This window comes from Gopherus flavomarginatus, chromosome 2 (assembly GCF_025201925.1).
Source record: "Gopherus flavomarginatus isolate rGopFla2 chromosome 2, rGopFla2.mat.asm, whole genome shotgun sequence".
NCBI classification, from domain to species: Eukaryota; Metazoa; Chordata; order Testudines; family Testudinidae; genus Gopherus; species Gopherus flavomarginatus.
The window spans coordinates 13,491,754-13,635,932 of record NC_066618.1 but is presented as its reverse complement, the minus strand read 5'-3'; the positions used below and the strand labels follow the sequence as shown (position 1 = coordinate 13,635,932).

Here is a 144,179-nt window from a genome sequence, read left to right as displayed (position 1 = left end):
GGGCTGATGCAAGGATATTTTGCGCCATAGGCGAAACTTCCACTTTGCGCTCCTATCCTCCACACATCGGTTTATTGAGGGGCAAATCCCAACAAGCCTTTATAGACCCCAAGGGCCATCCTGCCCAGTGGTCAGCCACGCCAAGGGGCTGCTCCCCAGAGCAGGTTTCCCCCCGCCATGTGCCCCTCAGCTCCCCCCTTGCTGTGCTCGTGCTCTGTGTCTCCCAGGAGTGTGAGCTGCCACCACAGCCTCTCCTGCACCCCGGCAGCTCATACTCCCAGGAGCCGCAGAACCCGAGCGCAGTGAGGGGAGAACCGGGGGGGCACGCCTGCTGCCGGTCTAGGGTCCCGGCCGCCGGACCCGCTCAGCCTTTGCCTGCCTGGGGTTCCGTTCACTCAGCAAGCAGCAGGCTGAGCGGGGCCGGCGGCCAGGACCCCTGCTGGCAGCCGTGTGCCAGGCAAAATCATCTCGTGTGCCAAAGGTGGCACGCGTGTCCTAGGTTGCCGACCCCTGGAGTAGAGTATTACAATCACAGTGTGCTCCATATGGACACAGCTATGTGGGAGGTAGAGTAAGTCTATTTCGATGCATTTTTTTAGATCATGGCGAGAAATGTTCTACAACAGGCTTCGGGGGGAAAACCCGCCTTAGCTCAAGGCCACATTGATGATGGGTTGAGGAACAAATCCATGGAGAACCTCACCTTCCATCAAACCGGTAGCACTGCAATGAATTCCAGGAGACTACAGACCAGCTTCGACACCAGTAAAGCTGCTTCCACTTCACGGTTTATGGCTTTTCCTTTTGCTACACTGCAGACAGCATCTTTCAGTGGCCATTTTAGGAAGAGTGAAACGGGGTCCAGCATAGTGACAACCACCCAGCCTCTGACCCAGGGGGCTAAACCCTGGACTGAATTGTCCATCTCTTCAACCCAGAGCAATAGCAGGAGACAACAATGGAGAGCTACAACCTCCACAGGGAAGGATTCAGCCAGAAAGGTTGGTGAACTCTCTTCTTCCAAACCTCCCAAGAAATGTATTTCCCTTTGGCATTCAGAGCTGAACCCTGCTGCCTTTGAATTCAGTGGTGAAATGCCGATTGTTGTAGAATGGTGAGCGGAACTGAGGAAAGGAGATCAGGTTTCAGGAAGGACAGAGGTTGGTGTGACACTAGATGCTCAGAAAAGTAGGGCTGGGGTTGCTCCCAGGTGTGGCTAGGAGACAAACACCAGAGCCTAATGCGCACAACACTGGCTTCTCTGCATCACTAACACCATGTTTCTTATAACTCACAGTGTTTGCTGCTACACATATTGCTAGTGAAACAAGCACACTATCAGCTTCCCAAGCAGTGCTCATAACAAGGGTGAGGCGAGTGAGGCACTTCCCTTGGGCGCGCAAAGCGGAGGGGCTCTACCGCAATCGGCGGCGGTTCGGCGGCAGCTCTATCGCCACCGCTTCTTCAGCGATGGGTCCCTGAGTCCCTGTTGGAGGGAAGGACCTGCCGCCGAATTGCCGCTGCCGCTTCATTCATTCTTCAGCGGCAATTCAGCAGCAGGTCCTTCTCTCCAACAGGGACTCAGGGACCTGCCGCCAAATTGCCACCGAAGAGCCTGGAGCTGGCCCTTGCCTCGGGCACAAAATTTCCTTGTTACGGCTCTGTTCCCAAGCACATACCGTGTTTCCTGTGGACCAGTTTTTGCCATCTGTACTTACGTGCTCCATAAGCCGCCCCATTGGGTTCAGTGGAACTACTTCTGGAGTAGGGTACTACTCTCTGGGAGTAATAGTGGCAGAATCTGGCCCTTCATTAGTAATTGGTGGTGTTTGTAAGGGGAAATTTATTAGATTTTTAGCACTAATTCATGTGACCAGTGAGGAGAGCCAGGAAACATCCACTGGTGAGAATGAACGCATTTCCACTTGTAGTTTAAACTAGATTTGAACCCTATTCTGCAGACTGTACAAATCCACTGTGGGACAAAGTCCCCTCCTCCACAGCTCTCCTAATCTAAACCCACATCCGTCTGACCCTGAAACACAGTTCAGCCTAGGCCATCCGGGCCTCAGTGATTTCGAACACGTACCCCAACATCTACTAAGTACCCTGAAAATCCTTGGGTGACCCAGAAAACACAGTTACACAAACGCACTCAGAATACCTTCATGCCAGTCATAGAATTGAGGCTGTACTAGATCTCGTTGTGCATACTCTTTCTGAGACCAACCAATAAAGACAGGAGAGCTGCTTGCCCAGTTTTCTACACCGCTTGGCAGCAGAGACAGTGAAGGAATCAGCTGTAAATCAAAAAGTCTTGGAAGAAGGGAGTTAATGAGCCTTGACACTTTGGCGGAAGGGATGGGGGTGAAGTACAAACCCGTAAGTCCTATAAAGAGAGTCAAACGATATTACTGCTAGTTACTAGTATCAAGGTAGATGATGCACCATATTACTGCTGGATAAGGCCCTTTTGAGACCCCCACATCTGGAACAGCATGTAGCACCGCTGTAGTGTAGAGCATTACTGGTCATGATTCCACGGGGAGGAGAGGATTCCCTGACTGAGGAGGCAACAAAGAAAATTCCAGGAATGAGAAATCTACATGCTGTAGGGACAGGTTAAAGAAAGGGCCAGTCTTACCTCTGTCAGAAAGATGAGACAATGGGGTGACCTTAAAAAAGCTGGCAAAACATTGCCCAGGACTTTGGGTTGATAGGCAAATAAAGCTTTCTGGAAATGGCTAAAAAATAAGTGATACAATCGCCAAGGGACAGATTTTGATCTCTTTACTTGCATGGAGTAGTACCTTACTCACTAAATGTGCTGTTGAAACCAATGGGACTACTCCTGGAGTAATTTATTAAGGGGGACATAACTGAGGCCAAAATTAAGAGTAAACCGGGTATTTGTTTGGTGACCTGAGTTACCCTGGGGGTTAAGTGGCTCTGGAGCATGCTTTGGTGAAGCTATGATGGTGTCGGTAATATGGAGTGGAATCCTTAGTATTGGTTAGAAGTGCCTGGAATGAAAACACTGTCAGCTCTCTGGGGCTGGTGCGCTCTCCTGATCATAAAACAATTTGGGCTTGATGCTAGCATGCCAAAGTCTAATATACAGTGGGTCTATCAGAACCGCAGTGGGACAATAGACACTATGATCTAATTGCTTTCTATACATGCCAGTGCCTAGCAAGGTTCCTAAAGTCTGTTTATGGACATATAACTGTTCAGCTAGCAGCTCAGACTGTTCTCATTCCCATACAGGAAGTGAAGCTCCCCGGGAAAAGTAAGACACCCATCGCGAAAGTGCCAGATACAGCCTGTGACTCAGCCACCGGCAAGCGCTGTGAGTTTCTGATTTATTTTGGTTCCTGGGTGATCTCAGCAGTTTTGCTGCCATGTCTCTGATTGTGCTGCTCACAAAAGAGGGGTCACCCTCAACTCTTGTGCAAACCCTTTGGAATACGTTAAATCAACCCTGAAAGCAGAATTTGACCAAGGTCATTCTTGCCAGCATCAGTGGCAGCTTGGATAGCAAGGAGAGGTAGCTTGATGGGTCTGTCTTCCCTAGAGAGTACAGAGTCGCTCTCCAGGAGTCAAAAGAAGAGGGCAAATTATCTAGCCAGTAAGACACACTGCAAATTACTCAAAGCAAATCAAATGTAAATCTATCATTTACAGCGAGGTTTTTTTAGCCTCAAAGCATTAGACATTATTACAGTCCAAGTTTAGAAATTGAGAAACTGAGGCAAATTACTCTGAAGTGACTTGCTCATGACCACATACTGAACCCATGAGAGCAGGGGTTGGAAGCAGAAGCTGCTGGCACCCAGACCAGTGCTCAGTCCACTAGATAATGTTGACTCTCTCTCTCTTACTGTTAGTCTCTGGGCTAATGTTTAAAAATAGGTGATATCAAATTAGTCCATGTTTAGCCTGGATGGGTTTGCACTGCATTCGAAATGAAATAATTTTTCTGTGCTACTCAGTGAGCTATGCAGTTTATTTTGTACCTAACTTATGATTGAACTACAGCACTCTTGGCTTGATTCCATTTCAGGCATTGCATAGGTGATGAATCAGACCCAGTCATCATTGGCTTAAGATAGTGATCCCAGTGCTGTGATCTCATTAGAGCCTAGCCATTGCTTTTGTACTGTCTTTAGGAATGTACTCAGTAGTACAGCTATTTGGGAAAAAGAGCAGCTCAGGAGAACATGGAGGTATCTGGTTCCCACCAGCTTTTTAAACAGAAAGGTAGTGGGAATCATCATCATACCTTGCTAAATAGATATTGAGATCTTTGGGATACCGTTAATGTTAGCTTCATCATTAATTTTACAATGCCAAGTATAGGAACAAAGCTCATCATCTGGCTGATGAATGATGATACACTATCTATCTTAGGATTTTATACTGCCTCCCATCATTGCAGTATCTGAGCACCTTCCATGTAAAATCAATAGCAAAAGCAATACCAAAGTCCCCAGTGGACTTCATGGAGTCTCTGGCATGTCTCCCCTACAGGGGTCAGAACTCTGCTTGGGGTAGGCACTGGGAGGGGGTTAGGAATAAAAGAGGTGTGTACATTGTGAGTGACTTACAGCAGACCAGCTTTCTCAAAGAGGAAGGCTTAGGAACATTGCCTAGAAATGGTCGGACTCTGGATTCGCCACATCTCCTCTGGGAGATTGTTCCTTCCTCCACACAGAATGCTTCATCCCCAGCTCTGACATGCTTCATCTGGGGCTTTGAGGTCAGGGCCACCTGGGGGGGGGAAGGGCAAGTGGGGCAATTTGCCCCAGGCACCACAGGGGCCCCGCGAGCCCTGGCCTGGCAGCGGTCTGGGTCTTCGGCTGCATTTCGGCGGTGGAGGGTCCCTCAGTCACTCTGGGTCTTCAGCTGCATTTTGGCGGTAGCAGGAGGGCCCTTCAGTGCTGCTGAAGATGTGGAGCAACTGAAGGGCCCCCTGCTGCCAAAATGCCACCGAAGACCCGGACTGCCGCTGGGTGAGTACAAGCGCCGCAGCTCCCCTGCTTTGCCCCAGGCTCCCATAATCCTCTGGGTGGCCCTGTTTGAGGTCTACATTGTCCCAAAGGAGCCCAGCTATATCATTACTATACTCTTTCAACAGTAGCACCCTGTCAGGCTCCTGGAAAGGGCAGTCAGGACCAAGGGTCAGAGCGGGGTCAAACTTGGGGCCAAGAGTAGTGGAGAAATGCATAGTCAAACTCCAGGCCAGGGTCAATACAAAGGATCACAGTCTGAGTCAGGTGTCAGGGTCCAGGCCAGGAAGTGAGGTCCAAATCAAGCCGAAGCCAGGAGTTCAAGAGCAGAAAGCAGGACTAACTGTGGCAGCTACAGGAGATCAATACTATTGCCTGGACACTTCCTGGAACGCCCCTTTGGGTCATATGGGGTAGGGAGCCAATCAGCAGCCACTAGGCTATGTATAGCTGCTGCTGGATGGCAGCACAGAAGTGTTCACTGCCTGGCAGCTCGGCAGGCAGGGGTGCCAAAGGCAACCTGCCTGCTGCCCTCGTGGCGACTGGCAGAGCACCCCCCGTGGCTTGACGCCCCAGGCATGTGCTTGGTGTGCTGGTGCCTGGAGCCGCCCCTATCTGCAGGCCTGGCTTCGAGACCCTCTGGACCTTTAAATTATGCCCATTCTGGTGCGCTCTTTGCCAGCCTGCATTTGTCCAGAGGGGCTGTGTGGAAAGCTACCATGAGGCCAGGGGGATGGACTTGGGATGGTGGGTCCCAGGATTGCTCTTCTGAGCTATAGCCCTTCCAGACTACAAGGTACTAGATCGAGCTGTGTTTGATTTTTGAGTCCAGTATCTCATGGACCTTGTATTCATCGTATCCCTTGCATCTGTACCAGAGAGGGCAGTGGTTGGGCTTGGTGAGCGAAGGGGTTGTTGACGTAGGGTTTTAGCAAGGAGATGTGGATTCAGTCACAGAAGGCTCTTGACTGGCAAGATAGAATCATAGAATATCAGGGCTCGAAGAGAGGTCATCTAGTCCACCGTGTTGTCAGAAGTGTTGTCAGAGGCTATCGATGTGGTGCTCTGCTATCTCCTTGTTGGTATCACTCGGCTGCGTGCGTGTGTTCCCTCTGTGTGCTGTCCCAGCTCTGCACAGTTAGCTGACACAGCAGACCCGAAGAGAACCCCAAATGACCAGAGTCTAGTAATGTACGAAGGCACGTCGGCCAGGTTTATTGCCGTATTGGATACAGTAGTAGTTCCCCGTAGATTACTTAGTCTACCGGGCATACTACAAATATGTACCCACGGTCAATGGCCTCGGCTCAGTCAGTGGCGGGACTTTCCACTGCCCCCTAGGCCGGACAAAGACACCGCCCCAGGGATACATTCTTATACACAGGTACAAACAAATTACACATCACTCCTGACATACTGAGGTGCAACTCCTTTATGCAGTAAGGTACAACCCCTCAACTAGTAAGGTGCCGCCTCTTGTACAGATTGGTTCGATCAAAACAACTCTATCCATCATTTTACCTTTTTGCCCCTGTCATTGGGATGGGTCCGCCTGTTCTTCCTTATCTGTGGAATGTTCCAGTATAAGGTGTTCTGATACCGTGTTTATACTTCGGTATGCTAGGTGAATATATTTTTATACAACATCAACCCTTTCCTTGCTAGCTTCTGTGAACCGAGCCGGCCTTCAGCTCACAGCCTGACTTTGCTTTTTAGCTAAGTCTTGACCATTACTTTAGTTCAGGCCTCAGGCCTCATACTGGGTCTTTATCAGGGCCTTCACTTACTACACACCCCGCTGCTCAAAGCAGGACCAAACCCAATTAAATCATCCTAGCCAGGGCTTTATCAACCCTTAAAAACCTCTAAGGATGGAGATTCCACCACCTCCCTAGGTAACCCATTCCAGTGCTTCACCACCCTCCTAGTGAAATAGCCACAGGGCAGTGAGGCCCAATGGCCAGTATCTGGGAAGGAGAAGAAGGGATGGACTGGTTTGGGGGAGTTTTCACAAAATAGACCTAGGGAAATCATGACTCCTCCCCAGACCACCAGCTAAGCCCCTAACCATCGAATGCTGGCACCCGATCAGCCGGACCCAGACCAACAGGGAAGGAGACCCTCAGGAGGGACAAGGTCCACTGAAGGTGGACCCCGGGACTGGGAGAACCCATGACCATTGCTGGGAGTGTGGCCAAGAGGGACACTTTTGGCAAGACTGCCCCTTCATGGATTGTAGTTATGGGCAGGTCTGCTTAGCCGGCCTTCAGGCCAGAAGAAAGAGTCCAGAAAGACTTGTAGTACCAGTTCAGGTGGAAGGGAATCCCCACAACAGCCTTAGTAGACTCAGGATGTAGTCAAACAATTATTCGGGAGGGACTCGTTCCCAACCTTGAATTCTCCAGCACAAGTATACACCTTCACATCCATGGGCATATACAGCCTTACCCCACCGCACGGGTAACACTTGAGATCTATGGCCAGGAAGAAACCTTCCAAGTCGGCGTGACTCCCAGGTTTGACCTACCCCGTGGTGTTGGGATGAGACTGGCTAGAATGTTATGGCTCTGGGAGCACCTGCAGGCCTTAGGCACCTTTGCTCAAGAGAACTTGTTGCGAGCTCAGCAAACCCAGGAGCAACAATATAACAAACAGACGGCCAGTTTGAGCCTGGAGACTGGGTTCTGCTATTATTGCCCTCCACCGAATCAAAGGTATTAGCCAAGTGGCAAGGTTCCTTTGAAGTGTCTTGCAGGGTAGGGCCAGCAGATTACCCAATCAGGCTATCAGGGTGACAGAAAGAAGTACGCATGTACCATGTGAACTTGTTGAGAGCCTGGAAGGACAGAGAGGCTTTATTCATCGCAGCCTCACCCCTTGAACTGGAACTGGGACCATTAGTAGGAGACCCCTAGACTCTGGGCCAGTGATAATGGGCAAGGACCTCAGCCCCACACAACAAGCACAGCTACAATGGTGCCAGTGAGTTCTGCGGGAGGTCAACCATTCAGGCATCTCCAGTATCTTCTGTGGCATGCCGGGCAGGGAGTGGCCAGCTGCCTCTATGCTCTCCCAGGATAGGCCTTCATCACGGGGTAGGGTGGCATGGACAAACTATCAAGAACCTGACAAGGGCAGACAGGACCAAGAGTTAGAGTAGGGCCAAATCTGAGGTTGAGAGTAGCAGAGAAGTTTGTAGTCAATTTCCAGACTGCAGTAGATACCAAGGCTCAGAGTCTGAGTCAGGTTTCAGGTCCAAATCAAGCCAGGAGTTCAAGAGCAGAATGGTCATGGCAACTGTAGGAGATCACACAGTTGCCTGGACGCTTCCTGGAATGCCCCTTAGAGTTATACAGGATGGGGATCCAATCAGGAGCCATGAGGCTGCTGTCTGTCATACCCCTTGCGGCTGGACTTCCTGTGGTCTGTGTTTACAGCTGGTCATGAGTAGTGGAGCGCAAGCTGGTTACTGCTGGGCCTTCCACACCTTTACATTCGATGACTGAACAAGCCATGTCTGTCTTTTATACCTCAGCTGGGGACGCTTTATACCTCAGCTGGGGACGCTTTCAACATTACCTGTAGTTGTAATGTGGGCCTCGTGCCAAGACTAAGGAGCAGACACATCGGTGATACAGCAGCCTAGCGATGGGAAGATAAAGTCTATTGATAGTTTGGAGCTGCATGGAGTTAAATTAGCCACTGAATCTGGTACATAATCATCTGGAAGATTTAAATTTTCATAGCATTGTTTGAGATGTTTCTGCTGATCAGCATTTCACTGTCAAATAGATTCACATCCATGCAAACACTGACCACAGAACACATACCAAATGCACAAGAGGCATCGTAGCACCGGTTGTTGCATTACTCTGCAGACCATCTCTTAGGTTTGTCCTAGACTCCAGAAGCGCATTTAGCACTCGGCGAGATCATGTGGTAAACCTCAGCATCATGAGATGACCATGCCATCACTAGCCAGAGACCAGGAGCTCCAAGGGCCATTGTGAATGCTCTGGGAGTAGGAGTATAGTGAAGGGAGTAAGTGCCAAAGAGGAAGAATGATTATTTAGTGTGGTCCAAAAGAGCATGTTTAAGAGTAATGGGATTAAACAGAGCAATGGAAAATGTAGACTGACTATAAAGAAATATTTCCTAACGATGAAGCCTGCGGGATCATGCAATAGATTCCTAAAGAAAATAATGGAAAACCAGTTTCTTGTGTCATTTAAAATTAAAGTGGGTCATGCACTGGAAACTAAGGTGCATGTGCAGGAGCAGGAACAATCTAGGTTCAAGAAGACCTATGCATTCAAATCTTCTCATGGGGGAACCTTGACAACTGGAAAGAAGAGAGACAGCAGTCAGCAGAGGCACATGATGCATTGGATTTTGGGTGTCTGTGTTTCACTCCTCTAATGGACAGAATACACTTATATGTATTTTTTACATTATTCAGGTTTTTTCTCGAGGGTGGGAGTTAACTGAAGGGAAAAGTAGGGTGTGACATCAGTTCAGTGCAACAAAGATTAAATTGGTGTCTGATGTGACTACAAATTACAGCATGTTCAGAGCAACTGCAAAATATATATAATTTCTTCTCTTTTCCACTCCATTTTGTATTCATTTAAGAATGTATCTACAGGGAATTTTCAAAACTCAAAGTGGGGAGAGAAAGAGAGAGAGAGAGAGAAAAAGTGAGAGAGTGTATAGCTAGATTATATATTTCTTTCCCTGGTATAAGGTTCATATATCCTTAGTACAGTAGGAACAGACCATAAAATATCCAGCAATCACTTTATTTTTATATTTGTTAGTTTACCACTAGCTTATGAAAGCATTTCTGTTAATGTAACTGTCCTTCTGATCAAGTATCAAGGGTTAGCCATGTTAGTCTATATCCACAGAAACAACGAGGAGGCCAGTGGCACCTTAAAGACTAACAGCTTTATTTGGGCATAAGCTTTTGTGGGTAAAAAACACACTTCTTCAGATGCATGATGTGAAAATTACAGATGCAGGCATTATACTGACACATGTCCTTCTGATAGTCTCTCTGATGTGTGGGCTTATACTGCCATCTAGTGGTAGTGTGGTTTCTTCCCTGTACTCCAATTTGTTGGACTGGACCTTTGCAATTGTACAAATCGCCTGGCAGAGATTTATGTTGTTCAGTAGTGGGGTGTGGGGTGCTGAGGGAGGTAGTTGCTGTTTAGGAGGGAATATCTCATCTCTTACTCCCTTGGCTGTCTGGCAGAGCTGAGGAAACTGTTCTCCTTGAGGGGGTGAGCACTGTGTCACTCTGCAGCAAATTAAGGAGCAATGTTGCTGGGCTACGAATATGTTGCCAAGTCATCTCTAGCAAGGAGGATGGTGACTGTGATCTGTGGTGCCAAAGTGTGGGGAGCGGAAAGAAGAGAAAAATAAGAGGGACTTCTCTGGGCTCTAACAAGTCAGCACCTAGCACATTGGGATCCTGCTCTAGACTAGGACTCTAGACTCCAAGGTAGGAGGAAGGAGAAGGATATGGGTCCGATCCCCAGCTGGTGTGCCTCAGCAGCACTCCACTGAAGTCAGTTGACCTACATTAATTCACACCTGCTGAGGATAGAAGCAAAAAATCCTTACTTGTATTACAAATATGTCTTTAAATTTAATACATTTCTGGTGCTTGCAATAGCACAAGTTATTAAAATAGAAATAATTTTGAAAAATTCACGTCTCTTTCACCATTTTTCCTGTGTTTGCCCTGTGCACATCTCTCTCCTTGGAGAATGATAAACTGGTTGGTTTTACAGAGGTACCTAGTCTGTTTCTAGTCAATTTCACTCTCAGATTCTCATGCAGGTCACTTCAATGTTTGGATGGCAAACTCTGCTCTTTTGTTTAAACAAAAACTATTTTCTTATGCAATTGAAACAAAAGGCAATCATGAAAACATTTCTATTGCATTTCTGTTTATAAACCTGCCTTTTTGCACCAACGCTGACCTGTCTATGTCTTTTTCAGTCTGAATATTAGCTTTGTGGATGGCTAGATTGAAGATTGGCACCATTTCAGTTAAGGAAACTGTTGCATCATTCCTACTGCCTGAAGAAAATATGTAATTTAAAAAGCCATTTCATATACATATGATCAATTGTGCAAAAATTTCATAGGTTTTTGTCGATTGAGTCATATTGGTCTCTTCCTAGTGAACGTCAATAAATGTACTGAATGTTACTGTACATGGACTGGGACACTGTACTTACTCTACAAATACAGTGGGACTACTAATGCTATAAGGTACTATTTAGTCATGAATAAGGGTATAAAACCCTGGCCCTAATTTAGCAGGACAGAAACCTTGGCCAGAGCCCTGGAATACAGGCAGCTCATCAAATGAGAAGGGCAAGGATTTGTGACTGTCCTTTACATAAACAGGGTTGTGCATGTGTCCCAGCAAACACAATTACTTTTCTAACATGACAACAGACAACTGAACGCAAAGTCTATTGGAACTAGCCAATAGAGCTGGCTTTCAGTGGTTTGGGTCTCTCACTGTGTCTCAGTTAGCAAGAAACCTGGGTGTTTTAAAATAGGGGATCCAGGTACCTAACTGTCTTCGGGGCAAGGAAGAAAGGAAGAGTGTAAAAGGGTCTCCCCAAACCCAGCAGACCCTGCCTCTTCTTCAGTTTCCCAACTCTCATCTGAGCTGGCAGGAGGCCAACTCACCAGCCATTTTGTCAATGAAGCTCCCATCGTCTGTATTTCATTCTCTTTTCCCCAGTGATTCCCTCATTGTTCAAACACAAGCATGGACCATAGAATCATAGACTATCAGGGTTGGAAAGGACCTCAGGAGGTCATCTAGTCCAACCCCCTGCTCAAAGCAGGACCAATCCCCAACTAAATCATTCCAGCCAGAGCTTCATGAAGCCTGACCTTAAAAACCTCTAAGGAAGGAGATTCCGCAACCTTCCTACGTAACCCATTCCAGTGCTTCACCACCCTCCTTGGGGAAAAGTTTTTCCTAATATCCAACCTAAACCTCCCCCACTGCAACTTGAGACGATTGCTCCTTGTTCTGTCATCTGCTCCACTGAGAACAGTCTAGATCCATCCTCTTTGGAACCCCCCTTCAGGTAGTTGAAAGCAGCTACAAATAAAAACATAAGAACGTAAGAATGGCCATACTGGGTCAGACCAAAGGTCCATCCAGCCCAGTATCCTGTCTGCTAACAGTGGCCAATGCCACGTGCCCGTGAGGGAGTGAACCTAACCGGTAAGGATCAAGTGATCTCTCTCCTGCCGTCCATCACCACCCTCTGACAAACAGAGGCTAGGGACACCATTCCTTACCCATCTTGGCTAATAGCCATTTATGGACTTAACCGCCATGAATTTATCTAGTTCTCTTTTAAACGCTGTTATAGTCCTAGCCTTCACAACCTCCTCAGGCAAGGAGTTCCACAGGTTGACTGTGCGCTGTGTGAAGAAGAACTTCCTTTTATTTGGTTTAAACCTGCTGCCTATTAATTTCATTTGGTGACCCCTAGTTCTTATATTATGGGAACAAGTAAATAACTTTTCCTTATTCACTTTCTCCACACCACTCATGATTTCATATACCTCTATCATATCCCCGCTTAGTCTCTTCTTTTCCAAGCTGAAAAATCCTAGCCTCTTTAATCTCTGCTCATTTGGGACCTGTTCCAAACCCCTAACCATTTTAGTTGCCCTTCTCTGAACCTTTTCTAATGTCAGTATATCTTTTTTGAGATGAGGAGGCCACATCTGTATGCAGTATTCAAGATGTGGGCGTGCCATGGATTTATATAAGGGCAATAAGATATTCTCTGTTTTATTCTCTATCCCTTTTTAAATGATTTCTAACAGCCTGTTTGCTTTTTTGACTGCCGCTGCACACTGTGTGGATGTCTTCAAAGAACTATCCACAATGACTCCAAGATCTCTTTCCTAATTAGTTGTAGCCCCCATCATCTTGTATGTATAGTTCAGGTTATTTTTTCCAATGTGCATTACTTTACATTTATCCCCATTAAATTTCATTTGCCATTTTGTTGCCCAATCACTTAGTTTTGTGAGATCTTTTTGAAGTTCTTCACAGTCTGCTTTGGTCTCAACTATCTTGAGCAGTTTAGTATCATCTGCAAACTTTGCCACCTCACTTTTTACCACTTTCTCCAGATCACTTATGAATAAGTTGAACAGGATTGGTCCTAGGACTGACTTGGGGAACACCACTAGTTACCTCTCTCCATTCTGAACATTTACCATTTATTCCTACCCTTTGTTCCCTGTCTTTTAACCAGTTCTCAATCCATGAAAGACGCTTCCCTCTTATCCAGTTACAACTTAATTTACTTAAGAGCCTTTGATGAGGGACCTTGTTAAAGGCTTTCTGGAAATCTAAATACACTATGTCCACTGGATCTCTCTTGTCCACATGTTTGTTGACCCTTCAAAGAATTCTAGTAGATTAGTAAGACATGATTTCCCTTTACAGAAGCTATGTTGACTTTTCCTCAACAATTTATGATCTTCTATGTGTCTGACAATTTTATTCTTTACAATTGTTTCAACTAATTTGCCTAGTACTAACATTAGACTTACTGGTCTATGACTGCCGGGATCACCTCTAGAGCCCTTTTTAAATATTGGCGTTACATTAGCTATCCTCCAGTCATTGGGTACAGAAGCTGATTTAAAGGACAGGTTACAAACCATAGTTAGTAATTCTGCAATTTCATATTTGAGTTCTTTCAGAACTCTTGGGTGAATGCCATCTGATCCTGGTGACTTGTTACTGTTAAGTTTATCAATTAATTCCAAAACCTCCTCTAGTGACACCTCAATCTGTGACAATTCCTCAGATTTGTCACCTACAAAAGCCGGCTCAGGTTTGGGAATCTCCCTAACATCTTCAGACGTGAAGACTAAAGCAAAGAATTCATTTAGTTTCTCCACAATGACTTGATCACCTTTAAGTGCTCCTTTTGTATCTCAATCGTCGAGGGCCCTCACTGGTTGTTCAGCAGGCTTCCTGCTTCTGATGTACTTAAAAAACATTTTGCTATTACCTTTTGAATTTTTGGCTAGCTGTTCTTCAAACTCCTTTTTGGCTTTTCTTAATTGCATTTTTACATTTAATTTGGCAGTGTTTATGGTCCTTTCTATTTACCTCACTAGGATTTGACTTCCACTTTTTAAAAGATGCCTTTTTATCTCCCACTGCTTCTTGTACTTATCTCCCACTGCTTCTTTTACCGCCCTCATTCTTCTCTTCTGCAGACTAAATAATCCCAGTTCCCTCAGCCTCTCCTAAGTCATGTGCTCCAGCCCCCTAATCATTTTTGTTGCCCTCCGCTGGACTCTTTCCAATTTTTCCACATCCTTCTTGTAGTGTGAGGCCCAAAACTGGACACAGTACTCCAGATGAGGCCTCACCAATGCCGAATAGAGGGGAATGATCACATCCCTTGATCTGCTTGCAATGCTCCTATTTATACAGCCCCAAATGCCGTTAGCCTTCTTGGCAACAAGGGCACATTGCTGACTCATATCCAGCTTCTCATCCACTGTAACCCCTAGGTCCTTTTCTGCAGCACTGCTGCCTAGCCACTCAGTCCCTAGTTTGTAGCAGTGCATGGGATTCTTCCGTCCTAAGTGCAGGACTTTGCACTTGTCCTTGTTGAACCTCATCAGGTTTCTTTTAGCCCAGTTCTCTAATTTGTCTAGGTCCCTCTGTATCCTGTCCCTACCCTCCAGCATATCTACCGCTCCTCCCAGTTTAGTGTCATCTGCAAACTTGCTGAGAGTGCAGTCCACGCCATCCTCCAGATCATTAATGAAGATATTGAACAAAACCGTCCCCAGGACCAACCCTGGGGCACTCTGCTTGATACTGGCTGCCAACTAGACATGGAGCCATTGATCACTACCTGTTGAGCCCAAAGATCTAGCCAGCTTTCTATCCACTTAATAGTCTATTCATCCAATCCATACTTCTTTAACTTGGTGGAAAGAATACTGTGGAAGACCATAACAAAAGCTTTGCTAAAGTCAAGATGTATCATGTCCACTGCTTTCCCCATATCTACAGAGCCAGTTATCTCATCATAGAAGGCAATCAGGTTGGTCAGGCAAGACTTGCCCATGATCACCTTCCTCTCCTCCAAGTGCTTCAGAATTGATTCCTTGAGGACCTGCTCCATGATTTTTCCAGGGACTGAGGTGAGGCTAACTAGCCTGTAGTTCCCTGGATACCCCTTCTTCCCTTTTTTAAAGATGGGCACTACATTAGCCTTTTTCCAGTCATCTGGGACCTCCTCCGATCGCCATGAGTTTTCAAAGATAATGGCCAATGGCTCTGCAAGCACATCTGCCAACTCCTTTAGCACCTTTTTGCTCATCCATGGGATCAATAGGAATCAAGGCAGGTAAACCAGGCCCTGCTCTCTGGCTCGCCTGAGGTTTTGGCCACTGCCTACACAGCTGGGATCCCAATCAGATCTTTTACCTAGCTTTCCCTGGCCAGGATCTCCTGTAGGAACCGCCCTACTTCCTGCAGCTTTCTGCTTAAGTGAGCAGCCTGTTGGCTTTGTATCTCACAGCTGGGAGGCAGCTGACTAGTGGCAGTTAGGGGCTCTACCCAACCCCCTCACTTGCCAACTCTTATGGCAGCTACTTTGATTTAGATGTCTTGGGAATGAGGCTGGAGTTCTCTTCAAGGATGAGCAGTTTCCGAACCATTCCATTAACAAACTGCCTTGTTTGTTTTGAATGAATGATTTTTTGTTACTGTGTTTGTGTCTATATAAATAATACGTGATTTTCAGGTTCTGATTTGCCAATTGATCATACATACTTTTTTTTTTTTTAAGCAATTTTGTAAGTTGTGTTGTTGTTTAAAGTGCTATTGTGGCTTTTTGTTTTTAAAGTGATGGTGGCATATTATAGTTACATAGAGATTGTGGTCTATTATTTGAATGCATAAAAATGCTCTAAGCAGAGGCGTATGAAATTAGGTGAAAAACATCAATTTACTTTCAACTTTAACTTAAGCTGATCCAGTATTTAAATTAATGTGAAAATCTCTGGATTTTTAAACTGTTTTTGTTTACTTGGAATTATTCTTCTTTCTCAGGGAACAGATGAATATTAGATTCTTTTCCACGTATTAAAAACAAATTGTATAATAATAGCTCTTAAATTATGCATTGGGCAGGGACTAAATTAACTATTTGGTGATTTGAGCCCCAGCTGTCCAAAAAAGTCAAGCTGCCACTGGCAGACACTCTGAAGCATGGGCGCCAGGTTTGTATAATTTTTGGTGGTGCCCAGAACGGGTCCAAGCAGAGCCGTCCCATCCACAGGACAGACCGGGGCAACCACCCCGGGCCCCACATTTTGGGGGGGCCCATACTACAGGGGGATGCGAGGTCCAGGGCAGCCTGGGAGGCTAGTGGGGGGCCTGGCACCAGCAGCAGTGAGCAACCTGGTCCCAGCCTGTCCCCCTCCCCCAGCATCGCTCAGGGGAGAGGGCAGAAGCTGGAAAGAGGTGGGATAGAGTTGGGGGCTAGGCAGGGGCAGAGCAAGGGCAGGGCAAAGGCAGAATGAGGATGGGGCAGGAGCAGGGCTCCACGTACCCCTGAAGCACAGGGACCCCCAAAGAATGGGGCCCAGGGTGGTTGCCCCGGTCCGTCCTATGGACAAGATGGATCTGAAAATATAAGCCCAAACATTGGTGGAGCTGGACCCACGTTCCTGAGTATTGATGGAGCATGGGCACCACGGGCCCATATAACTCGCTGCCTATGCTCTGAAGATAGGATCTCAGCCAAGGGACTACCGGCTGTTGTCTTTTCCGGCAATGTGGAGCCACCTCACCCACACCCTGTTGTGCTCTGTCCTTGACCTGGTGCCTTTTCAATGCTCACTGCCTTTTCCTCTTCCCAGCATCTGTACAAAATTAATAGGCTGCAGGTCCATTGTGTGTCCTTGGTGTTCCCAAGCTAGCCTGTCACTCCATTTGCTGACTCTTGCTTGTTATAGAGCTTATGAATAATCTAGTTAGCTGAGCTGGTAAACATCTGACAACCCCTGCCATTTCCATTCCTGTGAGTCAGAATCTGGCTGGTAATCAATTAAACATATATTGCATGCTTACTCAGATCCCTGGCCTTCCCCCTCTCAATGTTTGAGATACCCCAGGTGGGGATATTTTATACAAGACTCTACCACTGCGTAATAGTGCCTTACTCAGAGACCATCTCATGCATGGAGTGCAATGTCTTGTTGACATGGGAGATTAATGACTGTGGTCTCCGCACGATAGTTGCCCCAGGGCTCTTTTTTTTTCCTTGCAGGTACAGTAACTCCTCGCTTAACATTGTAGTTATGTTCCTGAAAAATGCGACTTTAAGTGAAATGATGTTAAGCGAATCCAATTTCCCCATAAGAATTAATGTAAATAGGGGGGTTAGGTTCCAGGGAATTTTTTTTCACCAGACAAAAGATTAGTGAAGTCAGAGGGTGGAAGAAGGTTTGATCCCACCTGCCAATGGCCAGAGTCTGTTGGCGTTACACAGTTTTCTACTTGGTGGGGGAAATTCCTTGCTGACATCAGCTAATGATCAGTTTGTGCTCTGAGGTATGAAGTCTGTCCACTCTTCTTGTTTGTATTCTAGCTAGGATATGATAGGTGCTATTGTTTATATGTACCACCCTTTTCCACAGTCTAAAAAGAAGAAAGGGGAGGAAAAAAGGCAAAAAATATAAGCTAACTAAAAAAAAAAATGCTTTTTAACCAGTGGAACTCATTGTCACATGATATTATGTAATGTAGTGGACTGCCCAATTGGCCTTCTCTGTATCATTCCTCATGTTATGTTTCTCTGCCATATCTCCTCTTGCTGTTCTCTTTTCCAAACCAAAGAGTTCTAGAAATAATACACATCCATTTAAAAGCTAATTAGGAATCAGTTTGTGTTAATTAATACTTGTTGCCATTGGTAGCTTTGAACATAGTAAAAATCTTGTGACAGTCACAATGTGCCAATGCCATGGCCCAAGGACCCTTGAGAATGACTCAGGAAAGTGCCTCGTCTCTGATGCACAATATTTGGAAGCTTACACATCCCTTTACTGAATTACAGTGGGGTGGTGCTAAATAAATAAGCCTATCAGCATTGCAAGCTGCTAGCGCCAGTGACACCTCAAGACTTCCCCCTGCCAGAGCTGCAAGAACTCTTGATTGACTCAGCCTGATGGAACAGCAACTTCCGTATTCCCTAAAATAAGCCATTTGGCTCATCCTCTCAACTTAGCCCAGCACACTGTGATAAAATCAGCTGTCAGAGACCAGTCAGAGACAAAGACCAGGATCAAGGGACACAGACTGGAGCAAAGCTTCTCCATAGGAACTTCTGCTGGGATTTTCTACCAAAAAGACACGACTGGCTGGAACTCTCTGTAAGTAATCTTTTGCTTGGTGAGATTCTAGTGAAGATTTGCATGTATTATGCGAACAATGTAAAAGGCCCAATCCTGAAGTTCAATGGGCGCTGAGGGCACTCAGCCCCTCACACTATGATGCTCCTAGTGAGTTTGCTGCCATTGGAAAGCAATGAATTTTGTCAGCCTGGAGCCCAGTAAATCCAGATCTCTGTGGTCTCTTTTCCTAGGGAGGTTATTGTGTCTGTACCACAGGTTCTATTTTCTGTCTATTGCAGCAAAATTTTCACTTGAGCATTATGGGATGCTTGAAATGGAGAGAGGGCTTTTAACATGGAGACAAAACCATTCCTCCCTTCCTCCATAACGAAGCAGCCAAGGTTGTCACAATTTTTAGCGTCAGTGCAGCCATTTTAAATTCACTGGGCAAGTTTCTCAGCTTCAGTTGCTTTAATGGAGCTACATCAACTTATACTAAGGGGCTGGCCCATTGTTGCAGTCAAATCAGGGGTAGAATCCATGTGAAGTCCATCTATTCTGTACCTCAGCTAGCCAGATGGTGGTGATAGATAGATTAGATAGATGATGATATTGTAAGAGGTAATACCACATGTGACTTGCTAATTTGTATTTACGTGGAATTTGAGGACTGATCAGGATGAAACAGGTCCCACTTCAATTTACATCCTTCAGGAGCAAGTGGCAGCATAGATTTTGCCAAGGATAGAATCTGATTCCCCCCACGGCACTCCCACATGTCAAACAATGAAGAAAGCATTAGTGTGTCCATATCCATGGATCATTCATGGGGCCCACTCTTGAGAGGTGCACAGCTCCTGTCTGAAGTCGGTGGGAGCAGCGGTTGCTCAGTACCTCTCAGGTTCAGGCTTAAAGGTTATAATTTTGGAAATCCTTTTGTCACTTCTATTCACTTGTCCAGCCCAGTAAGCGCCTTTGGACAAGCCCATAGATCTGCCAGATTCTTTGTAGCTTCAATCTCTCTCCTGCACTGCTCCATCTCTTTGCTTATTTGTTTAATGGGCACCAGAGCCGCAGCTCTAAAGTGCACGTGTTATCTAAGGGGTGGAGCAGGGCACTGAAAGTCAGGAATCCTAGGAGCTATTCTTGATTCTGCCACTAACTAACTGCATGACCTTGGGCAAGTCCCTTAACCTCTTTGCTCCAAACCCTCAGTTGGTGTGAAATGGTCTAGCTCCACAAACGTCAGTGGATTTACATCAGCCAAAGACCTGGCCCGGTGTGTCTCTAAAAGAGATGTACTACTATTTATCCTGTCGTCAAGCAGTTTTAAATCATCAGGTGCTATTGACATGCAAAATATGTTCTTCATTCATTTATTCTCTTCTTGTTATCATTTCTTTCTGGGATTTACCCACTGGCATTCTGCCAACTCCTGCAAGGACAACAGGGCTGCTTTTCCCCCTCCCAGTCATTGGCTAAAAACAGCTTCAACAGCTTCTTTTTAGTAGAAAAATGAGAGGCCTGGTCCACACTACAGCATTAAATCGATTTAAACAGCGTTAAATCGATTTAACGCTGTACCCGTCCACACTACAAGGCACTTTAAATCGATTTTAAGGGCTCTTAAAATCGATTTCTGTACTCCTCCCCAACGAGAGGAGTAACCCTAAAATCGATATTGCTATATCGATTTAGGGTTAGTGTGGACGGAAATCGAAGTTACTGGTCTCATTCTTTTACTGAGCTACCCAGAGTGCACCGCTCTGGAAATCGATGGTAGCCTAGGACCATGGACGCACACCACCGAATTAATGTGCCCTAGTGTGGTTGCGTAAAATCGATTTTATAAAACCAGTTTTATAAAACCAGTTTTAATAATTTCGATTTTATGCTGTAGTGTAGACGTGGCCAGAGAGGGAGAACGCTCCCCCGGTCCAACACCAGTTGGTAGACAGTTCGCTAGTCTAAAGGAGAGTAAAGAGAATCTTAGGCTGTGGGTGGGAAATGTTATGATGCACATTCAGGCCCATAAGTGCCTTGAACTATTAGTTATTTCTAAGGAAAGGAAACAAACGAAGCTCAAGATGATTCCCTGAGGCACATTCCTGAAAAGCTGAGGGCTCATCTACTCATAAAAGTTGTACCCCTGTAACTATCTAGCAGTACAACTGCCCTTAGTGCGGGCACAGGTACATCAGGCTAAAGGTGTTTCATACTGGTACAGCTTACTTCTGGGTGGGACTAGGAATAAGCTATACCAGTATTAAGCACCTTTATACCAGTATAAAGTGAAGACCCACTAAATCAACCGCAGATCACTCTCCCATCGATTCCTGTACTCCACTTGAATGAGGAGCGCAAGGGGAGTCAACGGGAGAGCATCTCCAGTCGACATTGCGTAGTGTGGACCCCGCAGTAAGTAGATCTAAGTACGTCCGCTTCAGCTAGATTATTCACGTAGCTGAAGCTGCATAATTTAGATCAATCTCCCCCGTAGTGTAGACAAGGCCTAAAGAATAAGTTATCAAAACGGTCAGTTGTAAATAAAGATCAGTTTTCCATTGGAAGAATGATCCTGTGAATGTAGCACTGGATTGGGGCTCAGGAGAGCGGGGTTCAGTTCCTAACTCTGTCACAGACTTTCTGCATGACCTTGGGAACGTCACTTAACCTCCTTTTTAACCTGGAGATAATATTCCTTTTTCCATCTTACTATTTAGATTGTGAGCTCTTTTGGGTGGGAACTGACTCTCCCTGTTTGTAAATACAGCACCTACCACAAGGAGGCCCTGATCTTGGCTGCAGGGTTTCAGAGTTAAAAACAACAGTAATAATAATAATAATAATTAATGATTGGTAGTTAGATATTAAAGAGATGTGTATGGTAGAAAAGTAGAACAAAAGAGGCAGTTTAAATAATATTAAGAGGATCCATTTGTGATCACATTTTAGACTAAAGTCCATAAAGGGTTAAGAAATGATGACAATATGTTACAAAAGTGCTACAGACAAGAGTAGCTCATGTGATAGGCGGCTCTAAGCACCTCATAAGTGTTATAGATGGTTACAAGGCGTGGTTATGAGCAACCTGTTGACCTGATGGAATCTATAATCGTTTATTAAAACATGTGCTCATCATTTATTTCAACCCTTTGTAAATAGAAGGTGACTACAAAGTGTCATCCCATTGGTAAAACAATTGTGAATCTGCAGCCATAGCTTCAGCCATCTAGTCAATTAAAATTTACTGTCTGGGCGTGGTTTAAAGCCCTAAGCATGGATCTTTCTAATCAGTTGCCCCCTTGCCAGCCACCCCCCACCCCTTCTCCAGTCTCCAATGCCACTAGCAGCTGTTACTTGGGGATGCATCTTTGCATTTTTTGTACCCCAGGAATAGTGTCTCTGCATTCCAGCAAGCCTGAAATTTTACTAAGTCCAAAAATAACAGCCCAGCGCTTCAAAGTGACTCTTGTGTCAGTCTGGGGCTGCATTTTACTGAGTGACCTCGGGAACTCTTTAAATGGCATGAGAGTATTAAATTGTGATATACTGCTGGCAAAGAATGTCTGATTCAAGTTATATGGCCAGGATTTTTCAGGAGTGACTAATGACTTGGTTGCCTCAGTTCTAAGGTACCCAACTTGAGACACCTTAAAAGGGATGAGGAGTCCAGTGGCACCTTAAAGACTAAGATTTTTTTGGGCATAAGCTTTCGTGGGTAAAAAAACTCAAATAAACCTATTTGAGTTTTTTTATCCACGAAAGCTTATGCCCAAATAAATCTCTTAGTCTTTAAGGTGCCACTGGACTCCTCGTTGCTTTTGTGGATACAGACTAACACGGGTACCCCTCTGACACCTTAAAATGGAGACTGCACGGGCAGCGCATGCACCGCTGGCTCTGGGGGAGGCTAGCCCTCCGTCCTTCCCCTTCCACATGAGGCCCCACCCCTTCTGCACCCCCAGAACCCAGAGCCCCCCACCACGGCCGCTGGCCCCTGCCCAGACTGGCTAGTGCCCACAGCCTCTCTAGCCCAGGAGCGCCAGGAGGGGGAGCACGCGGTATGGCCCCAGAGGGGGGCCTGGGGGTGGAGTTTGGGCGGGGCCATTCCTGGCTATTTGGGGAGTCACAGCCTCCCCCAGCCTCCCCTACCTGCCACCCCAGGGGGCCTGATTTTCAATGGTTATGGATTTTCTGGAAGGCAGGACCACTTAAGATGCCTCAAACTGAGCATCCAAATTAGTCACATTTGAAAATCTTGGCCTTTTAGAATATATTTAAATCTAACTTCTTGTGCTCATAACACCTTAGATTATTTAAGCTGAAAGAATTTCCTTTCTACCAGAGCTTCTCCCTATTTACTTGCTTTGCATTTCACTCTGCTCTTTCCATTATAGTTAGTTTCACTTTCCAGCTGACATGTATTTAGCACAAAGTTGCAACATGATTCTAAGGCACTAGCACAAGGTTACTATGCAACAGGTGGGTTGAAACTTCTGCAAGCGGATGTTTAAATCCAAGCTTTAAAAAAAACAAAGCTGATTTATATTTTATTTTGGTAAAGATTTGTATTATTATAATACACTTGTATCTGTAACAGAGCCCAGAGACCCAAAACTGATATCAGAGCCTCATTCTGCTAGTTGCTGTGCACACAGATTAGAAAACACAGTCCCTAGCCCAAAGAGTTTGCAATCTGAAAACAGTGTTACTAGCTCACTTACTTTTATTGCGGGTCTCGTGACAATTAGAGCTTTCCTTAAAGTTCCAGTTGCTGCACTCGTGAATAAGTGAGCATCTCAGCTTTTATTTTTTTTTAAAGGTACATTTCTAGTAGGGTGACCAGAAAGCCGGTGTGAAAAATTGGGACAGGAGGTGGCGGGTAATAGAAGCCTATATAAGAAAAAGACCCCAAAAATCGGGACTGTCCCTATAAAATCGAGACATCTGGTCAACTTAATTTCTAGCCCTCATAGCTATGGAGAAAAGGCTGGAAATGTGACTCACATCACCCTAACGGGTCAAAAACCAGAAAGAAAAAAAAAAACCCGAGAAGTATTAAAAAAAAAAACCCTCATGATTTTTAAGCCAATTTCAAGATTTTTGGGGAACAGACTCATCATTTTTGACTATTTGTGGTTGGCAATAATGAACTGTCCCCTGCTGGTCCATCCCTAGAGGCTAGCTTGAATTTCAGATCCCAATTGGACTTTGCAAAACTGGAAGGTGGAGGGAAACGGGCAGTTTGCAAACCAGCAAATACCTGATCCAGAAGTCCTGGAGCAAGAGGGAGAGAATAAATAGGAAGCCTCTGACATCAGTGTTCCCAATTTTTTCTTGCCAGCAGCCTCACTTTAAGCAGCTGTTTCCTGCCCTCCCCCAACGCTGCCCTTTCTTCTCACATTGGCAAAATCAGCACGTGGCCTTTGAATGATTTTTCTCATGTGTCCCAAATGCTCAACAGCAAGCTGGAGCTGGGCAGTCAAATCAGAAATAGCTGAAATGCACTTTTATCCACTGCTGAGCTGCCTGAACAAAAACCGCCTGGGCCCCTTCCCTCTGCCCTTTTCACCCCAATAGACGGTCTACAGCATTTTCCACTCATTCCAGGAGTGTATCCCCAGGATCACTTCCCCTTTCAGCCCAGCTGCTGGAACTCCTGAGCCTCAGAAAGGGAGAGTGGTTTAGACTGCCTGGTCAATCCTCTGAGCGTCCCTTGCCCTCCCCCATCTCCTTTCCACATGGTTAGTATTCACCACAGTGACAAAATGTCTCCACAGCAGCTGTTAGGCACTGGAGCTGGATCATTCCATGAGGAATGTGGACCCAACATGGGGTTGAACAAGGCCCATCGGCCTTTGCTCAAAGTGACGGGATCAAGGAACTGACAGCAGCACAATGGGCCGTCAGAGCACAGAATGGAGGAAGAGATTTGAACGTGTTCCCATTGATTTAACAGGGCCAATGAGCACCTAGGCTCCCAGATTAAGCTGCCACACTGGCTTCTTCTCCAGCTATTATTAGTGCTTACCCAGCTATGAGAATTCCACAAGACCAGCCACATGAGTGGTGCTCACATTTAGCAGGCCGTTTATCGGGGGACTGGTTATCTCCCAGTGAAGTCGGGGGAGGGAGTGATTCAGCACAACTGACTTTCAATGCCAGCAACAGGTATATGAGCCATTAAAACCGGGGTGAGGGCAAATTGTGATTCTGATGCACAAACGCTAAGGGCTGGTGTCGCTGCTCAGCGCTGACTCTATCTCAGGGAGGCTGATGGTGAGTTCCCCAGGTTTCACTGATGCACAGGGCGGGTGACATGGCGAGGTTCATGGACATGGCGGTGGAGGGAGTGGCAAAGAACACCGCAGAACACCCCTCCAGCCTGCCACACAAACACACCGCTGGGAAGTCTGAAGCAGCTCCCTCGCTGGGTGCCCCTCACAGAGGACCCAGCAGCTGGGTGACTCGGGGCCCTTCCCATGCTGCAAAGAATCGCTGGGATTCTAGAGATTCTTAGTAACAAAACCAGCCAGCTTAGAATACGTCAAAGACCATACAACCATGTGGGTTACTCTCAGTTGCTAAACTGCTTCATCCACGGCGTTACCCCATCGCTCAAGGTATTGAGAAACAGAGCGAGCGAATGGTAGAAAACATGCCGTGGAGAACAATCCTGCGTTGGCAGACAGAGGAAAGAAAGCTCTTTGCCAGCTCTGACTTCCACAGACCTGTGAAAGGGCAAGCGGCTCTTCATAACCACTGCACGTTCAGTTTAGTGAGGCGCAGTGCACATCTGCTAGTGACTCAGGGTTCACTAGTGACTGGCAAAAACAGGGCTCAGAAAAGCCCATTGGAGAGAGTAGCTACCTATTTCCCCGTGGCTGGGGAAACACCATGCAAGGCGAGGTCTCTAGTGGCTATAATCAGCCACACTTTCAGAGCAAGAAGAGGAAGCTATTTTGCCTGGCATCGCTGGCTTGTGTAGATGTGAGTTTACTGAGCTCAGAGCTCAGTTTCACCTTTCACATCACTGGATGGTTCTTCTTTGCTTTGTAAAAACAAATTTCAAATGCATTAGCTGCGGCACCCCCACTTTAGCCCACCCGGCAGAGCTCAGATCCCATTACACCATCCCACTGTACAGTAACAGGCAGGGAAATACAGAGTCACCGCTATTGGGAGGGCCAAAGAGGGGTTCATATGGTGGCACAAAGGGTATTTGCTTAGCCTCTGTGTTTGTTCAGTGCGGATTATTTCAGGAGCAAAGCTGATGACATGCTGTTGGCCGACCATCCCAGATAGACTAGGTGCTGAGCTTGCAGCTTCTTTTTTTTCACTAAGTGATTCAGTCATTCAGTAATTCACTGGGGATGGTGGTGCTAGTCGCTCTGCGAAAAGTCCTAGCAAGAAAGAGGATGGACACTAACAGGTGGGTGGTATTGTTTCCCTACAGCACATAATGGTTTAGGTGGAATGAGAAGCCAACCAGGGTTGCTAGCTTATTGAAAGACAGGTTTTGTCTCAGTGGCAAAAGAACTTTGTTTTTCTTTACTTAGATTCTGGCTGTGGGATCTAACATAGTTGAAAGAAAAAGAAAGAAAAAGAATTTTGTATTGAGTTTTGCATCATCATTACCTTTTTCCTACGTAGCTCTGATGCTTTCTTCATCTTGTAGTGTTACCTTCACTAGGAGGCAGTGTGCTCTGGTGGTTTTAGCTACAGTATTAAGTGGTTAAATGCTTGTTTGTGCTTATGATTTAGGGTTTATCACGACACGCCCCATGAAGTCTAATAACTGATCAATTAATGTGAATGAATATAATGCATAATTTCCCAAGCAGGGGAAAGTGTGGGTTTCTCAGATTCTGTGTCATGCAGCTTTCCAGAATCCTTGTAACATTAGGAGACTCTGATTCTAGCTTTAGAGACTGAGCACCAGGCTAAAACTTGCTTTAAACACAGGTTTGACAACAGAAATATATGCGTCAAACTCTACCCTGGGTGTAATTTAACTGATTTCAGTGGAGTCACATCAGGGATGAATTTGGTCCTCTCGTCTGAACTTTGCGGGGCAAAGTCTCAGCAGGTGTAAATCAGAATCATTCTGTTAACATGAATGCGCCTACACTAATTTACACAGCTGAGATTCTGGCCGTAGGTGTGTGTGTTTTACAGTAAAGATGGCCTAAATGACTGGAAAAGCAGTAGACTAATGGTCACTAGCTAGAGCTGGGCGTAGCTCAGACAGGCACTGTGCAAGCTAACCACTGATACACTTTGCCGATGCTCAGCACCTCCTGCTAGTCCACGTCTGGGCCACTGCAGACTTCTACCCACTGCATCTCAGCTTGCACTTGCAGCTCTCCTGCCATTGCTGCTCCAGGCCTCTATTGAACTGAGGCTGCCAGCTGGCCCAAGCTGAATGTTATGTCTAACAGGAGAACTAGATGACTACCCAGAGGTGTTTGCCAAGCTACTGAAACTGTAGCCGCTTCCCAGATTCAATTTATAAATACTTTACCACATTCCAGCTCCACTGGAGCCAATGGGCATTCTGATGTGGTCTACAATGGGAACTAAATCAGGGCTAGCTCCTATGATCTTTACTCAGGTAAAATTCCCAGTGAAATCATCAACAGCAGATTTTCCTAATCAGGTTTACAAGGTGCAGCCATCGCAGAAGCACATTTTTAATGAGTTAGCCAGTGAGGATGCCTGTAGCGATCAGAGTATCAGGTTTAAAATCCCTAGCCTCCCTGGGACCACAGCTGGTTCTATTGTTTTATTTATGTCCGCATCTGCCCAGTACAACCGGGATGGCTGTAATAAATCAAATAAATTCTAGCGGGGTCAGCCTGGCCCTTCATCTAGGGAAGGTAGAACATCGAGTTCCATACAGTTTACTAGAGCTTTCAGAGGAGATGTTGCACTCCAGGGTCTCAAACATTTTAACCAGACGCAAGCGATTCCATGGCAGTTTTTGTGACCAGTAAGGGTCTGCCCTGGTGTTTTAGCCAGAGGTGGCCACCCTGAAGTAGTACGATATGTTTATAGTTTGTGAAGTGCTTCGGGATTTCAGTTGCTGTCTGAATGTCAAATAATGAGACCCCGTATAATATACTGGTTAATAATTGCAGACAGTTTGCAGCCTGACTTTCTAGTTATCAGAATGAATTGTTGTTCCTCAGCTGTGTGGGCCATTATCTATAATTAGCGATTGAGTGAGTGGCTGTTATGCATGTTGTCCTGCAAAGCTGTGGGTCATTGCATACTTTCCATGCTTTCAGAGCACACAGCTCATGCTGCCATTTTTAACTCCCTATATCTAAGGCATGTGATTTTCAGGATGGTGATAAGCAAAGAGCAGGTTTGCAAATCCCAACCACCATAAAAGAAAAAGAAAATGAAAGGGAGAGACTTGACTGAAAGTCTCATATCTAACTATATTCATCATCCAAAGAGCAGCCCTTTGGGCTTTCATTCAGGGGATCTAAATGCTTGAGGCACTTGGGATAAGAATTTTGTCACATGCTAGCAATGGAGTCGTTCATTTCTGCTAGGCATATGATTTAGCCTACTATAAATCTCAATTAAGTGGTAAAAAACAGGGCCACCTAGAGGATTCAGGGGCCTGGGGCAAAGCAATTTCGGGGGCTCCTTCCATAAAATAAAGTTGCAATACTATAGAATAGTATATTCTTGTGGGGGCCCCTGCAGGACCTGGGGCCTGGGGTAAATTGCCCCACTTCCCCTCCATCCCCCCGGGCAGCCCTGGTAAAAAATGTGTTATGTCCATAAACTCTCTGGGACAAGGACTATCACTTTGTTCTGTGTTTGCACAGCACCGAGCACAGTGGTGTCCTGGTGCATTCCTGCGGCTCATAGGCACTACGGGTATACACATAATAAACAATACTGTGCAGAACCATCAAAATACAAACCTAGGATCAGGAGTGCTGGAACAATTTGTGTAGTGGGGGTACTGAAAGCCATCAAACCAGACAGTAAGCCCTGTGTATGATGGAGACCACTTCAAGCCAGGGGGTGCAGCTTCACCCCCAGAACCCGTAGTTCCAGCACCTTTGTCTAGAGTAACTAATGCAGACAGCACATCCCTGGAAGGCTTCAGGATATAAAATATGTATGCGGCTCCATAATATTAATTTCTAAAGGGGGAAACCTGTACCCACTAGCTGTAGGCTGTATACCTGAATGTATTGTGGCATTATCAGCCCAGCTATTTTTAGCTTTTTATCATCTGTTTGAATTCATCATTTTAAGGAGATTTCATACATATGTAATCCACGCACCTCCTGTGTGTGGTGTTCTGTCCCATCTAGTGGCACCGAGACCACTTAGAGAGAGCTTAATGAGTCTGCTCTACGGCCTTAGCTAGGGACCATGTGGGTTTCGGCTCATGCACTAAGCTCCAGAGGTCCCAGGTTCGATCCCATCCACCGACAAACAGAGTCTGTTGGTGTTACACATACATAGACTGTTTCTTTGCAAGGGGAGGGGCTGGAGGGAGTGATGAAAATTAAGCTCCACCCCCAATCCTAAACCCTGCCTGCATCCCTAGGCCAGGTCTACAATACTGAGTTAGGTCAATATGAGGCACCTTACATCGACCTAACTCTGTAAGTGTCCACACTACAGCACTGTTCCTCCCTATGTACATCCCCCACTACACCAACCTAATAACTCCGCCTCCACGAGAGGTGCAGTGCGTAGGTCAAAGTCATCAGGATGATGCAGTGTCTATGCAGGCCTTGCATTGCCTGTGAGCCCCGCTGCCTGGCTGTGGGCTCCACGCAGAGCCCTACTGCCAGGGGCTGACAGCCTACCAGCTATGCCTGGCGCTCAGAGCTGAGGGCTCCACGTGGAGCTAGCAGCCCGGACTGTCTGCACTTCATACTGCCCCAGTTAAGTCTGTGCCAGCGCTCTTAGTGAGGACACACACCACCAGCAGAAGGAGAGTAGTGTGGACATGAAAAAACATAGTAATTACTGGAGTGGCTGTACGTTGACCTAACATAGGTTAACTTAATTATGTAGTGTAGACAAGGCCCTAGAACAACTGGGTGCTTCTGCTCAAAATGATCAGACGTGAAACAGTTAACGCTGACAGTGATGCTGTTGTGTTAGGGTTCACTGCCAACACCCTGGTGAGATGAATAGGGACAGGCCACATCTCCAAGAGCTTTTTTGTTTCGACTGTGCACCTAGACACAGGATGATACCATTCCATTCCTTGGGCGGGGGGGGGGGTGTCACATGTGGAAGGTTGTCATCACAACCAGAAGGGCTAGAAACTTTTGTGTTTAAATGAAGGTGCTATGGGACCACCAGATTAGTGCTAGCTTGGCATTTCGACCAGTACCAGCTCAGTCTTACTCCTGTTTATAGGACTGGGACCATTTAGGCTGAGATTTGCAAAGCAGCCTTTGAGAGTTTGAAATTCAAGTGTGTTACCTGCACCTAATTCCCATAGGCCTTTTTAAAGATCTCCTCTTTAATAGGCATTTCAGCAAACAGGGAGAATAAGTAGGGCAACACAGGGTTTTCCTATTGGCCAATGAGTACTTTAAGAGGCACCTTCCTGAAGATAATTCAGCAGGCAGCTATGCTGCACTCTTATAAGATATGGCTATAACAAAGGCAGCCTTAGGGTACCATGAAGTGCATTGTACCTGCACTTGACCAGTCCTATAGGCCAAAAAGTTGCTATGGTGACAAGCACATCCATTGCTTGCACTCCACAAGCCAGATCTGGATAACTCTGTAAAAACAGAAGTTGTGGGCTTGATGCAGGAATTACTGGGTGTGGTTCTCTGGCCTCTGTGGTGCAGACTAGATGGTCCTAATGGCCTTTTCTGGCCTTAAAATCTAGGAATCATAATACCTTGGTCATAGACTCAGAGATTCCAAGGCCAGAACGGACGACTGTGATCATCTAGTCTGGCCTCCTGCATAGAATAGACCATTGAGCTTTCCCAAAATAATTCCTAGAGCATCTCTCTTAGAGAAGAACCCCCCAAGCTTGGTTTAAAAATGGTCAGTGATGGAGAATCTACTGTGACCCTTAGTAAATGGTTCCCATACTTAATTAATCTCACTGTTAAAAAATTACACTATATGTCCAGTCAGATTTGTCTAGCTTCAACTTCTAGCCATTGGATCATGCTATACCTCTGCTGGATTGAAAAGCCCATTTTAAATATTTGTTCCCCATGTAGTTACTTGTATAACTTGTGTAACTTGTATAAGTTACTTGATCAAATCACCCCTTAGCCTTCTCTTTGTTGAGCTAAATAGAGATTGAGCTCCTGGAGTCTATCACTGTAAAACATGTTTTCTAATCCTTTAATTATTCTTCTGGATCGTCTCTGAACCCTCTCCAATTTGTTGACAGTCTCATTCTCAAATACTGATGTGGCAAATACCACAACTGCTTACATAGAAAAGTAATACTTAGATAGATCCATGTATTTGGAATGTTCTGCTGCGGGTATCTATTTTCTCTCCTCCTCTTATGTGCCAGTGACCCCAGCAGATCCAACTAGGTTCATTCCTCATTGTTTCCAGCTGTTTCCCAGGCATCCAATGTCCTTTCTGCATTGAAAAGCCTGGGCATTTGTAGAAGCAACTGGAAGCAAAGAGGAACACCCAGCACCATGTGACCTGCTACCTCTCCATGGCCTGCCAAGAAGTGTCACCAATAATCACAGAGTGAGACACACCATTCGTGTGTGTGTCTGTCTGTCTGTCGGTGTCAGCAGGTCTCGTGATTTTATGATGAGTCTCATGCTCCTTGATGTTTTACCTAAAGCCAAATCCCCTGGGGTCATGTTATTGTGTGAGATTCTCAGCTTTCCATTCTTTTTGGAGTGCATTTCTAGCACTCATGGGAGCAGAGAAAAGCTTGACTGAAAAAAATGAACCTCCAATTTATTACTTTCAAGGTGTCATTATTTTAAGCCAATTGTGTGGTTCTTGGGGACCTGACTCAATGCCTGGGGCTGGCAATGCTGCATAATGAACCAAAAATAATAATAATTATTATTATTATTATTAATTCAGCACCATCAATATGCATACAGTGGTCACCTGTAAAAACCAAAGCAACCTTTACTGCACTGCAATAGTTGGATTCATTGTGGTATTTCCTATACAGTAGTTCAAGTAGAAAACACTGTAAATACTGCAGTAAATTCCAGTGCAACAAACACTGTTTTTTCCTTAAGAGGCACACAGCATACGAGCAAGGTGCCGTGGTCCTCTCTTGTACTGAGAGGGGAAATAAAATCTTAGCTAGCAAGGAGAGAAAACATATATATCCGTATGCATTCATAGGTGGACATAGCTGTACACGTGGGCTGTGGTGGCAGAGCGTAAAGGTTCTTCTTGACATTTTGGCATCCATTTGGGATAGCTGCCTTTCTTACTCATGACACAGCAAAATAGAAATACAGTGGCTGGAAAAGGGAGTGATGGATCTCTTTTGGCAAGGTCAAATTGGCCGCAACAAGCGTCTTTGTTTCAATATCCATCTCTCTATTAGGGTCTCACCCTGATCTTGTCTCAGTCAGTGACAAAGCCCCCAATGACTTCAGGATCAGGCCCTTAGCTACAAACACATGCCCTGGTTGGGTAAGTGTGAGCAGGGGAGAGCTAGCTAGAAAAAGAAAGTGAGCAAGTGTGCAAGCAACAGACTGTGGCCATCTCGGTAAGGCAATGTTGAAATTATGTTAGCAAATGCTTGGGGGTAGGCCCTGGGAGCTCAAGGAGGAGAGCGGACATACATCATAAGGGAGGAAGGATGGTCTTGCGATTAGGGCATTAGACTAAGACCCAAATTCAATTCCCAGCTGTGCCACTGACTTCCCACGTGACCTTGGGAAAATAAATTAACCTCTCTGTGCCTCAATTCCCCATCTGTAAAATCGGGCCTATAATATTTCCCTACCTCACAGGAGAGTTGTGAAGCTAACTGCTTGTGAGGGACGCTGGTAGCATAGTGATGGGGCCAGAGGAAGGGGGTATTGATTAAGGTTTCAAGTAAATAACAGTTTCAGTGCCCCCCCCCCCCGGCCTCCATTCCTGGCAGTTGCATTCCAACATTAAGGTGGCATTGCCTTAGCTCTGCGAGGCCTGGGCTGGCCTGTGTCCTAGAAATGCAGCTTTGCTGACAAGACAACTGAATGAGGAGACTGCTTGCAAATATGTCTCTTGCTGCTCACAGGTGGCAGCCAGGATGTGGTCTCTCCTTCCAGCATATGGTATGGAATAGGCAGAACTTGGGATTAGATGGCCCAAAGCTCCATTCCAGTATGGTGGTTCCAGCACCCCCTCGTTTCTGTCTGATCTTTCGCTCTCCCCAACCCATATCTCACAAGTTAATTTCCGTTCCCTTGATAGTTTGGGGACTTTCAATGTCTCTTTCATTACCCAAGAGGAATCACAATTAAGATCAGCAGGGCTCCCCATCTGCCAAACATTTCACCCTGGGCTGCTTTCCTATCCAGTCGCAGAACATGCAGACAGGCCAACGACTTGTCCTTGGAGCTGGGAGCAGGGTCCTCAACCTCAGCAACTGACCACCCAGTTCCTCCCCACCACTTGAGACCTGAGCAATTGGGACAGAAGTTATTGAAAAGACTGGGTGGGGAGTTGCCGAGGCTCCTCTCAGTGACCCATGCAGTCCTTTGTCTCCCTTGTGCAGAAGGCCCAGGGCCGACCTAGGATTTATGGGGCCCTACGCAGTATTATTAAACTGGTGCCCTATGCTCGATGGCAGCCCAAACTCACAGCCCGGTGGGGTAGGAGGAGGAGGGACGAGACAGCAAAGGATAATGAGATGCCTGGCCTGCCTCACTGTGGTGGAGAGTCACAGTTCCCCGCAGAGACCCCCATACCCTGTCCCTCATGCAGAATGGACATGAAGAAGGTACCTAATTAAAAGTACTAAAACTTGGGAATAAAAAATGTCAGTCACAGGTTTTTTGATATGCCCTGAAGTTTGTCAGAGATTTAGGGTACGTCCAGACTACCCGCCGTATCGGAGGGTAGTGATCGATTTATCAGGGATCGATATATCGTGTCTCATCTAGACGCGATATATCGATCCCCGAACGCGCTCCCCGTTGACTCCGGAACTCCACCGGAGCAAGCAGCGGTAGTGGAGTCGATGGGGGAGCCGTGGATGTCGATCCCGCGCCGTGAGGACAGGAGGTAAGTCGGAATAAGACACTTCGATTTCAGCTACGGTATTTCTGTAGCTGAAGTTGCATATCTTACAGCGACACCTCCGCCCTAGAGTAGACCAGGCCTTATTTGCAAAAACTTCGTAATAAGGGTGAGTCAGCTATCCTGCTGAATACAACATTACATATAATGGAATACATGATGCAGCTCTTCTCTGTTTTACATTTTCTTAATCAGTATTTCTAAGCTGAATTTATATTTTAAATGTACTCTTAAACCTTAAGCCAAAATTCCAGATTACTACATATTTAACTCACTGAAACAAAGACATTATTTTAAATTAATCAGAGAGGTTTAGTGTGTTCATAACAATGTTCATTGCTTTTAGAAAAAGGGAACACTAATTTACTTTGTGTGATCTCTGTAACAAGAGACATGGTTATGAAATTTCACCAACTTTAAAAAAATATGTTTCCAAAGATTTTAGGTATAACAAGGATTTTATGTCTTACTAAGGTACTGATTTTGCTGGAGGGTTCTCTTAAAACTAGTTCATCAGATAGTCAGAATTAAAGAAAGAGAAACTCTTTGTCCGAAAGGGAAGGACTGTTGTCCCTTTAAGGGCTCTCGTCAGTGAGGAGTGAGGGGAGAGGCGGTGAAGGGATGGACAGAAAGGCCAGGAAGACTTGGAAGCATTTTTTTTTTAACTATAGTAATTAAAATGTGTATTTTAGATAAGGGATGTCTTCTGAAGGATTTATTTAAAAAACTGTATGTCTGAAGATCCAAACATTTAAGGCTAAAGATGATTGTGCATCTAAAAGTCTATGCAAGCATTTTTTAGAGATGTGATTTTATAATCTTCACCAGCTCACTAATGAAACATTTTTAAAGCAAATTTTAAACTAAGGTCCTGTAGACTGACACGTTCTGTGTAAATATTACATTAATGCACAACTCTTTTTGTCAGAAAAGTCAGAAACTGACAGTATAAAAATTTATTTGGGCATAAGCTTTCGTGGGCATCTGATGAAGTGGGTTCTAGCCCACGAAAGCTTATGCCCAAATAATTTGTTAGTCTCTCAGGTGCCACAAGGACTCCTCCTTGTTTTTGCTGATACAGACTAACAGGACTACCACTCTGAAACCTGTCAGTATATACCTGGGGTTTGGCAAATGCCTGTTAAATGGCTTCATTACCCCTTGAATGGCTCTTTAACAGTTTCAGTGTTGTGCTAATAGGTCTGGCAGGCTGGAGGCTTTTTCACTTTTATCTGCTAGATTCCCTCCCAAGGAAGACTCACCAGGCTGCAGCAGCCATCTGTGGAAGCCTGCAGGAAGGGTCAGAACAGGGATAGGAAAACAAGATGGGTGGACGCTAAGACCCAGTGGTGCCCCAAATTTTCAGGTGCCCTACGCAGCTGCCTATGCCTAAGGAGGGCCCTGAGAAGGCCAGCCCACTTTGCTGCCTCGGCATGTTGGCATATATCTAACACACACCTCTGTCCCTGTTTCAGATGAGAGGACACAGTCAATTTTAGACAACACTAGACGCATACTGCACCAAGGACACGGGAAACCCTCCTCCCCCTCCGTGAAGGAGCGGTCAGCTCTCTATCTGTCTGAGACAGCTGCTCACACAGGCAGCCTCCAAAAGTCTGTAAGTATCTCATGCTTTTCATTCCTGGCCGTCGTATGAGTCACCAAAAGCATCTCAGCAATGTCCATTCCCAGCAACTGGCCATAATGAGGAGAAAGAGAATGTGTTTGTTTTATATAGATTTGGAAGAAGATGGAATTAATCCTCCAAAAATCACCATCTTTCTCTTGCCAAGGAGCTGTAAAACATATTAATTTACTATTTTATATATATATATATATATATATATATATATATATATATATATATATATATATATATATAAAGCCCCTGGTAGAAGGGTTATGTGTTATATTACACATGCATGTACACACACATATATTGTATGTACATGATATACACGCACTCATATATATATATACACACACACACACACACATTATTCTATATCCTCTATATTTAATAACCTTCTCCAAGTACAGTGCCTATGTTAAGCATCTACAGTACTCTTGCAGCTTCAGCGGCCTGTGATATTGTTCACGCCCGTCCCTACATTCTTGTGTAGTTTTGCTGCGTGCTGTTAAATTGCTGCTGTATTCCACCCCAGAGGTGACTGCATTTCAGCAGTGAGTAAAGTCATCCCCTGGCCTTGATGGTCTGATCCTACTTGCACTGCAGAAAATAGCAAAAGTCCAGTAGACTTCAAAGGGGCCGGATCAGGCCCTGTAGGATACAAAATATTCATTTGTAATATGCATTGGGGCTTTCAAAAGGTGCCATACAAGGGTCTGATCCTAACTGAGGCTGAGCACCCGCAGTTCCCATTGACCTCAAGGGATGTTGTGGATGGTCAGCACCTTTCAGGATCAGGCTCTATGTGAACCCTAATGGATAAATCAATTTCTGGCCGGAAGGAAAAGATTTTCTCTGACATTTACATGGATCCCATTTCTATCAAACACGTATATCAGAACACATCAATACATCCTGTGCAGGCAGTGCAGCAGCACACACAACGTTGGTGCACTCTAACGGTGTGAGGGGAGGCTCTACATTCAGGCTTCGTCTCTATTGGAGCTGGGAGGTGTGACGCCTGGCTCACGTAGATAAACCTCTGCTGGTTCTGCTCAAGCTAGCACCTAAAGTAGCAGCGTAGCTGAGCGGCTTCTCGGCCTCACCATCTGAACACAAACCCACCCAGGCATCCTGGTACCGACATAGGCGGCTAGCCCAAGCTGCTGCCTCTGCTACCACAGATATGCTACTATGGTCCATCTCCCAACGCTGGGAACCACATATCCCAGCTCACACGTGGATGTATCCATAGCCGAGTTAAGCCTTAGGGCAATCGTCCGTACTGAGTGGCAGGAAGTCTGAAGCTTTATTCATATCAGTTCCTTTACTCACATGGGCAGGGTACCAAAAAGGGGCAGGTAAAGAAGGTGTGCAGCTGAGAACAATGGTTTAAATATGATCTTTCTCAAGTAGTTTAGCTACCTGGTCCCCTCTTAGGGCTCACTCCTGCTCCTAAATCAGAGTATCATTGTAGCCCCACGACAACGCTCTCATTCCCGTACACTCCCCTTCCTTTGTACTTACGTGTGTAACGCTCCGTGCCTCTCCTGTGAATGAACGTGTCCACAGCGCACTTATCGGTCCACAAGGGCATTCCTAGTTTTCAATTATAATGCCTTCTTTTGGGTTTGGGGTTGGAAAACATAATTCTGAAATAATAAAAAGTCTAATGTAAGAACTAGTATGTTATACACAGACACACACATACACACACGCACGCGCGCACACACACACACACAGCATGTGAACGTGTGCAGTTCTATATAATTATGTTTTATTTCTCTTTCAGAATACCACAAAGGAGAGCGCTACTCATCCTCTTGACAACCAGAAAGCAAGCAAGGTAGGACATGCTAAAAACACGTGTGGTTGTCTACCAAAGTCTTTGTGGACTGGTGTATAGTGTGATTTAACTACCTGTGCTTGACAATGAGGGGCACTCTCATGCAGAATGTGGAGGTCCGACACCTCAACTACTCAGCCATATTTAGAACTTGTTTATAGGGTTCAAAATCACCTTACATAAAAAGGCTCCAGGAATTTAGAAATGTCAGCTCCTATGAAACTGCAGTGTTTTACAGCTTGCCATGAAATATACTCATTTTGGTCTTTTGTTGCTAAGGTTCAATGCATTTTTTTAAATGAAAGTATTTGTGTGTTTAACAGAGTGACATAACATTGCACATAACCGATTTTGAGTGAAAAAATATGCCAAGTTTAATGGCACGCAAAGGTTTCTGCTTGTGTTGAAAGATGAACACTAGAATTATGGTCTCTCCTAGGAAATGATTAGTAGCTTCAGCAATCTCCCATTGGTAAAATCTCCTTTAGATTATAGTATATATAGTAAATTTCCTATAGTATAGATGCTATGCGTTCAACATAGCATTATGCCATACCACAATCAAACTTCACAAGCTAAAATACTAGGGAGCAAAGTCAGCATATAAGCAGGCAAAATTCTAATGTCACATAGATGCAACTCCCATTCACTTCAATATCAATGTTTCCATGTAACCGAGAGCAGAATTTGGCCCAATAGGTCTGGAGGGAATCTACTGGCATAACGTACACTTTCTCCTGGCACCTCAAAGTATGTATGTTATATCTGCTTAGATGTTTCCCTACTTAGTCCCCTCCTTATGTATCATCTCTAAAGTTGGCCCACCAAGTCTAATTGCCTCTTAACTGGTTTAACTCGCATGCTGAGGAGCCAAAAGAGAGGCCCTCCTAAGGAAAAGCAACGAGGAGGAAGTTAAAGTGGCCCACACATTACTTTATTGTACCTTTGCACATTTTCTTCTGGCTCCATGATGTGTAAGTTACTCTCCCTTACAGATCACAAATAGGCATGAGGGGCTCTCACTTACACCAACTCTCATTTTGGCCCAATACCTATGACATTCCAAGTTCAATGTCACTTATCTTTGGTCTCCAATCAGCATTATGTTTTCCAAGCATATTAACTATCATTGTTTCACCTGGAGCTATGGGACACACGGTCGAGCCACAACAGAGGAAATCATTAATCCAGTCAAGTTTTTCTTCATTCTAGGGGTGTAGGTTGCACAGGTTGTAACAAAAGGCTTTGGCATAGATACAGAAATACTAGCTCTGATTAAGACCCATCTTTCTAACTACTTCATGCAGTGTTCCATCCACCCAAATATACAGATGGTCTTCACTCATCATCATAGTCACTGAGTTCTGCCTCCTCACTGGCTCTTCTCCCATCTGATTACCAGGGAGCTGTAGTTCCACTGGCTTCCTTCTGACTCCCTAACTGGGTCTTGATTCCCCAGGCCCACTGCAGTACTGCACACCTGGGAGAGATCTAAGCAGGGCATTAGCTCCCTGCTATTCAGACGTGCCCCCGTTAATATTATTCTGAGGCTCATCCTCTCTTGCTAACACTATCCAGATCTGGTCTCTCCATTATTCTCTAGCTGACTTGAGACTATAACTGCTAGAAATGTGTGGATTGATTTAAACTGCCTGGCTGTGGAAAGAGATTTAACACCTTAACCCCAAACCTGGAGAGAGTTTGCTGTGGCGTGATACTTTTGGGTGCTGTGTGCTGCTGAATCCAAGGTATGGAATTCATATTCAGTAGGTGCATGGGTTTTCCTCACTTGTTTGCTGTTCTCACTACTAACGAGCACCAGACTAGTGAGGAGAGATAATGCTGACATTTAAACCTGTTTCCCCAAAGATGGCAGAGCTTCAGAACCAGACGTCATCTAAAGTGAATGGCAAGAAAATGGAAGAGGACTTACCGCCCCCTCCCCTGCAGGACTCCTTCCAGGCCTCTACTTCCCTGGCTGGGAGCCAGGATTCAAACCCACTGCCTCCCCCTAAGGAATCCTTCTCAAAGTTCTACCAGCAGCGCCAGGTGAATGAGCTAAAGAGGCTGTACAGGCACATGCATCCTGAGCTGAGGAAGAACCTGGAGGAAGCTGTGACTGAGGATCTGGCGGAAATGCTCAACACAGAAGATCCCAGTGCCCAGGCCTCCGTGAATCTGGATGCAGTGCTCCCGGGGGAGGTTCAGTCCATGCGCTGGATCTTTGAAAACTGGACGCTAGACTCTATCGGGGAGCATCAAGCCACCAAGAAGTTGGCAGAGGAGGAAACCATCCCAAGCGGGGATGTGAAAAGCACCTCCAGGAGGTTCGAAAGCCAGTCGTTAAATGGAGACAAGCTGTCTGCATTGACCAAAGTGCCCACGACAGTCCACACCAAAGGAGACGTGCGTACAGCCCGGTGGCTGTTTGAAACCCAGCCGCTGGACTCATTAAACAAAATGTACTCAGATGAAACAGATGTGCAGGAGGCAGTTCTCAAGGAGCCTGTTCCAAGAGGGGACGTGAAAGGTGCCAAGCAACTCTTTGAAACCCACTCCCTGGAAGCGCTGGGCCACTACAGCTCAGTGGAGGAGCAGAGTATCCTGCAGCTCAAATCAGAAATCCAGGAGCTAAAGGGCGATGTCAAGAAAACCATCAAGCTGTTCCAGACCGAGCCACTCTGTGCCATCAGAGACAAAACCGGCAACATCCACGAGATTAAATCCGTCTGCAGAGAAGAAATACAGAGCAATGCGGTCAGGACAGCTCGCTGGCTGTTTGAGACTCAGCCACTGGATACCATCAACAAGGACACCTCCAAAGTGAAAATTATCCGGGGGATTTCTTTAGAAGAGGCAGGAAGGAGGGATGTCAGTGGAGCAAGGTGGATGTTTGAAACTCAGCCACTTGATGCAATCAAAGAATTGACAGTGGAAGAAAATGATTTCAAGGCTTCCATGGATTTCGTTGAAGGGGCAGATGTCAGTAAGCAGCGTCTACTTTTTGAGACCCAGCCTCTTGACTCTCTGAAAGGAGAAGTCTCAGACAGCGGCCCAGCCAAGGAAGAAGTCATCGGTGGTGACGTGAAATCTACACTCTGGCTGTTTGAAACCCAACCAATGGAAACCCTGAAAGATAATTTTGAAGTAGGCCATTTAAAGAGAGTGGGGCTTTTGGAAGAGGAGAGGGGGGATGTGAAGCAAAGAAAGCATGTCTTTGAGACCTGTCCCCTTGGCAGCATCTCCAAGGCATCCTCTGAAGACCACCCCTCAGCCTCTAATGTACAAGAGGTGATGAAGGGAGATGTAAAATCTTTCAAGAACCTGTTTGAGACTCTCCCATTAGACAGCATTAAGCAGTCTGATGCTGAGCCTATCACCAAACAAGAAGAGGAGATACCAGCTGGGAACGTCAAAGCCAACCAATTCCTGTTTGAGACAACACCTTTGTACGCCATCAAAGACAGCTTTGGAAACTTCCACAAAGTCACCTCTGTAAGCAGAGAGCAGGTCATGAGCGGCGATGTCAAGAACTACAAATGGATGTTTGAAACCAAACCTTTGGACCAGTTTGATGATAGCACCGAGAAGGTGGATATAATCAGAGGGATCACAAAGCAGGAAGTGATAGCTGGCCATGTCAGAACAGCGAAATGGCTCTTTGAAACCCAGCCCATTGATGTCATCCATCACCAAGCCAACCAAACAGAAAAGCACTCCTCAGTGAAAAGAGAGGTTACGCAGCGGGGTGATGTGAAGACCTGCAAGTGGCTGTTTGAGACACAGCCCATTGACACCCTGTATGAGAAAGTGGAGAAAAAGCAGGAAGGGGAAAGCTCTGTACCACAGGCTGACGTTAAGTCGTACACGTGGATGTTTGAGACCCAGCCCCTGGACTCACTGAAAGGCCAGGAGGAGCAGTATTTGCAGGTCAGCAAAGCATACTGCCAAGATGACTTACAAGGAGTCAACGTCAAAACTGTCAGACATCTGTTTGAGACTGAACCACTGGTCACCAATGCCTCCAGTGAGACTGACTCAAAGAAAATGGTCAGGTATTCCAGCCACGTGGAGATACAGTCCGGGGAAGTGTCTCGGGTGAAGGAGTTCTTTGAAACCAAGCCCTTGGATGTACCGGGTAAATTGGCTGCAGCCATGAAGGAGAATGGAGTCCCTGCAGATGGGAACATTGAAGCTGGATCAGTGCACAAGTTCACCTGGCTCTTTGAGAACTTCCCCATGGATACTATAAAGAACAACACTGAGGGCATCCAAGAAATCCCCCCCGAGAAGGATATCGAGGGCGGGGACATCGGAGGCAAGAGGTTCATTTTTGAGACCTACTCCCTAGACCAGATTCATGACAAGGTAGATGAGACAGAGATCAAGAGGATTCAGGAGGAGACAATGAGCAAAGCCAGCATCAAGTCCTGCACCATGCTCTTTGAGAGCCTGCCCCTATATGCCATCCAGGACAAGGAGGGGGAATACCATGAGGTCACCTCAGTGAAGAAGGAAGAAATAATGAAAGGTGACTTGAAAGGTGCCCGGTGGCTCTTCGAAACCAAACCTCTGGATCAAATCAAGAAGGAGGAGGAAGTGTTTATCATCAGGGCTGTCACCCAAGAGGACATCAAGAAAGGGGATGTCCAGTCTGCCCGATGGAGGTTTGAGACAGAGCCTCTTGATTCCTTCTCTGGGGGGAAGAGGTCTGTGGCAAGGACAGTGGATGATGTACAGAAAGGAGATGTCCAGTCCAACAAGAAGCTTTTCGAGTCTCAGCAGGTGAGCCAGAAGAAATATGTGAGGATGGTCAGTGTCAGCGATGTCCAGCAGGGCGACGTGAGGACATCCACCTGGCTTTTTGAGAACCAGCCTATCGATTCCCTGAAGGGAGAGTCTGAAGGAAGCTCTAGCATGACCACTGTGCAGAGAGAAGACAGCCAGAAAGGGGATGTGAAGCGCTGCACCTGGCTGTTTGAAACTCAGCCCATGGACAGTCTCAAAGACCCCGAGGGATCTGCCAGCACCAATGCCCCAGAGGTGGTCCCTTGTGCTGATGTGAAGAGCACAACGTGGCTGTTTGAAACCACCCCTCTGGATAAACTCAGCTCTTCTAAACACAGAACTGAAACTGAGGTGAAAGAGAGGACAGTGAGGGAGACTTTGGAAGGCCTCTGTGCCTGCCAAGCCATCCAGCATGACGGGATCCTCATCGAAGCCAATGACGTAGGAAGCGTGAGGATGGTGAAGTACCAGTTCAGCAGGCAAAGTACTCCAGAGATCCAAAAGGAAGAGATTGTGGGAGGCAATTTGCAAAGGATCATGCTGCAACTACTGCACAGGACCAATGTGGAGCCCAAGGGGATGCTGGTAGAGGAGGACGAGGAGGGCAAGATCAAGGTCAGCCCGCTGCAGCTACTGGACCCAAGCGAAGCCGATAAAAGCAAAGAGGAGTTGAGGGATGATGTTGCTAAGGCTCTCCAAAGTCTCCTTAGCCAAGATGCCTCCATCAAAAAGGGAATGGTCATGCAAGAGACAGAGGTGGGGTCAGTGAAGATGACTATCTACTCCCTCCTGCACCACTCCGTCCAGCAGGAAGTTGTCAAGGGGGATGTGAAGTCAACTATAGGGAACCTGCTGGCTTCCTCACAAGAGCAGAGGATGATGGCAACCGTCAAACGGGAGGACAACGAGAAGGGGAATGTCCAGTTGTACACCAGCTGCATCGAGAAGGGAGACCTGGACTATTTAAAGAACCTGCAGCGGGAGTCCGAGATAGAGTCCCTCGTCTCCTCTCAAGCAGAACAGCAGCCAGCTGAATTCATCCAGCAGGATGTGCAAGGGGCTAATATGCATGCCTTGCAACAGGAAGAGCCAGCAGAAAAAGTGACTGCAGATGTGGGACAAGGGGGTATTAAGGGGGCTAAAAGAGTGCTCATGTGTGAAGCTGTTAGCAAAGAGAACAAGTTAGAAAGAGAGGCAGTGCATGCAGGTGGACAAACCCTGAGCCTGCCCACAGGGATGGGAAAGGAAGATATTGTGTGTGGGGATATTCAGGCGACCCCACAGTCACTGCAAAAGGCTAAGAATGGGAGCAGGAAGGTGGAGAGAGAGGAGAGAGTCTCGAGAGATGTGAAGGAAGTAAAGATTGCACCACAGGGAGCAGCCTCCACCAAAGTGGCAGCTCAGAAAGATGACATGGCCAGAAGCCAGTGTTCCGTGGCAGGGGAAACCAGCCAGACGACAAAAAAACTGGAGGAGCAGGCTCTTGGAAGTGATCTTCAAGCCGCAATGCAGAGTCTGAGGCTGGCCACAGCTGAGGCGAAAAGCATTCAGCACCAAGTCCAGAGCAAGCGCCACAAGAGCACGGAGGAAATCCATCTAGCCTCTAAGCAGCAGGCATCCAGCATTTCGGGGCCAGTGAGCCTGCAATCAACAGTTCGCCAACAGGAATGTGCACCTGGCAAGCAGCATCAAGCCAGCGCCACCGTTAGAGGCCAGGAGTCATCCAAGTTCCACGCAAGTGTGCCTCAGAAGAGCATGATGTCTCACAAAAAGGTCAGTCCTTCCGAGGAAGTACAGGGAGTGCAGCATTTGTGCCAGAAAAGCCAAGTTGTACCTAGTGCAGATATTAGCGTTAAGGATGATCTGTATACTGCCAAGCCAGTGAAACCCTATGTAAATCCTTTTACTGAGTCTGAGTACAAAGAGCAATCAGTGCAAGAAGAAAGAGAGCAAGATGTTATGCTCAGAGGGGATGTAAAGACAGCTATCAGGGCACTGCAAAGTGCTGCAACAGAACAGAGACAAGTAGAGAAGGAGGATGTTGTTCGAGGTAACTTAAAGGCCACTCTTCAGTCGCTGGAGAAGTCTAACGTTAATGTCTCCAAAGGGGATTTTAAAGCCGCTATGATATACAGAAATGCAGGGCAGTCATATTCCATATGTAAAAAGGAAAATGAGACTCAATCAATTAGTAGCCAGACAGCTGTAGTGGCTTCAGGGTCCCAGTCTGATAATGACTTTCCTCCTCCTCCCCCAGTTGCTGTGATGAAAACTAAGTGTTGTCCACCCACGACACAAGCAAGAGAAGCTGCCCCTTCTCAACCGAGCAAAAAAGATGAAGCCCTGGGATGTTCTGCACCCATGCACAACGCTCTCCCTAAGACCCTAAATCCCACATCCACCAAAGCCAATGATCAGAGGCCTTCAGAGAAACCAGCGATTCTCCTCAAACCGGAAATTACTGCCCCTCCAAGGAGGAAACCCATTCCACCTCCAAAACCTGAGCGCTTCCTGCAGGAGGCACCTTCACACCCTGCTAGCAACAGTAAAGGGAGGTTGACAAAGCTAGTCCCACCCCCACTGCCTCCTAAACCTCCAGGCCTGAGCGAGCTAAGCAGAGCAAAAACCCCATCCATGAATCAGGCAAAGGACTCGTGTTGTGCTGATGCCTCAGCACAGGTGGGATGTGGGGACTGTCACTCAAAGTGCTGTACCCCTCAATCACCAGTGGCCAATGCTGTTACAGTAAAGAACTCTGAGAAGAAAGCACCAAAAGACATTATCAAAACACCTCTTCAGATAGCAGAGGAAAGGTACAAGGCAATCAAGGAAGAACAGGGCAGGCAAGAGTCAGTAGACTCTAAGCCATCAAAGCCACTTAAAAATAGAGTGACTGGCTCTGAAACAGAACAAGTGATGACCAAAGAGAAGGCAGCAGCTCCAAGGAACTACTATCCAGCTGAGGAAATTCAGGGACACAGACTTTCATCTGGCCAAGAGAACAGCTGCACATTAACGTCAAAACAAGAATGGCTGGATGGATATCAGACAGGTCTTACTAACCCTGAGAGTGAGAATAAGCCAAGTACCTCTCCTAAGAATCAAGCTACCCTTCTGAGAAAACGATCTGCCCCAGCACTAAATGCCTCACCTAAGACAGAAAGTGCAAGCATGTCTAGTACCAATGGGCCATGGGATAATCAGAGCACCACCCAGAAAACAAATCAGAGAAGACAAGAAGAGCCTTCAGCATCTTCCCATCAGCATTCCAGGGACCTTTTTAAGGAGCAGCAGCAGGTGAACAGCAGACAAGGGGGACATCTTGAAATGAAGAGGGAGCAGCTTGCACAGAAGCCAGTGGTGGTCATGCGAGAAAAGGCCTGCAGAGAAACGGACGATGAACGTCGCAAGAGACTGTCTTTCCACAAGGAGGAGATCATGAAGGGCAGCGTCAAGGAGGCTATGGAGATCTTTGAGAACCTGCGGAAGCAGGAGGAGCTGCAAGAGATCCTGACCCGAGTGAAAGAGTTTGAGGAGGAGACATTTAAGGTGGATGTGAAAGCCCTAAAGAGCTTCTTTGAGAATGTCCCAGAATGGGTGGTGCATCAGAAGCCTCACCAAGTGACGCAGCAGCACAAGGTCGAAAAGGCCGAGCAAACGGCGAAGGAAGACTCTGACAGCGTCTCCTCTGTGGAGCTGGCTTTTGAAGACCTGGAGAGGGCAAGTGCTGAGATCATCCACCTGAAGGAGCAGACACTAGCTAGGTTGCTGGACATTGAGGAGGCCATTAGGAAAGCTCTCTATTCCGTTTCTAATCTAAAGTCAGAATCAGACATAGCTGGGCTCTCTGGGCTCTTTAAGGAGTCACTGGGGAATGCCCAGAGCCCCACAACCAGCAACAATATCCGCAAGATCAGCATCGTGTCCAGCAAAGCCAAGCAAGAAAAAGCAGCACAAGGGACGCTGAATGCAGCATCTGTGGGAAGTGCAAATGGGCCAGAAAAGACGGAGATGTCCAAAGGAGAGTTAGAGGTCCCCTGCATCATTCAGCAGCGCGTAAATTCTCCATCATCTCCTTCCTATATCTCCATTGAGTCTGCTGCCAGAAAGCCTGCAGAGTCACCCAGGATGGCATATTCTCCCTGGGATACCCCCTTACCAGATTATCCCAACATGCCAGGAAAAAGGGACACATTCACTCAGGACATCTTTAACTCGTTAACTCACAAATCGGTGGGGTCCGGTGGATGCAATCCAGCTCTCTTGGAGAATGAACACGAGCCCATCCAGATGAAGATAGGATCAAACTCAATTAGGCAACACCATGTCAGCAATGAGCCTCATCTCAGTGGCAACAGTGACAAGGAGATGTGTGCACCGGCCTCATCCAAAGGCAGCTGCCATGGTGCAATCAAAGGAGGCTTTTCTGACTACAAAGCTCCCCTGAACATCTCTAGCCCACAGAATCCAAGGAGGCAGAAAAGCATATTAGAACTACAGACAGGTCCAGATGGATCCAAGCTTTATGGAGCCACCAGAACTGTGACTGAGCAGTACGAGGAGGTGGATGAGTTCGGAAACAAGATCATCACTTCATCCACCACTGTCACCAAGCAAGCAGAGACCCAAACCTCCTCTACGTGCAATGTGGTCTCTCCTCCCCGGTATGAGATAACCGCCTCACCCCTCCTTCGGAGATACCTAAACAGCCCTGGTGAAGATTTCCACTCCAATGGCAGCTTCCAGGAAACAGGTGTGGTCTTTGTCACTTTTGGCAACTCCAAGCCAAAGAAATAGAAGGCTTTGAATGTGGGAGATGATAACCAGGTAAAGAAACAATGAATTCACTGATTTAATAACCATGTGACATACAGGAACTCCACCAAGCCTTGTGATTCTTTTAGGATATTCTCCTAGTGTTTGGCGTACAAATACAATTCAGGGCCAGCACTTGTGGTAAACAACATCCTTCACCTCACTAACCCGACAGACTTGGAGTTACACCACATCTGAAGATCTGAGTCTTCGATAGCAGCACAAGAAAGAAAATAAACAAATGGGTGTTTCGGTGTGGTTTCTTCACCTCTGAATAGTGTTTGCGGGTGTGTCCAGGACATCTCTGAACACAGGCAGGAAAAAAGGACAACTAGAGCCAGCCAAAAGAACTAGCCTGTCTGGGTATTTTGGAAACAGACTCATTTATCCTACCTTGTCCATCTCTTTCCGATATCAGTGCAGATCTCCCAACAAGCATATGTCATCTCTCTCTCTCTCTCTCTCTTTCTCACACACACACACTCATGGATGTGTTGGAATAGTTTTTGCTCAGCTAGTAAAAGAAAGAACATCTTCAAATTGCTTTCGCGGGGGTGGGAGGAGAGATACTTAGCAGAAACCAGTACAATAGCAAGTATTCAGTACTACCTAAAACTGTATAAATCAGGATTTCCAGAATGTTTGTCAGTGTCATTCCCCCTCAGGTGGACATGAAGAAAGATACTCTAGTTAAGACTGTATCAAGTTCAGCTAAAGAATTAGATGGTTATTGCTTCCCTTTCTTTCTTTTTTAGACCTGTAATTTATAATTCATTATATACAAAATCTTTTATTTTAGTGTCCATGCATTCTTATGTTTAATTTTTAAATCCATTTTGAAACTTTGTAAAGAAATTTTCTTTTTATTATTAACTTGTTTTGTACATTCTCAACTCAAGATATTAGATATTTTGTGCCCCCCCCCTTTTTTTTATTTCTGCATTTTGAAGGTAAACATTACGTCTGAAAATACTCTGGTCTGGTTATTTTCTTTTGCCACATGTTTGATTCAATTCAAAGTATTTAGAATGCCTCTGCTGATGAAATAGTTGCATCTTTCATTGTCACCACCAAGCTTTATCAATGAAAGCTAAAAAGAAAACAGAGCTAGAACTGGTAGAAAAAAAATGAATTGTCAACACAAATGTATCACCAACAACAAAAATCCAACCAAAAAAAAGAATTTTATCATTTTTCCACATTTTTGCTCTTTTACAACCATATTCTTTTGAAAATTCAGAATTAAAAGAAAAAATCTGCATACTTTGACCAGCTATAAAAACATGAGCAAAGAACATGTCTAATGTTTGATAAGTTGATTGGAGTTACATTGGGCTACCTTATGATTTGGTCATACAAGACAGCAAGAACACCTCTGCGCTGCCGAGTTAATTTGCGTCATCGGTGTCCAGCTCTGAGCCAAGCCTGGTGTGAGCAGTCATACTACAAAGCCACATCCCTGTTAGTGTGTCCTTACTTGGTGCTGCGCTCACTCACATGCCTCACTAGGATTTCTGGGGGCATAGCCCATGGCTTTCAGAGCTACAGTGAAATGAACTGCTGTGTGATTCTTTTCAAATGACTTACGAGAGAACTTGTCTGTTTTTCTGGGCACAGTTGTGGGAAGGCATTGGAGGACTATCAGCACTGGAGTGGTTTAGACTGTGTCCTCACTGCAAAGTATGTGGGTTACCTGCCTGAGTAAGCAACACTTGGGTTTTAGCCTATACACCAGATGAGCCAGCTAGCCCAGGTGTAAATCTAGGTTAACCAGATGTCCCTGTTTTATAGGGACAGTCCCAATTTTTGGGTCTTTTTCTTATATAGGCTTCTATTACCCGCCACCTCCATCCTGATTTTTCACAGTTGCTATCTGGTCACCCTATGTAAAGCACCACCAAACTCGGGCAAGAGGGGTTTGTGTGTGGATTGCAGCTGGATTAGGGACAACACCTGCTTAAGAACCCTCTGCGCAGGCTGCTCAAACCTTGAGTTAACAGGCCTTCTCTGGAGCAGGCTCCAGCCCCATTACTTGTTGGCCAACACCCAAGGTGTAGCAGTTCACTGTTAGTACAGGCCAGCAGCAAATTACTCCCTCTCCCCCAGAGCAAGGAGGAAGCAAAGGTGTTGTGACTCAGCAAGGTGTCTGTGCCCCTCAGGGCTACATGTGGGGCAGTGCAGCTGATGCCTTCTGCTCAGGATCTGCCTAAAGTCACAATCTAGCCCTTCCTCTGGAAATGAAAAGAGTTACTCGGGATTTTTCTCAAGCTGTGTGAGATCATGGAGGATCTATTAAAAAACTAACCCAGCAGTGCGGCCTAGTGGTTAAGGCCCTATGGATTCTCTTCCCAGAAATGTCAGTGGGTATGTTGGGTGACCTTGGGCAAGTCACTTGGCTGCTTGGTGCCTCTGTTTCCCCTTCTGTAAGATGGGACTAATGACACTGATTTATTTTGTAAAGCACTTTGAGATCTACTCATGAAAAGCACAGTATAACAGCTGGGAATTATTATTATTATTCTTTCTACCAATTCCCCATTGAGATAGAAGGGGTTTTGACACTTACACTGATGATTAACAAGAAAAAAAAATGAAAGAAAATATCTATTCCTGCCACATGTAGTTAATGCATAGAACCCGTTGCCTCGAGATACCCAAGGAAGTTAAAGTGGCTAGATTAAAAGGTCAGAGTCTTTCTATGCTTGCCCAGCACTCGGTGAACTGAGATAAGGAGAAAGATAATCAGACTTCATACTTCAGGACATAAGCTGATCAACTGTGGGGAAGCCAGGAAGAAACCTTATCTCCCATATATGGTGCTGCATGCATCAGTCAGCTATGTTATGGCTGGTTTATTCCTTTGAAACATATGGCATTGGTCCCTGCAGGAGGTAGGATGTCTCATTGGGTGGACCAAACGATCAGATGCAGAATGGAAACTCATGGAAGATACATTAAGAAGGAACACAGGGGCTCATCCAGTGAGCCGATATTGTCATGTGGTGGGGATCTGAGTTCACTCCTCACTCCTTGGGGAACAGGGTCTGAGAGAGCTAAGCTCTGGAAGGAGGGAGCACCTCACATATAACACTAGGGTGACTCTTCCAGATGACATATGTAGTAGCCCTGATAAGCTCCAGCCGGAGCCTTGATGAGCCTTTCTTGGAGCATAGGAGGACCCCTTGAAATGGAAAAACAAGTATAAGGAACAGCTCCAGCCCTTAGAAAGAATGCACACACACCCAAGAGTGATTTTTAAAAGTGGGAAGATAAGGGATTTGACTTTGGGCCATGTTAAATTGAAGTTGATGATGAGACATCCAGGAGACAAAGTCAGAAAGACAGGAGGCAAAAGGAGGGATAGCTCAGTGGTTTGAGCATTGGCCTGCTAAACCCAGGGTTGTAAGCTCAATCCTTGAGGGGGCTACTTAGGGATGTGGGGCAAAAATTGGTCCTGCTTGTGAAGGCAAGGTGCTGGACTCAATGACCTTTCAAGGTCCCTTCCAGTTCTAGGAGACAGGTATATCTCCAATTACTTTTCAGTTCTGACCAGAACTCAGAAGAACAGAGCTGCACAAAACAATAAAGCAATGGGCAAAACCACGTAGGTCCATGCAAGACTGAGTGCACCTGGTCTTGGAGAATAAAAAGATATTCAAGCATTTTAGCTCCTCCAGCATTGTTTTGTTCAGGATCAATTCTGTAAACAGGACTAACCGGGTTTATTTTGATTTTTTAGAGTTGCTGTAGAAAATGTTTCCGCACTGCTTTTCTTATTCCTCCTTGACACAATATTAATTAGTTTCAAGTTCCCCATGTATCTGGTTTATTTTATTTAATTTTAAAGACAGCTGCAACGCTGCTTTAGCAAACTGCATATTGCTTGCATGGGCTGTGTATTCTGGTTCCACAGAAACTCAACCCCAAATATCTTGCACTGCCAGCACTTAATAAATAATCATTTTATTATTTGCGTTGCTGTTTTTTATGGGCTTTTCCAGTGCCTCAGTGAGCCATTTATAAGGCTGAAGTAATTTGAGAGGGCTTCCTTTTAAGCTATTTTCATTAACCAGGAATTGAAATATCATGAAAAGATAGATGTTGCATTATTTCAGCTCTGTATGTGGCCTCTTGAAGCATGAAAAGAGCCAAAGAAAAACAAATGCAAATACCTGCAACACAAATACATGTTGAAAAATCAACACATTCTCACTGCTTCACCACCATTTGAGACCCTGCAATAACAAACCAATAGAGGGTTTTTCCTCTCAAATTCCAAGCAAGTTTGCATACTGCTTTCGGGGGTCTTTGGATATAGTGCATTATATTGTTCCGAATATTTTCCCTGCTGCGTCTGTCTGCAGAGAACAGCAATCATTGTAAACATTGTATATTTGCAAGATGAAATTCAAAAAACGCAAGTGTAGATTACTGCACTTAGAAAAGAAAAATCAAATGCACAAATACAAAACCATCTAGGCAGTAGTGCTGTGAAAAGGATCTGGGGGTTATAGTGGATCTCAAATTGAACATGAGCCAACAATGTGATACAATTACAGAAAAGACTAATAACATTCTGGGATGTAGTAACAGGAGTGTCACATGTAAGACACGGGAGGTAATTGTCCCACTCTCCACAGGTGAGGAGGCCTCAGCTGGAGAATTGTATCCAGTTTTGGGCATAACACGTTTAAGAAAGATGTGGTCTGATAGAAGACAGTGCAGAAGACAGCAACAAAAATGATGAAAAGTTTAGAAAACCTGACCTATGAGGAAAGGTTAAAGAAAACTCGACATGTTTAGTCTTGAGAAAGAAGACTGAGAGGGGAATCTGATAATAGTCTTCAGGTATGTTAAGGGCTGTTATAAAGAGATGGTAATCAGTTGTGCTCCACTGAAAGTAGGACAAGGCTTAATCTGCTGCAAGGGAGATTTAGGTTGGCTATTATAGGAAAAAATTTCTAACTGTAAGGGTAGTTAATATATGGAATGAGTTTCCAAAAGGAGGGTGTGGAACCCCCATCACTGAAGGTTTTTAAGACTAGGTTGGACAAACACCTGTCACATCTGGACTAGGTTTATTTAGTTATGCCTCAGCACAGGGGACTGGACTAGATGACCTCCCAAGGTTCCAGCCCTCCGTGTCTATGATTCTATGAAATCTGATGGGTGGATTGCCTGGGGCAGAGGAGGGTATGTATCACACTTACTATGCAGACCCAAAACTTCCAGTCATGACTGTGTCCCTTTAAATAATATCACAGCAATGAAATAACAAAAGGAGAGAGGGACAGGTTGAAGGGCCACCCTTTACTCAGCTAGTTAGGCCTGCAAAGGCTGAAGCAGAGTGTAGAGTGCATGTCCCATCAATCATTGATAGGATACTCCTGTCACATTAGGAAACAATAGAGTATAGTAGAGGTGGAGTCTCTGCCTGAAATTTGAACCTCCCAACTGTTACCAAGTTGCATCACCACCTCAACCCTGAGTTGGCTGGAGTTTTGTCATCTGTGAAATAGGCTTGGGAAAGGAAAGTGGCTTTGATTCATGCTCTGCCCCTAGATTCAGGTCTTTCTACTTTGCTCTTCTTTACTCAGCCCTAAGAGAAGCCAGGCAACTTTCTCATATCACTAAGAACGGACACAGCCCCAAATCAGAAGCCTCCAGACTAGCTCAACTAAAGAAACATTCTGCGTGCCTCCCAAATGATTATTAAAATTACTTCCCAATTCCATTAGTCAACCCACAGACCTTCACCTGTAGCCCAACTAAATATATTTGCTTCAGCCCCAGGGAAAGAGTTGGACATGAGGAGCCTTTCACACTGCAATCAAGTCCACTGGCATTCAGGATTGGGAGGGCCTAAGCAACGGTTCTGTTTCTCACACCTTCATACTCGGGGCACTGGGGAGGCCAGTAACTCGTAGAAATACCAGATTGATAATCACAGAATCATAGTAGCTGGAAATGGAAACAACTTACTACTCATTGACTCTGTGCCCTACAAAGAATGGATCTAATCCCCCAATACAGGAGGTATCAAATAGTAAAGTTATATCATGCTTGATCTTAGCCAAAAGGCCAAAGCACCTGTAATGCCGAAGACCATAAAAGCTTTGTGCAACTGCTCTCCTGCTCAGAGCACCTGGTGACAGAGAATACTAACAGCAGGCTGTAGACTTGAATTAACTGCCCAAACGCTTTGATAGCAGAGAATAAAGGCTACCCAGGACTGCCTCGTGCCGTTTCAGAATGTGGAAAGTGGCTAAACTTAAACCTCTGAAAACCAGGAAATACAAAGTTAGGATACATGTCAACTTCTGACATTTCCTTCCGACTCCTTTTTCCACAAAGGGTACGTCTACACTACAAGATAAATTCGAATTAGCTTAAACCGATTTTATAAAACAGATATTATAAAGTCCATTGTGCGCGTCCACACTAGGCACATTAATTCGGTGGTGTGCGTCCGTGGTCCGAGGCTAGCGTCGATTTCTGGAGCGGTGCACTATGGGTAGCTACTGTAAAAGAATGAGGCCAATAATGTCGATTTGCGTCCACACTAACCCTAAATCGATATAGTAATATCGATTTTAGCATTACGCCTCTCGTTTTGTAGGAGTACAGAAATCAATTTAAAGAGCCCTTTAAATCAATATAAAGAGCAGTGTAGTGTGGACGGGTGCAGCATTAAATCGATTTAACGCTGTTAAAATCGGTTTAACAGCGTAGTGGGACCAGGCCAAAGATACAGCACTTTGAGGAGTGACACTGATAGGTGAGATCCCTTGGCTCATGTAGATTGGATGAATTATTGTCAAAAGTTGACATTTGTTTTCTGTGTTCATTTTTCATGATAAGTGTAAGCTACTGTGTTGACTGAGGACAGTATCTGGTATCTAATCCGTCAATGTTGACCATAGGCCAGTTCTTAGGCCATATCTACACTACACGCACAACAGACTAGCTATAGCACTGTAGCTATGTCGCTGTAACCCCGTAGTGTAGACACAAACAACACCAACATCAAGGGCTTTTCCATCACCGTAGGAACTCCAACTTGCCGAGCAATGATAGCTAGGTTGACAGAAGCATTCTTCCATTGACCTATCTGCATCTACGCTAGGGGTTAGGTTAACATAGCTAAAGTGCTCAAGGGTGTACATTTTTCACATCCATGAGCACCTCAGCTATGTCAACCTAAATTTTAAGAGTAGACCAAGCCTTAGAACAGGGCTTTCTATTATGGGCACCTTTCCTGATGTCCAGCAATTCCTTTGATCATACAGCCATCAACAGTTTCCACTACTTGCTTTTCTTTGATGACACTCAGTCCCATTGTTCAAGAAATGGCATGATTACATTACCCTTACCACAGTACCCTTATTATTTAGTGTCTTTCATCTTCCCTCTATTTAATTGATGCTGTTTTTCTTGACAATACTTCTAAAGTAAAACTGGAGTCTTTATAGTGTGGATTTTAGAGCACTAAGGGCTAGTCTACAATGGCAACATTAAAGTGCTGCTGCTCTCTTTGGAATGCTGTTCTAGCAATATCTAGTTCTAGGCAATGAAAACCAGGTTGAAACATCAACTAATCTGGGGAGAGGGATAGCTCAGTGGTTTGAGCATTGGCCTCCTAAACCCAGGGTTGTGAGCTCAGCCCTTGGGGGGACCACTTAGGGATTTGGGGCAAAATCAGTACTTGGTCCTGCTGGTGAAGCTATGGTGTTGGACTAGACTCAATGACCCTTCAGGGTCCCTTCCAGTTCTATGAGATAGGTATGTCTCCGTATATTATATTATGATATTCCCAGTCAGGCATCCCTTTTTTTCTTATACTTTTAAAGAATCAATAGAGTGCAAAGCTCCCACTGCACCCTTATATCTGAGCTGATGCCCATGGAGCAGTGCAGTGCAGAGGCTAGTCCCCCTCACTTTGGGAAGAGCGCCTAACTCCACTCACTATGACGGACTAAGCAATTAGTGGGATTATGACATTACTGCAGACTGGGAAATGGAGAAGAGCTGGAATTTTTCATCACATGGCACATACTTTTTTTTGCTCGTTTGTTAACATTTTCTTACCTTGTGAAAGACTCAGGGCTGAAAACGCTCTCATTTTAGCTCACCTGTCCTCCCAGGAGTCAGTCATCCAGCAAAAAGCAAAATGACTTCATACAGCTGGTATTTTTAAGGTAAAAAAGTGGTCTAAAATGATTATGCATCAATTAAAAATAAAGAGCACAACGTTTCGCCCCTTATCAAGTCCCATTTCAGACACATGTGGGTGTGATGTTGTAATGGAATAGTCCTTGGTGTTGCCTTCGGTCAGGACTGAAACTGTTGTCCCCAGGCCTAGTCCGCCTAAAAGGTAGGATGTAAACTTGCCTCAGTCTCTTACAGGTTCCCTAGGGAATTACATTCAGCAAACTGGCAAACCTGCCAGCAGACACAGGGTGCAAGTGATCAGAGAACAGCAGCAAAACACACAGCAGAGCCAAATCAAAGCAAACATGGAAATCCTTTCGGAAAAATTAGATTCTTCACTCACTTGACCAGTGGATGTTGGCCCAGGCTCTAGTTACTAAGTCACTAGTGCAATGAATCAGAGTTAGGCTTTCCTTGAGTTCAGGGGTCAGCTCCTACCAACCCTCTTCCAATCTCGGTCAAGGCTCTGAAAGAATTCATCAGGCCAGATGAGCTTCTGCTGAATAGTGTCACTGTGAAAACAGATCTCAATGAAATAGGTACTTTACAGACCATCCTGGCAACTGCCCATACAAACTACTCATGGCTACTTCAGTAGCTGAGTTAGGGTCTCTGTTCCTTTGCTCCCCAGAAACAAAGTGGAGAAGGGTGTTCTAGGGCTGTGCAATGCATTCCAAAGCGATTCACTGGGCCAGTTCACGTCAGTTAGAGTTTGCAGAACCAGGCCTCAATATGGGGCTTACACTGTAAAATATGGGCGATAATAAAAAATACTGGATGGATGTGCGCCCTGGGCTTGTTACTGTAGCTAATGTAGAAATAACATTTACATTTGCTGCCTTTGTGTGATTTTAACTGCACAACCTATGAGAGCATTTCTTACACTGGGAACAGGGCCAGCTCTAGGTTTTTTGCCGCCTCAACCAAAATAAAATTTGGCTGCCCCCACCCCAGCCCTGGGCCCTCCCGCACCCCCCTGCCACCCCAGCCCTGGGCTCTGCGCCCTCCACTCACACCCCCTACTGCCCCAGCCCTGGGCTCTGCCCCCTCCACCTGCACCCCCTGCTGCCTCAGCCCTGGGCTCTCCTACACACACACACACACACACACCCACACACACACCTGCACCCTCCTTCCGCCGCATCCCTGGGTCACTGGTAACTCGTTCCCAGGGCGGGTCATTCAGCAGGAATTTGGATTTGCACAGAACACAGACAGGATTGGTTCTCATATGGTTACAGAACTGCAGTAAAGTGGAACAATTTTCAGCTTGTGTGATTGGAGGATATCTGGATGCATATTATAAGACTGTCCTCCATAAATGAGGAAAAGTTGAAGTGACTTTTTATTATTCTTTTGTTCCACTCTTTGTTTCTATGGGGAATTGGCCAATGCAATATCACTGTCTTCCTTTTAAACAAATAAGACTAAAAAAAAAAAAGGCAATCGCTGTTGAAAATAGCAATTCCAGTTCTGAAAACCACTGGGGAGCATTTCTTGCTCAATTTTATCCTACCTTTTCTACAGCAAGTTACAGTGGATCAGTATATTTGATTTGGGAGAAATGAAGTAACAGCTGCCCAAATTGAGCTTGAGCACTCCTGAGTTTTGAGGTGTTCAAATCTGGAAGGCAGGTGCTAGATTCTCTTTCTGAATATTAGATAAATCTGGAAAGGAAAAGTCAATTTCTGTTTCCATGACTGAGAAGTAGAAATCCTCCTAAGTGCCTGGTACTGTATCTAAAGTTGCCCAAGTCCAGAGTCTCCCCTCCCTTACTTTTCATTTTAAATTCTAGTGGGATCCACATACCTCCCTTGCTAGGCTTCAGATAGAGAGGTGCACTGTCCATTTAGTCCACCCAATTTCTTCTTTGGAGGCTGCAAGGTGAGGTCAGACCACTATCCCTAAGCCAATCTGGGGATGTCTTCTGAAGGGGATATCTGGGCCAAAGCCTTCTACTCCTTAGACACACTTGTTCCCCATTCACACTGTCACCCCGCTCTAGCAGTGAGCACTCCATTCACAGCAAGAGGCAGCATGAAGTTTCAGCTACCATACTCCCTCCCTCTCCCTTTCCTGTTGATCGCTGCCAAGGGAATGCTGGGAAATGTAGTTCTTTCCCTGCACCAGGGCTGGCTCTATAGGCAGGGAGCTAACCAAGGAACTACAACTCCCAGGACCCCCTGTTGGTTCTCAGCTCCCAGGCTGGATCCCTGCAGCTGTTGCCCCTGCAAATGGGCTGCCCCAAGCAGCTGCTTGCTTTGCTGGTGCGTAGAGCCACCCCTGACTGGGGACTGGTCCATCTGGTTTTAATAGGATTACTCTAAGAGTTTGCAGCATCAGGTCCTATGTGTGTCGATTTGTCTTTTTATTCACTCAAACTTGTTAAATGGTTCTGTCTGCTTGTGGGGGAAAGGTTCAAGGCAATTCTTGTCACTTCCAGCCTCGTTCACTCATTCCTAATTGGACCTCAAACAACGATCCTATACATGACAGCAAATAGCTTGGACCAACCAAGAATTTAAGAGCTTAAGAAAAAAATTATCATTTGTATATGACAAGAAAGTTCAACAAGAGGATCCAAATCAGCAAAATGATGTTGCATGTTTAATTGCAGATGTTGGGGTCACAGTGTTATTTAACTATGGGTTTGTCATTTCAGTCGGTGATGAAGGAGGTATGTTCCTCATGCCTCCAGCCTGTCTCTTCTATGGAGTGTGTGGCAGCCAACAAGGTCCTTCTGCACCAGTCATGCTTCTGCTGCAAGCTCTGCAAGAGGAAGCTAAGGTAAGTAGTGGGACTAGGTGCCATTTACTCCTGAGGGATCTCAAAGTGGTTTACAAAGTGTGGGCCCAGCAGTCCCCTCCAGTATCCTCAAGATGGGGATCTGTGGGCCACCTGGGAAATCTCACAGCCGTTCAAAAGAGCCATCCAGTTTCAGACCCTCTGTTCTACATTGTGTGGTGCCTGCGTCAGACATTGTTAGTGTTTAACACATGCACAGTGATAATAATCAGACTTAGTTGGAAAATGGGCTTTTTTCTGCAAAAAGTTCAACAACAAAAATCATGTTTTCTCCTCAGAATTTTCCATGGAAAAATTTGGCTTCTTGGTGAAAAATTGAAAAGAGAAATATTTCAATTTGGAAATGCTGTTGTGGCATCTCATGGGAGTTGTTGTTTGGAGGCCTCTTGCTCCCTTTCTCCTTTGTAGCTGGGCTTCATGGTCAGACTACATCTCCCATGATGCACCGTGGTCTTCCCTCATGGAGAGGTGAGACGTATGTGTCATAGGAGTCCCTGGTCATGGTGCATCAAGGGAGATGAAGTCTGTTTGGAGAGCCTGACTCACAGAGGAGAATGGGGACATGAGGAAATGGAACTACAACTCCCATGGTGCACTGCAGCAGGATATCCAAATAGAAATATTTCGGTTTGCAGGTCTTTGGTGTTTTGACAAAACAAAAATTCCATAGAAAGCAGAAACTTCTAGTGAAAATTTTCATTTTAATCAAAAACCAAAAATGTCCATCATAAAAGTATTTTGGTGCAAACTTTTCAGCTAGCACTAATAATAGTTCTTTCCCTCACACATAGTACTCAACTGCTGTCCTGATGTGTGTTTTACAGCTTGCATAATTACACTGCCCTCCACGGGGCGTTTTACTGCAAAGTCCACTACAAGCAGCTTGCCAAAGCCAGGGAAGGGAGCAAGGAGGAAAAGACTGAATGCAAACAACAAGATCAGCAGGTACACACAATGCTAACACCAGGCCTTGGATCAGAGCCCAGGAATAGATATAACAGGGCAGAAAAGAAAATTATGGAGACAGAGAAACTGCAACCCAGATCCTTTAATTCACATCCACATCTAAGCTTGGGGCCTCCTGATGGAATGAGACAGCCGAGCAGTGAGTTTGTCTCGAGAAACCAGCTGAGAACTAGCTGTCCACCTTTGAAAAAAAGCTCTGCAGAGGCAGCCAGAAACCATGACAAACCTGGAAAGAGTGAGGGGCGAGACACTACATTGAATTTACAAACCTACCACGCTGCAGGCAGCAGAGCAGATGGGGTTATGCTCAAGACACGTGATGGAAAATCAATAGCAGAAACAGCTGTGAAAAAGAAACCGAGCCTGTTACCTAGGGTCACCTTTCTAAAGGAGGATGGGCAGGATGTTTCCTGGGTTAAAGCAGGGGGTGGGAAAGGAGAGCTCAGATATGGTAAAAAGAAGCTGGGGTTCATGGAGGGAAACGTGGCGAGAGCTCCGAAAGGAAAGCAAGGGAGCAGAGTATCAGAGAAAGTTGCTGTGTTCCAGCAGAGTAAACCCAGACTGGAAAGTAAGAATGTTCCTGCCATCTCACCATTAGCACTGGTGCCTGTGAAACCTCCTGCCCGTGATTCATTCATCTCCCATTCAAAAGCATTAAGAGGTACTAATTGGGCATCTACAATAGCTGTTCAGGCTGGTGCTTTCTCTACTGCAAAACTCCTGCCGAAGGATAAGAAGCTTAGTGTAACTCGCTCCACCAAGGGCCTGTTTAATGAAGGAAACATAAACCTTAGCATAGAGAGAGCTGAATCTGTTCCCAAAATTATAGTTAATATACCTGAATTGACTCTATCCACGAGTTCCAATACACAGGACCAGCAGCATCCCAAGGATACTGGGAGCTGCCCACTGGCCTCTCACATACTAGGAGAAGCTGAGATGCACAGCGTTCCAAACATGGTACCAGAATGCAGAGCAGGGGGCTACATTCCTTCCCAGCATAAGCCTGAAGCTCAGATACATCCAGCTGAACATGATGCTGTCAATGGCAATGAAACAACTTGCCTCCCCAGTAAGGCAATGACATCTTACACAGTGGCTGGTTCACCAGAGCTGGGAGTTTTGGTGCCATTACTCCAGACAGCTGAGCAGGTAAATGAGGATTCAAAGACAGACAGCCAAGAGATCTCTGGAAAGCTAATGCCACTAACTTATGAGGCAAATGTGCAGGGATGTGGAGAAGACCTCAAAAGCCCTGGGGCAGAGATTGAGAAGGTGAAAAAAATGCAGCCAGAGAGCGAAGAGTGTTATGAATTTGTGGTGCATATTCCTGGACATATCTCTCAGAAAAGCAAGCCAGAAGGGAGAGCCATCTCTTCAGCTGGACAGGCAGGGAGAACAAATGATCAAACTGGGTCCTACTTACCAGAAATAGAATCTCAAAATATGTATGATCCCCTAGTAAATAGCCCACAAGGGGATATTTTGATAGATAATGTTAAATTATTTACTAGGGACATTTCAGGATCAATGGACACACATCTGAATGCAGCCAGCACTACTGGGATCTCACATGAGAAGCCCAGCAGCTCAGAAGATACTAAACTCAAGTCAAAGGGTCAAGATGACACTCTGGGACAGAGCATCCTCCACATTTCTGAGCCACTGGGCAAAAAGCTAGAAGCTTTCAAATCTAATGAAATAGCAGACCAACCTGAAACTCACCTAGCAGGAAATGGGAACGTGAATACGAAACCCCAACATGAAAATGAGTCACATGGAACTGCTAGTGCTCCCCAAGGCACGGGGACTAGAAATGGTCCTGCCAGGAAAGATACACTCGCAAAAGGTTCCAGCCTTGGGAAAAATCCCTTTGCTAGGCTTTTTGCTTCCGAAAATAAAGGCAGCACCTCAAAGAAAGAGCTTGCGGGGAAAAAGAAATCCACTAAGCCCCAGTCTGCCTTGGTGACATTATTTGGCTATTCCTCAAATAAAGAAAGGAGTCCAAAGGAAAATCTTACAAAACCTTCACCAAAACTTTCAGAGCAAACAAACAATGGAGATCAGCAGGAACCTTCCCAGACTGGAAACTCCTCAAGCCAGTCAAGGCAAGAGGTCAACAAGAAAGAGGACGCATCAGATGCTGTTACTCAGATCAGAAGAGCAGAGGCAGCCCCACAAGATTCACCGCAGAGTTCAGGGTACCACGTGGGAGATGGACTAAGTGAAAGTTTTCCACATTTAGACAGCACTGAAGTCTTAGGGTCCAATGTGCTTTTTTTGACTCCTGGTGCAGACAGTTTGAGTAATGCTAGAAATTTACATGAGGCACCTCTTGAATTTCATGACCAACCTGATTTAAATGTGCAAACTGCACAACAGGGTGATGCCAATTGCTCATCTTTGATTCCATCAAGGGACACTCACGAAGAATCTCTAGCAACCAAGGAAGGCAGACAGCTTTCTATGGGACTGACAGTTGCAGCAGACACTAGACTGAGTCTGACCAGTGAAGGAAAGCATGATGACACATGTCTACATAAAATGGAAAACATGGCTGGTTTGGATGATCAAGATTCAAAGATCAAGACTGGAACCTTTTCTACATTAAGTCAGTTAGGAGTGTCACACAAAGAAATTGACCTTCCCTTAGAAGACAGAGATCTTTTGGAGTCCAGTACACTTTTGTTGTCTGCAGAGGCCAGTAATTTAAAAAACACAAGCAAAAACTTTCCTGGCATCAGTGGCACAGATATCCACAGCCCAACTGATTCAGACATGCAAAATTTGCAAGCGAAGGATCAACCTTCCCTCAATTTAAATTCCTCAGAATTATACAATACAAGTCCATGGCAGAGAAATGACCGTCAGCTGTTATTAAAACCCAGTTCCCTTCTCCTGATGGAAGAAGACCGTTTAGATATTGACAATACTAATGGAAATCAGAACTCTGAGCTGTTACAGCAGTTTGATCTAGACTCCCAGCTTCAGGTGGATACAAATGATCCTTTTGGACTGGGTCTCGACACTAGACAACCAACTACTGATCATCTGCATACTTGGGGAGACAACTTTCAACCAATGGCCACATCTACTCCCCACGTTTCTGAGCCCCTTAATGATATCCTGGATACTTTGAATACTGAGGCAACAGTAGCACTCCAGCAAGCACTGACGACAGTGGAAGAGAGTGTACAAGCACCAGATCTTCCATAGTATTGCATGATGTCCAGCCCCGTGCAAACCGGGATTTACTTAATGATGGTTTTAAAACTCAAGACTGGTTTATATAGATGTGATTAATGGATAAAAGCACAAACACACACATGCACATACCATTAATTAGCTGACACTGAAAGATGTTTGCTTCACAAAAATCAGATCAGAAATCCAGCCAGGAGGTGACATTAGTGCTGAATTTGAATGCCTGTGATAATTTTTGAACGGCATGGAGATCAGAGTTTGAGATCACAGCCCAGGTCCTAGTGGATAAGTGTCCATATCACAGAATCCACGATCACAGCTAGATCTTTGTCAGCAGTCTCCACAGAGAACCTGAATTGGCCACAAGGACTAACCCACCTTTTCTCACCATTTGAACAGGGCCTCTTCATGTTGGAGCTGAAGCACAATATCAGAACAGCAAGGAGAAAGCCTGAATTGCTGTTTTCTAAGTTATAATAGATTCATAGAGGCCTTCAGGCTTCAAAGATGTCACTCTAGTAAGCTTTCATGGGCAACAAATTCAATCAGAAACCAGAAGGGAATAGCACTGTCATTTGAGAATCTACCTCTCCTTAATAAAAATGACAGCAGTGGAGATGCAAACTGTGCAAAGAAACAGAACTTCCCATCACTTTTCACTATGTTGTTTCTATAACACCCACAATAATCCTTGACTTCCTCCTGCCTTCAACACTGGTGATCTCTCTCCACCTCCTCCACATTCTGACCCTCCCCTTGGCTTTCGTAGCACCTTCCTCTCGTGGTTTCCCCTTGTCAGTCTAGCAGCTTTTGCAGCATGTCCTTTGGCAGTTCCTCTCCTTTGGCCCATCTCCCCTTCTCAGCGGGAGTCCCACAAGATTCTCCCTGTGTGAGTGCGTACCTGTATATGCATGCATTGCTCCCCTCTACTAGATACTCAGTTCTGTGCAATAGGCCCTATATACTGCTAATAGTGATCTTCCTTTTTCTAAAGTGCAGGGGTCCTGTGCTTCTTGAGAGAAGTTCTATCCCCTGCTGCTGCTGTGACCTTCAGCAGGGCCACACTGTGCAACTTAACAAGAAATGTCACATCTTGGATAGCCATGGATTTGTTTCAGGTGTAACCCACTTCCCTCCCCCTATGGAGTTTGCCAGCTCCTGGAGCTCTGGACGGAGCCTTTAGAAGATAGCTGTCAAAGCCCGCAGACCCCACTCCCAGCATACTTGGAGTCAGGGTTGAAACAGACAATAGGGTGATCTGGACAAGCAGTCCGCTGGACAATGATAACCCAGGGCTGCACAGCCCTCAGCAAATTAACAGAGGAAGGGCCGGTCTGACAAAGAAGACATCCCTCCTAACTGTGCAGGAGGCCAAAGCAGGATGGGTGGGGAGCCTAGGTGCTCCCCCTGCGGGATTGAGTCCCGGGGGAGTTGCAGAGCAAGCTCACCCTGCACTCAACCCCCAGTACCAGCTGCTGCAACACCTGTCCTGCAGGTTTGGCTAAGCTTGTCATTGCAACCCCAGTGCACAGCACCACTCAAGTTTGGCCTAGCCCCCCGATGGCGGGGTTCACAGGCCCACGTTTGAGTGAGTGGCATGTCATGGTGCCACTCACTGACATTTGGCCCTGCGACCCTCTGTCAGATGAAACCTGAGCAGCACCGTGACCCAGTGCACCAGGAGCTGGGTTACAACAGGCAGAGCAGGGAGCCAAGCCCAGCCAGCCCCACGGGAGAGGAACCACGTGAATCGGGACAGGGGATTGTGTGGCTCAAAATGGGCTAGTCCTGCAAAACCTGGGGCTGTTGGGAGGTCTGAGAAAGCGAGTTTAAGTTGGGAAGCTGGGAGAGAGGCAGCGCCGCTCAGGGAGTCCCTGCCACTGCCCCCAAAGGAGCTTGCGCTGCTCTGAGATCTAGGTGCCCGGATCCAGCGACCAGAGACAACCAGTAACTCTTGACAGGGGAGGCACAATTTAAAGGTTGGGAGGGGCAATGTGACCGCTCCACGCATCGCCTCTGGCCCCTTTCCCACTCCCCCTGTGCCACACACACACACACACACACACACACACACACACACACACACACACACACACACACACACACACACACACACACACACACACACACACACACACACACACACACACACACACACACCCTTCCTCACTTACTTCTCCCATCGCCTCCTATTGTGAGTGCAGCGTGGGGCAGAGCAGGCTCCAGACAGATACTGCCGAGCAGGGTGAGGAAGGGGCAGGACTCAGCTGGCTTCTCCGCACCCTCTCTGGCCGAGCTGCACTGCCAGCCCCATCTCTCATCCCAACTCTGGGCATCTTCTAGCAGGCTCAGTGGGAGTGCTAGCTGCCAGTGCCTTTCCCAGGCACAACCCCCTCCACCGCGCTCAGCCCAACTCCCACCCTGGCAGAAATCATGGGGGAGCGGGGGCTATGTGACCCCATGTGGCCCCCACACTCATCTCCTCTGGCAGTGACCAGCATCCAGAGAGATCCAACCTGCCACCAGCTATAGAGGGCCAGACGAGAGCCCAGGCTTGCAGAGCAGGGAAACTAGCAAGCGCAGCTGGAGTCAGGAGATATCCCTGCCCCACTCGGGTGTGAAGATAAAGTAAAGGCAACTTTTGTTTAAAGCAACCAGTACCACAGCACTCCACCTCTCTATCTCAGGCCACACAAGCTCGGCCATGCTGTCCACCTCAGAGAGGTGCCAGGGAGAAAGCTGGTGTTAGGAGGTGGAGAATTGGGTTATTTATAAAATGTTTAGTAATTATTAATCCTTTCCTTCCCCAGATCTGATCCCCTACCCTCTGTTTTGCTATTCCGTTTGGTGTAGCATTCCTTTGCTGCAGTTCGTTGCATTTACTGTTTCTCCACGATGCCCTGGGCTTTGCACTCCAGGCCAGCTTGCAGTGTTACCCTGGATTTCTCAAGGGACATCACTCCCGGGTATGCGGCAGAGTGAGGAGTCACCTTGAGTGAAGACACTAGGCACCAAGAACAACAAAGCTAAACAGGTCCCGACCTGCAGAAAGGAGTGGGGAGAAGCCACTCCAAGTATGGGGTATCCCAAGTAGCTGGGAGAGAAAAGGGAGGAGGCTTAAGACACACCTCAGGGGAGGGGGCTACACAGATTTCAACACTTCTTTCCCCACGTGAATCCTCTTATCCCAGCTGGGCTGGGGAACACAGCCTGAGAACAGCTGTGCCAGTGCTACTTCGGGTGTAGTCAAAACCACAATGGGCTGTAAAGGTCATGTGATTTCCAAACGAAACAGATGGAGAGACATGTGGGTGAGCACCTGAAACGAACCTCCAGTCCTCCTGAGGAGGCAGGGGTTAGGCTGGCTCATTACCCACTCTGCCACACTGTGCCTGTGCAACCTTGGGCTGGTCACCTCGCCCTCTGTGCAGCATTTCCCCTTCTGTAGAATGAAGATAAATACTTTCTTTACCCTGCCCATTCTCTGTCTCCACTATAGAGCCTTCAGGGCAGGAACAGCCTGTTATGTGTCTGTAGAGCACTTAGCACAATGGGGCCCGGTAACCTATTGCTACTTAGGAAAAACTTCCTAACTGTCAGGGTGGTTAAGCACTGGAATAAATTGCCCAGGGAGGTTGTGGAATCTCCATCATTGGAGATTTTTAAGGGCAGGGTTAGACAAACACCTGTCAGGGATGGTCAAGATAATACTTCATCCGGCCTTGAGTGCAGGAGACTGGACTAGATGACCTGTTGAGGTTCCGTCCAGTCCTATGATTCTACAAAAATAACAACTCTGGCTCGGACTCTTAATACACGTTGTTGGGCTAGTCAAACACTCCCAATGTACATGACTCCCAAACCCACTCCCACTCCCAAATTCCCAAGCCCCTGTTAAATACATCTGCTAAATACCAGAGGGGTAGCCATGTTAGTCTGGATCTGTAAAAGCAGCAAAGAGTCCTGTGGCACCTTATAGACTAACAGACGTATTGGAGCATGAGCTTTCGTGGGTGAATACCCACTTCGTCGGATGCATGTCTAGGCCAACATCTGCTAAAGTTGGCCTTGAAGTCCAGCATCTGCTGCTACAGGCACGCGTGCAGACTTTTCTGCCACTGTTTGTAATCCTCAGTTGCCTCCTTTACATTGCAGCAATAATTGCCATAGTGTGTATGGTACATAAACTATCGGTAAGAAGGAAGGAACGATACAGCCTGCACACCTGGAGGTTTTTATTTATAAACAGAGTTTAAGCCAAGAAGTTTGTACCAGATGTTGAAAAAGGAGGCAAGCCGCATCTTATTAACAATATACAGATTCTGCTCCATCTCCAACCCCTTATCCCTCCCCAGCCTTCGTCCCTGTGCTCACCCTCTCACACAAAAGCCTGAATGAAGAGAAGAGCCTTACACCATCACTTGGAGATCGGACAACCATTGGCTTAAGGGAAGATGTCAACACAGCTCCCAAGGAATGGGAACACACCAGCACTCTCACCAACAAGGGACCCAGGACCTCCCTACTAGATTTTACTGGCTATGAGGGGCACAGACCTCATCTGTAGGTGAGAGGAAACCTGTAGGTGAGAGCCAGAATCTCAGTGAGCAGATGTGATACTTATTCTTCCTGGTGTGGTTCTGCTCCTACCTCTGAGCGATTTTATCCACAGAATAAGCAGGAAACTCCTCACAGTAAAAATGCTTTCACCATGCTTTAACTCTTCTGCACGTCTCCCAAAACAGTCCCATCTTTAGTGATTTTGCAGACAGTATGAGGGAGGAAGATGAAGTCTTCTTGCAAGTCCTATGCACCAGTTGTGCTACAAACAAATATCCTCAGAGCTGCACTGCCTCTGCCCTACGCCTTCATCCCTAGCAAGTTATCTGCATAACAAGGTGGCCTGTGAGGATGCAGTGTAGGGAAAGGACAGGTTTTCCCTTCATATGCAATGGCAAAAGAAGATCACAAGCAATTAGAAATCATAGTGATGGGTGCGGCATAAGAAAGGGAACAGACCATCTCCCAGATCACCACCAGAGCTGGATAGTCTGTATAGCATTTTCTCTTGAGAGATCTCCAACTCTATGAGGTTTCAATAATCTCTGTAGTTGGGCAAATTAAATAAGGTGCTTCTCTACAAAGTGAAAACCTGCTTCCAAACAGACCCCCCCAGAACTCAAAGGATTCCCCACAGGTTTTCATGTTGACAGCCAAGCAAGTGACACTTGAAGGACGATTGCTCTCCATTAACCATGTTGGCTGATGGCTTGCCATTCTGCAGCAAAAACTTGGTTAGATTTTTCTCCCCCTCAGGTAACTGAGAACTACATAAAAGCAGCAGAGTTTTATGCAAGTACAGAGTAAGAAGAGAATTAGAGTTGAAAACACTTACTATGGGAGTTCTGAAGCTGTTCTGAGTCATACCCCACCTTAGCATTCTTTTTATTTGGACCTGCCCTCCCATTGTTGTGCCCCTGCTGAGTGCAGGTGAATTAAACTCATACTTGGGAAAGCAAAAAGAACAGGAGTACTCATGGCACCTTGGAGACTAACACATTTATTTGGGCATAAGCTTTCATGTGCTAAAACCCACTTCATCAGCTGCATGCAGTGGAAAATACAGTAGGAAGATATATATACACACAGAGAACATGAAAAAATGGGTGTTACCAACTCTAACAAGACTAATCCATTAAGGTGGGCTATTATCAGCAGGAGAAAAACAACTTTTGTAGCGATCATCAGGATGGCCCATGGGACTTACTGGGGAGTGCTAAGAGGGAGCACATGGGGAAGGCAAATGGGAAAGAGGAGAACACGAGCTGGCAGAGAACTGTTCTGCTCCAGGAACTACTGTAAATAAAACACCAAGATGAGTCCACTGCTGGCTTGCAGACCTCATTCCCAGTACAAAATTACGTGGTCTTTGATTCCTCAGGATCTTATGGCTGTTCGCTGGCTCAGCTAAATGCGCGTGACCCTTGTGTGTCCTACATCTCGGTCGCCATCTTTTAGTTTCAAGTGTCCATTTTCACTGGCCCTAATGAAAGGGAATATGGTTAAATACAGCAGAAGGACCCTTTTCAATATCACAACAGCTTTTCCAGCTTTGCCACTGGCTTGCTGTGTAGCCTTGGGCAAATCGTTTAACATTTAGAACACGAGGATAATGATACTTCTCCTCTCTGACCAGATTATGGCACCAGCTCAGGGGCACCAGCTCCTGAGGGTGCTACAAAAAGAAACAGGTGGGATTCTATCTGATTAATGGACTGGGGAGCAGGCAGGGAGTGGCTGTATAAAGAGGAGGGACATGACTGTGTGGCAGAGAGCTTTCTCCTGGGGAATGGGGGGAGGAGCTAGTGGAAGCTGCTGAACATTTCTGCCAGTCATCGTACAACCGGATATTGTTTAACAGATAAAAATGAAGCACCAAACACGGCGGTGTTTAATCTCAACTCTTTGGGGAAATTGACTAGAATGCCTGGAATAATATGGATACTGGACAGCAGAATAAAAGCCACTTTGATTCCAGAATAATCAGTATGCTATTCTGGAACAGAGTCTCTACCCAAAGAGCCTTTCTGAAATAGCTATTCCGGGCAATTTCCACATGTGGACAAGCCCATAGCCCAGCTCCTATTCCACTCACCCCAAGCACTCTGCAGGAGCAAATCCCCCTTGCCTCGTGGCTGCTGAGTAAGCCTGCCTTACCTTGAACCACTGAGAGCACATATATTTTTCAGCTCCTCCCAGCCCCTTCATGCCTTCTCCTTTCCCTGAACAAAATTACAGCTCCCCTTCCACCTTCTCAACCCCTCTTACCAGCATCAGAAGACACTGCTCTGCTCAGTAACAGGAAGCCTCATGCTCACATCCCACTTGACCATGCTGCTGCCCCTGCTTCCTGACACAGGAGCTGGTTTAGTCTCCATGGCAGTTGCTGATGCATATTGCATCCCCCTCTAGTTCCCGGACCAATCATGCAGTTAAAGGAAGGAATGAGTAATGGAATGCTTAACAGTGTTATACTGTTCAGCCACAGCATAACCACGTGGCACTTTGTGTGAAATACCTTATTTCAAACTGGCAGAGTATTAAAGGATCTTATAATAAACACCTCTGCTGTGTACAAGCAAGCTCTGTGATAGTCTATATCTGGTACAGAAGAATGTGACATGCTGTCAAGAGTAAACTAAACAGAAACAGGAAGGAAAACAGCAACAAAGGTTGCAGGACCTCATCAGCATGCCACTCTTCAATGCTTCAGAAGACCTCAGCTTTGACAAACCTTTAGAATAGACAGACTGGAAACAATATTTTGCAAGATTTTGTGTTGCTACCGAGCTCGGCAAAGGAACAGGCGATATACAGGTAACTTCTTTAATTTATGCAATGGGGAAGTACACAGCATATCTTTAAATCCTTTGACTTTAATGAAGACAGTCACAAAGATGACTAAGAAAGGGTTCTGGCTATGTTTGATGCATACTTTATACCTCAGAAATCTAGTTTATGAAAGAGCATGTTTCCACCAGAGAACTCAAGTTGCAGGAGAAAATGTTGGTTTAAAAAAACCAACAAAACATGCACAAAAAACAGGAGCTCTCTGCATACATTGGCTAAAAACTGTGATTTGGGGAATGCAAAACATCAGACAGAGGCTGGTTACTGGAAAGACAACTCAGAACCGCTGTTCTAAGTTTGGAAAAGAATCTCTCTCTAAAGTAGCCAGATGTGAAGAGAGTAGCCAAACTGGATACAAAGACAGAAAGAGTTGAGAGACATGTTTACAACAGAAATCACTGTTAGAGAACTGCCAGGTGTCAGGGACCAAAACAGCTGCCAGCCTGCTACCTGTCCTGCTAGGCAATCGAGGAGCCCAGCTGAAATGTCTTCAAACGCAGTGGCCACCGCCCTGATTGGTTCTTGGTTGAGCAGTCCTGCTTATAAGCTTGACTCCACAGCAGATCAGCCTGTGCTCAGTGCATAGCATGCCCACAGCAGCGCTGGCCCTTGTTCCAATCCTTGCTTCAGCCTGTTTCCAGTCTCTGCTGCTTCTTGTTCCAGTTCTGCTCCAGCTTCTGCTCCCCTCTGGCTTTGCCCCCCAGCTTTGCCTCTGGCTTACAACTCTGGTTGGCCCTCTGACTCTGGCATTCAGCTTCTATTATCCAGTAGTAATCCTTAGATTCACCTCTTGCTTACAACTCCCGTTTACCCCCCTGCCCCTGGCTCTGGCATTCGGATTCTGTCCATCCAGTACTGACCATAGGCTTGTTTCCTGGACTCTTCCCACCCTGGACCCAGCTCCAACAGGTGGGCCGCTGAACTCTCACTTTCACCACTAGGCATGACGACCCAATCGGCAACAGTTTAAGCAGCCCAGGGCGAAGGCTAGGGACCCATCTTACTGTCATGGACCAACACTTTCCCGACAGATCTGGTAGGGGTCATACAGAGCTTGCAGTCACAGGTGTCCACCCTGCAGGGGCAGAATGTGGCCCTACAAGCCCAGGTGCCTTCACCGGCAAGCCCAGCTCTTGCCCCCCATGAGCCAAAGATCCTGGCCCCAGACAAATTTAGTGGCGATCATGGTCATTTCTGAGGTTTCCCAAACCAATGCTGGCTCCTCTTCTTGCTTCACCCCTAATTGATTCCCACAGATAAGGGCTCATCAGTAGTCTGCTCACTGGGGATGCCATAGCCTAGGCCTCCCCACCCATGGAACAGTCCAGTCCCATCCTGGGCCAGTTGGAGCAGTTCATTTAGGCCACATTGCCTATCTTCAGTGACCCCCCCACACACCCAAACCACTGAAACCATGCTGCAAACACTACAGCAAGAGCATCACTCAGCTGCCCAATCCGCAGCCGAATTCCATTGCCTCTCCATGGACGCTGTGTGGAATGACTCCACGCAGCGTCATCAGTTTTGGATTAAATGATGACATAACGGACAAACCCACACAGGTCAAGCCCCCCTCCCGTCTCGATGACCTGATCGACTTATGTATCAGAACTGATGACCACCTTGCTGAGCAACACCAGGAACATGGCACAGCCCCTTGCACCCAGAGAACGCCCCGGCCTACCATCCCTCAGCTGCGCATCCCACGCATGCCACGACCCAGAAAACCACTTTATTTGCAAACTATAGGTTCCATTCTCAGTATCACCCCGAAATCCCCCTTGACTTGCCAATGCCCATCCCTGCTGACCTCACCGCACACATCCATCAAGTACATCAAGAATTCAGGCACTGATTAGAAGACAGTAGGCCAGCGTACAAGTGCCACACCAACCAACACCATCAGCTGACCTCTAATCTCAAGGTAGGGGATAAGATTTGGCAAAACCTGAGCTCCATTTGGACCATCAACACTGGACCATAAATACTTGGGGCCATTTGCAATGATTGAACAACTTAACTAGGTAACCTTTTGATTCCAGCTGCCAGAACCCCTTGAGATCTACCCATGTTCCATATCTTCCTCCTGAAACTTTTCATCAAGAATCCCTTCCCACAATGCACTACTCCTTCCCCTCCACCGATAGCCATACAGGGCCAAGAGGAATACATGGGCCAGCAGATTCTGGACTCCCTCCAAGTCTAGGGATGACTCTAATATCTGACTGGGAAGCCCAGAGGAGTTTTCATGGGAACCTGTGGAACACATCCAGGCCCTGAACTTCCTGTGCACCTTCCACTGGGCCTACCCCATGAAACCTGGCCCAGGGTCTCCTGGGAGGCAACCGTGATGGGAGGAGGGTGCTGTCAGAAACCAGACCAGGTAGGAACAACTGCTGGCCTGCTCCCTGACTAACTGTGCTACTAGGCAACCAACGAGCCCAGCTGCATTGCCTTGGAACTCAGGGGCAATAGCCCCGGATTGGCTGCTGGTTGAGCAGTCCTGCTTATAAGCCTGGCCGCCACAGAAGACCAGCTGCTGCTCAACACATATCATGCCGAGAGCTGTGCTTGCCTTTGTTCCAGTCCTTGCTTCAGCCTGCTTCCAGTTCCTGCTCGTTTCAGTCCTGCTCCAGCTCTGCTCCAGCCCCTGATTCCCTCTGGCTTTAACCCCCGGATCTGCCTCTGGCTCACAACTCTGGTTGATCCTGTGGTTCTGGCATTTGGCTTCTGTCCAAGAATGACAGAAGGTCCCTAAAAGTGGGGGAGCCACTGGCATCCAAACCGTGGCCCTGCCCCCCCTTCCACTGCCCCGTCCCCCCAAGACCCTTCCCCCTGTTCACTCCTCTCCGCCCCTTCCCTCCCTTCACTCACCCTTATGGGAGGTAAAAAGTGGGAGCACCATTGCTCCCTAGTCCCCCCTGTTCCAGTGCCCCTGCTTCTGTCACTCTGGTGCCAATTGCTGGTTCCACTTCTGGCTTATGACTCTGGTTAACTTCCCCTCCTCTCCCAGCTCTGGCATTTGGCTTCTGGCCCTCAACTTGTTTCCTGGATTCCACCCACTCTGGATCCAGTTCCAACCAGTAGGCTGGACTCTTGCTTTCACCACTAGGCATGACTGCTCACATCCTGGTCAGCAGTTAGGTGTCTAGAACCTAGTGACTGAGTTCATGTCAAATTGGACATCTCCAGTTTGGCGTAAAGAAAAAGAATTCAGCGCCCAGATCATATGTGATTGAGACTGACAGTGAGGAGTTCAACAGAAACTGTCAAAGACTACAAATTATTCCTCAGGAAGATCAATCAACACAGCAAAAACTCTACAGTTTGTGGATGCAGAACAAGGCAACAATGACTCAAATTCCAGACCAACCACAGCCAGTCCAACTGATGGACAACCAGATGACCAAGTTGTTACGCATTTGGGTCATGTAATTAGAAAACCAGTACAATTCAGAGACACTGAACTTCAAAGACAGTGTGATAGTTTATACAGTAAAAGCTGTATTATCCGGCACTTTATCAATCGGAAAGCTCTATTAACCGGCATTTCTGATATCTCCCAATACAAATCTTCAGTCTAGTAACTGGGACTAGTATACTGCCCAGGAGGTTATGCAATTGCACATTCTGCACTCTACTTTTAGGCAAAAGACATGTCAGCGAGCTAATATCAGGGATTTATTCAAAAAAGCAGCTTCCAGGGTGTGTCATAGGGTCGTTACAGATTCAATCCAATCTCCTACACTGTCTAGAACTACAGTGATAATTGATGTTGATAATAATGACCCTGAGGCAGTGCAAGATCCTGAAGTGCCTTCTGAATCATAAAAGACTAAATTATGTTCAATATAGTTGTAGTGTCAAGTGTACGTTTAGTGATCTGGGTGTACGCCATGCGCTGCCCATAGTGATACGTAGCATCATAAGATAACCTGTACACACCTAAGTGCTTCAAGAAACCAACCTCTCTGCAGTGCAGTACTTCTGAATTGGATCTGTGCCTGTCTACTATTTTATACTTTATTCATTTTATTATATTCAAATTCTCTGAAAATTGGTATTCCATTTGTAAGTATAACTCTTAGTCAACTGGAATTATTGACTAACCAGCACCCTGGCCCCATACCGCCAACATGTCGGATAACAAAGCTTTTACTATATTTCGTATATGTTAGAAATGTAGAACTAAAAGGGGAGCTGTAATGGAATGCTGTTCAGCCACTAGGTGGCACTGTGTGCAAAATACCTTATTCAAAGTTAATTTTAGCCATACCTGGCAGAGCATTAATAAATCTTATGATGAACACATCTGGTATGTATGAGGAAGCTCCCTGACCAGTCCATATCTGGTACAGAAGAACATGACAGAATCGGGGTAAATTCCTGACAGGGTCGATCAAGACTTGCTTCAAGCAAAAGTCCCAGTCCGGTTCTGGCACTGGGGCCCCAGAGGTTCCTCCAAAACCTAGGAAGTTAAGCAGCTGGGGACTGGTATTTCCCTAGTGGATAGTCCCCCCATTTTCCACACCCCGACTCCCTCTCTCATCCCCACAGTCACACTGTTTAGTCTCTTCCCTTCAGAATTAGATCTTGTCAAGCTGCCGGCTTGATGACTGACAGTGCAGGTGGGAGGTGACCGAGTGGTGCATTTCATTCACTGATGGGTCTGAAAGAGCTGGCAGCTCAGTTGGGGACAGCTCCTTGTTTCACCTCAATGCTCAAACACTTTGTGCATTGCAAAGTTTTTCATGAGCTACAAGTCAGGCCTCAGCACTGCTTTGAAGAGCATCAAAGAGGGAAGCAACAGACCCCACCAGTGCCATTTAGCCATGAGTGAAAAGATGAGGGACATAGGAACATCTGCAGACATGTTCTGAGGACTCACCACTGGCTCTCCTTAGCTTCCTCCGTGTGATCCTGAAGCTCTTTGCCACGCGTCTCTGGAAGCAAGAAGCAGAGGATTCCTGCAGTCACTGGAGTGCTTCCAAATATCACCATGGGAATAGCAGGATGGTACTTGTCCAATAGACCAATCAGAGGGGAGATGATGCCACCCACTCTGGATGACATTGAACACAACCCCACACCAGTCTGCCTAGTAAGAGAGCAAAACATAGAAGGTGTAAACAGCATGCATCAGAAGAAAGTCTTTGCTTATGAGGATGTCTCCAGGGGTGTAGATCCTTGTTCTAGTTGATAGTTTGGGAAAATCACAGTTCAAGCCTTGATCAGCACCTCACCTTCCACAAGTGTAGGTAGTGCTAGAGGAGAACTTAGGATCTTTAGCCTTTATAATTTTGGGGAAAATCTCCCATCTTTGCATTACCATTAGAAAAAGCTGTAGCATAGATGGGGCTCCAATGTTTGGAGAAAGTTGCTTAAAAACAAACAACCACAGGTCCTCATTCAGTGAATTCTTGATCACCACGTGTAATTGATTATTGACCTTTCAGCTAAAAATTAGTAGCTTTAGGAATAGGGCATATTAGTGGCCAAGGAAAGGCATTTGCCGAAAAAAAAAGTAATTGATGAAACATAAATCACTCGTGGGTAAAAGGAAGAAAAAAGCACCAAGTGGATTCTGATTTTAAGGAAAATAGCCAGCCCAGTCCCCATGCTACTAGGCCATGTTGTCTCTCACGCAGTAAAGGATGCATGTGGTCACCCAGTCTGGTATCGTATCTCAATCCAAAATCATTGCTCCAGAGCCTTAACAAGGACGACATCTCTCACATTAACTTGTACATCAAAACCTGGCCATTGACCCCTGTCTGTTCTAGAGTTGGGAAACAGGCCGGAATTGCTGTACAGGACCTGTAAATGTGGACAGAGCTTCTGATCACAACGATCTATTGAAGAAAAGGTTACTCTTTCAGCAGGCCTATATCCAAATCCTCCGTTACCATATTAAAAGCTTGTATTAAACCCATTTCCGGGGCTAAGGCAGCATGAAAAGCAAGGACACCTCACCTGATGATGGTGGGGAACAGCTCTGCAGAATACACATAGGAGATAGAAAAAGAGGCCGCGATGGCAAACTTCCCTATCACCGCCAGTGTCGTGACCACCACCGGCAAATCTAGTGGCAAAAGGAGATGATTTTATACAAAGCTCATATGGAGATTAGCTCAGTTTGTGCAGCTCCACATGCACCTGCCAGGAAGAAAAGCTATTATACATGTACAGAATACGGTGAGAGCTCCACTAAGGAGCCCACCTCCAATGGGCATCACCCTAACCAGGAACAAAGGACGGTTCTGCTCTGAAAAGTGACTCTGTACACATGGCATCTCCACCTTTATTGTACCTCACTGATCAAATGCACTCAGTGTACCAAGTGCAAAGACCTTTGCCCTAACTGCCAGCCCTACAAACTCACCCTGGATTTGGAAAGGTAAACTGAGTTTTTTTTCCTTCTGATCATCATAAGCATTAATCAAAGGTGCCACAGACCAGATTACACCCTCAATTACACTTGTGTAGCCCTGTTGCCTTAAGATTATATGTACTCATTTACTCCTGTGTAACCCCCACTGCCTTCACATTGCTCCCTCGATGGCACCTGTGCAGCTCCACTACCTTCAGATTAGGCCCTTGGTGACATCTATGAAGCGAAGGGTAGAATTTGACCCTTCAATAAAATGTTTGTAATTCCATAGATGATTTATGAGTCAGATTAGAATCCAGCTCCCACAGCCAAGCTGGATCGGCAGAGCTAACAGCTATGAAATTTCAGTTTGGGAACTGAAGTCAGTAAATACAACTTGAGATGCACCCAGGGAGCTGATCCATGGGTTAAGAAGGAATCAGTTGTACACAGTCACTTGCCAGATCAGAGCCACATTTTACAGAATCCCCAAGGTTTCATGGACACATAGGAGTGAAAGGGCCCTCGAGAGGTCATCTAGTCCGGTCCCCTGCACTCATGGCAGGACTAAGTATTAGGACTAAGTATTTCCAGTGCAACGTCAGCCAACTGCCAATTAAAGGCAAACCTTTATTAGATGATCAGTTGCAGCAGTTCCCTGAGACAGTTACTTAAAATAATTTATGCTGTAGACTTTCTAGAAGCCAGACAGAGAGGTGCAGTGACTCACACTAGTGCAATCAATCAAGTTCTGCCTACAGCTGACTTCAACAGAGTTGCTCCAGGATTGAATTTATGATGATACTTGATACTTCAGAAGGGGATTTTCAAAAGGTACACATGAGAATTAGATGCTCTCACTTCCAGTTAGCTTTCAGAAGGAGCAGTGTGCAAAACTTCCATTGTGCCTTTGAAAATCTTTCCTTGAATGTCCTTTATTTGAAAAACCCTGACAGGTAACTAGCCCAGGGGAATTCAGATTGTCTAATCTACCCAGGCAACTGTTTTTCGCTGCTGAAATCTCTGGCTATGCAATGAACCCCAAGCATTGCTTAAGGATGAAGCAGGAACACAATGTTGTTCAATGGAGCTTGCTTGCAAGGAAGGGGGAATTTTAAAGAGCCAGAGGGAGGAAAAAGTAACACTGAGAAAATTCAGCTTATCATTGGCCAGTCAGGTGCCATCTCCAGAAAAGGTGGCTCAGGCACTGAAAGCAAGTGTTAGGAGTCAATAGAGAGGGCCCCAGTCAGCTGAGCTATGGAAGGAAAGAAAATGGAGTACAAAAGGAAAGTGTCTGGGACTCGACTGCTCCAGGTACCGGGTGGGTTGGGCTGCACTCCAGGGACTTGCTGTGTACCTTTTGGGATGCAGGTGATGATGAGACACGTGGCTCCGCACAGGAGCAGAAAGCAGCCCTGGCATTTCTTCCTCCCAAACCACTGCAGCAGGAAGATACAAGCAAAGCGAGCTGGTATTTCAACAGCCCCGAACACAAGCTGCGTCAGGTAAATGTCCAAGCCAAAACTCCCAACGTTAAGGCTGAGGCCATAGTACACCAGGCTGTTCACAAACCTGAAAGCAAAGCAGAGCAGAGTGTATTTATCTCTGAGTGTGGTTAGCCTAGAGGATTCTAGTTTCCATAGGGATGAGAAATGCCCACTAGTCACATCTGCACTGGCACGTTTAATTTATCATTGCTACAGCTGTATAGGTTTGGGCTGTGATCTTGGGAGATCTCACAAGGTGAGTAGGGTCAGATGAAAGCTCATTAAGTGACTACAAAATTTCCATGGACCAAATCTGCACACACAAAAATCCCTTAGTTTTTTAAATAGCTGTTTGTGATGAGGTATACAAACCCCACACTGAGCAACAAGGGGTTAAAGGATTATTTTGGGCCCTGTCAGCCCCACCCTGCCACACCTGCAGCAAATGCTCCATCTGCTGGAGCAATTAAAAGACAGAGAAACAGCTCATTTGGGCCACAGTGCGAGAAGAGAGCAGACCTGTAGCCACAGCTCCAGTATTGCAGAGCAAAGGGAAGCCTGAGGTCTCTGACACAGCTGCCCAAAGAGACCCTCCCTGAGGAAAGGGAGGACCCACCACAGAAACAATCAGAGGGAAGTACCTCTCTTGCCCTGCCTGTGGATCCTGGACACTGGTAATCTCCTCCCCACAACCGTCCAGCCAATCATGGAGTGCAGCCTTAACCACTGGGGCACGCTTCCCTACCATACCCCAAGTGCGGACCATTACACTGTTATAAAAATAGAGTAATGTTTGGACAACTTACCAGGCATAAGCCATAACTAAAGTCACTTTCCTCAGGCGCTTCTTCAGGAAGAGATCCAGAATATTTCCAGACTTAACCTTCTTCTCAAGCGTCAGCTTTAAAATTCACAAGGCAAAAGGGTCAAGACATGAAACAGAAACCAATGGCCTGATCCAATTCATACTGAAGACTTTCACCAATATCAGGGAAGTGGATGGGACCCAAAAAGTATTCTGGTTATGAAAGGTAGAGAGCACTGCAGTACCCGACATGCTGGATTTACATGACCAAAGTCTGTTTTTCCAATTGCAATGTTTCGGTCACGAAGAACATTTTCTGACAAGTCAATTTTGGGAAAATGTGGTAGAAATGTTGGGTTTGGTGTTTGGCTTTGGTTTTTGTTTGTTTTTTTGCAATGCGATAAAGAGAAGAAGCACTGAAATATCCAACAAATTTTGTGGCATTTGAGCAAACATCTGAAGAAACATTGTATGGCTTGAGAGCCTATGTACAATGTGTTTGGACACCATAGATGGACCACAGGATAGCGAGAGCCCAAGAATGTACTAAAATGTTGTCTTTTCCCTGATCTGCTTTCTACAATATACCTTGAGCAGAGCCAGCTGGAAGCTGGAATGACCGTTCCATGGTAAGTTCCAAAATTTCAACAAACAAAAAAAAATAGTTTGAAATGGAATGAATACTGCAATTTCAGAATCTCCTGTGGATCAGGAATCCCAAAACAACATTTTCATTTTGGGATCTTTTCTAAATGTTTCCCAGCTGTCCAAGCTGCCCAGTGCCTAGGAGCCAGGTCTCCCAAGGCTTTGGGGCTGCCAAAGAGCTGCGAGCCTAGAAGCTCTCATTCATCATCAGCCAGCCTGATGTGCTGCCCAAGAGCCAAAGACCCTGGAAGTCCCCATTCTATGGCATTGTGCTTGGCAGGCTGCCAAAGAGCCAGGCAGGCAAATTGGCAGGAAACCAGGCTGGTGTCAAAACCTGCCTGGCAAGCAGGGTCCCATCAGAAACCTGCCTGGTCTTTCTTGCTCCTTTATTTTTGTTAGACTGTGTCCAGCACAGGTTTTGTGTCCAGCTGCAACACTGACCCATGTAAGATTTATGTGCTATATCTGCATCATTCAAATTATCATTATTAATCATCGGCTGGAGTTGCAACAAACTCATGGGCACAAATAGGCACTGCAGGCCCCAGCTGAACTGTGCACTTCCTGATCCAAGGACAGAATCCAGGATTTCAGAGACATAGCCCTCAATTCTATGAGCTAAAGCTCAATTCCTTCCATTAGCCGTCGCTTGTGATTGAGGATTTCATCCTTTGTAGGCCGACCACTAGAGGGCAACAGTCCTGTGCATCTGACCAAGCTTAACCCTGTACCCAGCAAATGGCAGTCACACAGCTGCACACTAGTGGGACCATGTCGGCTCATACCCAAAATAAAATCAGGTGATATAAACACGACAGTTTTGAATTTGGGAGAAGTTAAAAATCCTTCTTACATTTAGGATTAAAATGTAAAAGTGCTGGGGCGGGTTACGGAAAAGTTCATCTTTCGCGTACATCTCCATACTGTGCCCTGGCATAGAATGCCCTCCTGGGATTGGTCTGCAAAGTCCACTCCCTCTCCTCATTAAGACCCAGCTCTGCCATGGCGCCTATATGGAATCATTCAGTCACTGATGTCTTGAAGGCCAGGTGGGGATAGCTAACATTCCCTTTATTTACAATAATCAAAACAAAGTGTGAATGTGGGTATAAAGCCCGCACCCCCATTTGGCCAACACAAGGAATTGAACTTGAGGCCTCCAGAACTAAAAGCACGAGCCACTACAGCTTGAACTAAAGATCCAGCCTCTTTACCTGCTCATGTGACAGGTTCATATTCTCTGTGGATTGGTCACAGCGTGCTGACACTAACCAACGGGCTATGAATATGTGCATATAAAACTTGTACATTTGTATCCCTATTCCACTCCTTCAGCATGGGATTTGTTTTATTAGATAGTAAGCTCTTTGGGGGAGGGCCATGTGCTTGGACAGCACCTAGCAGAACAGGGCCTGATCTTAATCTGAGCTTCTTGGTGCTACTGAAACAGTAACATGAAGGAAAATACAACATATAAGTTACATTCACTGAGGGGCTAAAATCAATAAAGGAATAAAAATTGACACAGTTCTATCTCTGGCAAAATGATATGAATCAGCAATTGCAATTTTATTGACTGTTCCTTTCTGTTGTTTCAAAGGAAGTTCTTGGGTCCTTTGATATCACACATGCATGGTTTGGCTGGTGGTCATGGGGTTCAACACGACCAGCCATGAAATTTTTGCCAAGTGCAATGGAAGGGACTTGCAAGTTTCTATTACTTTACTCCTGGGGGAATTCTGCATCACTGTGCAATGTAGAATTGGCACAGAATTAATGTTCTGCTCATAATTTCATTACCCCGCAACAGTTGGTGCTGCAGAGCTTTTGGCTGCTCTGGGGGTTGCTGGACCCAATAGAGTCTGTCTCTCCAGCTCGCAAATACAGGGCACTGTGGGGACACAGGGGAAGGAGGAGCTGGAGGTTTCCAGGAAGCTGCACTTCCCAGCATGTCCTGAAGGAAGGAGGCAACATGCACGAAACTCCGTACTCTCTGGATCCCTGGCGGGGAGGGACGTGGTTGTCTGTTGGGGAGGGCGTCCTGCAGCTTGGCTCTGGAGTGTAGTGGGTGTGGGTGTCTGGGCTGTGGTGGAGCGTGGCTGGGCTCTGGGAGGTAAGGGGTGCAGTTGTCTGCGACCAGAAGGGACGAGTTTTCCCCCAAGATGTGACCATCTGGCGCATGTGACACACCCAGACTGACACACCCAACAAAAGCATAACAGACAAACAGAAACTGAGTTGTTGTAGGAGTTCCTTTAACATTTTATTCCTGGGGGAATGTTTTTTGTTCTTTGTATTGTTACAGACATATTTGCTGAAAGAGGTGTGATTATATTGTGTTATTTTGACAAAATAAGCAGAATTTTGTACAATTTTAAAGTATTGTGCACAGAATTTTTAATTTTTTGGCCAAAATTCCACCCAGGAGAAATGACTTGCAGGACTTTTAAGGGACAGTGCAGTCACACCCTTATGGAGCATCTACAAATGACATCATATGAACACAACCTCTGAAGTTCTCTTCCCCACTTTTGGTAAACAGGAGAAAAATATTAGGGGCTTCTCTAAGCACAAGATGATAAGATGACTTCACAAGTGAGGATTGTTTGCTCATATGAGATGTGAGAATATTTGGATAATTCTGTTTCTAGAGGGAGATTTTAAAAAACCGTTTTTATGGTCTATATAACACTGAAAAATAAGGCCTGAAAAGCTCCCTGTCTCAGGATTTATTACCTGTTCAAGCAGTTCTGGAGGGATGGTCCGTCTATTCACAGATGCTGCCTTTTGAAGTAGGTTTTTGGCTTCCTTTACCTTCTCTTTTGTCATGAGCCACCGAGCAGATTCTGGAAGGACCCTACAAAGCATGTGAATTCCAAAGAGTTCTTTGCTATCAAAATCCCAGTTACTCACTTAACTTCATCCACTTGATGCATCTTCCATAGCAGTAAAATATATTTGACGACGTGTGTTTATACAGGAGATGTAATTCTTCTGAGGCACTATGGCTTGGTTGTGTGTATATGGGTTGTTTTGTTTCAATAGAAATAACGTTACTGTAGTGCCAAGATTTTCAAATCTTGGGGCCTAAAGTTAGGCACCTACATAAAAGTGGCCTGACAGCCAAAAATGCTGGGGGCCCAGCAGATCCTATTAACTATGTATAAACCTTTACAAGATATGGGTTATATTGGGAAGGACCAATCCTGCAATGTGTATATGAATCCATTCTGTAAAGCCCGTGTATAACCTGGATCACAAACAACACTGCAATGCTTGAGAAAAGCTCTCTGGCAAATGCATGCTTACCATATGTAAAAGAAAAGGCAAAATACAGGGGCAGATCCAGCAATCTGCAGCAATCTCCAGTTGCGAACACCATAAGCTAAGCCAGCCAAAACCATCTGTCCAATGGAAAAGCAGCACTGGGTAATAATTACTGGATGTGACCGGTAGGGGACTCCAACCCATTCAGTACCTAGAGACATTAACACAGATTGAACTGCTGAGAATCCTAATGATTCAGCACCATTTAAAGGATTTTTTTTCTATTCCAAACTAGATCCACTTTCATTTGGGGAATGTTATCTAGTAGCTGGAGTAAGTACTCTGGGATTTGGCCACTGGGTGACCTTAGATAAGTCACATACACCCAGGCTTTCAAAAACTGCCTAGTGACTTTAGGGGCTTCCATTTCTGAATGTTCAGAGTCATTTTAAAGGGGTCTGATTTTCAGAAGCTGTGTGCTCAGCACTTTTTGAAACTTGGACCTCTTTAAGTTGACACTTGTTAGGCACTCAAGATTCACTGGTCATGTTTTAAAATTTCTGCCATAATCTCTGGGCCTCAGTTTACACATCTGTAAAATGAGTATAAATAATAATAATAATAATTCCAGTACTGGTGAGAGATAGAGAATCTGTTTAATAGATGCAGTTGTAAAATTTTAGACAGGTAAGGGAGGGTGTCGGAGGGGATGGGGAGAACATGGAGGCCCCAGGCTGGGGCGGGGTGGGAAGGAGTCACATAGAGAGTCACTTGGGGAGGACACGTGCCCCCACTTGTGTCCCTCCCATGAGTGCAGTACCAGCAAGAAATTATTTCTACTTGCACCACTGGAGATAACTAATGACAAACCGAGCACAAATAAACCAACATTTCACATTCTCCAACTAAAAGCTCCTATGCTTTCTGCCCACCTCCCACCAACTATGTAAATACCCAGACCAGATTCTCCTCTTTCCTCCACTGGTGTCACTCTCCTGACTTTAATGTGATTACTCCTGATTTACACCAGGGTGAGAGGAAGATCAGGCTCACTGTATTTCAAGCAACATTAATTTGGTAGTAAATTTTTTTAAACCATGTAGCATGTAATTGTGCCGAGCGTTTGTCCATGGGTTCTTTTCATTGCCATTTGTCAGAGCACTTATACTGTGTAGCTAAAACATCTCTAGCAGTGAGGGAGTCTTACCTAAAGCCAGGACGCCTATGAAGATTCCAGATACAGCAGCACCCACAAGACATCTCAAGATGACGTAGACATAGAAATTTGGCACAAAAGCTGCTCCAACACCAAATGTCCCCATTACAAGCATGGAAACCAAAATGATGGGACGCCGCCCAATCCTAGGGGAGGAAACATTTTCATAAATCTCTGAGGCTACTGTCAGCTTTCACTCCTAATACAGCAGCTAAGGCACCTGGATACTGTAGTGATAGTCATCAGTGTAAGAACTTGGCTGGATACACTAGTTGGTTGATATAGTGCAGAAATAGTTAATATAGTTAAAATGGGATTGCTGCAACATCCGAGTTCTGGCCAAGATTATCAGAAGTGACAAGTGATTTTGGGTGCCTAAAGTGGGACACCTTTAAAAGGCCTCTTTAAGGTGTGTCAAGCCGGTCACCCAAAACTTGAGGCAGTGGGGCCTGGGGGACAGAGCATTGGACTCGCAGTCAGGAGCCCTATGTTCTATTCCTGACTCTGTGACAGGCAGGAGGACCTGGGCAAGTCACTTCACCAGTCTGTGCCTCAGTTTCTCCATCTATAAAATGGGGGAGAATAATGTATAGTTTATATTTACAACACCATCCTCTCCATCAGACACATGTTCAGTTCATCCCACTTCTGAGTTACCCTCTGCATCCTCCTGTCTTAGAGAAGTTAAACTCTTTAGGGCAGGGGCAGATTTTTATTTTTATGGCACAGTGCACCTTCAGCAGTAAATAATAATAAAACTTATGGTAGGTTCTGAAGCCCATTCTAAACATAAGAAAGTGCCAGAGCAGTGAGCACTTTGCCTGCTTTAGGGAGGATGGGAACACAAGTAGAAGAAAGGGGTTGAGGAAGAGTGGGCAGCAGGAAATTGTGAGGAGACCAGTGAGATTGACGTGGCTAGGGCTGGGGTAGGAAGAAATTCAGACAATGCCCTCCCCCAGCAGTGACAAAGCAAGATCCCACAGAGCACTGGTGCAAGAATAGGTTAGGGGCTCCATTTCCATTTCTGAAATCCACCTCATTCCAGCTTCCCCCATTCCTGCAGATCTCTCCACAGCCCAATCCAGCTCTCCCATCCCCCACCTCCTGCCTAGATCCCCCACCTCTCCAATCCATCCATCCCATCCCCCACTTCCTGCCTAACTCTCGAATGGCCCCAATCCATCCATCCTATCCCCCACTTCCTGCCTAGCTCCCCCACAGCCCTGATCCAGCCCTCCCATCACCCCAGTCCTGCTTAGCTTCCCCACACCACAATCCAGCCCTCTCATCCCCTATCTCCTGCCTGCCTTCACCAGAGCCCCAATCCATCCCTCACATCCCCTACTACCTGCCCAGCAACCCCATGGTCCCAGTCCAGCCCTCCCATCCCCCACCTAGCTCCCCCACAGCCCCAATCCAGCCCTCCCACCCCCCCCACCTGCCTAGCTCCCCCACGGCCCCAGTCCAGCCCTCCCACCCCTCATCTCCTGCCCAGCTCCTCCACAGCTCCAATCCAACCCTCCCATCCACCCAATCCTGCATAGTTCCTCCACGGCTCCAATTCAGCCCTCCCTGTGACACTCCGTACCTCGGGGGAACACCCTACACCGCCATGTTCATCTTTATGAAATGATGGTGTGGTATTCAGTGCAAAGTTTGTCATGTTGGGTGTCTTCGGAAGGCTCACAATGCACTGAGCATGGTGCATCCGACGAAGTGGGTATTCACCCACGAAAGCTCATGCTTCAATACGTCTGTTAGTCTATAAGGTGCCACAGGACTTTTGAGCATGGTTGTTATAGTGATGTTATACTAATTGGTACAATAATTTTGCAGTGAGGTTACGGGTTATAATTTCATGTATATAGTTATGAGGCTAAATATGTATCCTCGGGGCTTAAAGCAAGCCTATGCAAAAACTCTCCAAGAACAGAGAGGCAGTTCACACCTCATTAGAGCATGGATGGGACAAACCCATCCCAGCCTCACAGGAACAGTGGACACTGGCTTAGGCAGCAACAAAAGTCTGTTAGACCCTCGAGGGAGTCACCCCCTTCCTTTGGGGAATTTGGGACTGCAATGAGGTAATGCTCACCTGACTAACGGGGGGAGGCAAAGCCAGGAGGAGAGAAAGGACATGATAAAAGGGAGAGCCATTTTGCCATGCTCTTTCTCTTCCACCTACATCTACAGACACCACCACCACCACCCGACTGAAATGCTGATCAAAGAGGAGAGCCTGACTGAAGAGCCAGCCTGTGGTGAGAAGCATCTAAGTTTTTAAGGACACTGAAAGTGTTAAGATCAGCTCAGAATGCATTTTGCTTTTATTTTATTTGACCAATTCTGACTTCTTATGCTTTGACTTATAATCACTTAAATCTACCTTTACAGTTAGTAAATCTGTTTGGTTATTCTACCTGAAGCAGTGTGTTTGGTTTGCAGAGACTCCCCTTGGGACAACAAGCCTGGCACATATCAATTTCTTTGTTAAATTGACAAACTTTCATAAGCTTGCAGCGTCCAGTAGGCATAACTGGACAGTGCAAGATGGAGGTTCCTAGGATTGTTTCTGGGACCTGAGATATTGGCTAGTGTCATTCGCTTGCAAGTAGCTGGGAGCAGCATACATGCCAGAGGCTGTGTGTGAACAGCCCAGGGGTGGGGGGGTCTCACAGCAGAGCAGGGTAAGCCTGGTTCCCAGAGTCAAGGATTGGAGTGACCTCTCAGATCAGCGGTCCAGATAAGACCAGAGGGGAACGTCACACTCCCATCCCCCATCTCCTGCCTAGCCCCAATCCACCCCACCTAGCTCCTCCAAAGCCACAATCCAGCCCTCCCATCCCCCACCTTCTGCCTAGCTCCCCCACAGCCCCAACCCATCCCTCTTGTCCCTCGCCTCCTGCCTAGCCCCCCCAGTCCCAATCTAGCCCTCCCATCCCCCACAGTCCCAGTCCTGCCCTCCTGTCCCTCACCTCCTACCTACCCCTCAAGTCCCAGTCTAGCCCTTCCATCCCCCACAGACCCAATCCTGCCCTCCTGTCCCTCACCTCCTGCCTAGCCCCCCCAGTCCCAAGCCCTTCCATCCCTCACCTCCTGCCTAGCCCCTACATTGCCCCAAACCATCTCCTGTCTCCACCTCCTACCTAGCTCCCCCACGGCCCCAATCCAGCCCTCCCATCCTTCACCTCATGCCGAGCTTTCCTCTAGATCCTTCGTGCCCCATCACTCCCCGTCAACCACCGTCTCCAGCCTCCTTCCGTCTATCCTGCAGCTCCCCCAGTCCCAATCCAATCAGCTCCCAGGCCCTTTTAGCTCTCTTCCTGACCCACATTTCCCTGATCCATCCTCCCCCCAGCCCCATTTCAGGCCCTCACAAGCCTTCCCCCAGACCCCCCCACTTGGCCCCCTTCAGCTTCACTCCAATACCCGCCACACACCCCCACAGCTTCCCAAGCTCTGATCCAGAACCCCTGAGTTCCACTCCAACTTCCCCAATCCAGCCCTCCACCCAGTTCTTCTTCAACTCTCCTCTCCCACTCCCCCCACAGCCCCACGCACAGTGGCTGATGCTTATATCTTGCACTTCATCTCTAGGAGAGCCAAATCCCACCTACAGGGCACAGCAGTGCCAGGGCCTAGGGGTCTGGGTTCCAGTGTTATAACCTCACCAGCCTGTACCCCCCAGGCTCTATGCAATATGCCCCAAAGCGAGGTTATGTTGCTGACTTTGCACAGGTAACTGCAAGTGGATTTTCTCTCTCTTTACCTGTCACTTAAGGAACCAAAGACCACAGCTCCAAGGAGAAGTCCTAGCATGTAAATGGATTGGGAGACGTCATTTAGCTCTTTTCGGTCACATACCAGGTCAAACTGAAAGAAGGAAACAAAGTAGGTTTCATTTTAAAGGGGCTTGATTTTGATGGCTGGATTCATGACGTGCTAGCAGCACAAACATTCCCAGAGAGAACCGGAGATTAAGGTACCCGGCCTATAACGCCAAAACCACCATTCACCTATTACAGCTCCACCCCAGTCAGCACCTAGGGTTGCCTGAGAGGCTCTGATGTGTTTGTAAGTAATACAACTCCAAATAGAACAGACGTACCTGACCATTCAGTCCCTCTCCCTGCAGGATTACCCCAAGCAATGAGGCTTTGTGGAGAAACTATCTCATCACAGGGGTTCTAATTGTCACAAAGCTTTTCCCAATATTCAGCCTTCCATAAATTCATCGCAATACCCCTCATTACACTGCTACAATAAGTGCCATGGTAAATAGTTCCTATCCCTTCTTGGTATTAGATCCCTTCAGGGAGGCACTCTTTCTGTCTTTTTCCTTTTTGACTCTCCCTCGACATCTTCAACCCCCAGATCCATTTCAGTTGCTCTTTCCTGAGCTTCCTGCATTTGTTAACACGATAACAAGCAGAGCTGGTCAAAAACCAAAAGCAACCTCAACATGTATTTTGGAAAAACAATGGTTTTGAGGTTGGTGTTTTTTGGAGATTTCAGAAAGCACCCATGGTTTGTTTATCCAAAATTCTGTTCAAAATTGTTAAGCTTCTCCGTTTCTTCCTTTCCTGCCTTTTCTGCTTTGTCACAGAAAAAAGCAAAGTTCATCATTTTAGTTAGAAAAGGAAAGCCAGAGCATACAATATTCTAAATATTGCTCAATGGACTTTCCATCAGAAAAATGTTACATAGCTGCCATCATTAGTTTGTGCATATAGGAAAATATGTAAAGACGACAAAGCATGGACTTAGAGGTATAGTGTTTGCAAAGCTCTGGCTAGTCTCTCTTGTTTTGGTAAAGCCCAATTCTTCAGTTACATAGTTTGATGATCTCCTACACATCCTTGCACAAAGAAAAGCAACAACAGAGACCTAGAAAACACAGTTTGTGTCGCAGAAATTGTAGGCATGATTAACATACAGCTCCATTCCTGCAATGGGCATTTGTGCAAGGACAACAGAGACAAGCTGAAAACCAGCACTAGCTCCATCTATCAATCTATGACATTTACACAGCCCCATCTCCCTGGTATCAGAGCACCTTGCAAGCTTTAACAGCTGTAGCCTCACGCCACACCCCTGTGAGATGGGCTTTTGTTCCATTACATGCAGATGGATAACTGAGGCATAGAGTACGTCTACACTGAAAATTAAAGTCTAGTTGTAGCAAGGGCAGCCATGCCCATGAGAGCTTTAATCTAGCTAACATCGGTAACAATAATAGTGAAGATGTGGTGGCATGGACCCACAGCAACCCGGGTACCTATCCAGGTTCCCCCATAGTCTTGTACTGGAGCTCCTAGTCCATACCACCACTACCACTGCTACATGCACTAGTTAGACTAAAGCTAGTGCAGACATGCTTACCTGTGCTACAATTACACTTTCATTTGCAGTGTAGATGCACCCTAAGTGCCTTGCACTGGGTCAAACCAGATGTTTGCAGTAGAGGAGGAACTGTAGCTAGATCCCCCATGGGCTAGAAGTATTCTAACCACTGAACAATGCTTCCTCTCTCCTTTCTGCCTGGCTGCTAGCAAACTGCAAACACTAATGGCTGCTCTACACCTAATAGCTGCATTCATTTAACAAAAAATTGGCATTTAAATGACCAGACTAAGCTCAATCGATATAATTCAGGTGTAAACCAATCTATGTGCATCCACACGATTGGGCTGGTTTAAATTGATTTAAAATCCAGCATATCCATTATGTGGAGACAATCCCCAGGGTGCGTGTACACTTTCAAATCAGCATGATCCTTAGCAATAAATATAAGCTCGAAATGCAGTTACAAACCTGAGTCACCAACGTTGGGGTTTGTTCTGAAGAATAGACCCACCCCTCCTGGCACTTCTTAGTGACATTAAGGCCGTATTCTACGACGGAGTCAATATCCCAATTCACAGGAGTGTACATAAGGCATTCTTCATAAGATCCCTGTGTGTTCCTAGGGATAGTTAGGTTCAGCAGCTGTTCCTCAGTCAGGTTTGGGCTAATGGCATAGATCCAGCTTGTCTTACAGTGATGAGGCACATCCAGAACCATGAACACTTGGCCAAACATGGGAAAAGCCGTTAGAAAGTTTGCAAGGCTGAGCATCAGCACCAGCCATTTTTGAAATGGCCCCAAATCTCCTATAGCATTGATAATATCTCCAAAGTTTGTCATTGTTTGCTTGTCTAATGCTGGAGTGTAGCACGTTAGCTTTTTTAACACAGGCTGAAGTTAATGTTTAAACTCAATGTGACTCAAAAAAATTATCAGCTAAGACAACATGAAATGTTGTTGCATGCTCCATGCTCATGTCAGCCTAATGAAATATGTTTTTAATTTTCAAGCATGTACTTTGTAACCCACTAATTACTATCCACACTTCACATGCAATAGTGAAGGGTCTGTTAGCATTTCCACAGCAAATTAGACCAAGACACACAAAAGTTGAACTTGTCATGACTTTAACTGGCCTCTGAAGGCAGAAGCTTTGGCAAAACGGATGCAACCGGAAAGCATTCGTTGGGATTTTCCAAAGCAAAGCAGGGGATTTAGCCACACATGTGAGGCAGTTGGACCCAAAAAAACCCTGGATCCGAACACTGATCTAATTCTAAAGGTTTAAGAAGAGAAAGGAAGGAACATTAGGTGCTAGCCTAGGATGTGTGAATCCTGGGTGCAAGTCCCTGCTCCGCCACAGAATTCCTGTGTCTCAGGGCAAGTCTACAGTACCGCGCTACATTGGCACAGCTGTAGCATGTCTGGAGAAAACGCACTATGCCAATGGGAGAGGTGGAAGCTATGTTGATGGAAGAGTGTCTCCCATGACATAGCATGGCGTGGACCCTGCTGTAAGTCGATGTAATTTACAGCCCTCAGAGAGGGGTCGGTGGGTCGTTTTCATACCCCTGAGTGACGTAAGTTACATTGACTTAAGCGGTAGTGTAGCCCAGCCCTTAGAGATATGAGTGGAATAAACAGTTGGACAGACAGAATGTGTGTTGAAGGCTGTTCGCTTTAAATATACAAGTGATGCTGGCGTGTGACTATACTGAGCATCCACAGGATCAGATATAGACCTAGTGTGGCTCTCTTAAGGACACATTTCCAGCAGATCTATTTATGCAAGCCCTAACACACTCCTCCTTTTCTGTGTTACTCTGGACAGCAGAGCTTGCTTTGAACCAACAGAGATGGGTCACGACTGACAAACAGAATTGTGGCTCTGCACCAAGTTGTTTCTGTAAGAGTTCAAGGTTCCACTGACCAGACTGTGATGAGCCCAGCAAAGGACAAACATTTTACAAATAAACTCTCCCACGCTGTGTACCTTATGGCTGCAACTGGGTCCACCAGTTAAACACCAACACCACCCTTATCTTGCTGCGCATCCTCTATCACCACCAGAGACTGCTCCGAAGCCCACTGGGGACAATGGAAGAACTCCGGCCAACTTCAGTGGGCTTTAGATGCTTTCAGTTAAGACATTGGACAGGGACTCGTGGCTTCTGGGTGTTGGATATTTAGCCTAAATGGGAACTGTTGGAAGCTTAGTTCATTTGAAAATCTGGCCCATAGCATCGAGGGGTCAGGGAAAATGTGCCTCCTGTAGCATGCAGTGTTAATGAAGCTGGGTTGGTCCCAGGATATGAGAGACACAAGTGGGATCAAGTAATATCTTTTATTAGACCAACTCCTATGGGTGAGAGGGATGAGCTTCCGTGTGACACAGAGCACTTCTTCAGGTCGGGGAATGGTAATGACAGTGTCACATGGGGGGGATTGTGAGAGGGAGTCTCCTCCAGATCCCACTTCATGTTGTTTATAATGTCCATAGTTCATAGCATATGAGGGGTTCTCTAAGCAACACCGACAAAAGAAAGGTCCTTTCCTCTCTCTCTCCCTTATGAGAGCGAGGTATCTGAATGAAAGAAAAGAAAGGTCAAGATGGCCTGGCTCTGAGGCACTCTCTCTGAATTCAGCTCTTTGGGCTTGGCCTATTGGTGGGTCTATCATCTTTTATTAGGGTCTACGTCAAGCCGCTCCTCTTGGGTGTCCTGCTTGCAGCTGGTCCATGGGGTTTTGGGGGCCGTGAGGCCTACAACTGAATCCCTCTTGGCTGATCTGTCTCTGTGGTCAGCAGTATCCGAAAAGTGGCAGCCCAGCCCCCACTCCTGTTTGCTGCCCCTTCCGGTGGCAGGATTTCCCTTCATAAGCCCACCCACCCACACACTCCAAGCAGAGCAGGCCATACAGGTACACCTCCTTAGTGCTGCACAGGCCCAGAAGAGCTCGTTAGCCCCTTCTTCACTAGAGTGAGGGCATGTCCCTTCACATATCCCACCTCTCGAGTTGGAAAGGCTGCTCGGGGATGGAGACAAGCTGCACTCAGATTTCCTGTGAAAATAAATCAGCAGGGTCCTTTCCCACCCAGTGTCGGACTCTGAAGCTAGAGGGTTGTAGCCCAAGGTACCATGGCATTATATGTGGGTTTGCATCTTTCACGGTGTGGATCCAGCACAGGGGTGCATGATCTGTGATCATGGGTAAGAGGCTACCCACCAGGACCTGAGGGAATCCACAGCCCATTTAATTACTAATGCCTCCTTTTCAATAACTGAGGAAGCCTTTTCTCTAGGAAATAAATATAGAAGTGGGTGTTCTCCAAAGTCTGGTCAGAGTACGGCGCCGAGTCCGAAGTCGGAGGCGTCATGGGAAAAATCAGGGCTGAAGAGCATAGTCTTGCTTTCAAGTCACTAAAAGCTTCCTTGCATTTCTCATCCCATTGGATCCTCTTGGAGTTATGAGTTCCATAAGGGAGGCCATGACTGAGACAAAACCAGGGACAAACCTTTGGTAACAGCCAGCCAGGCTGAGAAAACACCCCACTTCCCTCTTTGTCTGGGGGAATTGAGCATGCTGCTGGGGCCTGTAGCTTTTCAACCACTGGTTTCATAATGCCAGTTCCTACGCAGAACCCCAATAGGTTATTTCATCTATAGCTAATCTACATTTTGCAGGGTTGGCCACCGTAAGTCCCTTGTCCTTGGGAGCTTTCATTACAGTCTTTAAGTGCTACAGGTGGTCTTCCCAGGTAGGACTACGGACAACAATTTTGTCTATGTAGGCAGCAGCGTATGGATGGCTAGGACTGAGGATCCTATTCGTAAGCCTTTAGAAAGTCGTGGCAGCTCTGTGGAGGCCAAAAGGCAGAGTCTTGAACTGAAAGTGCCCCAAAGGGGTGGAGAAAGCAGTTTTCTCTTGGGAGGAGACAGCTAAAGAGATCTGCCAATAACCTTTTGTTAGGTCAATAGTCCTCACATGCTTTGCTAGTCCAAGCCATTCTAGTAACTTGTCTACCCTTGGCACTGGGTAGGCATCACATTTCAAGATGGAATTAACCTTGCTGAAGTCAAAGTAAAACCAGACCCACCCAACCCAAACCATCTGGTTTGGGAAAGAGTACTATGGGTCGCCCCCATTCATTTTTGGATTCCACAATTACCCCCATCTCCAATTTCGATCCCACTTCCTCTCAGACTGTATCCCACATCCTCCATGGCAGTGGTTTGGAGTTCTGGGGTTCTCCCTGACTAGATGGCCCAGGGTGGTCTGCAGATGATGGTGGACCAACTGCATTATCCCTGGGTGGGAAAGAATACCGTCACAAAGTCCTTGATCAACTAGAGGAGCTGCTTCCTTTGCACAGGGGAGAGTCCCTCACCCCCCATACCATGACCAGTTCTTGACTGCTGGATACAGGGGCCCTAATTCAGGTTCTGTAGAAGAATGAGTTTTCAGCAGGGCCTCTCATGTCTTCCAAGGTTTGAGAAGATTCTCACGATAGACCTTGGTTTCTTTTTTCTTCCCAGGTAGTTTTATCTCATAGTCCACTAGCCGTACCTGCCTGACCACTTCAAATGGACCCCGCCATCAGGACATTAACTTAAACTTAGCTGAGGGTATTAGCAGAAGGACACAGTTGTCCAGGTGGAAAGTTCATAGTCATGCCTCTCTATTATAATTTTGTTCCTGCGCATGTTGGGCCTCTCTCAAATTCTCTGTGGTGCACACCCCTATGTTTCTGAGTTGTTCCCTCATTGTCAGATGTCTCAGGTTGTGCTTAAGGCACCTGCATCCTGTTCTGCCCAACCTTCTTGCGGCACATTCAGGATTCCCCACAGTTAGTGACCATAAAGCAACTCAAACACAAAGAACCCTGTAGAGGCTTGTGGGACCTCCTTTATGGCAAACAGGAGTGGTGGGAGTAGCTGGTCCCACTGGGGTTGTCACTAACAAAGCAACTCAACATTCCCTTCAGAGTCTTATTAAACCTCTCTACTAAGCCATCGGTCTGCAGCTGGGACACTGAGTTATCAGGGACTTGATCTTCAGAAAGGAGCATAATCCGCACATCAGCTGGGAGGTGAAGTTAGTCCCTTAGGTCTGTTAGTGTTTTGCAAGGAAATCCCACACATGAGAAGAACTTCAAGAGTTCTGGGGCTATCACTGGAGCTCTCATGAAGCAAACAGAAACAGCGTCCCATTGGCACAGACCATCTTGACCACACGCTCTGCAGCCGCTGCAGTGCCGTAAGTGTAAGTGTAGACATGCCCTTCGTAGATGACAGATCATTGTAATGGGGCTGTCAAAAGGAAGTTAGGTCCAAGGCCAGCAGTACCACCTTCTGGTGATACTCTGGCTTGTGTGGCATAGTGGTGAGAGTCAATGGTTGCTTTGCCTAGTGGTTGGAGTCAGTGGCAGTAATCGCCCAATTGCAAGTGTCAGTGGCTACTTTGCCTAGCAATTGGGGCCACTGGTTTTTTCGCCCAGTGGCCAGAGTCAGTGGCCACTTTGCCTAGCAACTGTAGTCAACAGCTGTGTCACCCAGTGATGAGAGTCCACTGCCAGGAAGTCAGTGGCCGCTTTGCCTAGCGGCTACAGTCAGCAGCAGCAGTAGGGACCCCAGGACCAGCTACACTGGCTGCTGCTCGGGTGGCTCCAGGGAGCACCTGAGCCATGGTCCTGGGGGTGCCTTGGGGACCAACCGAGCAGCAGCGGTCCTGGGGCGGCTGGAACAGTGGCCCCAGGGGCACCTGGAGGCCATCTGGAGAGTGGTACCTGGGAGCAGCAGCCAAGCACAGCCCTCCTTCAGCAGGGCCCCCCCAGAGCAACGTGGCCACAGAAGTAGGGTTTTAGTCAGGGGTATTTTTGGTTAAAGTCTTGGACAGGTCACAGGCCGTGAATTTTTATTTATTGCCTGTGACCTGTCCATCCCTCCCCCTCCCCTGGCCTGCTGCTCGACTCCCCATTTGCTGCCTTGCCCCACTCACCCGCCCACCTCTCATCTCACCTGTGGGGCCCAGGGCGGTCGCCCCAATTCACCGTACCCAAGGGGGTGGCATAAGAAAGCCAATAGACCATCTGCCAAATCATCCCTAGAGCAGGTACTATCTGTATAGTTTTCTCTGCTAAGAGCAGTCAGGCTCCAAACAGCCCATCAGTCTTCTTGGATGGACAAATTAAATAGGTCCTCTACCACAAAGGGAAACAGGCCCTCCAGAACACAAAGGATTCTCTACAGGTTTTCATTGTATTCACTAAGCAAACTACGCCCATTAGGGATGCCAGTCCATTGCTAGCTGTATGTGCAGCAAAAACCCGACTAGACTTTTCTTTCTTGGGTGACGCTAGGTAAAAGGTACAGGGCTTTGAAGTGAGGGTAGATAAGGGAGAGAATTTGAGATGAAAAGGATTGTTAGCTATCTAGTGTAATCTATCCATGGGATTGTTTTCTTGGGTTGTATCCAGTCTACCTTTATATATTGCACGATTCATTTTCTTTGCAAGGCTATTCCACTGTCTAACAGAACTCAAACTGGGGAAAGTTTCCAAACATGGCACACATGGCAGGAAGCGAGGAGAGAAAAGATGTTTATTGTGTCTTAATTTCAGATTTGTATCTTAAATTCATAGCTCCAGTTTTCTCCCAGCCAGGCTGTTATATCGAACACTCGCTGACCAGAGCAGGGGTGACTAACTGCAGTGCTTACTGGGAAGCACTAAGAGGGATCTTAGGGAAGGCAGATCAGATAGAGGAGAAGAAGAGCTGGCAGGGGGCTGGTCTACTTGAGGAGTTAGTGTGAATGAAGAACCCAAGCTGAATCCACCCATGGCCTGAAGTCCTTATTCCTCAGCATCTTATGGCTGGCTTAAATAGAAGCACATGCTCCTGGGTCCAAACATTGTGGCTGTCTTCTTTTAGTTTCAGGTCTCCAATTTCATAGCTATCATTGACATTTTCTTAGGCCCTAATGAAAGGCAATATGGTTAGGTACAGGAAAATGACACTTTTCGAAATTGCACCAGCCGTTCCTGCTTTGCCACTGGCTTGCCATGGAACCATGGCCATTTTCCCCATAGCTGGAAGGTGCTTGGTCCTGCTGTGAAGGGAGGGGGCTGGACTCAAGGTCACTTCCAGTTCTATGAGATAGGCATATCTCCATTTTACTTGACATAGCCCTGGCTGGGATGATTTAGTTGGGGATTGGTCCTGCTTTGAGCACGAGGTTGGACTACTCACCTCCTGAGGTCCCTTCCAACCCTGATATTCTATGATTGCCCAGCTCACATTCCCCTGGCCCCAAACACAGCCTACTCTGAGCCACTGAGAGCATATATACTTAGCCACAGTTCTTCCGCTGCTCTCTTCAGCACCTTCCAACCCACAGAAGCACCTCAATTTCATCCTTTCTCCCTTCCCTGAACAAAATCACAGCCCCCTTCAACCTGCTGGACCCCACCTGCCACCACCAGAAGATGGTGCTCACCTCAGCAAGCAGAAAGCCTCATGCTCACAGCACATTGGCAGTGTTTCTGCACCTACTCCCTCCCATGCGGTTATACTGGTCTCCATGGCAGTTGTTGCCAATGCGCACTGACTTCCCCTCCGGCTCCCAGCCCGATGGCAGAGTTGGAAAAGGATTGGGAGCAGATTCCAGATGGGACAAATCACGACACACTTTGCACAAGAGAGCTAATCAGGCATCGAGGTGGCACATGTGTTTCCCCAAATCCTAGGAAGTTAGTGCCCAGATGAGAGGCACATAAGGACTGGCATTTCCCTATGGGTTGACTTCCCCATTTTCTACAACACTTGACTCCCCTTCGCACCCCCACAATCAGATTGCTTAGCCTTTTCCTTTCAGAATCAAGCTACCTGCTAGCATGAGTATTGACAGTGCAAGTGGGAGGTGGGTGAGTGGTGCATTTAATTCACGGATGGGTCTGGAAGAGATGGCAGCTCAGTTGGGGATAGTTTTTGTCTCAGTTGCCTGAATACCGCTGAAGAGGGAAGCAAAAGACACCACCACTACCACTTAGCAACATGTGAAAAGGTGAGGGGGATGGGAGACGCTGCAAACGCATTTTGAGGACTTACCGCTGGCTAGCCACAGCTACCTCTATGTAATCCTGAAGCTCTTTGGCACAAGTCTCTGGAAGCAGGAAGCAGAGGATTCCTGCAGTCACTGGAGTGCTTCCAAATATCACCATGGAAATAGCGGGATGGTACTTGTCCAAGAGACCAACCAGAGGGGAGATGATGCCACCCATTCTGGCTAACATAGAACATAAACCCAAACTGGTCTGCCTAGTAACAGAGGAAAGCAGAGAAGGTGTGAACAGGATGCAGTAGAAGGTCTTTGCTTATGGGGTTGTCTCCAGTGGTCTAGATCCTTGTTCTGTTCTGCAGCATGACAGAATCGCAGTTCAAGACCTGATCAATGCCCTACTTCCCGGGACGTTAAGTGATGCTGGAAGTCAATCAACAGCCTTTTGTCTTTAAATATCTGCAGAAATCTTCCATCTTTGCATTACCATCAGTAGGGGCAGTATTGCAGATAGGGCTCCAGTGTTTGGAGAAGGCTGCTTAAAGTAACCACAGGGCTCAAATCAGTGGGGTCTTATCACGGACTGTAACTGATTATTGCAGAAAAAAACAGTGGCCAAAGGAAGATGTTTTCCAAACAGATTAACTTGATGAAACACAATCCATCAGTGGGTAGATGGGAGGAAAAAGCAACAACTAGTGGATTCTGGTTTTGAGGCAAATAGCCAGCCCAGCTCCATGCTCCCAGGCCATGCTGCCTCTCAGACAGTAAGCGACGCAGATGGTCACCCAGTCTGGCGTCTTGTCTCAACCCAAAGCCATTAATACAGAGCAATACCATCTCTCTATATCAGTATGTCCGTGACCCACATCACCACAGCATCTTGGATTCAAATTAATCCATTTGATTTCTAGATCAAAACCGAAGACTGACCACTGCCTGTTCTACAATTGCAGAAAAGATAAAAAGTGGGGCTGCTGAGGAATTAGAGTGGAGTATAGGAGGAAGGGCTATTTTTTCATCAGGGATTGATCCAGATCATCTGGAATCATAGCAAATAGAACTCTCTGGACTTTCAGAGCCACTATTTCATTCCTGAAAGCCTCCATTACCAGTGAAAATAATAAAACCCACCTAGTGGTGAAAATAGCCTAAGGATTTCAATCTTAGAGGAAACCCAGTTCCTGGGCAAAGGAAGGGGAGCTCACCTGAGAACAGTGGGGAACAGCTCTGCACAACAGACACAGGAGGTAGATAAAGAGGCAAACTTCCCTATCACAGCCAGCGACATGACCACCACCGGCAAATCTGGTGGCAAAAGGCAATACTGTTAAACAAAGCTTATATAGGGGGTTGGGGAGCAGTGAGCACAGTTAGGGCTGTCCCATACGGGCCTGCCAAGAGGCAAAGCTAGCATACATGTACCGCTACACTAAGGAACACACCTCCAGTGGGAACCACCAGAACCAGCATCAAAGGATGGTTCTGCTCTGGAAAGTGACTGCAGAGATGGCATCTCAGGGTTTCGCGTTTATCACGCCTCCCCAATTCCTAGATCAAATGTATTCAGTGTACCAAGTGCCAAGAGCCTTTCCCTAGCGACCTGCCCTACAAACTCACCCTGGATTCTGAAAAATAAGATGAGTGTTTTTTCCTCTTCATCACTATAACCGGTAATCAGAGATTGCCCAGACCAGATTATGCTCTCAGTTATACTTTCTAGCCCCTTACCTTCAGATCATGCTTTTATTTATTCCTGTGTAACCCTCACCATCTTCACGTGCTCCCCCAATGACCCCTGTGCAGCCCAGTTGACTTCAGACTATGCCCTTGTTGACAACTGCGTAATGAGGGGTAGAATTTGAACCTGCAATTAGAACTTTTGCAATTGTGCGAATGATTTACTAGCCCACTTAGAATCCAGTTCCCATAGATGTCCTGGATCTGCAGAATCAACAGGAGTGAAAACTTATTTCTGGCATTGAAGTCAACACATACTACTTGAGACACACACAGGGAGTCAATCCATGGGGTAAGTCCTTGTCAGACTAGAATCACACTTTACAGAATCCCCAAGGTTTCCAGTGCAACTTCAGCCAACTGCCAATAAAGACCAACTTGTATTAGGTAATCAATTGCAGCCGCTCTCTTGGATGGTTGTTTGAGATAAGTTACACTGTACTACCCTCTAGGAGCCAGATAGAGAGGGGCAGTGAATCATCCAGGTGAAATCAGCAGAGTTCTATCGGCCGCTGACTTCACTGGATTTACACTAACATCAAACGTAGCTCGTGATGCTTCTGAGGGAGATTTTCAAAGGTACAAATAAGAATTATGCCCTCAATTCCAATTAACCTTCAGAGCTGGCTGCAAAACTGCCCTTTGTGTCTTTGCAAATCTTTCCCATTATGTTCTTTCTTCTTATTTTTATGATTGTTTCTTATTTGTTATTATGATAGCATCTAGGAGCTCCAATCATGGACTAGGACCCCACTGTGCTAGGTGCTGTACAAATACAGAGCAAAGTGACAGCTCCTGCCCCACAGACCATACAATTTAAGTACAAGACAAGAGAAAACACAAACAGTGGAGCACAAGGAAACAATGAGACAATACTGTGTAAATAGACCAGAAAGACACAGGTGGGGGAGGGGTAGAATATACAAGCAAAGTGATCAATGTGATGTTGGCTAATGGCACATTAGTGCCACAGTTTTGGAGGAGGGAAGAGTTACTTAGGAAGGGATCAGCTACATGAAAAGAAAAGGGAAGGGAAGGGGGAGATGGGACAGCACAAGGGTGGAGAGGCATAAGAGCGGTCAAATGGGTCAAGACCAATAGTCCATCTAGCCTAGTATCCTGTCTTCCAACAGTGGCCCATGTCAGGTGCCCCAGGGGGAATGAACAGAACAGGTAATCATCAAGTGATCCAGCCCCTGTTGTCCACTCCCAGCTTCTGGCAAACAGAGGCAGTTGTGGAGTAAAGGTGAGGTGAAGAGACTCTGAGGAGGGAGAAGGAGAATTGAGGCAAACAGCCAATCAGCACAGAACAGAGTCAGAGAACAGTCGTACAGTTTTGGCTGGAATGTCCAGAAGTCCCCTGCTTGGGTCCTCGTGCACCCGGAGCGAGGAGGTCTGTAGAGTTCTGGGTCCAGAGAGCTGCTGGGGAATGAGGTGGCCCTTTTTAGTTTAGTTAACTAGCCAGGGGATTCAGCTTTTCTAACCTACCTACCCAGATGCCAGCAGGCTACTGTCACTACTCAAATCACTGGCTCTGCAACAAGCCCCAAGCACTGGCGAAGGCTGAAGCAAGCATGAATCGCTCCAGCCCACTTCAGTCCCTTTGAAAAGTGCTAGTACAGAACCATAGCATCAGCATGTTCTAAAGAAATTTGTAACGGGTTTCCTTGCATCTTGTACAGTGCTGAGCACACTGCCGGCACTTCCAAACCAACAACAGGGGAAGGCGGTGAGATCACAGGCAGCAGGAGGGAAAAGAGGAGGAAAAAATGAGGAGGGTGGGAGGGAAAGAAAAACACTTCCAGCCCTTAAAAACTTCTCCTTGGCTTGCAAGAGGGAAGTGTCTCCTTGACAGGCACACCACATTGTTCCACGGAGCTTGCCTGCGAGACTGGAGGAATTTTAAAGAACCAGGCATAGATGCTGATTCCGTGGCTGAAGCACCCACATGGAAAAATTAGTGGGTGCTCTGCGCCCACCGGCAACAAAGCTCCCCGCCCCACTCACCTCACCTCCTCCTCCTCCCCTGCGTCCCCGTTCCTCCACCTACCTCCCAGTGCTTGCTGCCACCAAATAGCTGTAGCAAGTTCCGGGATGGGGATTTGGGGAAGGAGTCGGAATTGGGGAAGAGAGGGGGCGGAGTTGGGGGGAATGGGGGCAGGAGGGGGCAGGGCGGGGCGGTGGAGTTGGGGCAGGGCTGGGGGCAGAGGTGGGGGTCAAGCACCCACCGGCGCCAGTAGAAGTCGGCATCTATGGAACCGGTAATGTAAAGAGAGAAGAAAGTAACACTAAGAAAATCCAGAAATTCATCAGGAATGGAGCCATGTGGGTGTCATCTCCAGAAAACGTGGCTCAGGCACTGAAAGCAAGTGTTAGAAGTCAATAGAGAGGGCCCCAGTCAGCTGAGCTATGGAAGGAAAGAAAATGGAGTACAAAAGGAAAGTGTCTGGGACTCGACGGCTCCAGGTACCGGGTGGGTTGGGCTGCACTCTAGGGACTTGCTATGTACCTTTTGGGATGCAGGTGATGATGAGACACATGGCTCCGCCCAGGAGCAGAAAGCAGCCCTGGCATTTCTTCCTCCCAAACCACTGCAGCAGGAAGATACAGCCGAAGCGAGCTGGTATTTCAACAGCCCCGAGCACAAGCTGCATCAGGTAAATGTCCAAGCCAAAACTCCCCACGTTAAGGCTCAGGCCACAGTACACCAGGCTGTTCACAAACCTGAAAGCAAAGCAGAGTAGAGTGTATACATCCCCAGGAGTGTGGTTAGCTTTAGGTGACCCCTGTTTCCATGGGGAAGAGAAACATCCATTACTTGTGCTATAGAGTAAGTACTCCATGAAAGCCAAGGCACGGAGTGCTGGAAGACTCTGTGAGGGAGGTAATATCAAAATGGCTGCTACTGAGCCTGTACCACTGTAGCAAATATTCCAGTGGCTGTGAGGACCAGGGGAAGTGCTGAATATATCTGAGAAAGGTTCAAACAGCAATTTGTGCTGTATATGTGTAAGCAGAGTCAGGATGAGCTCTACTCTGACATCTGGTGATGAATTGTGGTGAGTTGTGGAAAAGAACTTCAGGGGCTGGTCTTGTTTGCATAGTCACACCCACTCTGCCTAGCATGAGCCCACAGCTACCCCAAATGGTCACTTAGGCTGCTGTGGGGATCCCCAGTTTCTCTGTTATTGGAGCAGAAAGAATACAGTGTTGTTACCCTGATTATGTGAATCAAGGCCAGCGGAACTGTTTTATGACCAAGGGACTCACCATCAACTAAGTAGCACTCGCTAGACAAGGGACATGGGTTCCAAAACCCAGTGAATTGAGACAGGTTGGTGACAGGTATTTGTGCCGGATGGGGTGGGCCTGAAACATCAATTGCACCTCTTCTTCTCCTCTCCACTGTTGAATATCAAAGCTAATTTTGATTCTATTAAGAGTCTAGTTACAGGTTGCTGTGCTGAATTCACTTTGGGCCAATGGCACCCCTACTACAAGCAGAAATTACTAAAGAGCTAAGATCACTGAGTGCTGTGTTAACTAGTGGGGGAGCCTGAAGATGTATTGCTAAGTGGCTGGCAGAGTGGAACAGTTTGTGGGATGGTTGAAGTGGCCCACGGGATGGCAAGAGGAGCGGAGTGGAGCAGTTTGCAAGACGGTTGGAGTGGCCCATGGGATGGCAAATGGAGTGAAGCAGTGCAGAATGGGGCAGTTCGTGGGATGGCTGAAGCGGCTCATGGTAAAGGCTGCAGCAGAACCCCACAGAGAGGCAAGGCAGTAGGCCTTGGACCACGTAAGGTGCCCCTTAACACCCTGCATGCCCCTTTCTTCCCCCAGTCCCATTTCCATCCAGCTGGAGTATGCGTGTGTAGAACTCTGCAGATAAACTTTTGAACTCTGGGGCTGCAGGAACAGAGACTTTTGGGGTGTTGGACTTTTGAGACTTTGAGGTGATCTTTTAGGTGGCTGGACTTAAGACTCTGAGGGGAAAAACTTACTTGGGATGAGTCTTTTGCTCACGGTTTGTGTTATTAATCCTGTTTGTGGTGTTTCCCCAACATAATGCCGCATTGTTTCCCTCCTTAATTAAAAGGATTTTGCTACACTCGGACTCCGTGCTTGCGAGAGGGGAAGTATTGCCTCCTAGAGGCGCCCAGGGGGTGGTATGTAATTGTCCCAGGTCAAAGGGTGGGGGCTTGAGCCGGTTTTGCATTGTGTTATTGAAACGGAACCCCTCCATACTGAACCCGGCCCTTGTTGCTGCCAACTCAGACAGGCAGAATGAAATACATATGAAAGCCACAGGGGCAAATAAACTGGGAGAATGAGCAAAAGGTTGCCCTGCTCTTAACAGTAGCAGGCATATTAGCCCTAGGTGTACACAATGCATTCCAGGTGGGGAAAGACAGGAAAGCTTTGCAAAAATAAAGCAAATGTTGGAGCATTACTGTGTCATTAGAAAAAAAATGTTACTTGTGAAAGATATATGTTCAGAATGAGAACATAGAACATAGAATGAAGGGAAACAATAGAGAGGTTTGTTAGACTTCCAAACAGGTCTGTCAATATGGAAAACTAAAAGATTTCCTCACTAAAGGCCAGAGTGTCCTGGGGTGTGCCAATAAACAACTCCATGAATGGTCACTAAGGAAGATGAATCTGACACTAGAAAGGGCAATATGTTTATGCCAGACAGCAGAACAAATACAAACCCTAGAGAAAGTCACAAAGCATATGACTCAGTAGCAGAGCTAAGCCAGCAAGGGAAAGGTTCACAGAAATTAAAATAGAAAACAGGAAACAATGTCAACAATATGGCAACCAGCATGACCATAGGAAATACCCAGCATTTGGGCAAATATGTGGAAACTGTAATAATCCAACCATTGTGCTAAAGTGCGCAGAGAAGCAGGAAATTAAATGCAGAATGGGACTCCTCACGTGAAAAGGAAGACCTGTTCTTATGCATAATAAGGGCACACCAATTGTGGTTCCCTCCGTGATGAGAAGAAAAATATTGGAATGAATGCATGAAGGGCACCTTGGAAAGACCAAATCAAAAAGGAGAGCAAGAGAGATTGTATTCTGGCCATAGATGAATAGCGACACCAAAGAAATAGTGAGTAAATGTGGAATGTGTCAGATGTGCATAGATTCTCAGCAGAAAGAATCAATGATATTGCAAAAGCAACTCAGTCCATGGGACAAAGTCAGAATTCACATGTTCAGCGTGGGAAGACAAGATCACTTGAAAATAATTCACAAAGTGATCCTGTTATGGACAATGAGTCTGAACAGAGGATGTTTCAGAGACTGATCGAGGGTTGTTCAGTCAGCTATTGTATTTGTTATAGTTTTTTTTTTAGTTTAATTTAATAGTATTTTAGTTCCATTACAAAATTGAGAAAAGGGCTCTGAAAAAGAAAAGGGGTGCTATGGACTAAGGTCCCTCCGGAGTGCAGAGAGTGCATTCTTTCTGCAATCATTTGATCATTTTTCTGTGAGGCATTGTATGCTGGGTAAGAAAAACATAGGAACACAGGACAGAGCAAAGTCAGAGGCTGCAACTAAAGAATAGTAGGAAATTTTGTTACCTAATTTCTATACATAGTGTCTGTGCTTAATAAAGGGTTTATCTAAAACTGTTCCACTTGTCCCTAAGATATCACTCTAGTCATATTTGCACTAGTGCTTTTAATAGATCCTTGCTATAGCCGTATAGGCTTGGGCAGTGATTGTGGAGATCTCACAAGGAGAGCAGTAATCAGATGGGAGGTCTTTAAGGATAGCCTAGGGTCTACAGGAAATGGTTCTCTTGATATAGCAGGTGGCACTCTGAGTCATTGCTGAATCAATGACCTACCCTGACATTAGTATACGGCACTTCTACAGCCTCTTACAAACATTCATTTTCACCTATGAGAGGTAGGGTTACCCTCCACTTTAGAGATGGGGAACTGAGACAAAGAGAGGTTAAGTGACTTGCCCAAGGTCACACAGAGTCTGTGGCAAAGCTGGGAACTGAATCTAAATCTTTTGAGTCCCAATTTAGCATTATGATCACAAGGCCATCTTTCATCTTTATTACTCATGAAAAAAACATGTGGTGGTGTTTCGCAGAACAGTACATTTGCTCATTCATCTCTTAAGGGAGTAAGAAGAGGACACACGTTAATATGAAACCCAAGGCACATTAGGTGGCTTTACAAAATTTTGGTGCACCAGATATCCATGCCTATTTTTTAAGAAGTCATAAAATGGAGAAATATTTGGAGGACTTATCAGGCATAACACATAATTAAAGTGGTTTTCCCAGGGCCGGTGCAAGGAAGTTTCACCTAGCACGCAAAACTTCCACCTTGCACCCCCCCCCCCCCGCAGCTAACCCTGCCCCACCATGGCAGCTAACTCAGCCCCCTACCCGGGGAGCCCCCCTCCACAGCAGCTACCCCCCCACACCATGACAGCTAACCCCTCTCCCCCCCATCCCCCCATGGCAGCTAACCCTGTCTGGGGAGACTTCCCCCTTCCCCCCCCCCCCCGGCCGCCCCGGCAGCTAACCCTGCCTAGGGAGACTTCCCCCCGCCCGGCAGCTAACCCTGCCTGGGGAGACCTCCTGCTGAAACTAAGCTTGCCTGAGTAGCCCGCCCCAGCTCTCCTCGGCTCTGCCTCCTCCACTGAGCACGCTGGCGCTGCTCTAATTCTCCTCCCCACCCAGGCTTGCAGTGCTGATTGGAGGAGACTTAAAACTGGGCTGTGTGCTCAGCAGAGGAGTCAGAGTGGAGGTGAGCTGGGGCAGGGAGCTGTTCCCCTGTACACCCCCCCCTCATTATTGTGGGCAGCCCTCTCCACGTGCCCCCCCCCCCACCCAGCTCACCTCCACGTCCTCGCCTGATGGGGCTTTTAGGTGCCCCCAACCACTAGGCGCCTAGGTGGTCGCCTAGTTTGCCTAAATGGTTGCACCGGCCCTGTGTTTTCCTCAAGTGCGGCTTCCTGAAGAGATCCAGGATATTTCCAGATTTGCTCTTTTTTCAGGTGTCATCTTCAAAATTCACAAGCAAAAGGGTCAAAATATAAAAGAGAAACCAATGGCTGGATCCAACTCTTACTGAAGCCAAAGGAAAGACTTCCAGAAACCCCAGGGAAAGGAGATTGGTACCAAGAGGGTTCTGGTGATGAGAGGCAGAGAACTGCAGCATGACCATTCCCTGCTCTGCCTGAGTTGGGGCAAGGACCTGTACCCAGGTGAGTGCCCTAATCAGCAAGCTATTCTTGGGTCGGTCTCTCTCTCTCTCTCTCTCACACACACACACAGACACACACACACACACACACACACACACACACTCTTCCATCCCGAACCTAAGAATCCTTCCCGTTGAAACTGACCTTTTTGTGCAAAAAGTTTCGGTTTTAACCAATCAGTATTTTTCTGACCAAAAAAAACCCAAAACCTTTCATCGAAAGATTCCTGAACAGCTCTAATTAGAAGGGCCTAGCTAATATCTTTGTTGCCCCATGTACGTGGTCTGGCCATGAATTTGTCATCCAGGGCAATGGGAGGCAGTTGGAGTTTTCAACGACTTGCAGGACTTTGAAGAGACAGTACAGTTACTTCCTTGTGAAGCGTTTGCAAAAATCACATCAAAGGAGCACCACCTCTGAGCCGTCTTACCCCATTTTTGGCAAACAAGAGTTAGCATTAGAGGCTCTTTGGAGGACAAGAAAATAACATGAATGCACAGCGATGAGGTTTTTGCTCATATGAGGTTTGAGAGCATTCTGTTTCTATGGGGAGATTTTGAAAATTCCCCAAGGAATTTATGCACAGAAGTCCCACTGACTTGAAACACGTGCATCTAACTCCATTAGTTTCTTCTGAAAATCTCTCCCCCTTCCCCCCCCCCCACACATTTTAGGTCATTTGCAAGAAGATTCAAAGACAATTTCCCCCAAGAGCTGCTTACCAAGAAAACTTTCCTTTGTGGTCCTTGTGGCACTGAAACCACAAGGCCTGAAACCAGGTGATCAGTGCTTGAGCCTGGGAAAGATTTGGAGAGTGTAGCAAGGGCTGTGTTGACATTGCAAGCTGTCACCTTAAAAGTGGGGGAGAGGGGCAGGGCTCCTGCTTGCACTCTATGGGGTTCTGTAGGGAATGATGCCAGCTAGGCCTAGCAGTAAGCAGCCTAAAATAAGACAACATGAGTTATGTATCTATATTTTAGGGAGTAGCCAACTTTGTCTTGCTCTGTTTTGGGGTTCTTGTGTGTCCTTCAGAATTCTAAGAAATAAGAGTCTTGAACTGTAACCTTCCAGCAAGGCTTTTTCTGTCTATCTAACTTCTGTGTGTGTGTATGCTCTGAACATAACTGTTTGTTCACAGGAAGCACAAGAGCCATTAAAATATTTTTAAAGCTCTTGTATCCATTTATATAAATATTTATCCTCTGGCTCTCTTTCCACCTCCCCCACCCCCACAAGAGATTTCTGACTCCCCATGTGCAGCACGTTTTTCAAACGGATCGCCTGACTCCAAACCTTTTAGGAGAGTGACCGACTCCCATCTCAACATTCGTTACCTGGTCCAGCAGTTCTGCTGGGATGCTTTGCTTATTTGCACACGCTGCCTTTTGAAGCAGTTTTTTGGCTACCTCTATCTTCCCTTTCGTTGAAAGCCAGCGAGCAGATTCTGGAAGGACCCTACAAAGTGGTTGAAAACCCACAGTTACCCACTTAACTGTATCCCTAACTTCATCTACCCGATATGTCTTCAGTGCTATTACGTTCAATCTGATTGAGCGTGTTTACAACAGGAGACATGCAGATCTTCTGAGGCAAAATGGCTCAGATTTGTATTTGGGGGGTGCTTTGTTTCAATAGAAATAATTGTATTGTGCTGCCTACAGTTAGGGTCTTAAATCCATATTTAGGCACCTCAATAAAAGTGGCCTGATAGTCAAATACACTGAGCTCCCATTAACTTTGTATACGACTTTACAAGATCAGGGTATAATGTGAAATAACCTCCCCTTTGATGTGTAGATGAATCCAGTCCGTAAAGCCCGTGTGTAACCTGGATCACAAACAACTAGGGTGACCAGATGCAGGGGCGACTCCAGGCACCAGCACTCCAAGCACGTACCTGGGGCGGCAAGCCACTGGGGGCGCTCTGCCGGTCGCCACGAGGGCAGCAGGCAGGGTGCCTTCTGCAGCTTGCCTGCGGAGGGTCCGCTGGTCCTGCGGCTTCGGCGGACTTACCGCAGGCACGCCTGCAGGAGGTCCGCCGAAGCCGCAGGACCAGTGGACCCTCCATGCTTGGTGTGGCAAAATGTCTAGAGCCGCCCCTGACCAGACATCCCGATTTTATAGGGACAGTCCCGATTTTGGAGTCTTTTTCTTATATAGGCTCCTATTACCCCCCCACCCCATCCCGATTTTTCACACTTGCTGTTTGGCAGGCCTGCACAACTCGTAAAGCAGCGAGGACCACATTACTCCAAAGAAAACAGCTGAGGGCCGAAACCTCCCAGCCCCGCAGAAACACTCTGCCCCAGGGCCGCCCAGCCCTGCGGAAACAAGCCCTCCTTCCCTAGCACCGCCCCAACAAAACAGCAGTGGGCCAAAAAGGAAGGTTGGGAGTGGGGAGGTGATAGTTTATTTTAAATCAACCCGGGGCTCCCAGCTGAAGAGGTGGCTGGGAGCCCTCAGAGGCAAATTAAAGGGCCCAGGGCTCCAGTGGCTGGGGGAACCCGCCAGGGCCGGCTCTAGGTTTTTTACTGCCTCAAGCAAAAAAAAATGTGGCTGTCCCCCATCCCAGCCCTGGGCTCCCCTCTGTACCCCCTGCTGCTCCAGTCCTGGGCTCTCCCCCCACCCACCCACACCCCCTGCTGCCCCAGCATTGGGCTTCCCCCTTTCCTCCCCACCAGTGCCCTCCCCCGACCCCGCTGCTGCCCCAGCCCTGGGTTCCCCCCCACCAGTGCCCTCCACACACACCTCCTGCCACCCCAGCCCTGGGTCACTGGTAACTCGCTCCCAGGGCGGGTCATTCAGCAGGAATTTTGGATGTGCACAGAACACAGACAGAATTGGTTCCCACATGGTTACAGAACTGCAGTAAAGTAGAACAATTTTCAGCTTGTGTGATTGGAGGATATCTGGATGCATATTATAAGACTGTCCTCCATAAATGAGGAAAAGTGGAGGTGCCTTTATTATTCTTTTGTTCCACTCTTTCTTTCTATGGGGAATTTGCCAATGCAATATCACTGTCTTCCTTTTAAACAAACAAAAAGGCAATGGCTGTTGAAAATAGCAATTCCAGTCCTAATAAGCATTTCTTGCTCAGCTTTATCCTACTTTTTCTACAGCAAGTTACAGTGGATCAGTATATTTGATTTGGGAGAAATGAAGTAACAGCTGCCCAAACTGAGCTCGAGCACTCCTGAATTTTGAGGTGTTCAAATCTGGAAGGCAGGTGCTGGAGGGGGGAGCTGTGGGCTCCGCGGGGGAGTATGGCAGCAATGTGTCTGGAGCTGCATGGAGCTAGACACGCTGGTCTTAGTGGCACGGTAAGGGGGCTGGGCATTGGAGAAAGAGTAGGAGGTTCCAGGGGGCAGTCAAGGGACAGGGAGCGGGGGGTTTGGATAGGCAAAGGTTCGGGGGGGCAGTCAGGGGACAGGCAGCAGTTGGGTAGGCATGGGAGTCCCAGGGATTTATCAGGGGACAGGTAGGGGGTGGGGGATTTAGAATCCCCTCGCGGGCCACACAGTCAGGCTCCACGGGCCGCATGTTGTGCAAGCCTGCTGTTTGGTCATCCTACAAACAACACTGCAATGGATGGGAAAAGCTCTCTGGCAAAAGCGTATTTACCATATGTAAAAGAAAAGACCAAACATTGGGGCCGATCCAGCAATCTGCAACAGCTTCCAGTTGCGAACCCCATAAGCTAAGCCAGACAAAGCCATCTGTCCAATGGAAAAGCAGCAAAAAGAGATAGATACTGGATGTGTCCGGCAGGAGACTCCAACCCATTCAGTGCGTAGAAACATTAACACAGATTGAACTCCTAAGAATCCTAATGGTTCAGCATCATTTAAAGGACTTTTTTTCTATTCCAGATAAGTATAAAATAATAATTCCCTACCTCTCAATACTTCTGAGAGTCTTGCTTAACTAACCTTTGTGAATCTCCATGGAAAAATGCTCCATACATGTAAAGTATATTATTAAGAGAGGGGCTTCCATGACTGTGTGTAGACAGTGATCTCAGAGATACAATAGCCTATAACCACTCATGAGAGATACTAATGACAACCCGAGCACAAACCAACCAACATTTCACATTCTCCAACTATGCTTTCTGCCTGCCTCCCACCAAATACTGGGCCAGATTCTCCTCTTCCCTTTACTGGTGCCACTCCCCTGACTTTAATGCGATTACTCCTGATTTACACCAGCATGAGAGAAAGATCAGTCCCACTGTATTTAAAAGACATTACATTGGAAGCACGTTTTAAAAAACATGTAGTACGTAATTACACAGCACTTTTGTCCAGCAGCTTTTTCATTGCTTTTTTTTAAGACCACAGATATTGTGAAGCTAAAACATCTTTAGCAGTGAGGAAATTTTACCTAAGGCCAATGTGCTTATAGTGAAACCAGACACAGCAAAACCCACAAGACATCTCCAAGCCATGTAGACATAGAAATTCGGTGCTAAGGCTACTCCAACACCAAATGCCCCCATCATAAGCATGGAAAGCAATGTAACCGGACGCCATCCTATTCTGGGAGAGGAAACATATTTGTAAATCAGCATTCTCTCCTAAAACAGCCGGAAGGGCACCTGAGTACTATTGTGATGGGCATCAATGTAAGAGCTTGGATTATTGGTGGTTGATACAATGCCAAAAGGAAGTGTTTAAATAGTATTGCTGTAGAATCAGAGTTCTCGTTAAGATTATTGGAAGTGACTCCTGATTTTGGACCCCCAACTTGACATACCTTAAAGAGGCCTGGTTTTCACAGAGTGGGTGGCTCGACGCTTTCTGAAAAAACTGATCCCTTTAAAGTGGTGTGAGCTGAGCATAGGGTGACCAGATGTCTCGATTTTATAGGGACAGTTCAGGTATCTGGGGCTCTGTCTTATATAGGCACCTATTACCCCACACCCTCGTCCTGATTTTTCACACTTGCTGTCTGGTCACCCTAGCTGGGTACCCAAAAGGACTTCTTCTAACAGCAGCCGATCTCCCTGGGAGGGACTGTGAATGGGAGCTAGAAGACAATCAGTGTGTGGACACACCTTCTGAAAGACTCCACAGGACAGAGCAGAAGGCAAAGCAATGGACACTTTTGAATGGATTTGAGAAACATCCAAGGGACATTTAATTAGAGACCATCATAATGGGACACTTCCTGAGGGACTCACATCTCTCCTCTTTTGAGGTAACTGGGGTCACAGCAGAAAGATGTTTATTTCTTAGTTTATACTTAAAACACAATCATACCCACCAAATCCACTTCAGTTCTCCCCATGTTTGAACTGCCCTGTACATTCTGTCTTCTGTGTCTCTTAGAGAAGCTTAGCAACTTAGGGCAGGAGCGACCTTAGTGCATTGTTAGCAGTAAATACAAGCTTGCAGAGCTCCATACACCCCTTCTTAACATAAGAAAGGGACAGAGGGTACCTGTCACTGCCCAGCACTTGCCTGCTTTGTGTAGGAAAAGAACACAAGTAGAAGGGGATGAGGAAAAATGGGAGCAGGGAATTGTGAAGAGACTAGTGAGACTGAGGTTGTTGAGGGAGGCGGGAAGGAAGAAGTTCAGAAAATGCCCCACCGTCACCAATAGCAACCTTTTAATCTGTGTCTTTCTGGTCTATTTACATTGCAATCTCTTTGGGGAAGACTGTTACTATTGGCTTCTTGTACAGCATATGGCACAATGGGCCGTTGATCTCAGCTGGAGCCTCTAATAAGATGGGCTGGTTGAAAAATTTCTGTCAAAATGTTGGACAGAAAATTGGGTGTTCCACAATTTGAAATTTTTCACAAAGAGTGGCTGCTTTCTGTGAGGAAAAGTTCATTTTTCGTTTGAAATCAAATGCCTGAAAAAAGCCAAAATATTTCAATTTGGATATACTCATGCAGCTACTCATGGCAGTTATACTCCACTGCCTCTTCTTGTAGCGTTGGCAGGAATGTTTCTGTGGGTTAGTGTGCTGTTCAGTGGTGTGGTGGAAATATTCCTTGAGTCGGAGACGGCAAAAGTAGGATTCCAGGTTACCGCAGAACTGTATCATGTTCGTGGGGGTGGTGGGGCAGAAGGAGAGGCCCTGAGATAGGACAGACAGCCCCCCAACCTGCAGCAAATACTCATCAGCAACTACACACCACACAACAGAAACACTAAGCCAGGAACTAATCCCTGCAACAAACCGCATTGCCAACTCTGTCCGCATATCTATTCAAGGGACACCATCATAGGACCTAATCACATCAGCCACACCATCAGGGGCTCGTTCATCTGCACATCTACCAATGTGATATATGCCATCATGTGCCAGCAATGCCATTCTGCAATGTACATTGGCCAAACTGGACAGTCTCCATACAAAAGAACAAATGGACACAAATCGAACATTAAGAATTGTAACATTCAAAAACCAGTAGGAGAGCAACCTCCCTGGACACTCAATAACAGACTTAAAAGTGGCCATTCTTCAACAAAAAAACTTCAGAAACAGACTCCAAAGAGAGACTGCGGAACTGGAATTAATTTGCAAACTTGACACCATCAAATTAGGCCTGAATAAAAACTGGGAGTGGCTGGGTCACTAAAAAAAAATCAATTTCCCCTCAATTGATACTCACATCTTCTTGTCAACAGTTCGAAATGGGTCACATCCACCCTAATTGAATTGGCCATATTAGCACTGATCCCCCTGCCCAACCATGCGGTAAGGCAACTCCTATCTTTTCATGTGCTGTGTATTTATACCTGCTATTGTATTTTCAACTCCATGCATCTGATGAAGTGCGTTTTAGCCCACAAAAGCTTATGCCCAAATAAATTTGTTAGTCTCTAAGGTGCCACAAGGACTCCTCGTTGTTTTTGCTGATACAGACTAACACAGCTACCCCTCTGAAACCTGTCAAAATACACCTCCCATGATGCACTTGATTCTCTCTCCAAGAGGGGTAACAGTGGTGATTCATGGAAGATGTAGTCCAACTTGGGAGCTTGGCTGGGGCAGAATCCACAAACTCCGTGCCAGCCAGGTGAGGGTTAATGAACTGCGATGGGCTTAAGCAGCCCTTCCCCACCTTACCTGAAGGTATATCAGGCTTGGAGGTAAGGCATGAAAAGGCAAAGTCTAGCTCTGTCAGCAACAGCAGCCCTGGAAGGGGAATAGACCTTCATAGATTCCAAGGCCAGAAAGACCATCGTGATTATCTAAGCCTGACCTCCTGTGTGTAACACATGCCATAGAATTTCCCCAAAGTAATTCCCAGTGAAGATCTTTTAGAAAAACATCCAATCTTGATTTAAAATTTGTCAGTGACGTAGAATCCACCACAGCCCTTGGTAAATTGTTCCAGTGGTTAATTATTCTGACTTAAAAATTTACACTTTATTTCTAGTCTATATTTGTCTAGATTAAGGATCTTGTTATACTTTTCTCAGCTAGACTGAACAGCCCATTATTAAATATTTGTTCCCCATGTAGGTACTAATAGTCTGTAATCAATACACGCTCTCTCTGTTTAACTACACAGGTTGAGTTCCTTGAATCTATCACTATAAGGCAGCTTTTGTAATCCTTTAATCATTCTCATGGCTGTTCTCTGAACCTTCTCCTAGATATCAAGATCCTTCTTGAACTCTGGGCACCAGAACTGTTCAGTGTTCCAGCAGCAGTCACACTAGTGCCAAATACAAATGTAAAAAAAATAACCTCTCTACTCCTACTCAAGATTACCCTGTTTATTCATCCAAGGATTTGGTCACAGTGTCCTACTGGGAACTCATGTTCAGCTGATTATCCACCATGACCCCCAAATATCTTTCAGAGTCACTGCTTCCCAGGATAGAGTTCCCCCCACCCACCGGCAAGCCTGTAAGTATGGCCTGCATTCTTCATTCCTAGATGTATACATTTAGCCACATTTAAAATGCCTATTTTTGACTTGCACCCAGCTTACCAAGTGATCCAGATCACTCTGTATCAGTGTCCTGTCATCTTCATTATTTACCACTCCCCCAATTTTGTGTCACCGGAAAACTTTATCAGTGATGACTATGTTTCTTCCAGGTCACTAACGAAAATATTAAATAGCACAGGGCTAAGAACCAATCCTCGCAGGACCCCTCCAGAAACACACCTTGTTTGATGATGATTCCCATTTACGATTACAGTTTGAGACCTATCAGTTAACCACTTTTTTAAACTTTATTTTTACTGTTTTTATATAAAATATAAGCATAAAACAAAACAGATATAAATATGTACACAAAGTGGCAATAGCATATAAATAATAAAGTTCAATGTTCATTGAAAAACAAACAAAAATAGAAAACCCTGAACCCATAAAGGTCATGCAGGGTATTAATTACTGAAGTGATTTAATAGCTAAATAAGTGAGAACATAGTCTATGAGTATCAGGGATTAATGTATGCTAAGATGCAAAGGTATGCAATAGTTTCATGTGTGACCAGATGTCCTTGTATTTTTTTCACATTTCTCTGGACTAGATGATGTCTCGATCCTATAATTCTATATTGCATCAACACTATTATTACCTTTATCAACAAAATTTATAATCTCATCAAAAAGATGTCAAGTTAGCTTGACATAGGGTGACCAGATGTCCCAATTTTATAGGGACAGTCTCGATTTTTGGGTCTCTCTCTTATATAGGCTCTTATTACCCCTCACCCTCCGTCCTGATTTTTCACATTTGCTGTCTGCTCACCCTAGTTTGACAGGATCTATTTTCCATAAACCTCATGTTGATTGGCATTAATTATAGTAACCTCCTTTAATTCTTTATTAATTGAGTCCCATATCAGCCTTCCTTTATCTTGCTCTTGATCGATGTCAGACTAACAGGTCTATAATTACTCACGTCATCCCATTTACCCTTTTTCAATATTGGCATATTAGCTTTCTTCCAGTCTTATGGAACTTCCCTGGTGTTCCAAAATCTATTGAAAATCAACATTAACAGTCCAGCAAGCTCTTGCTCTTTTAAAAACTCTTGGGTGCAAATTATTCAGACCTGCTGATTTAAAAATGTCTGACTTTAGTAGCTGCTGTTTAACATCCTCTTGAGACATTACTGGAATGGGGAAAGCATTATCACCATCATAGGATGAAACTACCCCCAAATTACAGAACAGAAATATTTATTAAACACTTCGGCCTTTTTTGCATTATCATTGATAAGTCTACCATTTACATCCAGTAATGGACAAATAATATTTTTAGCATACTTTTTGTTCCTAATATACTTTTAAAAAACTTCTTTTCATTGTCCTTAATGCTGCTGACCACAGATTTCTCCTTGTGTCCTTTAGCTTCTCTTATCAATTTGCTACATGGCCGTTGTGTTGGCTGTAAGCACTGAGATACCATGGCCTCGCAGCTGCCGCTGGAACCCCTGGCATGCCAGACGGACTACTCTCATTTTGGGGGCATTGATGTGGAATACCAGCTCCCGAGAAGACCAAAGGCCTTAAGCTCGGAGGTGACCATAAGCACTCGAGCAGAGAGATGACGCGTCCATCGTCAGGGGCAGTGAGGGCTGGGGCGGATGGAACCGCATCCCTGCCCACACCAGGGAGGTATTTAGCCACCACTCTAGGGAGCCTAAGGTGCTCGAGGGAACGGTGACTACCATGACCATCGGCTCCCTGTCCGGGCGGTACGCCGAGGTGAGCCGGACTTGGAGAGGACGGAGGCGGAGCTTGGCGTGTTTGGTTACAAACTTGCGGGCAGCCATGGACCCAGGAGACTGAGACAAGTGCGAGCCGAGGTCATTGGGAAAGTCTGCAGATCTCGGATGATTGTTGCCATCGCCTAAAACCGTGGCTGTGACAAGCAGGCTCCGGCTAGGTCGGAGACCAGGATAGCCCCTAGGAAGTCCAACCTCTGCGTGGGAACCACGGTGGATTGCTCTATAGTAATCATCAGGCCTAGACCTGTGAATAAGACCGTGACGATGCCCACGTGCTGAGTGGTTTGTGTCTCAGAGTCTCCTCGGATAAGCGAATCGTCCAGATATGGAAAAACGCATATCCGACATCAGCGAAGGTAGGCGGCGACTATGGCGATACACTTGGACAATACCCGTGGGGCTGTAGAAAGGCCAAACAGCAGGACCGTAAACCAGAACTACTGACGGTTGGCTAGAAAGCGGAGGTATCTCCTGTGCGGAGGGAAGATGGCAATGTGAAAGTACGCGTCCTTCATATCGAGGGCGGCATAGCAGTCCCCAGGAGGCAAGGATGGGATAATGGTTCCCAGGGATACCATGCGGAACTTCAACCTTATCCTAAACTGGTTGAGTCCGCGCAGAACTAGGAAGGTCTGAGACCTCCGTTTGAGTGGGGAACTAGGGCACAATGGGAGTAAAACCCCCTGCCCCTTTCGTCCGTTGGCGTCTGCACCTCTTGTACGAGGAAATGCTCGTGAGAGGGGTCCCTGAAGGGGGACAAGGTTGGAACAAATTAGAGGTGGTACCCATGCTCTACCGTGCGCAGGACCCAGCGATCTGAAATTAACTGGGGCCATGCCAGGAGAAAGCGGGATTGGGATCCCGGCCTGTGATTGGTACACCGCCCTCAGGCGCACCTTGGAAGGTTCGTCTTTGGTCCCAGTGGTAATTGCGAGGGACCTTGACCTTGGCTCTTTAGGGGTCCTGACGTTTGTCTGCGGCCACCTTGGCCTCGTCGTTTGCCAAAGTCCTGTCTCTGGCTAGGCACAGAGTATGGCGGCTGGGGACAGAAAGGCCTGCGTTTGGTCGCTGGCATATGCATGCTGAGAGAGCGTCTTAGGACCCTGTTGTCCATCAGGCTTCGCAGCCTGGGGCTGTCTTTGCCGCGAAGAGGCCTTTACCAACAAAAGGTAAGTCCTGAATGGCATACTGCAGCTCCGGCCGAAGGTTTGAAGCCTGAAGCAATGAGATGCACCTCATGGCAACACCCAAGGCCAGAGTCCTGGCTGCTGAGTCTGCTGCGTCCAACGAGGCCTGGAGGGACGCTCTGGGTACCTTTTTCCCCGTCCTCCAAGACGGCAGCGAACTCTTGGCGGGAGTTTTGAAGGAGAAACTCCATAAACTAAACTACCTTCACCCAGGTGCTATAATTATAGCAGCTAAGCAAGGCTTGTTGCTTTGCCATCTAGAGCTGCAGGGCCTCTGCAGAGTACACCTGGCTGCCAAGTAGGTTCATTCGCCGAGCCTCCTTTGATTTCGGGGCTGGCGCCTGCTGGCCATGCCATTCCCTCTCCTTAACGGACTGAACGACTAGTGAGAAGAGAGGAGGACGGACAGACGAGTAGTCGTACCCCTTAGAGGGCACCATACCGGGTCCTCTACCTTCGGGACCTCCTCCACCTCAGGTTGTGGGAGGGCGTATCAGAATCGTGGCCCTAAGCATAAGATCTGCGCACGTGGGATGACACGGATGCATATCTGGATGGCCATGGAGGTACTAAAAAAAAGGCATGGGCAGAGTCTCTGACTCTATCGGACCTTGCCCAACTCGGCACCGGGGACCGGTACCAGGAGGCTTACCAGTACCTGGAACGAGATCCAGACCTGCAACCAGAACGGTGCCGGGAGGTCGACCAAGATCTCGAGGCTCGAGGTCGGGAGAGGCTACGGGAGTCACGGTACCTGTCGCCGTGCCGGAAGTCAGAACGGTGCCGATAGTAGCGGGTCGGCGAACGGGATACCGACCCGTGCGGCGAGTGCGACCAGTACCGAGGAGGAGAACAGCACTGGGACTGCAAGTGGTGTCGGGTGTGCCGACGGGACCTGGAGCGTCTGCGGGACCGTGATCAAGAACGGTGCCGCTCTGCTGTGCCGACAGAGGACGGTCAGATGACTGTATTACCCGCACCGGCGGTGCCGGGGTCAGGCAGCACCGACTCTGTCATGGCAATGAGATCCCTCGCCATTGGGAATGTCTCTGGTGTGGAGGGAACAGTAGGCTCAACCACAGTGTATACTGGGGAGCTGTCAGGCACCGGATTCGACGGCCCTCGTGGTACCGGGATCGACGGTACCGAGGTCGTCAGAGCTTCGGCAGGTGTCGGTGTCGGGCGATCCGACTTAGACAAGCTCTCTGGCTGCGGTGCAGTTGGCACGGAAGCAGCAGGAGCAGTAAGCTCAACCATGGCACGTGCCGGGGAGCCGTCAGGCACCAGATTCGATGGCCCTTGTGGGACCGGGATCGAAGGTGCCGACGTCGTCGGTGCCTCAGCCGGTGCCGGGCGATCTGACTTAGACGAGCTCTCTGGCTGCGGTGCAGTTGGCACAGAAGCAGCAGGAGCAGTAAGCTCTACCACGGCGCGTGCCGGGGAGCCGTCAGGCACCGGATTCGACGACCCTTGTGGGACTGGAATTGACTGTGCCGACGTCATCGGTGCCTCAGCCGGTGTTGGTGCCGGGCGATACGATTTAGACGAGCTCTCTGGCTGTGGTGCAGGTGGCACGGAAGCAGCAGGAGCAGTAAGCTCTACCACGGCGCATGCCGGGGAGATGTCAGGCACCGGATTCAATGGCCCTGTGGGACTGGAATCGACGGTGCCGACGTCGTCGGTGCCTCAGCCGGTGTTGGTGCCGGGCGATCCGACTTAGACGAGCTCTCTGGCTGCGGTGCAGTTGGCACGGAAGCAGCAGGAGCAGGGGGCTCAACCACGGCGCATGCCGGGGAGCCGTCAGGCACCAGCAGGAGTCGTAGGCTTTCTCAACCTCGGAGAGAGGGAGCGGTGCCGAGTCGACTGCGGTGCCGGCGACGGTCGGTGCTGAAAGGCCTTGGCAGCACCGGCGGGGTCCGGTGCCGAGGAGGCGCTTCTGCCAGCCGCTTGATCATCGCTCGGTGCCAAAGGTGGAGGGGTAAGTGAAAGTCCTGCTCCTTTTTGTTCTCGGCTTAAAAGCCTTGCAAATGGGGCACTTAGCTGTCAAGTGTGATTCCCCGAGGCACTTCAAACAGGAGTCGCATCGGCTTCTGGTAGGCCGAGCCCATTTTAAAACCCGGTGAGCCGGGCATGGGCTCCGGCACCGGGTGCGGGGAAGGGGCTACTTGCTGAACCCCGCTAACTATTACTAACTAACTAAGTTAGCAAAGGAAAACCGTATAACTATACAAATATATATATCAAAGGATTATAACTGCATAACTATATACACGAGAACTACGAGTAGCTAGGGAAGTGGAGGTCAGCTAAGCCGCGCTCCACTGGTCCAATGACCGACACGGGCGGTAAGAAGGAACTGAGGAGCGGGTGGGCAGGCAGGGGTATATATCGAGCGCCATGACGGCGCCACTCTAGGGTGCGACCTGCCGGCCCACTGAGTTGCTAGGGTAAAAGTTTTCCGACGAATGTGCACGCGCGGCGCACACACCTAACTGGAATGGATATGAGCAATCACTCGAAGAAGAATTAGAAATTCCAAGGATGTTTTAGTACTTGCAGCACAAGACCTCTAGCATGTGTCACTCAGATTGATATCTCCCATGATCATCCAGCTTTTTTCCCCTACACATTATAGATAGGTGTGTAAGGAGGCAGTCATCCTGTGCCCTAGTGTGATTTGGTGATCTGCAGCAGACACCAAAGAATATCCCATCTTGTGCTTTATCTGTTAGGACATTGATCCTTAAGCATTCAAGATAATTTTCTTCCAAGTTATCAGTAACTCAGAAACAGATAAAGCCATTTTTGACAGAGTGCCACTCCCCCTTCCCTTTTGCTGACTCAATCCTTCCTAAATTGGTTATAACCATTGATTTAACATTCCAGTCATGGGAATCATCCCACCAGATTTTAGTAATACCAACTATATCAAATTTATGCTCATAAACAAACAATTCCAATTCTTCTTTTATACCCAGGCTCCTAGTATTGACATATTGGCAATTAAAGAATTTCTTCTCTCCATGTCCTTTCGTTCCTTGATTAATTTTGTTCTCAACATCTCAATTTTGCATTGTGCTTGTATCTTCTCTCTTTCTACCTTACCCCTTTTGTTAGTAGTTTCATGACCTCCTGACAACAACTCTAGCCAGCCCGCTCCCAAGAAGAATGGTTCTGCTTCTACTAAGGTGGAAGCCATCCAACTATACTGCTCCATCCCCATGGAAGGTGAGCCAATGTTACACAAGATCAAAACACTTTATTCTATGCCACTTATCTAAACAGCAGTCTTCCAGAATCTTCTGCCTTCTGTCTTCCTTCACTCATGGGACAAGAGCAATCTCAGAGAAGTTCACTTGGACATTTTTCCTCTTCAGCATGCTTCCGAGTTCCCTGAAGTCATCTACTACCTGTGAGAGAGCCTGCAAAGCAGCGTCTTTAGTGCCAATATGAGCTATCACCAATGGATTCTTTCCCATCAATTTCAAAATCCTATCCAATATGAGAATGACATATCATATGTTGGCTCTGGGAAGGCAGCACACTGCTTTGTTGTCCACCTGTCCCTTCTAGACTGTTCTTTCAGTTCTTCTGAGTATTGAATCCCCAACAAGGATTGTCTGACTTCCTCAGACAGGCAGTTGGAGAAGTCTTTGTGGGCAAGCATGATTTTCTTAAGGGTTAGGCCAAGTTCCCATCTGCAGTCATGTCCCATATAACTCTCCATTCCCTTGGACCAGCTGGATCTGCAGAGGTATCTTCCATAGCTTCCACACTGAGGACCTGGTACCTTCAAACCACAGCTTCCAGAAAACAGCCTGATTGAGAACACAGACAAAACTGCTGTCTAAGCCCCCTGAGGAGAAGGTGGGCCAGACCCTGAAGGGGCCCATTAAACCTCTTACACTGATTTGCCAGAGGACAATGGACTGGACAATGGCCTGCCAAAGGCTCCTTGATGGAAGGGAGCCTGCTCCCTTCATGTCAGTTAGTTTGGTTTCCTTTTCAGAGTTTTGACAGCCCTGGAAAGTGAAGACTCCTGGGGCTCAACCAGACCTATGCTGCCAACCACCCAGACATTGTGTATTGGATGCTGGGTGAGTACAGGGTCCTGTTGCACCAATGGGGAGCTTTGGGAGGGCAAGCCCATGACACTGCCCTAGGGAAAAGAAAGGGTACACAAGGCACCCAAACTACAACCCCCATGACCATGAGGCACATTGGCAGCATTCCTAAAGCAATTTTTTTTCCTGTTTTCAGCTGAAATGTTTCTGGTATTTACATTTTCACAAACAGTCTCAAACTTTTCTGTGGAAAATGCAGACAAAAATTAAATTAACCATTTTCCTCAGAATTTTCCATAGAATCCCCCCATTTTCAACCAGCTTTAATAATAAACAGCCACAGAAATGACTGAGTAACTTGCCCTAGTCTACAGGGCACATCAGTGTCAGGGCCTAGGTTCCAGTGCTCAAGGTACACCAGCCCTGTGGCTGCGAGGCTCTATACTATCCACCCCCAGCGAGGTTATGCTGCTGACTTGTGCAGGTTGATCATTCTTTCTCCTTACCTGTCACTTAATGAACAGGAGATCACAGCTCCAAGGAGAAGTCCCAGCCTGTAAATGGATTGGGAGATGTCATTTAGCTCTTTTCGGTCACATGCCAGGTCAAACTGAAAGAAGGAAACAAAGTAGGTTTCATTTTAAAGGGGCTTGATTTGGTGGCTGGATTCATGATGTGCTAGCAGCACAAACATTTCCAGAGAGAACTGGAGATCAAGGTACACGGCCTATAACATCAAACCACCATTCACCTACCAAAGCACCACCCCAGTCAGCGTCTAGCGTCACTTGAGTCTTTGATGTGTTCATAGGTAATACTAACAAGAAAGATCAGACCTACAGGGTCATTCAGTCCCTCTCCCTATCAGGGCAGGATTGTCCACAAGCAATGGAGATCTCAGTACTTCCCTGGAGAGACTATTCCATCTTCTAAGGGATCTCACTGTAAGGATGCTTTTCTCAATATTCAGCCTTTCATAAATTGATCCTACTACCCTTCATTTCTCTGATACAATAAGTGCCACAGTAAACTGCTCCTCTTCCTTTTTAGTGTTAGACCCCTTCAGAGAGGTGTAAAACGTGTCCTCCTTTGCTATGTGTTGACCAACCAATTCACATTTTTTACTCTTTCTTCAATAAGTACAAGAACTTCAGCCTCCTGATTCTTTACTCTCTTCTGAGTTTCCTGAACTTTGTTAAAATGGTAATGAGTAGAGCTGGTTAAAACCAAAAACAAGAGCTTGCAAATATTTTGAAAACTTTTTATTTTTATTTTAAATTTATTTCTTCAAAAACATTTACAAAAAAGCTTTACATGTCTCAGTTTCTTCCTTTCCCCCCTTTCTCTTTTTTGTCTCTTAAAAAAGGGGGGAGGGGCAATAGGGGAGAAAATAAGAAATTGAACAATTTTGGTTTTCATTAAAAACCTGGGAAATTTAAAAACCCACTTTGTTTTGCAAAATTATATTTATATAAATATATACATATTTTCTGGCAAAAAAAATGGTGTCTTTTGTTAAATTTTCAACTGGAGGTAGTAACAAGGTGTCAAGAACCAAACACAATATTTCAAGTGCATTGCACCAGATATACCGGGAGAACCTGTTCTCACTGCCCCACGCTGTAACACCGCTACATGGATAGGCTGTAGCCTATCCACCAAGGTTCTTTTGAGGTCATTCATCACCATGACTCAGCCCTGTACACGCTCTTATGTTCTTATGTATTGTCAACCAATTCCTTACAGACAGAGACCCTTCTTTCAGACAAGTTAGCATAGTTATAGCCAGCCTGTTCAAAAATAGCTCACTTAAAGGCAGAGGGGTGCTATCCTGAGCTTCTGTCTTCCTGACAGCAGTGGGCGAACTTTTACTTCTTCAAAGCCTTTCACAATAAAAGACTAGACTAGAGCCAGGAAGGGGATCCATCATCTAGCCTGGATTCAGATGCTTAGAAGGCAATTTCAGAGCATCTAGAGTAGATATAAAATGTGACAATTAACACAGTACTCCAGAAGGCTTAAGGAGTCCAATTAGAATGCATAGATTTGGAATCTATAATTTGATTTATGCTTGGCCAGTGACTCAGGAAGGAACTTAGTGACACCATATATAAAGTGCCAAGTTGTCCCATAACTGCACTTTACAAAAGAGTTTCCCACTGGTGCTTGTCCTGGAAAGCTTAAAATCTCAAGTGAAGGGAAGATGAGACATGGGAATGGATTGAGCCATAATCAATCAGTAGAAGAAGGCAAAACAAAAAAAAGGGGGGGAGGGGGTTCTAGGAGACCTTTAAATATGGAGAGGGAAGATGGTAGTTGTGAGCATGGCTTTTCCAAACCTAGCGGGCAGCATGATAAAAGGGCTGGAAGTTGTGAGCATAGGTGCTAGAGCTAGGAGTGCTGGGGATGCTGACACACCCCTTGGCTTGAAGTGGTTTCCATCATATGCAGGGTTTACAGTTTGGTTCAATGGCTCTCAGCACCCCCACTACACAAACTGTTCCAAGCACCCCTGGTTGTGAGTAGGAGAAGAGGATGGAAGGAGAGAACACAGGGCAGAGCAGGGAAATCAAGGGTGAGGTACAGTTAGGGACAGAGCTTTTACTGTATGCTGTTAGAAGATCAGTTCCTAAGAACATAAGAATGGCCATAAAGGTCAGATCACTGGTCCATCTAGGCCACTCTCCTGTCTTCTGACACTGGCCAGTGCCACATCCTTCAGAGAGAATGAACAAAACAGTGCAACTATGGTGTGATCCATCCTCTGTTGTTTAGTCCCAGCTTCTGGCAATTAAGAGATTTAGGGACACCCAGAACATGAGGTTAAGTCCCTGACCATTTTGGCTAATAACCATTGATGGATCTATCCTCTATGAACTTACCTTATTCATTTTTCAACCCAGTTATACTTTGGGCCTTCACAAGATCCCCTGGCAACGAGTTCCACAGGTTGTGTGTGCATTGTGTGAAGAATTACTTCCTTTTGTTTGTTTTAAACCTGCTGCCTATTCATTTCATTGGGTGACCCCTTGATTCTTGCATTATATTAAGGGATAAATAACACTTCCTTATTCACTTTCTCCACACCAGTCATTATTTTATTGACTTCTATCTTATCCCCCTCTTAGTCATCTCTTTTCTAAGATGAATAGTCCCAGTCTTTTTAATCCCTCCTTGTACGGAAGCTATTTAATACTCCTGATCATTTTCCAGTTCTAATATATCTATTTTTTTTTTTTAGATGGGGCAACCTGAGCTGCACGCAGCATTCACAGTGTGGGCATACCATAGATCTATATAGTAGCATTATGATATTTTCTGCTTTATCTTCCATTTTCTAATGGTTCCTAACATTGTCTGCTTTTTTGACTCCCACTGCATATTGAGCAGATGTTTTCAGGGAACTATCCACAATGACTGCAATATCTCTTTCTGGACTGGTAACAATTAATTTAGACCCTATCATTGTGTATGAATAGATAGGATTTTTTTTTCCAACGTGCATTACTTTGTACTTATCAACAGTAAATGACATTTACCATTTTGTTGCCCAGTCACCCAGTTTTTGAGACCCTTGTAATTCTTCATAGTCAGATTTGGACTTAACTATCTTGAGTAGTTTTGTATCATCTGCAAATTTTGCCACCTCATCTTTTACCCTTTTTTCCATATTATTTATGAATATGTTGAACTGCACTGATCCCAGTACAGATCCTTGGGGGGCACCACAATTTACCTCTCTCTATTGTGAGACCGGACCATTTATTCCCACCCTTTGTTTCCTGTCTTTTAACCAGTTACTGATCCATGAGAGGACCTTTCTTCTTATCCCATGACAGCTTGCATTGCTTTAGAGCCTTTGGTGTGGTGCCTTGTCAAGGGCTTTCTGAAAGTCTAAGTACACTATATCCACTAGATCACCCTTGCCCACATGTTTGTTGACCCCCTCAACAAATTCTAACAGATTTCTGAGGCATGATTTCCCTTTTAAAAAGCCATGTTGACTTTCTTCCGCAACATATCAAGTTCATCTATGTGTCATATAATTCTGTTCTTTACTATAGTTTCAACCAACTTTCCTGGTATTGAAGTTACGTTTACTGGTCTGTATTTGCCAGGATCACCTCTCAAGCCTTTTTTAAAAATCAGTGTTACATTAGCTATCCTGCAATCATTTGATACAGAGGCTGATATAAGTGATAGGTTACATACCACAGTTAGTAGTTCTGAAATTTCATATCTGAGTTCCTTCAGAACTCTTGGGTGAATACCATCTGGGCCTGGTGATTTATTACTGTTTAATTTATCAATTTGTTCCAAAACCACCTCTATTGACACCTCAGTCTAGGACAGTTCCTCAGATTTGTCACCTAACATGAATGTCTCAGATGTAGCACTCTCCCTCACATCGTCTGCAGTGAAGACAGATGCAAATATTCATTTAGCTTCTCCACAATGACCTTGTCTTCCTTGAATGCCCCTTTATCATCCAGTGGCCCCACTGACTGTTTGGCAGGCTTCCTGGTTCTGTTGTACTTCTAAAAAAATGTAATGTTAGTTTTTGTGTCTTTTGCTAGTTGCTCTTCAAATTCTTTTTGGTCTGTCTCATTATACTCTTACACTTGACAGATTCTCCTTTCTATTTTCCTCAGTAGGATTTAACTTCCACTTTTTAAAGGATGCCTTTTTGCCTCTAAACTCCTCTTTTACTCTGTTGTTTAGCCTTAGTGACATATTTTGGTCCTCTTACTGTTTTTTTTAATTTGGGGTATACATTTAGTTTGAGCCTCTGTTATGTTTTTAAATAGTTTCCATGCAGCTTGTAGGCATTTCACTCTTGTGACTGTTCCTTTTAATTTCCCTTTAACTAGTTTCCTCATTTTTGCATAGCTCCCTTTCTGAAGTTAAATGCTACTGTGATGATTTCTTTGGTATTTCCCCCCCCCCCCCCACACACACACACACAAGGATATTGTATTTAATTGCATCATGGTCGCTGTTACCAAGTGGTTTAGCTATCTTCAGCTAAATAACCTCAATCCTGCATCGTTAAAGTCAATTTAAGTCAATGGCAAGGCTCCAAGTGGCATACCCTGTGACTGGAGATTGCTAGTGTGGTTATAAATGGGGATGTTTATTCATGAGACTTTATGCATGGCACTCTATCAGCATTTAGACCTACTGGAAAGTTTTCAACTCCTAAGTAAAAGCAAAAATTAAAATGGAAGCCTGTTTTCAAACTGGCTAATAACTAGAGCCAGGGTGGTTTTTTTTGCACAAAGTTATTTCCAACAAAATATGGCTCTCAAAAGCAAAATATTTTGCAACTGTCAAAGGTATTACATTTTCCAAAAGGTTTTCTAACCAAAATTGGTTTTGAAATTTTTAGGTTACGAAAATCAGCATTTCTGGTAGAACACTATGGTTTTGGTAATCTGAAATTTGCAAAGCATTTTGTAAAGCACGTGTGTGCGCGCACGTGTGATGATGGATTCTTTTCTAACCCTGCAAAATGGAAATAACTTCTCAGTTGTTCATGAAACCATTTCCCCCACCAGATTTGCCAGTAATTCATAAGTGAGAAAGTGGGGAATCGTTCCAATGACTTTAATCAGTTTTGGATCAGATTCTTGCAATGGGGAAGATTTAGGTTGGATATCAGGAAAAAAATTTTCACTAGGGTGTGGTGAAGCACTGGAATGGGTTACCTAGGGAGGTGGTGGAATCTCCTTCCTTAGAGGTTTTTAAGGTCAGGCTTGACAAAGCCCTGGCTGGGATGATTTAGTTGGGCATTGGTCTTGCTTTGAGCAGGGTGTTGGACTAAATGACCTCCTGAGGTCCCTTCCAACCCTGATATTCTAGGATTCTATGATTCTTAGCCTTAATCTGTCCCTAGCCACATCTGCATTTCTTGGCTTTGCCCAAACATTTAAGCACCAAAATATCTTAAAGCAGACCATTCTCGTGGTCCTTCTGCCCTGATTTTTAGGCCTAAGAAATTCAGATAGACATTAACATCTGACTAAGCATCCAGCCAGCTGGATACTATTCCAAATGATATTTTTCTTGCTTAACCATAACTAACGTTGTTTGTGAATTTTCATAATTTTAATTAGAATAAAGGAAGTCACCATGTGCAACATTCTAATTAGCGTTCCATGAATTTTTTTTTTTTTTAGAAACGTATGTCATAGATGCCATTAACAGTATGAGCATATAGGAAAATATGTAAAAATGATAAAAGCACTAAAATACAGTTACAATCCATTTTTACATTCTTCAGTATGGCAATTTGAGAGCTCTCCTTTCATTTCCAAATACATTCTTCTGTAAAGAAAAGGCACAACAGAGATCATGACTGTTTATAAAAAGCCATAAAAGTAGGGTTACTAGACATCCCATTTTTAAAAGGACAGTCCCATGTTTAAGCCCTCCTACAGGTGTCCCGACTTTTTCTTTAAAACAGCCCCTTTGGCCCAATGGCTAATCCACCACTGTGGCATGCTGTGACACTTCTATATTTTTATGTCCAATTTTGTGAGGTAAAACTTGGGGTACACCAGACAAATGAGACCCCTGAAAGGGGTACAGTAGTCTGGAAAGGTTGAGAGCCACTGGTCTAGACTATTGTCATATCAAAAGTAATTCAACCATTTATCACCTTTATGCTACAGCTAATTTGCATGCAACAGTGTCATTGGTTGTATGAGAGAGACTGCACAGATGCTGGATTACTTAGCCCAACTCCCACACTTGTGTGACAACAAGGGCTTTCACCTACTAACAAATACATTATCTATTGTGAGGCACTCAGATATGATGGTAATAGGAGCCATATAAGTAACTTGGACAGAATGGAGCCAATGCTGATTCTCAGCTAGTGTGGGCTGTCCGTGTATGAATGCACAATGTGGAAAACCAAAGATAAAGCTGTATGTTTATCATGCCCATGGTTTCCATGACATCAACCATGACTTTTAGGTAGGGTGACCAGACGTCCCATTTTTAAAGGGACAGTCCCGTATTTAAGCCCTCCCACAGGTGTCATGACTTCTTAAAAAACAGGCAAATTGTCCCGTATTTTCAGTCTTCATCCCATCAGTACTGGCGGGTCCTGCTGCTGGCTGGATCCCTGCTCACCAGTCGCCCTCCCACATCCCACCAGCGGGTCCAGTGGTGGCTGATGGGGTTGGGTGTGCAAAGCTAATGGTGGGGGAAAGATGCAGAGCACGGGGCCAGCCACTCCTCCTGCTGGTCCGTCAGTGCAGCCCCCACTGCATGCTTGCTCTCAGGGAGCAGGGGACTGCTCCCCATCCTGTTTCCAGCTGGCACTGCCTGCGCGCTGAGAACTGTGATGGCTGATGAGTCCAGGCAGGTGCCAGGCAGTGGCCAGTGACGTGTCACCACTGTTGCCCGCCCATTGGCCCTTTACATGCTCCCCCTCTTGCTGTCTTCTCCCTGCTTTGCTCCTCCATATCCCCATCCCCCAGTGGGGTACGTCCCACTCCCAGCACTGTATGGAGAACCAGCCCTTAGTTGGTGTGCTCAGCTCACTAACAGCCTGGCTGGTAGGCTCCTTCCTTCCCCCAGTGCCAAGCTTTGGAGTGGTGGTAAATCAGTGTTAGCGAACCATAAACTGATCTAACTGCATCCACACAGGGGCTGGCACGGGTTTAAACTGATTTAAAATCCAGCATAACCATTACTTGTACAAAACCCCCAACACATATACCTTTTGATTCAGCACGATGCTTCTTAGCGATAAATGTAGAATCACAATGCAGTTACAGGCCTCAGTCACCGACACTGGTTTTCGTTCTGAAGGACAGACCCAGCCAACTTGGCACTGCTCAGTGGAATTAAATCCATATTCTAGGATGGAGTCAATATCCGGATCCACAGGACCATCCATGTGACATCCCTTGTAAGATCCATGTGTGTTCCTAGGGATGGTTATGTTCAGCTGTTGTTGTTTGGTCAGGTTTGAGCTAATGGCATAGATGCAGCTTGTATAACAATGATGAGTCACATCCATAACCATGAACACTTGGCCAAACATGAGACAAGCAGAAAGTTTGCGAGGCTGAGTATCAGCACCAGCCATTTTTTAAATGTCTCAGCACCTCCCATAACCTAGACAATGTCTCCAAGTTTGCCATTGTGGAGTTGGCCATGGCTGGACTTTGTCACACGGAGCGAAATTAATGTTTAAACAAAATGAGAACTCCATAAAATAATCAACTAAGATGAAGTTATGTCATGTTCCATCCTCATGGCAGCCTTATGAAATACACGTTGGTCTTCATGAACTTACTTTGTACACTACTTAACTTCCACCAGTGTCACACTTCATGTGCAAAGGTAAAGCTTTTAAGATAAAACCAAGAGACAAGGATTTAACTAGCCGTGACTTCAACAGACTTCTCAAGGCAGATGCCCGGGTATCCTGGCTGGCAGTCAGGAAGCAGTGGTTGCGATTTTCAAAGAGAAATGGGAGTTAGCCACACAACCATGTGTTTTCGGTTCAAACTCTGATCTAATTACAAACGTCAAAACAAAAACAAAAGAAAGGAAGGTCCAATGGTAGGGCCCCAGCCTAGCTCTTGCGATACCCAGATTCAAGTCTCTGCTCTGAAGCAGACTGCATGTATTCATAATAGTATTTCCCTACCTCACAAGGGTAGTGTGGGCATAAATACATTAAGGAAAGTGAAGCACTCAGCTGTGACAGTAAAGGAGGCCATATAAGTACCTAACATAGGTAAAAGACAAATTAATATATTGGAAGGTCAGAAGAGACCATTGAGACCATCTAGTCTGACCCCCTGCATAACACAACCCATATTATGTCCCTGACATGATTCCTGATTGAACCAGACTACAACTTTTAGAGAAACTGCTAGTCTTCATTTAACAATTGCCAGTGATGGAGAATCCACCATGCCACATGATGGAATTGGCCTTTTAAGAGGAAAAGGCCAGTGATTGGGCCAGCAGACCCCCAGGTAGGCTTAAAAGAAGGCAGCAGAGGCCTACAGGGGGAGTCAGGAAAGGGCAAAGAGCAGATGTGGGACAAGGGACTCTGGGGGGAGCCTGAAAGCTCTCCAGTCTGAAGGGGGCGATGGACTGATGAAGAGCCTGGAGTCAAAGAAGACGACAGAGCCAGAATCTTTCGAGTTACAGTACTGAACTTTAATTGGTGATTTGAGGTGTCCCTGTTCATACATTAACCCAGTGCATACTCCTGTCTTTGTTGGAGAAGTATTCCTGAGGAACCCTGAGAAAAGGAAACGTTTGCTAGAAGCTGGGAATGGGCAATAGAGATGGATCACTTGATGATACCCTGTTCTGTTCATTCCCTCTGGGGCACCTGGCATTGGCCACTGTCGGCAGACAGGATACTGGGCTAGATGGACCTTTCATCTGACCCAGTATGGACGTTCTTATGAGGGCAGGGGATTGCAGGACCACCCCATGCCAGAAGGGGGCACTCCAAGGTGGCAGACCATTGGCACACCTCGATCCTTAGTAAGTTGTTTCAATGATTAATTCCCCTCCTTGTTAAGCATTTACGTCTTATTTCCCTGGACCTTGTATTGATTTGAACAGAAAAAATTTGGCTAACACCCCCGCAGTGCTTTGAAAACTATTTTTTTTGGAGGAGGGTGTAGAAGGGATGTAAAAGGTTTTATTTGCTCAAAAATAAAATGTAATTGGGCTCATTGTTTTATAAGCCTCATTTAGCCAGGAAAGTCTGGCTACGCCTGCTCCCTGGGCTCAGGGAGTAACTACATTTGAGAATGTGCTGAAAAGCGGTGCAAAATACGGCATTTGAGTGATTTGCTGTCATTCCATAGCAAATATGCGCACCTTAATAGACTTTCCTTCACCACCCCCCTCCCCAACCCTGCAATTCAGCCTGTTATTTTAGGGGCAAATTGGGTTCTTTCTGCCCTCTGCAGCATTGCCAGCAAAGGAGTCTGCTCTCACTGAGACTGGTACTGCTCTATCGCCTCTAGAGATCTGTTTCCTGCACATGTTCAGAATCCCATCTGCTCCCTGTAGTGACCACACTGGGGAGAGAATTCTAAACACAAGGGCCTTTTGCCAAGAACACTCTGCCACTGGCCAAGTATTTAGTGAGTTACTAGTGGAGGTAACAAGTGTCTCAGCTAATCTCATGTGTAAGGACTAGAACACAAGGAGACTAACCAGGGAGAGTGATAAAGAACCATGCAACTCTCAGAAAACAGCATCCTTGGGACAGAATAGTGATTGCACGGCATCACCCTTTGGGTTCTCTCAGGGAGGAAAGCACCACCACCCTGTTTAAGCTGTAATTTGCAGAATGTTATATAGCCACTAGGTGTCTCCACATACTGTGCCAAATTCCAGACACACCATGGTGCCTGGTAAACAACAGCAACAAAGCTGGAACTCAGGCGATGTGGAAGTCAGTTTGTCCTCAGAAGCCATTGCTGGACTATCTGAACAAACTGCTCACGTTTATAATGGCTACAAGGAGGCTAAGTATAATTTAAGTAACATGATCATGACGGCAGTCAAGTTACATGAGCGTTCTGACCACAGACACGACCCATGAAACTGCAGCAGTGCTAATAAAACAGTGGGGGGGTGAGGACCTTATGAAAAAGGTTAAATGTAGAGACTGACCCTAGGAAGAAGCAATTCAAACCCGTAACTGGTGAAAGATTTATCTCCTGATCATCAGAGGGGCTTAAGAGAAGGCACCTGGGATCTACAGGGGGGAGACTGGGTGGGTCAGGAAAGGGGTAGAGAGCAGATGTGGCTTATCTTAGTTTTCCCACCTCAAGATGGAAAAAGGAGGAGAGAAAAACCCTACTGGATGGGGGGGGGGGGAAGAGGGAAGGAAAAGAATTGGATCATCTTTGGATTTTATAATGAAGTGCTCAATACCTGCAGTGATGAGCATAGGGATGCCAACCCTCCAGGATTGTCCTGGAGTCCCCAGGAATTAAAGTTTAGTCATTAAAGATTATGTCATGGGATGAAAATCCAGGATTTCATCCAACCAACATTGGCAAGCCTAGATACGTGTAGAATAAATGCTTGGACAAGCAGAATGAGCATTAAAGACTGAACACTTTATACAGAAAAGCGATGCAGCAAAGTGACTATAGCGAATATCTGCAAAGTGAGACATAGGGCTTGTCTACACTACCCCCTGGATCGGCGGGCAGCAATCAATCCAGCAGGGGTCGATTTATCACGTCTACTACAGACGCGATAAATCGACTCCTGTACTCCACCAGATCAAGAAGCGCGAGCAGAGTCGACGGGAGAGGGACAGCTGTCGACTTACCTCAGTGAAGACACCGCAGTAAGTAGATCTAAGCACATCAACTTCAGCTACGCTATTCACGTAGCTGAAGTTGCGTATCTTAGATTGATCCTGCGCATTAGTGTAGACAAGCCCATAGACCTCTCTCGGTCCTCTTAGGAAGACAATTCCAACAGGTCTATCTACACAAGCTCTAGCATGTCTGTGACATTGCACTGTATACGATTTTATGAAAGTATGCTGATGAGTATGAATAGACTAACAGGAATATGCTTCATGCGAAAGGTCTCTTGTAAGGTATCATTACAAAGCTTATCATCTACTGAGTGTGATCATCCTATTTGTATCCTGTATCTGAAACTAGAAATATAAAATATAACTCTGAGGGCCTTATTGTAATTATGCAAAGTGTGGGCCATTAATGGTGGTTTGGAATCTTGATGGCTCCCAATCAACCAGGACAATTGAGTACAGATGGCTTTTTTACTTGCAAGTTTTCCTGTATACCTGTGTGGCGGCAAGTGGGTAATGAAGTCTTACAATGACATGTGATCACGTCACTTGAACTGGAATCCATCTTTAACCTGGTGCTTTTCCATTGAAAAGGAGGGGGTGGGAACCCAGAGAGGGACAAAGGATTCCTGCCTTATGCAAAAGATATATAAAGGGGTGGAACAGAACAAAGAGGGAAGCCATCATGAGAAATCCCCTAGCTACCACCTGAGCTGGAACAAGGGAGGTACCAGGGGAAAGGATTGTGCCCAGACTAGGAAGGCATCCAGTGTGTGAAAGCAACTTACTGAAACATCTGAAGGTGAGATTTTATCTGTATTTAGTTTTATTACTGTATTAGACTTAGATTTGCATGTTTTATTTTACTTTACTTGGTAATTCACTTTGTTCTGTCTGTTACTACTTGGAACTACTTAAATCCTACTTTCTGTAGTTAATAAAATCACTTTTTACTTATTAATTAACCCAGAGTATGTATTAATACCTGGAAGGCGGGGGCAAACAGCTGTGCATATCTCTCTATCAGTGTTACAGAAGGCGAGTTTACCCTGCATAAGCTTTATACAAGGTAAAACAGATTTATTTGGGTTTAGATCCCATTGGGAGTTGGGCATCTGAGTGTTAAAGACAGAAACACTTCTGAAAGCTGCTTTCAGCTAAGCCTGCAGCTTTGGGGCATGTGGTTCAGCCCTTGGTCTGTGATGGAGCAGACTGGCTTGTCTGGCTCACAAGACAGGGTGCTGGTGTCCCAGGAGGGCAGGGAAAGCAGGGGCAGGAGTAGTCTTGGCACATCAATTGGCAGTTCCCAAGGGGATTTCTGTGATCCAAACCATCACAATGTCCCTCTTGCACTTTTGTTATTCTGGACAGCAGGGTTTGACATGAGCCATCAGAGAGATTTCTACATGGAACAGCTAACACAAACGGGATCATCGGAGTTCTTTGCCAGTTCAGCCGTATGTAGGGCTTCTGGCTTTGGGAGATTATTAATTTCATTTTGAGGGGGTTATTTTTTGAAGTTTTTAAGCTCTATGTAGATGTACAAAAATTGAGGGGGGGGTACACACAGTACTGTTTCAAATAGCACTATGTTAAAGTGCACTAGGGAACATTTATGATACGTCTACACTACAACATAGCGCACACTAGCAGGGTCTATATGGACCACTTAAAGCCCAGCACATTAGTGCACTCTAGAAATCATAGCCCTACAGTCCCCATTACTACTCTATGTAGACAAGCCCAGAGATAGCAGCCAGGGAGCAGGGACAGCTGTATAAACAAACCATGCTAGGAAGGGACTGAATTCAACATGAATTACATAAGTATTACTAGTGTTTATTGGATAAACACTGATATATTTATTTGTATTTGGGGTGATCTGATCAGTGTTTATTGGTTAAAATCAGGCGCTCCAGTCACATGGAACAAGTCCGTGCGGAATAAGAACCTTAGAAACTATCACAATAGAGAGGCTGTGTACAGTCAGATTCCCCAAGTCATCACAACTTATCAGTTATGGTTGATGCCATGAAATCACTATCATGGAATGAGTGCAGTGAGTCAGCCATGGGTTGACAGGGGCTGTGTCACCTATCTGCCAGACCAAGACAATGGTGGCTTGCTAAACCTCATTGGTCACCTATTCAGGTGGAAACGCCTTGGAACAATGGCTTAGACAAAGCTAGAATAACTAGTCCCAACTTCTCCACAGGGACAGGGAGGTGGCAAAGTGGAAAATTCCCAAGTAGGACACAGGGATAGAGGTGATGGAGAAGAGAGTCAGAAAGGACGCACAGGAGGAATACAGGGAGTCTTTCAATGGGAGAGGAGAGTGACTGAGGGATGAGTCAAGGTCAAAGACGACAGGCTGAAGGAGAGATACTCCATGATTTCAAATAAAAAGCAAGAAGGAACCTTACCTACCTCAACATAGACAGACTCCCTAGGATGAGCAAAGGCTGGATATCAGCCTGAGGTGACTAGTGTGTAGATGCTGTATTGTTTTATCTGGATGTTGCTGGCCTAAAGTAAAAATGTAATTTGCTTTAGACTCCTGTGCAAAGTCTCTGTATGTGCTTCAGCTTTCACAGGCCCCGGAAGAGTTACACCGTAAACCCAGAGTGTCCAGGAGGTGGAACCCTGGGAGAGGGTGTGCTGCAACTACTGAGAAGGCAGCACTGGTCCTGGGGGACTAGGGACCCCACTTCTGTGAAGGGATAACAGACAGTCTGTGCCTAGAAAGCATGAAAGAAGCCAAGGGAAAAAGCAGTGCTTCAACTTAGTCAGATCAAGGGACGCTTAAGAGCACACAGGTCCAGTGTACTGGGACAAAACACAGCAACTTGGGGAGTGTGCAGCCCAGAGATCACTCACGGCTCTGTGTTTGCCAGAAATACATAATTCTCTGCAGAAGTCTGTTATTATTTGAAAAGTCTTTGGAATGAGAAGGAGCTTGCAACAAAAAAGCCTGGATCCTACCATCTTCTAAATTCAGGCTCATAGACTCATAGGTCAGAAGGGACCAATATGATCATCTAGCCTGACCTCCTGCACAAGGCAGGCCACAGAACCCTACCCATCCACTTTTATAACAACCCCTAACCCAGGACTGAGTTATTGAAATCCTCAAAATTGGTTTGAAGACCTCAAGCTGCAGAGAATCCACCAGCAAGCGACCCATGCCCCACGCTGCAGGGGAAGGCAAAAAACCTCCAGGGCCCCTGCCAATCCGCCCTGGAGGAAAATTCCTTCCCGACCCCAAATATGGCGATCAGCTAAACCCTGAGCACGTGGGCAAGACTCACCAGCCAGCACCCAGGAAGGAATTATCTGCAGTAACTCAGTTCCCATCCCATCCAACATCTCCCCGCAGACCATTGAGCAGACTTATCTGGTGATAATCCAAGATCAATTGCCCAAATTAAACTATCCTATCATAACATCCCCTCCATATACTTATCCAGCTTAGTCTTAAAGCCAGAAAAGTCTTTTGCCCCCACTACTTCCCTCGGAAGGCTGTTCCAGAACTTCACTCCCCTAATGGTTAGAAACCTTCATCTAATTTCAAGTCTAAACTTCCTTATATCCAGTTTGTACCCATTCGTCCTCGGGCCTACATTAGTACTAAACTTAAATAATTCCTCTCCCTCCCTAACGTTAACCCCCCTGATATATTTATATAGAGCAAGCATATCCCCCCGCAGCCTTCTTTTGGCCAGGCTAAACAAGCCAAGCTCTTTGAGTCTGCTTTCATAAGGCAGGTTTTCCATTCCTCGGATCATCCTAGTAGCCCGTCTCTGGACCTGTTCCAGTTTAAATTCATCCTTCTTGAACATGGGACACCAGAAGTGCACACAATATTCCAGATGGGGTCTCACCAGCGCCTTATATAACGGTACTAACACCTCTTTATCCTTGCTGGAAATACCTCGCCTGATGCATCCTAAAATCGCATTTGCTTTTTTAACAGCCGTATCGCATTGGCGGCTCATAGTCATCCTGCTATCAACCAATACCCCAAGGTCCTTCTCCTCCTCTGTCGCTTCCAACTGATGCGTCCCCAACATATATCTAAAATTCTTATTATTAATTCCTAAATGCATGACCTTGCACTTTTCACTATTGTATTTCATCCTATTTCTATTACTCCAGTTTACAAGGTGGTCCAGATCTTCCTGAATAGTATCCCTGTCCTTCTCCATGTTAGCAATACCCCCCAGCTTCGTGTCATCCGCAAACTTTATTAGCACATTCCCGCTCTTTGTGCCAAGGTCAGTAATAAAAAGGTTAAATAAGATCGGTCCCAAAACCGATCCTTGAGGGACTCCACTAGTGACCTCCTTCCAACCCTTCAATACGACCCGCTAGAATCTCCCCTTTAACCAGTTCCTTATCCACCTTACAACTTTCATATTCATCCCCATCTTTTCCAATTTAACTAACAGTTCCCCATGTGGAACCGTGTCAAACGCCTTACTGAAATCGAGGTAAATTATATCTACCACATTTCCTTTATCTAAGTAATCCGTCACCTTCTCAAAGAAGGAGATCAGATTGGTTTGGCACGATCTACCTTTAGTAAATCCATGTTGCAATTCGTCCCAATTACCATTGACCTCTATGTCCTTAACTACTTTCTCCCTTAAAATTTTTTCCAAGACCTTACATACTACAGACGTCAAGCTAACAGGCCTATAATTACCCGGATCACTTTTATTCCCTTTCTTAAAAATAGGAACTACGTTAGCAATCCTCCAGTTGTATGGCACAACCCCCGAGTTTATCGATTGCTTAAAAATTCTTGCTAACGGGCTCGCAATTTCACGCGCCAGTTCCTTTAATATCCTCGGATGGAGATTGTCCGGGCCCTTCGATTTTGTCCCATTAAGCTGTTCAAGTTTGGCCTCTACCTCAGTTGCGGTAATATCCACCTCCATATCCACATTCCCATTTATCATCCCTCCATCATCGCTAAACTCCTCACTAGTCTTATTAAAAACTGAGGCAAAGTACTTATTTAGATATTGGGCCATGCCTAGGTTATCCTTAACCTCCATTCCATCCTCAGTGTATAGCGGCCCCACTTCTTCTTTTTTTGTTTTCTTCTTATTTATGTGGCTGTAGAACCTTTTATTATTGGTTTTGATTCCCTTTGCAAGGTCCAATTCAATGCGGCTTTTAGCCTTCCTCACTTTATCCCTACGTGTTCTGACCTCACCAAGGTAGCTTCCCTTGCTAATCCCGCCTTTCTTCCACTCCCTGTAAGCTTTCTGCTTTTTTCTAATCCCCTCTCTGAGTTGCTTGCTCATCCAGCTTGGCCTACAACTCCTGTCCATGGTTTTTTTCCCCTTTCTTGGGATGCAGGCTTCCGACAATTTCCGCAGCTGCGACTTAAAGTAATTCTAGGCCTCCTCCGCATTTAAATCCACAAGTTCCTCCATCCAATCCACTTCCCTAACTAATTTCCTTAACTCTTTAAAATTAGCCCTCGAGAAGTCGAAAACCCTAATCCCAGATCTACATTTGTTTATCCTTCCATCTAGTTTGAACTGAATCAGCTCATGATCACTCGAACCAAGGTTGTCCCCTACCACCATTTCTTCTACCAGGTCCTCACTGCTCACCAAAACCAAATCTAAAATGGCATCCCCTCTCGTAGGTCCTTCAACTACTTGATGAAGAAATCCATCCACTATCACATCCAGAAAAATCTGACCCCTATTATTCTTGCAAGGACTCGTCCTCCAGTCTATATCCGGGAAGTTGAAGTCTCCCATAATCACACATTTCCCCTTTGTGTTTACTTCATTAAAGACATTAAAGAGGTCTCTATCCATATCCAAATCAGATCCTAGTGGTCTATAGCACACCCCAAGCACTATCTCAGGGGAAGCTCTAGTTGCTTTTTTACCCAGTGTGATTTTTGCCCAGACAGACTCTGTCTTATCCATTCCATCGCTTCTTATTTCATTACAGTTAATCTCATCATTGATGTACAAGGCTACTCCACCACCTTTGCCTTTCTTCCTGTCTTTTCTAAACAGCACATAGCCTTCAATACCTGTACTCTAGTCATGAGTACTATTCCACCAGGTTTCTGTTATCCCTATAATATCCGGTTTCACTTCCCGCACCAGTAGCTCCAGTTCCTCCATCTTGTTACCTAGGCTCCTCGCATTAGTGTACAGACATTTTAATTTTTGGCGTTTGGCGTCAGTGACATTCTTTCCCCCGTCGTGCACAGGCCTTCTACCACCAGCATCACCCGTTACTCTGGTTTCTACTCCACTATTCCTCCTTGGATCAATTCTTTGGTCCGCAAGGGTATCCCCTCTCACTTTGTTTACTTCCCTCTCCAGGTTATATTCCAGCGTGGAGATCTCCTGAGCATCTCCCAACCATCTCCTCCAACTTCCTAGTTTAAAGCTCTCTTGATGAGGTCGGCGAGCCTCCATCCTAGAATTCTATTTCCCTCCTTACTTAGATGAAGTCCATCCTGAGCGAACAGTTGTCTATCCGTAAACGCTTCCCAATGACCGTACATCCCAAAGACCTCCTTATAACACCAATGCCTGAGCCATCTGTTGATCGCCATAATCTTGTCACTCCTTCGTCGCCCTGCTCTAGGAACCGGCAGAATCCCACTGAAGATCACCTGAGCCTCGATTTCTTTGAGCGTCTTCCCCAGTCTGGCATAGTCCTCCTTGATACAGTCCAGCGAGTAACTAGCCGTATCATTCGTTCCCACATGAAGGACAATCAACGGATTCTTTCCCGCTCCCGCTAGGATCCTATTCAGCCTCAGGTCCACATCCTGTATCTTAGCCCCTGGCAGACAGCACACCCTTCTGTTCTCCCGATCAGGTCTAGTTACAGGCCTGTCTATTCTTCTCAGTAAAGAGTCTCCAATCACGTAGACTTGCCTTTTCCTGGCAACAGTGTGATTCTCCGGTCTATCCCCCACACCAGCTGGCCGCAAGTCCTCTCGATTTGTATTCGCCCTTACAATCCTCCTAGGGCTCATACTTGGTGTCGCCTCCATTGACTCCTCCCCTCCTTCTGCAGGACTAGCTGCTCGCCTCTTCTTCCTCGCCCTCTCTCCTTCAGCAGCCTGCTGCGCTCCATCTTCCTTTTCCAACTCAGCAAACCTGTTCCTGAGTTCTATTTCTCCATCGCTGGCCCGTCTTTTCCTCTGCCTGGTTCTCCTAGTCACATGCTTCCACCGTCCACTTTCCTCACCCAGCAGCCCCTCCTCAGAGTTCTTTGGTCCTGCTTCTATCCGCACGTCTGAGCTTATCCCCTGCGCCTCATCATGTCTGTGTTCCATCATCTGCTCAAACCCCCTTCTAAACTCAGCCAGAGTTTCCACCTGCATCTCCAGTCCTCTTATCTTTTCTTCCAGCAGCTCTATCAGGCGGCACTTCATGCAGACGAAACTCCTTTCAGGTGCCCCCTCCAGGACCATGTACATGCCACAGCTACCGCATCCAGTCATCCTCAGTGTGTCTCTACCTGCTGCCTCTGCCTCCATCATACCCTTCCAACTCTGTGCCTGGCAATCCACGCCTCACACCGCACCACAGGCCACCAACACGCACTGGGCTGCTGGCAGACTCCTGCCCCTTCCCTTGTCTGACTTCCTGGTTTCTCTGCCTTGGTCTCCCCTGTAACCTCCCACTGAAACTCCCCTGTTAGCAGCTCTGTTCGCTGGCTCCTGTGCCGCTGCCTGAGTGCCTGGCTCCTTATATAGGACCCCTAATCAGGTAAGCCCCGCCCCCAACTCAGGGCTCAGCCTCGCTCCCAGCACATGGCCCCTAGCAGCCTGCACACACACTCACTCACACACAAACTCCACAATACAATCCACAAACTACAAAAACCTGCTCCTCCAACAGCACTCCCTCTGAAACTCCCCTGTTAGCAGCTCTGTTCGCTGGCTCCTGTGCCGCTGCAGCTGTCTGTACACATGCATAACCATGAACAGTTGGCTGAACATGTGGAACGCAATGCTAGGATGTGCCACAGAAATTAGCAGCAGCAAACATTTTTGAAATCTCCCAAAATCATCAACTGTTTTTAGAATTTCTCCGAAGTTTGTCATTGTAAGCTTTGTCTGTGGGCAGACAGTACTGAGCCAGCCTTTCATATGGTCTGGAATTAATGTTTAAACATAAAATAAACTCTCCGGAAGTACATAGTTAAGGCAAAGAGCTAATTTTTCATCAGGATCCATGTTAATAAAATATAATGCATGTTTTCTAGTTCACACACTGCACTGTGTAATGTATTAATCACCTTTTAACAAAATAGACAACAGCCATTCCCTGTGTGCTGAAGTCTGAAAGGCAGTGTAGGCTAGAGGTTAGAGAGGACTTGGTCTCAGGAGATATGAATTCTATTGTCATCTCTAGCAGGATCCAGCTGCGTGAGCTTGGGTAAGATGCTAATGATCAGTTTGCAAAGCAGCCTCTAATTTTGCACACCTAAATCCAGGCTCCTGGTGCCCGATTTTTTGAACCCTTGAGCACCTGCATCTCCCATTAATTCCAATTGTTCTGGGGGACTCAGCACCTATGAAAGTCAAGCATTAGGTATCTGATTTAGCAAAGATTACACAGACATCGAGCTGGAGTAACTGATTTCAGTGGAGTTACATCAATTTAAGACTGGAGTAGGCAGAGAGGAAGGATGGTCCAGTGGTTAGGATAGTAGCCTGGGATTTGGGAGACCCAGGTTTGACTTTGGGCAAGTCACTTATTGTATGTCTGTCTCAATTTCCCATCTGTAAAATGAGGATAATAGCATTCTCTACCTTACAGGAATGTTGTGAGGGTAAATACATTAAACGTGAGGCACTCAGATACTGTGTTAATAAGGGCCAAAATATCACAGATAAGCAGAGTAACACACTGGTGAATCAGACCGTAGGAGTCTCTAGTTGAGCACCCAAAAGCTTGATGTGACTTTTGAAAATGTGGGGCTTAACCTGTCAGTTTCCCCATTGGTAATATGAGGGTAACACTTAGGGCACATCTTCACTAGCTGCCGCCTCAGCGCTTTAACGTGGTTGTGTAGTCACGGTACGAGCTGTTTCGAAACAAACTGGTTTAAACAGGAAGTTACTATGGCAGGGTAATCTGTTCATGGAAATAACATTATCATGGGAATGCTCTGTGCATGTGTGACATCTGCACTGAGGCAATAAGAACAGAGTTGCTGTCCTACACACAGGGGCAGCTCTAGACATTTCATCGCCCCAAGCAGGGCGGCATGCCGCGGGGGGCATGCTGCCGGTCGCCGGGAGGGCGGCAGACGCCTCCGGTGGACATCCCGCAGGCGTGCCTGCGGAGGGCCCGCTGGTCCCGCGGCTCGGGTGGTCCACCAAAGCCGTGGGACCAGCAGACCCTCCGCAGGCACGCCTGTGGGAGGTTCACCGGAGCTGCCTGTCACCCTCCCAGCGACCGGCAGAGCGCCCCCCGCAGCATGCCACTCCAAGCATGCGCTTGGCGTGCTGGGGCCTGGAGCCACCCCTGCCTACACACGCTTCCTAACCCAACACGTGTAGTGAGTCTAGTAGAGCTGCTGCTGCTGCTCACAACTTGATTAATAAGACCCGTTTCAATAGCTAGTCCAAAGAGGCCATTTGAAGACCAAGTGCAGTGTCACAGGATCTGCTAAATAATTGATAAACTATTTTTTGCATTTATCCAACAGCTGGATGGGTTCTTAATTCTCATGTAAATTAATAGATGCCTTCAAGGCCTGCAGCATTAGGGCATTCGGTGACAGTCTTTGCGCTAAACAACTAAGCTACTTGGGTTTGGTTTCTCTGCAAACTTTTGATTGACTGGCAAGGGACTGCGCAGTTAAAATACTTGTCTGGTCTAAAGGGAACATTGTTCGGGAGCCTCCTCTTTCCACATTCACCTGCCCTCGCTCCTGCTGCTGGGTCTTTGCTTTTTACACAAGAAAAACAACATGAAGAAGCCACCATGTTGATTAAATATACCCAAATGTGAGGCCCAGCTTCATGCACTCTCCTGTTCTGGCGGCTTCTAAAACAGAACAAGCTGAGCATTACTAGACAGCTCAAACACTATTCAAAGGGCACTCCTCTGGCCCTTTGTAGTACAGCCCCATGTCCTTTATCCCTTCAATGAATTTGATTCTTGCTCCATCAAAGAATGCTTCTTCCTGAAGAAATCACTTCAGAATAGCCCTAAGGTTTCAAGTAAACCCTGGACTACCTAGTCAAAGACCCACCTCTATTAAACAACTAATTTTTGCTGGCATCACTTGTGACTGCATTTCACACCCTCTTCTTCAGGGGGAGTGACCCTGCTTGTTCAATGCCTGTATAAATCACCACATCGTTAGTCTAAGTTAACATATCTTATGGCTGGGAGATTCAGGAACGTAGACCCAGTTCTGTGAATAGCTTTTGCTCTTTGGCTGCTTTAGGTACCGTATGATAGTTACATATTTGGTCCAGACCAGGACAGGAAGTCAATGAAAGTTATTGTTAAGCAAATAGTAGAGCTATGGTATACTTACAACAAATGGTTACAGCCTAGCAGGATACGGCCTTTTAAAGGGAACTAGTTACCTGGATGGTGTAATCAGGCCATTTCTCAAGACCCAGCAGGGGAAGAGACGAGGGAGAGAGTGTGGTCTGCCCTGAAGGCGTGCGCAGGCTACAGTCAGGCTCGGCACGTGTGGGAAGCTGCAGTACAACACCATTCGAGATCCCTGGGCATTTGGAATATCCTGAAGCCAGAACCGCTGCGACCTCAGGGCAGGCTGAGCTGAGTGGGAAGAATATTGTTAAACCTGTATGGCTACAGGGCCCTTTTCTTAGCTCACTTGTGCCACCAGTTACCCACCAAGCAGAATTCTACTCCTGGGGGAACTCTGCACCAAAAAATAAAAATTCTCCACACAGTATTTTAAAAGTCCGCATATTTTGTCAACAAATGTGGAGGCTCCAGCATGGCAGTGGGGAACACAGGCCATTGGCTGAATAGTGGTGGGAGATCACCCTGCACCACTTCCGCCTGGGACGTGGAGTCGGTAGTGAGGCTGCACCCATCCCTGACCCAGCGCAAGGGCTGGGTCTGCCCCAGAAACACCCTGGGGCCCTGTCCCTCTGCGCCAGATGCACCAGGTGTGACCAGCAGGATCCAGAGCAAGAGGGCTGTGTGGGGCAATCCAGGTGTGGGTGGCTCAGTGGAGGGTTCAGATGCACAGGGCTCTTTGGGGAGTTCCAGGTGCACAGGCAATGGGACTCTGCAGAAGGGTCCCGGTGAAGGTGCTTGGGGCTCAGCTGGGGGGTCCAGGTGCAGGGGAGGCGGGGCTCGTCCTGGTGGGGGTCCAGGTGCAGCTGGTTGGGGCTCAGTGGGATGGGGTCTGAGGATCTCATGGGGTGGTCCAGGGGCAGGGGAGGTGGGGCTCATCAGGGTGGGGGTGGGGTCGATGGGCCTGCTTAACAGGGGAGCCCCTCAGCTCCAGCCAAAGGGATGTAACATGCCGGGCTCCCGCATCCCCCCCCACCCCCAAATCCACTATCCCCTTTTCTTCCCCATCTCATGCCCCTTCCCCACTGGCACCCTACCCCATCCACTCCCGATCCCACTGCCCTTCCTTCCCCACTGCCTTCCCCACCGTGGGCACTCACTGTTGTACAGAAAACAGGATGCGTCGCAGCACACAGAAGGGGAACAAAACTGGCTCTAGGACCGAGGAGGTGGCATCTAGGTGCAAAGTCAGCGGAGCGGAGTTGCACTCTTTCAGCCGGGCAGCTCTGCGCTCACAGAAATGGGGGGGGGTGCAGTAGCACATGACCCCATGTGCCCCCCACCTCCTTTTAGGGGCAATGCCTCCCTAAACTATGACCACAGGCATCCCCACGCTGGGCACGGCTTCCCTTTGCTTCCCCATCACTTTCTGCAGAGAAGCAAAGCAATCTGTGGGGGACATGTTTTCTGAACGTGCAGTGGCACAGAATTCCCAAGAATAAGACTTCCTAGGAGCTCTAACCAACAGCTTTGTCAGCTACCAGGACCCAGAGAGAAGTCAGAAAAGCGTGTCAGCCAAAGACATACAACAGTTTAGGAATTAACATATATAGAAACAGATGATTGTTCAGGCAGGACAGCACACAGGATAATGTAGCTACCAGCCAAGCAAAATTCTGTTCACCATGTTAATATTTTTTTTGACCTAGTAAAAATGAGTTTATTCATTACCCTAAAAGGTTTAGAAAACCTGACCTGAGGAAAGATTAAAAAAACTGGGCATGTTTCATCTTTAGAAATGAAGACT

General features: G+C 46.4%; 2 protein-coding genes and 1 pseudogene across 3 annotated transcripts; 1 reads left to right on the top strand and 2 right to left on the bottom strand.

Annotated features, from left to right (window-relative positions):
- The first annotated feature begins 18,392 nt into the window (after positions 1-18,392).
- On the top strand, positions 18,393-50,662 carry XIRP1 (xin actin binding repeat containing 1). 2 transcript variants are annotated; one of them, XM_050941515.1, is made up of 4 exons: positions 18,393-18,485; positions 35,174-35,316; positions 37,121-37,174; positions 39,044-50,662. In XM_050941515.1, the coding sequence occupies exon 4, from the start codon at positions 39,044-39,046 to the stop codon at positions 46,757-46,759; it is 7,716 nt and encodes a 2,571-aa protein (XP_050797472.1). In that variant the 5' UTR covers positions 18,393-18,485; positions 35,174-35,316; positions 37,121-37,174; the 3' UTR covers positions 46,760-50,662. The 2 variants fall into 2 exon arrangements, with proteins under 2 accessions (XP_050797472.1, XP_050797474.1); XM_050941517.1 differs by lacking the exon at positions 18,393-18,485 and adding an exon at positions 25,834-25,881.
- Positions 50,663-67,710: 17,048 nt separating this feature from the next.
- On the bottom strand, positions 67,711-89,349 carry LOC127045489 (solute carrier family 22 member 13-like). Its single transcript, XM_050941546.1, has 10 exons — positions 88,978-89,349; positions 86,933-87,036; positions 83,155-83,309; positions 81,990-82,158; positions 81,417-81,537; positions 78,037-78,131; positions 77,101-77,315; positions 75,347-75,455; positions 74,262-74,471; positions 67,711-68,006 (listed from the first exon to the last, which is right to left on the bottom strand). The coding sequence occupies exons 1-10, from the start codon at positions 89,347-89,349 to the stop codon at positions 67,931-67,933; spliced, it is 1,626 nt and encodes a 541-aa protein (XP_050797503.1). The 3' UTR covers positions 67,711-67,930.
- Positions 89,350-96,610: 7,261 nt separating this feature from the next.
- On the bottom strand, positions 96,611-139,959 carry LOC127046016 (solute carrier family 22 member 13-like; annotated as a pseudogene).
- Between the last annotated feature and the right edge of the window lie 4,220 nt (positions 139,960-144,179).

Coding starts and splice junctions, on each gene's coding strand:
- XIRP1 (XM_050941515.1), top strand. CDS start 39,044: ATGGCAGAGCTTCAGAACCAGACGTCATCTAAAGTGAATGGCAAGAAA.
- LOC127045489 (XM_050941546.1), bottom strand. CDS start 89,349: ATGACAAACTTTGGAGATATTATCAATGCTATAGGAGATTTGGGGCCA. Junction 77,316..78,036: donor TTAGTTATGGCTTATGCCTG/GTAAGTTGTCCA, acceptor CTTTGCTTTCAG/GTTTGTGAACAGCCTGGTGT. Junction 74,472..75,346: donor CTGTTCCCCACCATCATCAG/GTGAGGTGTCCT, acceptor CTCTCTTACTAG/GCAGACTGGTGTGGGGTTGT.